Below are 144,179 nucleotides of genomic sequence, written 5' to 3' on the forward strand. Positions count from 1 at the left end.
AGACCTTATTCCATCAAAGATCTACTAGTTATGCGGGTTTTTTTGTTTTATGCGCATTCTAACTCAGTCGTGAATCAGATATCTAGCCTTTGGTGTGGTAAGAATATTGGGACATGGCATATTGAATTAGGCGTTCCCTTTCTCGTCTAACAATTGAAAAAAATAATAAAGTCACCTACACTTTGGCTTTGGAAATTAAGTAAATCACCTAAAAAAGTTAATTTAAAAATTAAAATAAAATATATTTCCATTTTAAATCTATATTAAACTATGTTACCTTTCTATTTAATTGTGGATATAATGTGGCTTTGTGTGTGTGTGTTTTTTTCTCATAGTTAAGATGTAGAAAAGTTATTGTGTTTATCTCTTTTGCAACCACCAAAATTAAAAATTTCTATTATCTTTTTCATTTTTTTTTCTGAACAATAAACCGAACTTAACGATGACAGAGCTTCATAGATATTTCTCAAGCTCAGAAATGTTGTTACTCCCTTTTTATTTTGTTGTATACAAAGAGAAAGTATTCTAATCGTTAAAAAAATTCAAACTCAGAAATTTGACTAATCTCTACATTTTGGACCTCATCCAAGTCCAGAAATTTTTTTTTAGAATTATGCCTGTGTCGCTTAATCTGTGAACATGATAATTCAAAAACATCTTGAGTTAAAGGACGGAATTTATGTACAATATAAAATTTTTAAATTTCTACCAGATTGTGAGTGAAATCCATTTAGATGATGGCTTTCTGTGCGACTGTCCTTTTACAAGTGAGCACGTTGTTTGCAAAAATTAAAAAGCTAGATAAATGAAATTTGGTATATGAGTTTAGCATCTAAAATGTGGATCCGTATCAATTTTTTTTCCAGATCAGTTTAAGAGATGGCAACCTGCCGATCTGCATGCATGCAAATGCAAATAACTAACAACAACAACAAAAAAAAAAAAAAAAACGCATGGATTTAAGTTAATTAAATTTGGTATGTGATCATGTGACTATAGTTATAGCTCTATGTCAAATATTGATTTTAGTTGAAAAAAAAATTGAGTCTAAAATAGCTATTAAATTTTCCAGTTTTTGTATATTAGTGAAAGGCCAACGATTAGTCTAAAAAAATTATTTGAGCTCGCATGCCAGATTCCCTAAATGCATGAAAATTGATATTTCTAAACTATTGTTCGCCAAAGCCATGAAATATACAAATACAAGTTTTCTTTATTATACAAAGAAGCATACAGCTATCATATAAGAGATTCTGAAAATAAAAATTTGAGCACTTACGGCATTCACTGTTTTATCCAATGTCCATAATTTTATATGTGTGTGGAGGGGGGGGGGAGTGATGGCTTTATTATTAGAATGCTTGCGATATTGTTTCGGGAAGACCACACTCGTTAGTTAACTGACGAAAGAAAATTTAGCTACTTCGCATTTATGGTTTATTGGTGTTTTATATTATTATAGTTTATAGGCAGATTTTGATTGATGGCGGATTTCAGATTTAGCAGATTAGATAGCTTTAATTTTTAAAAAGTGTAAATTCTATGAATTATGAAATAATAATATGAACATCAAACGTGACTGATCTTGTTCATAACTGTTTCATTACTTTCATTTTGTTATTGAAATATTTAACTGCAACATGTGGTTTAATAAAACTGAATAAACAGCGGTAATGGTCTCTCCAAAATTTTCTCGCATACTATCTAATGAAGTGTTTTCCCAGAGAACGCCTTATATAGGCGTACAATAGTTACCAAATATTGATATTTGAGATGAATTTCACAATTTTACTGAATCTATCGTTTGACCCTTGACGATTAATGCCTGACATTTAGTAGAAGATACGCACAAATAGAATTTGCGTTCGAAAAGCGTTCTTTCTAACCAACTAAAACCAAAATTTGACATAGAGTTGCAATATCAGTCGCAAAATCATATATCAAATTTGATAAATTTAAGTAAATATGTTTTTAAGTTATCGCGTTTACGTCATTCTGAAAGTACAGATCGACAGATGGTCAACTTCTAGTTGGATTTGGCCCAAAATATGATGGGTGTCTACATTATGGATGTTAAACATGTGTATTGAATTTTATTTATTTAGCTCTTTCCGTTCTGTAGTGTTATCGTGTTAACTTATATTCGAAACGCCGGACAGACAGATAGACATCCTCTAAATGTATTTTGTTAAAAATTAGATAGAAATCTACAAAGTCGATGCAAAGACCATATACCAAATTTCTTACATCTAGCTCAAAGCGTTTTTGAGTTATCTCTGTCACTAACAGACAGACGGACAACATGCCAAAAATATATTTTTCGAACTCAGGAAGATCTAAAATGTGGAAAAAATTCATCATAATCTCGAGTTCAAATTTTTTAAGATTAAAAAAAAAATAATTTAAATTTCGTATACGAGAAATTAAAAATGTTATTGTAAATGTCCATTAAATAAATTTGTAAAAAGTACAAATTCTATGAATATGAAATGATAATATTATCATTTTATTAAACGTGATTGATAACTGTTCTAAAATGTTTATTTTATTATAACATATAGTAGCATTTGGTTAAATAAAACGGAGATACCACTTAGACATAAGTTGTATTACAGAAATAAAAACATATTCACATACTTAATCTTAACAAAATTAAAAATAAAATAAAATAAATCTTTAATATATAGAATAAGTTCAAAGCACATTAAAATGTAAAAATGATCAATTTATTAAAAACGAACCCTCCTAAAATGATCAATTTATTAAAAAAGAACTCTCCTAAAATGATCAATTTATTAAAAGAGAACCCTCCTAATGTACTTTGTCTAGAATCTCAAAATATTTCAATCCACAAATTTCAATTCCAAATAATTCAACAAATTATTGCAATACAGAAACCAAAATATCTATAGAACTGATAATTTAAAAATTCGGATAACAAGCATTTGGATAAAAAATATTGCAAAATGCTTGTGAATAAGGGATAAGGAAAAAATATACATTTATCTATTTCACCTTCAAAACGGATTGTTATCACACGCTATCGGAAATAAGTTACAACCTTTACAATTGATGAACTCACTGCAGACAATATTTCAGCTTTGGTCACATGACCTTAAACGATATCGCCCTAGTTAGTCATTTCTTCCAATATTTTAGGTCGAAAGGTCTTTTGTTAAGCATCACCTGCCAGTGACCCATCTCCTAGTTTAGCGAGCGACCTACAAAAATGTCGAGCGAAGTCCTCAAGTGTAAAATCACTTTCATTTGACATCGAAAAGTAGTGAACGAACCTTCGGAGGGGTGATTGGCAGTCAGCATATCATTTTAACGAGGTGCAGGTTATTCCATTCTGAATTAACTAGGTCCACGGCCTCTCAGAGGTAATCGAAAGGGAAAACGGTGAGGAGCGTTCGTTCACTTGCCGGTGACCTGTTTTACTTTCACTTTCACTTTCCCGCTCTTTGAGGGTTGCTGCATTTCGCCGCCAATTGAGTTAGGCGTCAAATGGAAAGATTTAATTGTTGGCGTTGGTTATCTCGAGGTTTCAATTTTCTTGTTAAGAAGCAATGCACATATAAATTAGATATTTTTGATGGGGATATATATTTGTACAGCTGTTCTGAAAATTCACAGTATTCTCAATAATATTTCTCTTCAGTCCTGTAATAATAAATTGTCGACAACATATACATCCAATTTATCATATTTTTAAACAATTAAAGGTCAATTTTTCATATAAAAACATAAATCGGTCAACGGTAATTTAAATGAACGTATCGTAGGATTTTATTGATATTTGTTGGATAAAATTATAAGAATTTTATTTTAAAAAATGAAGAGAGATTCCATCTATGAGGAAAGGAGAACAATCAAATGGGATTAAATAACAAAACAGATAATTAAATTAAGTAGAAAAGATTTCTCGTGATCCATTATGTTAGACTTTATAAAATTAAATGAAGTAAATTCACTATTCTATTTTGAATGGGATTGCCTAAAATTGAGATGAACTTCGAAGCAAAGCAATAGTACAGGCAGCCCCCCCCCCCATTAGTACTTTTTTCCACATATCAGACAGACTTCTCTCTGGAAATATGTGTGTGTGTTTCCTTGTTTTGGGTTGGAGGACCCTGAAGTACCCTCTACCTTTTTTTCCGACAAACTTGTTTATATACATTAAATTTTTTTACCGTTATTTTCCGCAGTATAAGGACCATTTTTGGCAGTACGCAGGGCCTAAAGAGTTTTAGGTATTTTCAGGATAACCAAATTTTGTGATTTGATTTGATTCACAAGAGCTGTGCACTCAAACATATTGAAATTAAAATAAAGAATTTTTTAAATTTGAGAACATTATGTACAATATTTTGAAATATCTTAAAATTCACATTTTAGTTTATTTATTTATTTGGCAAAATGATGCATCATTCAAAAAGTCTGATAAACTTTGTATTACACTATTTAAATTGAGTTAAAAAGATTTGAAATTTTTACAAGCATTTTGTTTCAAACTTAATTTTAATAAATACATTAAAAAAAATTTTTTTTATACATGACTTATAGAAACCAACTCTCTTGAGAATAATCTGCCACGAAGTGTTTGTTATAATATGTCATAATATTCGCAACATTAAAAATTGCTTACCTTAATATTAAGTAAAAATTAATAAGAAACATCTGGTTTTGGAAATTCGGATGTGGCAAGAAGGTTTATAGCTTAATCGAGCACTACCTGGATGAAAATATTCATAAAGTAATATTAAAAGAATTTGACCTATACCTTTTGATTAATATAGACAATCTCTGAATTTAAAAAAAATATTTTTCCTTTTTTTAAATTTATAATTATATAACACGAAAGTTTCGAATTTGAAAATCAAATCGTCTGCAATTAAATAGTAAAAAATTATATGTACAGAATATTTTTATTGAAAAATAGAAAACACAAAATGAGCAATTTTTAATTGTACGAAATATAAATAAAATTAGTTTTAACCACATAATGTGCTGCTTCTTTATGTGATAGAAGAAAGTTGAAAGGAGAATAATCAACAAGCATAACGAATGTAAATGTTCGTAAGTTTATAATATTTATTTTTCATTCCATCGGTTAAATTTATCGATTTCTGACTTTAAAACGACAAAAAAAAGTTTTCCGGTGCTTTTCTTTCAAAACTATTGCCCTGTGTAAACTACTGAAACACTCCTGATTTTCCCCTTTTTCTGTTATTATTCGAAAGCAAAACAGTGCTTTTTCATAGAGTAATTAAAAATGAATGAGTATACATTAATTTAAATGTTATAATTCTGAATTCGAAACATTCAATAATATTTTCACTTTTTTCCCTTTAAATATGAAACTTTTTTAACACTTTATTTGACCCAGTTTCTCAGAAACAACGTATTTATATTGTTTCTTATGGGAGATCTACAGCTGCAAATGCTTTAAATGAGTATTGAAAATATACCTTCGAAAACAAATGTCTGCATAATAATTAAAATTAATTATCATATTTTTAAGAATTAATTAATTAAGAAGTCGATTAATTAATTAATTGCAAATAACTCATAAATATAATATGCATATCCTACTGAATATGTGCACTTCAAATTTTTTTAATACAATTTTTTACCATTTGCCAATAAAAAGATAAATATATGGTATTTAAAAATAATAATTATTACCAACTTCACAATTAAGAAAGAAATTCAGAATTTTGCAGTAGGAAAGAATCATATATCACGCCAAGTAGCGATAAACTCCCAGAACTAAAACCCCTCTCCCTGTGCTACCCTCCCTCCCTGTGTTTACAACGGACTCTTCCTGAATCGGAACAGAAACCTGAGGGAAAGTAGTGAAAGTGGATGTGGACCCAGATCCAACCGAGGTTGGGAAGCGTCCTTGGTGAAAGTGGGCCTCTTCCAGCACCCAACGGTCGCTGACCCACCCATAGGTCGTTCACACCGACTCAAGTGTCAATCAACCTGAAACGCATGCGTGGATAAACCTTTCAGGTTTAATGGAACCGTCCGAAAGTGAATCGCTGTAAGGTGCACTTATATTGTTGAGGGGAGAAAGGCAGTGATAAAAAAAAAAAAAAAAAAAAAAAAAGAAAAGAAACCTAGGTGAGCGGGGAAAATCGTTTGTTATTCGCACAAATATTTTCGGTCCACATTTCCAGAGTTTATTGTCCCGCTTTCACAATATATGTTTAAATGTTTGTGCGAGTCGAACGATAAGGAATTGTAAAGTGCAATAACATCGAACCGGAACAGCCTCGATATCTAATACCGATATTTGAGGTCATTTTTTGAATAATGTCAGTTTCATTTTTGATATAAATGGAAGCTTACTCTATTTTTTTTAAACCGAGAAAAAAAATTAAATAAAATTCGAATTTCTGGACCGAAATATTGCATTACGACAAAGTTGTAGACTTATTTAATCTAGCTTAATTAAAATATGCTCTTGACTATATAGCACCGAAAAAAATTTGTATTTAATGTCGTCTAATACGAATGAGTAAAAATGAAGTAAATAAAGCAATGAAAGGTATTGCTGTAAAATATGTAGTAGCAAATTTTTTTTTAATTAAAAAAAATGTAGCATTTTTTCTATTAAATTTTTTTTTAATTAAAAGGGAAATTAAACTGATATCGCTGAAAAGCTTATCTTTTAAATTTAATTAGTGCAATAATATGCTCCAAATTTACGAAGGCAAAACATTGAAATTTTGAATAATTTTAATTAAAAATTAAGTAAACTTTTATAAAAAATCTTTCTTAATAAATACAATAAGTAATTAAAAATTTCAAAATTCAAACAAATAAATTTTATAGTTTCAAGTCTAACGATCTGTCTAGTAGAACATTTTGAATAACATTTGTATTTTGCGTGTTACATTTCCACAAATAGTAAACTGCAATTTAAAAATTTTAATTTAAAACTAGTTAAATTTTGATGAATCTTTTCATTTCCAGTGAGTATTTATTGCCTAATAAGTATCTAAAAGTTTAATTTTTTGTACTATTCAATAAAATTTGAAATTTCATAGCTACAGGTTCACCGATTTGCTCGGTAGAACATCTTTGATGATAATTAAAAATCAAATATGTTACAATTTTGAGGTAGTATGCGTCCTATAAACATTATCATATTAGACTATAATTGATATTTTAATATTATTTATTGTAGTTATTGCAAAAATTATAAAAGAGTTCGAAATATTGAATGAAATTAAGTGAATAATTATTATTTGTTGAAGACTATAAACAATTATTTATACTTAGTATAAATTTTTCAGTATAACTTGACTTTTTTTCCATCGTTCGAAAATATTAGAACTGATTAATTCACATTATAGAACTTTTAGCTGCAAAAGCTCACATTTTTCACCTTTTTTCTATGAACTTTATTATTTTATCAATGTTTCCTTACTATCGTAATCATTTCTTTTAAAATATGGTGACCAAATATCTCAGATTATCCATGATAATTGGAATTATATGTCTCACTTTGTGTTCATCAGTAAATAATTCATACTTTTTAAAGCTATTTTCTGAAGAATTATCGTTCCTAACTTGTATTAATTATTGAATACGTTCACCTTAATTTACCCAGATGGATGAATGAGACTGAAGAAAAATCGTAAAAGTTATAGAAAAATATACTATATATACGTCTTTTTCATTTTCTACTTTTGATGGGGTTTATTTTGTTAGCTTTTTCTTATTTCTTCAAGATTTTTTTTTTCTGCTTTGTTTATTGAATTTTATCCAATGCCCATATCCCAAAAGGGCGTTAAATTTTTTAAGTTAAAAGATAACAAATTCCGTTACTTCATTTAAAACACTATATAATCGGTGAATGGATGTCAAACTGGATATGATAATTTTTTAAACTAAAACTTACAATACGGAAAAATTAATGAATTTATCAACAAATTTAACAACTTTATAAACAAATGAATAGATTCGATTATTATTTCTACCAATAATAAAAGTGCGTGTATATAGAGAGAACACATTTGGCACTGACAATGGAGGAGAAAATAAGCTCTTTGGAGAGTTTCTTTTTTCTTTTATTTATTAGATTTTATCCGACGTCTATATATCCAAATGGGGTTAAATTTTTAAGTTAAAAAATAATAAAAGTCTTCTGTCTTTATTTAAAACGTTATAATAATCAATGTCAAACCACCTATGATAATTTTTAAAAATGAAACTTAGAGTACAGAAAAATTAATAAATGTATCACCAGATTTATCAACTCTAAACAGAAAACAGATTTGATTTTTATTTCCACCAATAATAAAAGCGTGTGTATAAAGAGAGAGAACATTTGGTATTGACATACTATGGAGGGGGAAGTAAGCCCTTGTATATATATATATATATATTTGAAGTTTTTGTTACATTCTTAATAAAATTAAAAATTGAGTTCATCTCTCTATAATAACTCCCAAAAAACGTCATAGAACAAAAATGATCTTCCCATCAGTTTTAAATTTTTTAAAAATATCTTTTCAATAACACTAATTTAATTACCATGCATGTTATTTCCGAATTTTGACAATTTCTTGAAATTATTCGTAGAATAATTTCCAACAGTAAATTATTTTGTTGTACCGAAATTTAAAACATTTCCATTGTTTCATCAAATTTTTAATTGTGTCGTTTCCTTTTCCATTATGTAAGCTAAAGAGTAAAGATTCTGCTAATTATGTGAGCAGTTCACAGTAGAAATCAGAAACTGACATTACTTGGCCGCAAAAGATAATGTACTAATCAAACAGATTACTCAGTTTTCAATGGTACTATGTTGTCATGAGATTCGACTCCATTAGAAAGGTTTATGTACACAGTAAACAAAACAGGTGTAAAACTATGAAAATAACACGTCCTTAATGTCTGTCATAGTTTTCTGTTTAAAAATACTTTGTTAAAGGAACTAAAAAAACGAAGTTATGCATAAAAAATTTAATCCTATTAAACACAACCAGTATTCATAGTCAGCTAATAGGAAAGGAGACTCGTAGGATACTAAAATAATATGTTTGGTCAAAGATGTTTTGAACAGTGCTGATAAACACATAATTAACTTGTCGCCTTTGGCGACCAGCTTTTACGCCAGGAATATTGATAATCTTTAAGTTCAGTTAAATTGTTTAGATATAATTTCAGGGGCCGGGATAGCATGGTTGGTAGAACGTTGGAATCGCCTCCCTTGGGCTGCGAGTTCGAACCCCACCGGCCGAAGACTCACCGCGTGTGTGGTTGCTGGCGCGCGTATAAATCTGTCGTGGATACAAAGTCCTCCCTGTCGTGAGTAATACCACAGGGGGTACTGGATCAGGGGTGATCGTTCTATTATTCAAGTCTAAATTACGATCTGTGTTTAAGAGAATGAAATGCAGGAATGAAGTCCGCCCCGTAAAAAGGTGTGACGTGTGTAATAGCAAACTTGTACTCTTGGCCCTAGTTGGCACCACTCAAACAAGAAACGCACCCTATCGGCTTAATTCGCTATCTTCGTAACAGCGGGCTTGTCCATGGCAAGTGCTATAAGAAACAACAGATATAATTTCATATTCACGCTATCTATAATTTTCCAAGCACTAAACATGTATTACCTAAAAGTCTTACAATTGCTCCTCTCATTATGTGCAAGAAGCTTTCTAATGGATACCAGTCCTATGACAGCATGATGCTATTAAAAATATGTGGTTCATCTATCTTATGAATTTCGCGTATTATAACTTCATTTCCGATATTAAATAGAAACTTTCTTTAATTTTCGACAATAAAAGAAAATCTCCCGATCCGATAACTGATGAGACAATGGAAATGGTTTGAACTCCAAAACAACAGCTTATCATAATTTATTCTAGGAAATTAAGCAATAAATAAATAAAAAATGCCAAACTTCAGCAAAAATTCGCACGTTTATTAAATTGATATCATAAAATTTTTTGAAATGATATAAAAATTTTTGGATGTTATGGCGAAAAAAATGCAGAATTCTGATTAAGCTAGTCAATTAAAATTTTAATTAAATTTTTTAAAAAAATCTTTGAGGTAGACATTTACACCCTCTAAAATTGAAAAAAAAAAATCATAAAACAAAATAAATATCATTGAAAAGATAATTTTTTAAAATTTTAAAATGAAGCAAAAAATTATTTTAATACTAAAATAATATCGGATGTTATTGTGGAAAAACATCAAAATTGTGCTTAATTTTTAATGAATTAGGCTTTAAGTTCGGTGAATTTAATTCTAATTAAAAATTTAAATCAATCACTTGGAGATGCAAACTCCCATTCTGCAAAATATATATGTGCCAAATTCAGTAGGTGTAGGCCAAACAGATAGCCTGTAGAGCACGAACACACACATTCATCCTTATTATTAGTAGAATTCTCACTACCATTTAGCTCCGTATAAAAATTCGAATAATTTAGGTGGGATTAAGAAAAAAAATTTGTGTATATTTGTCATGGCATCTTCTGACATGCTTATGTTATATCACAAAAAACGACTATAAAGTCTTCTGAAAGCTTCCAGTATAAGGTAATACCATTAAACTTCTTATTCATATAAATCAGATTTGAATAAAAAAATTTTACACATACATACAAAAAGAAAATTACGAAAAATAAAGTGAAAAAAATCTGTACATTTAGTTACGAAAGATTTCAATGATACTTGTTTACAACTATTAATTTATAAGTGTCCAGTATTTCAAATAGACATATGTGAAATACCTCCAACTATACCGAGTCTTAAAATTTAAAAAGGTATTTTTACGATACAAAGAGCTCCTTCCTTTAAATCAGGCGAAAATAACAATCTTTAATTTGTGGTTCAAAGATTTGAATCGGCGTATTGATAAGGGCGTGCTAACCAATCTCGACTCAAAATGTAATATTCCGTTGACTTTAGTGTATAGTGCAATGGTGTAGATCTACATTTTTAGAGAAATTTTCTAATGATTGTTAAAATATTACTAAGTTTAAAATTTCGCACAAAATTAAATTTAATGTTTCAAAATAATTAAAAATGAAATAATTATAATAATCTTATACAAAAACATTTCTTGGGTGATTATTAAAAATTCTTTTAATTATTATGTAGTATCTAATACAAATGTAATCCACATGATTAGTTATAACTAAGTGCCAATATGGTCAGAACATTTTATTACGATAGATATTAAAGTGGTTACGTTATTATTGTCATTTTTCTTGGTCCCCCCCCTCCTTTCATTTTAAGGGCAATAATAAAGAAATGCTCAAATTATAATTTTACATACAAACTGCTAATTTTGTCAAAATTTTTGATTTCGGATTCCAATATCAAATTTATATTTCCCACTCATATTTCCGAAAATTTTTCCTCCAGTGCTTTTAGCCAACATGAATTTGAATAGCAGCAAAATTATAAAGATTATTATTATTACTTTTAAAGCTTAACACTGATATTGATTGAGGAATAATGGAACATTAAAGAGGTTTTACTGTGAGAAAGAAATGAATTTTGAAAAAAATTGAATGCCAAACTTGCCATTTAAAAAGGGCAATTTTTAAGTGTAGGATCAAATTAATAAATCAGTACTGCACAGTTTTTATTTTAAAAGTTTATTAGCTACTGCACCATGGAGATATTGAAGAAAGTTGATAAAAAACAGTAAAATGTTTGTGAATATTTCTTAAATAATTTTCGAAATGTATAATTTCAGCATATTTTGGAAAAGAGGGAGGGGGAGGAGAAGATTTTCTCAGTTGGAAATTCTTAAAGTAGGAGTTACCGCACTTTCGAATATTGCACTTCGATTTTTAAAAATCGAATTCATAATGACCCACATCATCCTCATAGCAATTATTATTATTATTTTTGATATGAACAGCATGTGTTTATTCTGAAGGTGATTTTATAGACTGAAAAGAACCTTTCAGTACAAAAAAACACTTATGATGAAATTTTGTTTAGCGAGCATAATACGCTTTCGAATCTTAGTTGCAATGCAAAACAATTTATGTTTAGGAATCCAATAAAATAGGAGAATGTGTTTCATTCCAAGGGGGAAAAAATCACATCTGTAATAATGTTAATTATTATATATATAATGCATGCTGTTTTTTTTCAAAAGAAAGTCTGGTTATCTGGTTTAGTTTTGTCTTTGGTGAAAATGAGCTGCAACATTTTTATTAAATGATTTAACATGGAAAGCTAATGCCTGATTAGGGCATTCCATCTCAATGAACAATGTAATAATTCAACATACTTTTAGTATGTCCTTCATTTCATTGGAGAGATTGTTTCTTTCTCACTCTTGACCAAATCTCATCTGAAACTATTTAACTGCAACACAGAAAGCATTCCATAAAGTCTTTGGTAATTCTGTCCTTATCATTCTACAAGCTCATCAATCATTACTGCGGAGCTCTAGCCCATAATCTTGGTCAGAGCCATAATCTCATCAATTAAGGTTTCACAGGCACTTGCTCAAACCCCAAGAGTCACATTTTGATTCTTAACAGAAATTCTCTTTGAATAAGTGCTCCAAACCAAATTCAGGCCACTCCTACCTGTGGCAACATGATGTCTCCTTGTCACTCATTTTGCAAAACCTCATTCGCTAAGAATCTTTCCCCCCCCCTTTTATTTTGCTTATTATGCAAATTGATCTTTATAGGGGGTGTTTGTTAAGCAAGATTTGAATGTATTATAAAATATAAATATTTAAAATGGCAATGAACCACTTTGAAATGAATGCTTTTATAAACTGAATTGAATATTCATTAAAAAAAGGAGTTTCTGGCTACATGGAAGGGGTCTGAGCTGATAAATCCATTGTTTGATCATTACACTCTTTTTTGTTGCTGTTGTTTTCTTATAATGTGATTTGATGAGAATTTAAGTCCATATCATATTTTTGCAAGTTATGAAAAGACAAACATTCAAGATTTTCTCACCAGATACCACAATTTAACTAGCGATTCAACAGTGGATTGGGACCGACAGTTTGGGAAGCCCTGGCTTAATTTTTTAAAAATTATTATTATAGATGAGAACAATATTTACTATAGTTTTAAATCAAAATGCTTAATAGACATTAAAATTTTTTGTTGGTATACGAAGTCATAAGATTTATATATGAATTGGATTCATTTTTTTTTTCTTTATGTAATCAAGATTTTTGAATTCAAATTATTGAGATTTTATATTTTAACTATTATTCATGTAAAAACTCATTAATGCTTTATTAATGCATATTATTATTAAAGCATAAATGTAAATAATAACAATCAAGACATAATTGTTCAAACTTTAATAGATATTATATAAATTAATTATACAATTTTGTTTCAAGTTTTGAAGTTTGTAAAAACGTTCTTTCTTTTTTTAACTTTCATCAGTGAAAGACAGTTTTAAATGAAATTCTCTAAAAACAATTTTCTTTCTACATTATTTCAGAAATAAATTTAATTCATGGAATTCAAAATCAGTTTCAATTCTTCAACTTAATTCCATGAGAGACTAAGCAATACCAGAAACTTATTTCTTTTACAAATTATAAAACAATAATTAATATTATTTTCTTCACAAACATGATTAAAATATATTTTGAATTCCAAAAGTAAGAAAAATTTACACTGTGAAAAGATCTTAATAATGTCACAACTGATGCACAAAATATACAAAAATATTGCAGAACACTATAACAAGAACATTTTCATTTCAAAGATACTTTTAGGTTATAAATGAATAAAAGTGACTAAAAAAAATCTGCCGTAATAAATTTAAATATGCAAAAAAAAAATGTATAGTTGAGCAGCTATTTAAAATTTACCATTTATTAGATTGCCATCACTGCAGAAATCAGTAATGCCAAATATAAAATGCTAAATATAAGAAAAGTCCTCATATAAAAGTCTTAAAACAAACATCTGTAAATACATTGGCTGATGGAACAGAATGAAATTCCCAATGCTACTATGAACATTAAATGTCACCTCACTGAAGAGTTTTAGTAAAGAATTTCTCATTTAATGCTTCGTGCACATTGTAGAAAAGATCTAGTGAACACATTTTCTTTCTTAGAAAGAATATCCAGCTACTTAATTGCAAATACAGTTACAAAAAATTGCAATGAACAAATACATTTTACGATGAGATGTATCACTAGCATTTGGGATGAGGAACTTTACCAGTCTTATTCAACAAATCATATATAATCACTTTTGTGAAAACTACACCAAAAACAAAGGTGCCAAACATAATCATTAAACATGCCACAAAAGCTTTAGCTCGACTTCTAAATTCTTCTAGGTTTTCGTCCTCCCGAATTGCTAAAGCAATTAAACATAAGCCTAGAAAATAAAATAACATTAAATAAATATAAATTTCAAGCAAATTGTGAAAATTTAAGAAAAGTTTAGGAAATCCAAATAGAGGTTTACAAATACTGAAAACACATAATAATTTGAGAGTTTTCTCTATTTTTCTCATATTATAACCAAGTACTATAGAAAATATTTAAGATTATAACTTTTTCTTTTAATATATATTGATTGCAAAAAACATTGAACAAGTTTCAATATTTTTTAATTTTTCCCCCCTACTCCACACTGTACGACAACAATTGACGATTTGCTTTCCTTCAAAGCTAGAGTATTAAAGTCAATTCAATTGTCTGTTTATTAGAATGAAAATCATTTCAAGAAATATGTTGTCTATTCATTGACTTAATAAATCTGCAACAGTCCAATTTATTCCACTGCATTTACAATATTTTGTTTTAGATATAAATAGTATATAACTTCTAAAATGGTCTGGTATTCTCTGCCACAAAACAATGATATCTTCATAATATTGTTCAGCAGAGCATCAAATAACATCATGGAGAAATTGCTGAATTTTCAAATTAGGGAATTGATGAGCAACTGTTAACAGACCGATTAAAAAATGTTATCAGCCTATTGGCCAATTAAATAAATGTGTGAAAAATACAAATTCTATAAATTAGATAAATAGTAGCACTTTCATAAATATAAATGTCTAAACAATTTTGTTCCTATTTTATTATTTTCATTTATTTACAGTATTCATAAGCATCAGGCATTTGCTTAGCTATAATTGTGAACAAGTGTGGATGAAGTGTAGTCATGAGTCATAATAAATAAAAAAAAACATTGTATAAAAATAAAAAAATAATCCTTAAGCAAATCATTAGAAAAATGTAAAATTAAATTGACCAGTTTATAAAAAGATACTTTATAATGTGTACTGCCCAGGACCATAAATTGCCCAAATTTGTTACTAATGTGCAAACAATAGATTTTTGAATTGTACATATTACAGAGCTATAAATATTTTAATAATAATCTATCATTCATGAATAGATGTTCCCAAACAATGGATCATAAAAGCAATTATATATATATATTCTAAAATTGTCTCAATAATAAACATATAGAATGCAAAAAATGGTACAAAAATTAAATATTAATTATATCACACAGAATTTATTTTTAATGACACATGATAATCAAAACATTTATTAATTTTATTACAAAAATTTTTTGTTCTACTCTGAAATTCTGTGTAAATAATTGCTTGTTATAGAAATGATATAACTAAATTATTAATATTTCTGAAACAATTTGGTATACAAAACTATTTCTGAACATTTAAAAATACAGGAATGAATTTATATTCAATTTCATGTAAAACAGAATCAGCACATAAAGAAGCAGTAATCAATAACAAATTACCTGGAAATATAAATATATTTACGGAGGCTAAACATCCAAGCAATTCAATAACAACTCCAATATTTGGTGCTAAAACAGCTAATAATAGTGTTGAAAAAAACCATAGTGATGTTACTACAATTCTCCTCTTGAATTCTCCTTTAATGAATTGATCAGTCGAAAGATGAGCAAATTCTGCGTATAAGCCATCCAAGGCTCCCCTATAATATTTAAAATCATAATAATAATAATAATGTAATTTGACAACAACAAAACAATTCCTGTTCTCTAAAATATGTCAACTATTTTTTTTTTCTGCCAATATATAGACTGATCATAATGTATAGGCATTAGATTTGCAGACTAAGACTAATATTTTGTGGATAATTTAACACAATTTTTCCAAAAGTTATTGCAAATGGTAAAAAAAAAAAAAAGGTTTTTCAAACATAAATTATGCAACTACAAATTCTACAATGTGTTTGTTCTAAATTATAGAAATAAAATTGCAAAAATTAAACTCTGATTGGTAAAGTCAACAAGTGAGTTCAAATGCAAAAATATTAAATTCAAACTTAAAGAAATGCATCTGCTAAAATTTTGTTTTAAAAAAATCCAGAAAGATTAATCAAATGTCATAAAACATTGATTTGTTTAATTTGTAGGTCCATTTAAGAGCTCAAATTTAATTTGACAACCAAGATCAGAAATGTTGTTACAAAGTGTGCATTTTACATTATATATATATATATATATACACACATGATATCAACTCTAATCTTGGTTAAATATTTAACATCCGAACCATAAGAGGAATATAATTGCAAATAGAAAAAAAGATCTAAATGAAGTAAAAAAACTATATTTTATGTTTCAACCAATAAAGTTATTTCTATAAAAATTATGAAGTTAATATTTTAATGCAGCCCCTGATCACGTTTTGCAAAACATTTTTAAGACACTATCATTTTAAGCAAAAAGAATTTCATTCCTCTGCAACTAAAACTGACGAGTTATGAAGCTTTGAATATATTTTTAGCCATCTTAGATCACTTGGAGGAAGACAATCTAAGCATTATATTTTTTTTTATGGGACGTGAAATTGTTGACTGATCTAAATTGAAATTCAAATTGATAATTCAGTTTTCATTTCATAAATCAGTTTTGGCAAGGTTTTCTTTTCTTTTTTCTTTTTAGTATCGTAAAAATATTTTACTAAATATGATTAATAGAATCGATGTACTGTATACAAATTTAGACATTGTAATTTTTTTTAAGTACATTTATTGATTCTAACAACTACATTTATTGGCTGAAAAAGTGAAATATGATTTGTTACATCATTTAAACCATTTTTTTCCAAATAAATGAGTACTAACTAGCAAATTGTTTCCCAACTAACAATTTAAAAATCAGTTTTTAAATTACAATTAATGTGGATATCCTTACATATAAATAGATTCCCCATGTTTATATAAATATACTATAATGACAATACAATCCCCATATAAACATATACAAAAATTAAAGTATAGTAATACAAACGTTTAATCATTAAGAGTGTCCATAAAAGTACCAATTTTTAAATTTTATGTGGCATTTCCCCTGCAAAATTTCGAATAAATTTCCAATAAGAAAGGGGGGGGGGGGAATCGAGAATAAAATTAAAATCCAGTGCAAATGAATGGATTTACATTTCACAATTTAAAATTTTTATTTGATATTTGCATTAGATAATCCTCTAAATAGTTACAGTTTGAAAGAAAGATAATTGTCAATTAATTGCCGATACTAGAACTTCTACCAAGGTTAGTTCAAAGATATCCAGAACTCTTTAAATAGAGAAGAATGCATGCGTACCTTATGAATATGAACTTATGCAAGTCAAATAAGAATTTGCTTTAAAAATTCAATAAAATTAACTAAAACCAAATCAAAAATTACTATAACTTTAGCATTAAAATGAATATTAGAAGATTTTTTGAAAAAGAGCGTTTTTTTAATAATTTCACTTTATTTCTATTTTAAACAAGCAACAATAGTTACACAGTTAAACACTTATTTTAAGAAATTTAATACTCCATAAGAAAAATTAAATTAACAAATTTTCTCCAACAAACATCAGAATCGATGTATTAATTAAACGAATACCTGAATTAGCTGTAATTTCACGTTCAATTGACATTATTGAGCCTATTAATTATTTCAAGAGCTATGACTGATCAAACACAAGCTTTCATCAACTTCCAATTTCAGAAACTTCTTTCTGAAATGATTACCGACATTGGCAATGATATGAATATGCACAACAGCAATTTTGGATACCATTTCTCAATTTATTCTGACAATGAAAGGATAGCAATTTTGCAAGCTCAACAAGGACCAGATAAAAGCTAGATGTATGTCCACAGCTTGTCCATATTAACTATAGAGCTATTTTATTTTTTTATGAAGACAATCAAAACAGATTTTTTTAGACAAAAAAAAAGTCAATGTCTTCTATTTAACATTTTTCTTCTACTTTATAGATATCTTCCCCACCCACCCTTCTTTTTTTTTTAAGATTTCACAAATGTGAACTTTTGCATGTTAAAAAAATTAAGTAATCAAAAAGCAAGTGAAAAAGTGGCAAGTCAGCATGCAGATTTTATTAAAAGGTTGTAAGGAATTATTATTATAATTTGCATTTAACATATTTATACCTGAAAACTAATAAACACCTAAATTTATATACAATAAGGCCAAAGATTTATTCTTAAAATGACATTAAGAAAGATGGAAAACTGGTATTACCTTCCACAGACGACTAATTGTGGATAAGTAGTAATCATCTTGACAACCAAAGCACCAATTCCTACGAGTACTACTGGATCTGTTGCATCATATTGTTCCATTATGTCAGGTGCAATAAGGCTGCCAAATGTCATGTAACCAAAACTTCCGGCGATGCAATAAATGAAGAAAAGAATCCCCATAGCTAAAAATGTGGCTTTTGTGAAATCTCTGAGATTACGGTTTTTCATGCAAGCATAAACAGGAACAACAATCTCATGAGTCTATAAAAGTAAACATACAATTAAAAAAATTTAAAAAATAAAGAATTGACCATATTTGAATTTTTTTTTATTGCAAACACGTACAAATATTACAGATTAAACATGTTAAGTTCCAGAAAAATGTGAAAAAAAATAATTCAAATTTTATTCATATGTTTCAGAAATTAAAGAGAATCAGATTTATTAAATTGAAATAAATTTTATTTCCCTTTTGTACATTGTTGTCAGATATAATATAAAATTTATCATTCTATAGCGATTAATGTCTTTTCAAAGAACTGAATTTCACTTCAAAAAAGTCTAATATTATTTTTGCTTAGTTATTTTAAAACATCACTAGCTTTAATTATTTCAATTCTAAATTATGATTAACTGACATTCATTCTGGTTTAGAAAATAAGAGAGAAAATAGAAACAAGATGAAAATTAAAAGGCTGAAAAAGGAAAAAAAAAATTGAAAACATGATAATTTATTTAATTTTAAGCATTTGAAAAGTTGTTATTGCTTTTAAAAAATAAATGAATTCAATAATAGTACAAAGTTTTCAAAAAAAAAATTACTTTTACATAATAGACTCTGCAAAATTTTATATAGTAATATTTTTCTTTAACACATTTATGGTACTGATGACGACTTACAATAAGCTAGGGTTTTCGATTAAGATCAAAGTTAGTATTCAGTTTTTAGTCTCTTACCATAGAATGAAAAATCAATATTTTATTACCTTCAATTCTTATCTTTGTACAATTTCATTAGAGGACTTTTAGATTACCTTTTGGTTTACTAAATAAACTTTACTTCTAAATTAAATTTTTTAAAATAAAGATTCAGACAATGACCATTGCTGGAATAATGGCTGCGTAATTGTGCATGTGGCCAGTGATCCAAGTGTAGAAAAGGAATATATTTACAAATAAAATTTTTATAACATTGAAATGGAGAATAGTCATAATAAATCATGAAAGAGATAAATAATTATGAATACAATATTCTAAATTTATGAAACTCAACTGAAACAATAAGTTATGTTAATTATATTTTAAAAGATTAATTTAAAAAATTCTTACATATATATATATTTCTCAATTCCAGTGAAAATTTTATTACTTATAAATTTTATCATAGAAAATTTAACTGCATGTTTACAGTGTGACTTGCACAATGTAGCAATACTATCATTTGTGTTGTCACTTGTCAACAGTTACTCAACTAAATCAAAATTGTAATTTATTAAATTAAACATGTATAAATATAGTACATATAGAAAATTTTAAAAAACCATGTACAATTATTGTGTTATATTATTGTTTATAATCAAAAGAGAAATTGTTCAACTGATGAATATGTAATATTACTAATTTGAAATGCAAAATTAATTTTATTTTAAAACCAGAATATAAATTACATAATACTGATTAACATGTAAAACATGTACATCGTCTTTTGGGGAAAAAAAAAACATTTATTAAAAAAAAATTACAAACATGTTGAGATTGATTAAGAAAATCAATACAAAATGTTTATATTTATCTAAAAAGTAATTCTTTAATTTTCTACTCAATAAAAAAAGAGAAAGAAATAGAACAATCAATAATGGAGTAGAAAATTCTTTGAAATATATATATATTTTTTAACTAAGAAAAGTTTTTTTTTCTACTAACGTCTATTTTCTATCTATTTAATACAAACAAAGAGTGATATATTAATTCAAAACTTCATGTATTCAGAAATTAAGGGGGTTCAAATGCAGATTTAATAAATTAAAATAAAGAAACAAGCATATTACCTGATATGCAAATGAAAAAACCGGTATGACAACAAATACTTCAACAGCACTATCTGGCCTATAGCAAAAAAGAATAAATAAATAAAAATAATAAAGATACACATAATTGCATAATAAAGTTCTTATTAAATTAAAACATCTGCTAATTGAATTTTGGTATTACTTATTTAAAGTGGGGGGAGGGAATCAATTTCCTTCTATCAATAATAAGAAGAAATAAATAATAACAACAACAACAAAAAGAGAAACTCATTGTGAAACTTACATCATTTTTATATGACCAGGACGAATATCAAGCTTATAGTACTCATATACAGTGAGAAAGACTGGATACAACATAGCAAATATGCCTAGAGTACTGAAAAGGAAAGTTCATCATTAAAATAACCTTTATTTCAATCTTGCCGATATATTTTTTTTATAATAAAATAAGTTTTAAAAAAATTTTACACTCTTCTCCAAATAACATGAAAAAATTTAAAATAAATTTTTATTGTCATTATTTACAGTTGTTATAAGGAACATCATGAAATAATAGATGCACTAGAACAAAGTTAAAATATAGATTGTAATAGGGAAGTTTCTAATACTTTCTTGACGTCCATAAAAGTAACAAGACATGTAAAATAAATAAGAATATAAACTTATTAAAAATGTAACATTATTATAACTCTGTTGAAATTTTATGCTGATAAAGCATAAAAGTTCTAAATTTGGAGAAGTATAATAATTAAAAAAGTGAGAAAATGACATTAATACAGAAAGAGCCAAATAGAATATTTTAAAAGCTTAAAAAAAGGTTTTTGTCTTTTTCATATACAGTTGATTCTTTCTTATATTATTACCAAATGAAACATATTGAATGATCAATAATACATTTTTTTTATGCTCTTTCCAAAAAATACTTTACAATACAAGTACTTTAATGTTAATTAAATCTGAATAACAGAAATAATTCGAATAAATATCAAATATTCAAAATAAAATATTACAAAATCAAATTTCACTAGTTTACACAATGAAATTCAATATTTTGCAAATGAGAATTTATAAGGTTCCTTACAAATGGCAATGGAAAGAAGTAGAAGGTCTTAGAAGAATGTTGAATGTGTTGCAGAACTTTGTGATCAATGAATATTGTTAATTATTAATAAATAACAAAAACAGACTATAGTGTTAGGCTAGGAACACAATCATGAAGTTCAGGAAATACTTGTATTGATGCCACAGCATCTATTTAAATACACTGCACAAGCAACAGCATCTACAAGAAACAGAATTGCAAGAAATGTGATAAAAAAACTACAATATCCCTAAGAATTTGCCAATTCACAAGGCATTTGGATGTTAATTTCTTCTGAAATGGTAACTGATTGTTGCCCCAGGTTTCCAAGTACACCTAATAATCAGTTAGGAGCTAATAACCCAGGAATTCTTTTGATTATAACAGTCTATTAGACAGTTATAATCAGATATTTTCAGATATATTACTTAATAATATTTCAGATAATTATCAGACTACAGTAGGCAGTAGATTGTGGATAACAGGCGATATATAACTGTGGTGAGAAGTTCATACTTATGCTTTAAACTTCAATGATGTATTTTTTTCGAGCTACTAAGATTATCAAAAGAGTGTAACGTCAAGTATTTTCAGAAGTCTTTGCAGTTCGGTAACAGAAGAGATTCGATATTTTGGTGAAATATTGCAAAGCATGGCATTCACAAATCTACATAACATTTAAATAATAGCCGAAAGGTGTTCTCCCATTCTGAATAACTCTTTTATCCCTTATTTCGACTTTCTGGAAAGAAACAGTCTTGTTCAAAACTGAGATGATATGTGTCGACAATCATCATATTAAATATGATCAGAATCTTTATAGTCTGAACAAACACACTGCCCTTTAATTAGACTTTCTATTTGCTAATAGCTTTATCTCTAAACTTATCTATCTACATAAACTGTTCTGCTCATCATCCCAGATGTGCTCAAAGTTTTTGTCTATACTACATGAATTTGATGTCTTACAACTTGTTATGCATTTAAAATAACTTGAACTCAATACATTAAAGAATATTTGAGAAAGTTTAGAATGAACTGGTTTGTGAAATTTTCCATATCAGCTATTATTAGTTGAATAGACAGCCAAATAGATGGATGAATGAGAAAAATATTTCAGATTTTATTTTGCCTCACCATAACATCTTGTTTTGGGAGATTATAACAGCGATCTAAGCCTATCAAGTTTTAACAATCTTTAAGCATTATTTCTTAAAAGCTGATTTTATAATTTTTTCCCTCCAGGTATTTAGATAGATCTTCATATGATTACATTTTTTTCTCTGGAAAACAAGAGGTATTCAAAAAATAAAAATGAGAAAATATAGAAATTCAGATTTTATCTAATTATTTGCACAATAAACTCTCTCAAAGTATTTCTGGTATAATTAATACAATAAGCAATTTTTTGCTAAAGAATATGAGAGAGAGAAAAAAAAAATAATCAAAATTTAAAATAACTAAGATAAAATGTGAAATATCTTATATTAATCAATTAAAGCAATTATATGTCATACAGAAATAAATTAAAAATGATGCATTTTAGATGAAAAATCAAGTATATAATTTATATTTACATGATTTGAGCAACTTCCAAAAACAAATACATACACTATAACACACTTCTTTTTTATGGCAGTATAGAAAATAGTAAAGTTATTTGAAATTTCTCATTAACACCTTAATTTGTAATGGTATCTAGAAAATTTTGAACATTTATCAAATCTTGCAATAGATAGAATAAAAAAAAGTATTTATGCATCTTATTATTAAAAAAAGTACTAAAACTAAAACTTAAGTCTAAATTTCAAAAAATGAATTTGTTAGTACAATTTCAATTTTTCCTCAATAACTAATTTTAATTTTATTGTAAAAAATAAAAGATATCAAATATGTTAAGATTTTTATTTATTTCTTATACAAAACTACCCTGTCATTTAATTAGCTGTTGTATAGTTATTGAAAAATAAGGGCAATGAAATGAATAATTATTAACAAAAAAGTTTGAGAACACTGAGGTTTGAGAAAGTTATCTTATTTTTAAAATATCAGTTTACATTTTGAAATATTTGATAAGAAGGCCAGCATTAGGTATTGATACATTGATTGTAGAAATTTTATTTATAAAATTTCAGTTATATAATGCTTATTTCAGTGTTAATGAAAATATAAATCCCTACAGCAGGAGAAGTACTAAAATACTCGATTTAAGATTTTATTATTATCATTATAGTATCTTTTTTTTCTTCAGCACTTTAGTCTCTCTATTGATGAAGTTAATACCATTATATAATATATAAAAGGTTATGTTAATAAAACACTAAAGATACCTGGCATATCTTAAGAAATCCAATCTCTGAAAGTAACACATAGGAAGAATGCATAAAATAGCTGTAACTGTTATAGTGAATCTCCTATCTAAATACCACTTTGTACAAAAATCGTTTTCAAACAGAGATAGGAATACTGAAAAGAAAAATACAAATTAAAATATAATAATTACAATCTTAAATATTTACATATTAAAAAATCTCCTATTCCTGATTTTGAGTAAATCTTTGAAGATAGTAATAGTCATATTTCATTAATGTAGAAAAATTGCAAAATCATATAAAATAAAATCAGTGTCATTTTTCTTTAAAATAGATTATTTGTTTAGTTATGATATTTGACAAAAATAATTTACCTAAAAAATTATTAAGTATATTTATCTGTCTGCTACTAATAAAGGAGAATATGTCAATTGACATTCTGCACTTAAGAGAGAGTTTTCAAACTTGGCACAAATATACTTGAAAGGTGGGAGTATACACTTCAGAGCAATTCTTTAAAAATCTATTTAAAAAATTAAGGTAGATCTTGATATTTTTAGCAAATCTTTTGAAAGCATTATTGCATAAAAATTTTACAACCATTTTAAAATTAAAAAGATTGTCTTTGATGATATCAGTTTAGTTTTCATGTAAATAAACCTGTAGATTTTTCCTGAATTTTAATTACTTTTTTATAAAGGATTTTTTTTTTTGCATAATTTTTAACAGCATTTTTCATTGTTACAGTAAAATTCAAACGATTTTAATTTTTCCACTAAATATTTTCTGCTATTTTTAAAAGCCAAGGCAAAATTATCTGTATTTTTTACATTAGGAATAAGAAAGTAAAGACAATGAACAATTAGAAAACAGATTACTTAGGCAGCTACATTTTTAATAGTTCATTGATAACATGGGATTTCTCCATTATGAAGATTCGTTATTACAATAAACAGAACAGATGTGACATAACATAGATATGACATATGAAAATAACATAGATCTTTTATTAAAAATGCTTTGTTCAAAAAATTATGAGTGACTAGTTGTACAAAAGAGATTTAAACAATATTAAACGCAACCACTATTCCTGGCAAATCAGCCAATTACTGAAAGGAAACTAATACAAAGGGCGAGTCTGACTTAATCTATCAAACAACAAGAGTAATATTTTGACAAACCTGTCTTATCACGTTATGGCAGCTAAAGTGATTATGCTATCAATCAGGAAAAAACGTAGCTTAAAAGTTTTATTGCAGATTTGCATGTAAATTAAGGCCATATTTTGAAAGAATGGAATTGCTATAATACAACACTATTCTATCAAAATAATTGTATTGCATTAAAACACTAGTGAAATGCAAAATCAAATTGTCACTAAAATCTTTAATGTTTAATACGCATATAACTTTTAGCAATATGTCAAATTCATTAAAAACTTGTCAATTCCATTAGCTTTCAGATGAACTTACAATAAACTATATGAATACTCTAACTCAGGGAGACAATCCTTCATTTTCAATACATGACTGAAAGTGACATTTCTGGGGAAAAAAAAAAAAAAAAAAAAGAGGCTATTGTTGCTACTGATTTTGATTTCCCACTGACTTTAAACCTGCTTCAATTAAAAATAAAAAAATTAAATTTAACTTCAAAATTTGCTTTTTTAAATCTAATTAAGAAAAGTAGCATTTTTATAAAAGATGCTAAAAATGAAACTAAATACAAACTGTTAACATTTTAAAGAACTCAACTTTTTCAAGCAATTCAAATTAAATGTTTGGATCTGAGAGCTGCAGTGAGAAGGAAATGAATAACAGTATTTTCTCATACAATATGAAGTTCTGATAACATAGAATCAAGATTTCAATTCTCAATTTCTAATTAAAGGAAAATTGAAAAGTTTTTTTTTAATACTTTAAAAATTATTTAAGCAATAAATTGCTACAATTATGTGAAATTGTAATAAATAAATAGCAATAATAATTTTCTCTAAAAATACAATGAAAAAAGATGAAACAAAATAAATTTTTAATTTTTCAACAATTTCCATTTTTTTTCATTGTATTTATTTCTTTGCAGTTGCTAAGTAGAACAAAATAATATGAATTATTTTCAGACTTTTAATTAAAATATATTTGATAAAGTTTGTATAAGTAATATTTGTATTCAAGTTGCAAATGTTATAAAAAATATTTTAGAGTGTTTTTTAATAATAATTTTAGCTATATGGAATAACATTATTCAAAACCACATAAATTTAAATCAAAATAAAAACATATAGCAAAATCAAGATGCATAACTTGTAAAGAATAACATGTTGAATAATAACAACAAAAAAAAAGTATTGTTTTAAAACTTACATCGATCATATTGATCCCCAATAATAATTAAAAATGTTATACAAATTCCATAACATGTAAGAAGAATTGAAACAGCTGCAAACTGCTGAGCTCGCCTGCCACACAAAGAAAGTAATACGTCATGGTATGTGTTATCTTTGTTCACATCAGCAGAATAGACAAGCACAAGCATAGTGGAAATTAAAACAACCATCATAATCTAGAAAAGAAAAAAAAATAATAATAATAAACAAAAACTAGCAAATGTATTCTTGAAATGAGCAAATGTATTCATGTAATGAAAATAAGCATTTAATTATAAAATTTTTTAAATGATTTATTAAAAATCTCATTAATTAGATATATAAATATCTGTAACGGAATATGGTAATGTTTTTAATGAAAAATCCTTCTTGCCCAAATTTTAGAAGGGGGGGGGGGGAATCCGGAAATTTTCAATGTTTAAAAAGAATTTTGTTTGTTCTAAAAATACTTTACATGATCACTTTTAAGAATCAAGAGATAAAATTTTTAAAGAAAAAAAAATGCATGCAATTTGATTAGAAATAATAATGACCAAGCATGATAGGTATTATCTAGTCTTTTGATCAAGCCCAAAACTAAAAATATTATTATTGCTTCAATATTAGCTTGAGATACAATTGAATAAAATGTTTTCTGAACTAATTCAAAGATTAGAAGTTTTTTAATATAAATTTAAAGATTATAAAATGGTTTAAAATGCAAGATATTTTTATATAATTTTATTAAAATATTTTGTCATAAGTCATGACATATGAATCTGCACTCATAGCAAATAAATATGAACTCAGCTTATCTAAGACTCTAAAATAACATTCTTGTAAGAACTAAAAAATTGAATAAACATTTAATGATATATAAACACTTTCATTAAAATCATTATTTGTCAACAATGAATACATGTTGGAAACTCTTATTCATAAGTTATCAAAGAAACCTCTTAAATTACAAATTAAAATAAACACGTAACTTTAAAAAAAATAAAATCATGATTTTTATAGCAAATAAAAAAGTATAAATTTAGTAATTTATACTTATTAGCAGAATTTTTTTTATATTACAAGAATATGGAAAATTGATTTAGAGTTTTATTATATAAAATTAATTAACCACTAGGTTAAAGATAATATTGTTGAAAACCCTTATTCACCTTTTTTAAAGGAAATCTCAAATACATAATGGGTTTTTCCAGGCTTCACTATTAGTTACCTTTCAAAGTTAACGCAGTTTCTTTCTCGAAGAGCTCAAGATATTACAATGAATTTAAAAACACCATAGCTATAATTGCTAAAGCTGAAATCGCCAAAAAGTGAACGAAAAAAAGTATAATACCAACTTATCCTATTTGTCATCCGTCAAATGCATGATTATAATTTACAAAAACATCTTTCGTGCCACAAATGAAAATAAATATTCCAGCTAATGGCTGGAAAACGAATGCATTCATTTGAAAATTAAAAATATCTAAAAAGATTTTAATCATGTTATAAATATCTTTTTTAAATGATTGATGGCTACATTTTGGTATTTGAGACATGCTTGCACCCAGCTGCTTTATTACTAATTCTTTTTTAATAAATTGATTTACGCTGTACAAAAAGAGCGCGCTGCTCAATGTTTGCATGCCAAAAATCAAAATACTTGGTTACAGTTAAAACCGTATAAACTTTAAAAAAGTAAAATTTTTAAAATATAGAAAAAAACTGGTGTACATAGAACTCTGAATTTTGAACAAAAATATTTTAAGATTCTTAATCAAATTTGAATCAATATATTCCACAAGATTAAACTGAATCTTCAATCGATGAGGCTCTAAAGTTTTGTACAGTAAGATTTGTCATATTTCAATTTTTTTCCCCTTCATGAAAATTTTTAAAAAGAACAAATGTCTTTGCATATATTAGGAGAAAAAAAACTGTGTCTGAATATCTGCAGCATTTTACCTTTTAAATTACAGTTTATAATATCAGATTAGAATCTCCATGGTGAATTCAATTCCATTCCAGGAATAACAGATATCTGATATAAAACATAAATAACATTTATATTTTGGAGCATTTTCATATTTACATCTACATTAATAACTTAAAATTAAAGAGAAGATTTGATACGATTTCTAAGATCCCATTTCAGTAACATAGCAAAATAAAATTCAAAATACTTAAAAATAGATAATTTTCATATCATTCCATAATAATTATATTGTTATATGTTGAAAAGTAGTAATTTCAAACATGCAAATATTTCGAAAAACTTTTATATAAAATGAATATAATATACCCGTTTTGTTGATACAAGTATCAGGCATTTTGTTTGGTTTAATTTGGTGAGATTCACAATCGTACAAATATTATTGGGTTCTTCTAGACAAAATGTATTTAACCAAACATTTAGCCACTAAAATTTTGAAATATTACGTAACGTTTAGATAATATAATAGCCTTTTTCGATTATTTAAAACAAAATTAAATCCCTCCATAAAAATTCTAATTTTTGTGCCTACGAAGAATAATAAAATATTTTTGATTTATTTATATTGATTTTAAATACTTAAAATAAGATGATTAGTCATCGCAAAAGGTTTAATTAATTAGCCTTTCCTTTTGAAAGTCTAATTGATGTGAGATCTCATTAGCCAAAATCGTTCTTTAACATTATATGATAAACTTTTTCAAGTAAGAAAAAATCGCACTTTTCCATTTCCTGCTCAAACATTTATATCATAAACCCTTTGACTGAAAGAAATCATTTAATTCTCTTCAAATCCTAATGTATGATCAAACATTCACTGTGATAAGGAGAATACATATGAACATGTTCGAAAAAGATTCGAACTAATTTTGTTTTCAGTAAATTTAACTGTATTTCTTTAAAATATTAAAATTTTGTGTAAAAAACTTATTTGAATTAATAAATAATTCAAGCATTCTTTTATTTGCATCTTTATCCTTCCTAAAGAAATTTTTTAAAAAGAATTTAGTAAATGAGAAAGCATTTTGTTATTCAAAGGAACTAAATTTTATTTACGAACAATTCGTTGAATTTCTAACTTAAGTGTGAGAGAATGAGAAAATTAAATATTTTACAATTTTTATTTATATCTTACAATCTGTAAAAATGCAGCAAAAATGACACCGCCGGCTTTATCATATGCATATGGATAGTTGAGAACTCCAGCTCCAAGCGCAGCATTGACGAGAAGAAAGGCGGCAACAGGCCAGCTGGTACCTGTAAAAATAGATTATATTTAATTATACATCATTGACACTGTATAAAACAATGAAATAGCGTTTATTTATATGTAATATCAACCTAAAGATCTTGAACTTCCGAATGTATTTTTTAATTTTTCTGAAAATTAAAATTCTACTTTCATTGTTTCGCGGATAGACCGTGTAAAAACTGAACAATAGTTGAATTATTTTACGTTTGAAATTATATCCCACAACCCGTTAAAAAATTGGAGGAATAAATGAAATAGACTGGTCGCAAAGTATGTTGAAATTAGCTTTTCTGCTCTGTTATCAAAAAGGAACATTAGGACACGTAGATCATGATAATATTTATTATTTAATTAGGGTTGCAAACCCTGTAAGTAACGATAAGTTTCATTTCGTTTCGAAAGAAACTTATTTACCCAGTAGTTACTTTTCTAGAAAACACGTTCCCAACCTTTGCCCTTCAATCAAAATCTTTTTTGATTACCCATTACTGTCATATCTTCTTCTTCCCTCCACTACCCAAACCATTTCTTTGCGCAACGATTTTTTTCAATTAATTATTTTTAGGGCATAGGTTATCTTAAGAATTAAATGACTCAAATTAAAGTAATTACATTCCTCGATTAGACAAAACCTCATGACTTTTGCGGGCGGTCCTTTCAGGGAGATATTATTTTGTTCTTCAATTTGATTTATATGGTCCTATACTCGAACTTATTCAAATAAAAATCAGTTATTGTTTAAACGACACAAAAAAAAGACACAATTTGCCTTACAAGCCACTATCGCAAAAAAAAAAAAAAAAAAAAAATGAAACACTACTCTTGTAATAGTATAAGTACCACCGAATTACTAAAATATGACACTTACGAATGTATAGGAGAAATAAAAAGATTGAGATTGACAGTTATCAAAAACTCTATATAATCAAAGATGGTTGTATAGTGCATTCCTGACTGCAAGTAAAAATAATATGATGCATAGCAAGTTTTCGAAACGAGGAAGTAAATATATTATTCCCGAATTAATATTTGTTTTAATTTGGTTACATTTTTTAAATCGATGATAATGACTGGACTTAAGATGCAAATATATCTTGGGAGAGGCTTATCCTCGTCTTATCCTTATCTTATTTCACTATTTAAATACTTTTGACTTGGTGCTACGGATTACGATTTATTCCACTTTTATGAATGCAATACAGCGAATACTACGCGCTAACAAATCTTCAAGTTTTGTCACTTGACAGTATGGCCATGGTTCAGTACATTTATAAGTATACATACTGACAATTCAGTAAATGATCTTAAATCTTTATTTTTTCATTTAAAAAGTGCATTTTGGTAGAATATTATAATTGTGAATAAGCAAATTTTAAAAACTGAATCGATTGCAATTTTCCATTACATTTTAAATTATTATTTTGCTATAAACGACTGAAATAGAAGTAAACGAAACTGAATAATCTGAGACATAATCTAATGGAGAAATTAACTACACAGTTCTTGAAATTACATTCACATCAATTAATTTGAATGAGTATATCATTAATATCAAACGATTTTTTCTTTATAGATTTTGGCAACAAAAAAGTGGAAACGAAAAACACTGTACGAAAACTTTTAATATTTTTCTCTCAACAAACCTAATTTAACATAAACTGTGTAGTTTCGAATAAAATTTCTCAAACCTATAGTTAACTGTTAAATGAGATTTTTCAACGCTTGATTCTAATAAACATACTGCTATATAAAATAAGTAAAAAATAAATTTCAATTTTTAACAGACTAAAATTATTTAAATATTTTAGTATTTAATAGAATAAATGATTTAAATAACGTACATTTATTTAATAATATGATTAAAACCAATTATTCCGACTTAAAGCAAAAGCCATCTCAAAGCAATTAGAAAAATTGTGAGAATAATATCCACAAAACTTAATTAGAAGTCTTATATGAAAATGAAATGAAATTTTCGAAGGAAGCATTATGTAAAATATAAACTATTGTTCCAATCAACAAGATTTTATAGGTAATTTTTGTATGATGCGCAATAGATTCAAATTTGAATAAAATCGAATTATTTTACTTTTATCATGTGTGAGAATGAATTAATTATTACGCTGAATAGAAAAAAAAAAAAAAAAAAAAAAAAAAAAAATCGGTTGCGAGTTCATATTTTTGTATTTATGATCTTCAACTCGCATGAAAACATTTTTTTCGTTTTAGTTAAAGAATAGTATACCACAATTTGAATGTCTAGAAAATTTGCAAATAAATTTAAGTCTAGCGAAAAATTCGAAAAACTTTCTTATAATTCATCACCTGTTCCCAGTTTTTGCTATGCCTTCCTTTCCATTTCGTTTATTTTTTTTAAAAATGTAGTCAATTATGTAGGTATTTTACTACAACGTAGTTGCATAAAAAGGAAAAAAACTATCTAATTGATCATATTTTCTAGGTGGATTATATACAAACTTAAAAATTGTAATTTTGTAAATTAATAGATCGATTATTTCAATAACAAACTATTTTTAACTTTATCGTGAAAACGTTTGCAACTTGTACTTAATTATTTCAATAAATAAAAACTTAAAGCAAATTTCTAACTTTTTGGAACACCCTGTATACAAGTATTATATCTTTAGCAACAAAATTTATAAATCTTTAATAATAAAATTACCTTTTTTTCACTATTGCAATCTCTGTGACGGATAGAGATGCAATCTCCGTGATTGCATCTTTAATTTTTGTTGGATGGAATAAATACTATAGGATGATTAATTCTATGAAAAATTATTTTATTTCAGAATTTTTTTTCATAGGCAATTTCCTTAGTGAGAAAAATGCACCTTTTCAAATGAAAATTGTGCACATATTAAGGTCTTTTTAATTTTGCTTTTTTCAGAACCATGTAGGTGCATTTATCACAAAATCTGATGTATGAAACAGAATTTTTATGCTTAATTTCATTTATATATTATTTAAAAATTATATCTGATTCTTGAAATGATTGCTTTCCGGACTTCTCTTTCACTGAAAGAGAACCCTGTTAGGAAACAAAATTAAATCATTGACACACAAATCAATGTGCGTCAATCTTGCTAGTGCTGAAATAATAATTATTCAATTTTTAATTAAAATAATATTAACAATTAACAGTCGTAATATATCTCTCACGTGACAATAGTGTATTATCAGCTATGACATATGTGAAAATCTAACGACCGATGAGGGTTTATATATTAATTTAAATAATCTGTACTAATAATAAAAATGAATGCTTATGCTTCTGTAAATATACTGGCGCTCTACAAGTGAGACCATTTGATCCAGAGGTACCAAATTTGACCCATATACACTTTGAAAGGTAGGAATGAGCTCCTTGAAGCTATCTTTTCTTTTTTGAAATTTTAAATAAAAATAAACCTAAATTTTGATGTTGTTTCATCTTAAATTCCAAAAATACTACAGCAGTACAAAATTTTTTATCTCAAAATTCGAAAAATTATCTTTTTAATGATACCGATATTTTGATGTATGATTTCCCTATTTTTAATTAATTTTTTAAAAAATAATTTGAGTATATTTTATAAAATATTTTATTGTTAAAATTAATTCTTTTCAATTATTGTTTCTAATATTTCTTCCGGTTTTATTCTTCCCACATTGTTGATGACTAAATTCGATTTATTTTTAAGTTAAATAAGTTTCAGTGCAATGCATGATTTTAATATTCTTGGTATTTTGTTGGTATACTTGCAATCAAGATGTGATTTCAGAATCGCATAATGGTGAAAATCTTCTATAAACTGGTGTAATTTTAAATACCGCTGCTTTTTTCCATGATATCAGAAAAATAAGAAATAATAGCAAAATGCAAAACACAATTAAACGAATGGTGTAAGACTTGAGATATATTTATCAAAATTTGACAATATTCTGTTGAGGCACCATTAATACCAAGTTATTCAATTTTTTTTTAAAATTTTTTTACCAATTACTAAATACTGAAAAATACACTTGTCAGTTCATCTAATTAATTTATTTCTTACCAAATGCATAGTTTTTGCTCTATAGGATGTACAACACTTTTTTCTTTATATGTGTAGGATTTTTTAAAAATTTAATACAACATAAATTAAAAAAAAAAAACTTTAAAAAATATTTTTCATAATGCATTACAAATTCAGACATTATTTTATGAAAATGCTTCAACTTAAAAAAGAGAAATTTCAAAAAGTTATTTTCTTTTTAATACCATTTTGAATTCTTATCGAAAAGAAAGTTGCACTTCAAAAATATCATGTATTTTGCCATCAGTAAATCAAGAAGAAATAAAAAAATAAATAAAACGAAAGCGATGACTGATGATTCTATGTTCTATCGTCGGAATTGCTTTCAAACACAAAATAAAATGAGAATATATTGTTATCAAGGATTTAAGGATCATATTTAAAGGAAATAGATTCAACGATTCGATAAATTTTTCAGGATAGAACAGAATAGGGCAAAATATTATAATGTTATTTATAGATTGGCATATCAGTATTATCTATAAATTTCTACGTCTCTGATGAAAGATCAAAATGCTCTAAACATAGACCATTAGATCGACAGCTTCCAAATTTGGGTCATATTTGTAACCCGAGAAATAACTTATTCACAAAAAAAGGTTGTTTCAAAATGTCAATTATGTTTTCAATAAAAGTTACTTCATATTTTAAAGTTACTTTCCTGCAATAATTTCGGAATATATTATTTTGTGAAAACCATTTTTTTACATTACTTTAAAGTTCAGAAAATAGGATTTCAATGACCAACATTTTATTTCCATTGAAAATTTGCTTAAGTTTTAAAGAATTAAAAAAACATTAAGTATATTTTTTAACAAGACTTTTGATTGTTTTAGTTACTGGTTTTATATTCCTGCGCGTTGCGATAGTAATAAATACCATTTTTGTGTGTGTTTGTTATCGTTGATATATAATTAGGAGAGAATTTTGAAACTACATGCAAGACGAATCGAGCCTAAAATACCATTATGCCACAGTGTTTCGGACCAGAGATTTGAATCTCCATTAATTAGTTTAATACGTAATAATCAATTTTATATATTATGGAAAAATTCAAAATCCCGTTTAATGTGTAACGTGAAAGTCCCACAAACAGTAATGAAACGTAATTCTGAAACTAAACACGAAACATACACAAGACAGCATCTGTAGAAATCAAGAGCACAAATCGTTATTAAACAAATGAAACAGCACGAAGATTCACTCTTAGAGGAGACTCTTTGGAGATCATCATTCCAGAGAAAAACTAACTTTTTGGATGAACATTTATTTTCTTAAAATGTGAATAATCTCCACCTCCCCCCCCCCAAAAAAAAAGACAAAAATGAAGATTAAATTATTTTGCCCACATGAATTTTCTTTCTAAAAATCAAAATATAAAACTTCCAGTCTCTTGATTTTGTTGGAATGTACTTTGAAACCAAAAAAAGGGAAGAAATTTTCCCAATTTCTTTTTTATATTTCATATATTCTGAATAATTTCTTTTCACGAAAAAAAAATTCTAATATAAAAATTAATAATTAGAATTCTTATTAATTTAAATTTGCAATATAAAAATTTGAAACTATAAGTAAATTGCAATTTGCTTGAAGTTATAAACTGAAGGATTTTATAGAATAACCATCGAACAGGGGGATGGTAATTATAAAAGAGCTAATAAGAAAAAACTTTGCAGCATTGTGCTTCGACTTTAGCAATGTAGATTTTAATATTTCTGAACATTTTCAACTCTTTACACACCGCAAGAAATGTCATTATAAAGAGAGAAAAATGACTGCATTTAAAAAATACAACAGCCGTAATAAATTTGATGAGGTTTTCCAAGTTTTTATGTTTTATATACAGTTTACGAAAACAGGTGGAAAATAAGTTTGGTTCTCTACACTGTATATTTACAAAGGCATTTCCAAGCTGAAATGATTTAGAATTTTAACTGAAATCGAGTTCAGAATTATTAAGATAGCAGCCCATTCTTTTCCTGTAAATAATATTATTAGCTCACATCCCTATAAAGTTGTTCATAACTAATGTTCATTTCAGGATCCCCAGATTAGCATAATGTGATTTCACTTCGCATTGATGACCGCATCTCCAGAATTCTTTGTTATGTCTTGACTTTGGACTTCCGTTTCGTTAAAAGCCTCATTTTCTCATTTTACGCTCTCCTTTTGGTGAAATAAGTCTCCTAGCGCATGCGTATAAGCGCGAAGGTTTACCGTATCTGCAAATCGACGGTATTGCAAATGCATATGCCAACATATCAAATAAGTTAGCGCAGTGGTTCTCAAGCTGTGCATCGCGGCATCCTGGAAAGTATCAACATCTTCATAAAAGCGCCGTGATATATAGCTAAAAAACTAATACCATTTGATACTTTTTATTTGTGCTAAGTTGGGTTATTGACAGTAATTTCATAAAATCAAAGAGCGCGAAAAAATCAAGGTGGAAAAGAAAATGCGGGTAGCTAGCTGCATTCAGTTTAATTCCATGATTTGGGAAAAAGGGTAGACAAACAAGTTCAATCATTCCACTGATTATTTACCAGCCACTGTTATCAACAAGCTGATTCCCAGATAATAATGATTGCTAAAATTTTCAGTCAGATATTTTATACAGTTTCTTGTTGATGACTTCATCAGCAAAATATCTTAAAATTCAATAGATCTACGATTTTAAAAGCCTCTCACCACTCCATTCAATTTGCATACCTAAATAATTCTGTCATCCCACTAAAAATATGAACTTTAATATGAAAAAAACTGAAATATTTAAGCTTCAACTAATACGAAAACTTATTTGATGAAATTAAAGATTCTTATTTAATCCATTCAAGATGAATTGCTTACCGTTTGTGCAAACTTTCTCGAATGGATTAAAGAACAGAAAAGGGAATTTTTCAGCATCGAATTCAGGGCTCTCAAATAAGAAAATAATTTTCAAGCTATAAGATAGATGGTATATTTTCACTTTCTCTTTTACGAAGTATAGAGAAAATATCGTTTTCAAAAAATTCGAACTCGAATCTCCATGTTTTAGACCTCGCTGAATTCGAAAAAACATATTTTTAAAGAAAGTTGTCTATCTGTGCAAAGATAACCGAAAAACACTTTCAGCTAGAAGAATGAAATTTGATATATGATCTTTACAGCAAATTTGTAAATTTCTATCAAATTTTGAGCAAAATCTGTTCAGAGGATGTCTGTTTGTCCGTCTGTTCGAATATAAGTGAACACGATAACTACAAAATGGAAAGAGATGAATAAAATTCGGTTCACAAATTTAACATCAATATTATGGACATCATCAAATTCTGAGCTAAATCCAGCTAGGAGCTGAGTGTCTATCAGTCTGCTCTTTCAAAAGCATATAAACGAGATAAGTTAGAAACGCAGTAATGACAAATATATCAAAATTGGTACGTGTTTTTGCCATTTTCATGTGTAGTTTTATGTTAAATAACGTTTGGGAAGAACGCGCCTAAAACCCAAATTCGATTTTCAGGTACTTTTTGACCGCATGCCCGAGATCACTCAATAGATTAAATAAAAATGTTAAATTCAAGCCAAAGGTTAATATTTCGTAACTATTGTAAGCCAATGCCGTGCAAGGCCTTCTCTGGGCTAACATCTTTATTACAGAGAATGCGAGAAAATTTTAAGGAGACCACTTCCATTGGTTATTCATCTAGTTAGCCATTAAAGTCTAGCATACCTTGAAAAGAAATACACACAAAAAATTTCACCATTGCTTATTTAATTAAATCTTGATTGCAAATACAATAATTTTCAAAATGTTTATTAAAAGTATACTTCAAACATAAACATACTCATTATGGAAAAATACATTGCATCATACTTTCATCATCAACAATAGAAAAAATGCCAAGATGAAGTAATAATAGCAAGAATAAAAATGTTCCGAGATTCACTTCAGTAATGAAATACACTTAAAATATTTCTTTTAAAATTATTAAAAATAGGGGAAAAATTGTTTTTGCACAAAATTGCTTTAATTGCAAATATTTTTTAAGATACCGTAAGAATCATTTTTGTACTGTAATATTTTCATCACAAAAGGAACGCCAAAATTTCTCTCACTTTTTAATTAAATTTCTAATTAAACTAAGAAAAAAATCATTCCAAGTTGCACATTGTTATCCTCCAAAATATATTTGTCATATTTGGCAGTTTTAGGTGAAATGGCCTGTCTTGTAGGGAGTACGCCTAGACGGAAAAACACATTTTTAGAATTCTCTCTCTGTGAACATGCTAATCAAAATCATTTAGAGCTAGAAGAATGAAATTTGGCATATGAATTTAAGACCAAGTTCGTAGATATCTATCAAATTTTGAACAAAATTTATTCAGAAGAAGGAAGTCAGTCTTGCTATTCGGATACAAATGAACTCGATAACAACAAAACGTAAAGAGTAGAAAGATTTGCTACATAGGTTTAACATCTAAAGCGTAGATTATTACCAAGTATTGAACCAAATCTATCAAAGGATTGACTGCTTGCCGGTACATACTTTTGCATGCATGTAAAGGCTATAATTCATAAATGCAATGACTTAAATCAATAAAATTCGGAATGTGATTCTGTGACTACAACTGTAGTTCAGTGTGAAATTTAGGTTTCAGTTGGTAGGAAAAAAAATGCGCCAGAACACATATTTACAAGACAGATTTAGTAAAAATACTAGATTCAGGACAAGGATTTAAATTTCGTAACTATTGTTCGCCAATGCCATGCAAGATAAGTCAACCATCTAAATCTCCGACCCGCCCGAAGGCACACGGATTTAAACCATAGAAACTGAATGACCGGACCGCCGCAACAGCAACATTGGCGGGAACTGTGGTTGAGTCCTAAGGGCCGTCACCGGCCACGGTACAACCCTCCCCGAAGGAAGTACGTCCCGTCATCGATGGGAGGAGCCAGATCCCCCACCTATTAGTGTACCCTCCAGGATGGCGAGATCCAACCACCATGCCGGAAGCATCTCATCCTCATTTCGAGGTGCCCCCCCCGGGGGGATTGCCATGCAAGATAATCACGATCTTATCAGGGTCCACATTTATATGCGTAGGGAAGGAAATAAGACTTTATTGGAGAATATGCAAGAAAGTTTGGAGGGAACCATTTCCGTTGGTTTAGATTGGAGACGTTTTTACTACGCTTTGTCTGATATATTTATTCGAAAAACTCTGCCACAACTTTTGTTTCAATATTTACTGCTTGGCAGACACATCATAACACCAATAAACCTAAATAGCAAAAATTTTAAACACTTCTTTAGTAAAAGTTGCGCTTTCGGTATTCAGGCAGTCAATTTCTAAGCTTATTTCTTTCTCAAAACAAGACTTATATTTCCTTAAAGGATTATTTTGTTTGTTATCAATTTTCATTAAAAATGGGTAAGATTTTTCTAATTTTCTAAAATAAAAAAAAGAGTAAAGAATAAAGTTTTTCTTTGTCAGAAAGAGGTTAATTATCAGGAATGTTTAGTTGAAATTCTATAAATAAGCAAAAGCATAATGGATTTCAGAAGTTGAGAAGTCCTGTTTTAAATCAAAATTAGATTTAAAACAGAAACACAGGTTTTTTTTCTGATTATGCATATAACTGCGTATGTATTCTGGAAACTTTAATTCGAAAACTTAAAATAATAACGAGCAGCAATACAAAAAACGGACATTTCCATTTGGTAAGACGAGAGATAAGTAATTAGAACATCACTTTTTAATATTTAAAAAAATCCTACCATATAAAATCAAATATTCAGAGGTAGAAGACATTTACATAATTAAAATATTACGACTTAGTTATTTTGAAACTAAAACATTTTATCTAGCTTATTTGTATTCAATACTAAAATAGAAAGATGAAAATATATAGTTATATTCTTTGTATTAAATATTCAACAAATATTAAAAATAAATACATTTTGTAATCAACCCTTTTCCTTTCGGATTAAGTATAAATCGCTTCTCATTAATTTCATATAATTTTGCAGGCTTCAACAGAAATGCATATAATTTTCAATTTCACTCATTGCAAAAATGGAAGTATTGTACCGAATCAAAAATCCTCCTTTATGTTATATAAAATTTAATAGTACACGATTGAAGAAAAATTCTGTGGCATATTATCAAGGTTAGAACTGGTAAGATAATAAGAGCTATCAGGTGAATAGTAAGTATAAACTTTTCTTGCTTTTTAGTTTTATAAACCTTTGATTAAAGCAGCAACACGGCAATGCGCAGAGAAAAGTTTTTGTCGTTTGGTTTTCTCACTCAAGATGCCCACTCGTTAGTTAGGTAATATTCAAATTACTGAATTTGACATATATTAATGAAGCTCCGACATTCCAAATCTAAAAATAGCCATGCTGAAAATAAATTTAGAGATACCGTGTGTCGAAAATATTGATTTATAAATTCCTTATATAACATTCATTCTATAGAAGTTGTAGAACGAGAACGTGCAAGGTCGAAGCTATTATGCCCTTCACCCTCTTGTTCCACGCAAGCTGAGTTATATAACAGACGGGCTGATACTGCGAGGAGAAATAATTTCATTAAGGCAGCATTTCTCAAACTTTCAGTATTCGCGGCCCAGTTTTCAATCATAATTTTCATCGCGCCCCCCGATTACAATAAAATGTATACAACAGTAATGTATATCGAGTATTTTGAATTCTGTTTTTAAATTATTTTTAACTAACTGCCAAAACAAGAGTAAAAGCGAGCCAAAGTTGGCGAGAAACCATATCTGGCATTTTGCGAAGCAGGCGGTGAACAAATGAAACGAATGAAAGCGAGGAAAATTTAAATATTATAATTGAAATGAAACCCAAACAGAGAGATAGCGTTAAAAGAATACGAAAGTAGAACAATTCGTTAATGAAAATTAACCTAGACGGGGTGAACTAAATTTAGAAACTGGGAATACATTTTTTCGAATAATAAAAGAAATAAAACAGAAGCATGACTAAACAAAAGAGAAATAAATAAATAATATTTGTGGAAGGAAATTCACATTACCGATGTCGTTTTGAGCATGCATAGAGCAAATGTTTTCGCATAGGAAGAAGGGAAATGTTCGATAACGCAAATTTCGATTCCAGCTAGACTCATTCAGGTCGATCCTTCTGTCGCTATCGAATCTATCGTGAATGTGTATGTTATATATGTTTTCGTGTTAATTGCAATTCACCATATTAAATATTCACGGCATTATGCAGACTCATGGATAAATTTTTAAGCGGAAGTATGCGAGCATTAGACGATAGTCAAGCATCAACAAGTACACAGACGAACGTGGTTCCGAAAATAAAATCAAAAAAATATTCTCAAGAATACTTAAATTTTGGGTTTACCAGGACTGATATAAATGAAGAAGAAAGCCCCCCGTGTATCATTTGCTCAAAAATGTTGGCTACAGAAAGCATGAAACCTAATAAACTTAAACGACATTTGGAAACGCTTCATAGTGAGTACATCAACAAACCCAGAAAATTCTTCGAATTAAAATTAAAATCCTGTCCGATGTCCGGAAGATTCCAAGGTATACAAGCACTTGTAAAAACAAAATTGCCTAAGTGCGTCTGTACACATTGCATGATCCACAGAGAAGCTTTGGCTTCGAAAGAAATGAGTCCTGGTTTGAATATTGTGTTAACTACGGTTGTAATCGTAGTAAATTATATAAAAATGAGATCCCTGAAATCGAGAATCTTTTCCGCACTTTGTAAAGACATGAGTTCAGTACATTCAGTGTTACTATTTTATTGCGAGGCAAGATAGTTATCATATGGGAAATTTTTGCAACGTGTTTATGAATTAAGAGAAGAAATCACCATTTTCCAAGAAGAAAACAGACCGGAGGCCGAGAATTTTCGCGATGGTTTATTTGTGATGAAATTGAGCTACTTGGTCGACATATTCGAGAAATTAAATAACTTGAATCTTTAACTCCAAGGAACAAATATACATATGTTGGATACGAGTGATAAAGTTAATGCATTTTGTAGAAAATTGGAATTGTGAAGCAGAAATTTAAAGCAAAAAAAAAAAAAAAAAAAAAAACCTAACAATGTTTGCAAATGTGGATGAGTGTACTGAAACTTACAAGGCTGAAGAAGAACACGTAAAAGTTGTTTTTGTAACCACTGAAAATCATTTAGCCATGCTGGCAAAGAATTTTGAAAAGTATTTTCTTGCTAACGACAAACTGATAGCAAGTTACGAGTGGGTTAGGGATCCATTTCATAAAACTGACGAAGAACTCTCAATTGATGAGGAAAAAAATTCATAGACTTCACGACAAGTGGCAAAACTGAAAGACAATTTAGTAATAAATCACTACTTGAATTTTGGGCAGGAGTAAAGGATGATTTTTCTGCACTAAAAACAAGGGCGTTTCGCAATCTTTTACCATTTTCAAAGTCCTAACTTTGTGAAACTGGATTTTCTGCTGTGGCTTCTTTGGAGACAAAATATGGATCTCGGCAAAATATAGTTACAGAACTGAGAGTGGCTATTTCTAATATTAAGCTTTCCTTCGAAAAACTTTGTTTTGCATGACAGGTCCCAGAAGTCACTAATAATTATTAAATTTGTTTTTAATTTAGCATGTTTTGATTAAGTAAGTTTTGATTTAGTAAGTTGTTTTACTTTAATACGTTATTAAATATATCGAAATGTATTTTGTTTTCCATGCGTATGTGTGCTTTCCTTTCAATCAGTTAATCAATTTTCTTAAATAATATTTTCTCTTGGATATTCTCGCACCCCCCCTCTAGTGGGCTCGCGCCCCTCTAGGGGGGCGCGAGCCCACAGGTTGAGAATCGCTGCATTAAGGTACAAATGCATCTTGTTTTGCCTAATATGGAATTCAAAATGAATATGATAACAATTACTCTTTATTAATGCTCATCCCATGATTAGCTTTACTTTAGTTACGTGTTCATAGTAAAATTTGTATGCAAGTGATCGTTTCTATTTCCTAGATTGAAAAAGACAAACGAAGCTCAATATTAATACTTAAAATGGTAAATTCTTCTTAGGAAAGTTTTTCAGTTAGTTCGCTGTATTTTCATTAGGTAATTAAGTTATATGTTATCGGAATTTCTCACAGAATCATTTTAATGAATTCAATAAAATTCAATAAAATAATTTTTTGAAATTGAAATGCATTCTATGTTTCAAGAATTGGTAGGCAGCGAAATGATGGAAAATCAACGCTTAAAAACCTGTAATTAACTCTAGGACATGTAAAATATATGTTTAAAAATACAAACAAGACAATGTAAATACCTTTAAAATCTATACATATGTACGTGGCTCAGAAATCACACTTATTACTTATTGTAAACTGGCAACAGTCAAATGTAAAGAAAATATCGTTTGAATTTTAGACTGCTTCATTGAATATATTTACAACTGCATTAAACTGAGCATTTCACTTATTTAATTGATGGAGATGTAAAATTTTAAATGCTTTGGAAAAGATTCGTCGTGGTGTCAAAATAGTCCAATTTGTTAGAGGAAAAAAAAAAAAAAAAAAAAACTTCGAACAGAAAGTTTAATTGAGCGCAAAAATAGGCTTAACTATCACCAGATGGGTAATCGCTGACTTGTTAATGGGAATTGATATCTTCCAAAGCAATTATCGTCCAAAAATTGTCTTTGTATCATTTTAGTATTCAAAAAATTACAGAAATGAAATTGATTTCATTAAATAGGCATAATTTTTATCTCTTTATTTTAATATTGTTAAATTTAATTTGATACACAATGTTTTTACATGTGTTACATTGAAATGGAAATTCATGCATCACAACATTCAATCGCGTTGCCTTTGCCAATCATTAATTCCGTAATGGGATTTTCACTTTCGCTTTCATTTCATGATACATAAATTAATGTTTTTCAGTTTGTATCAAACAACAAGGTGATCTAAAAAAAAAACATTCAATTACAGACTAAATCAATAATCTAGGTGAGCAAGTTGGAAGCCAAAAGCAGCTAGTTTAAGAAAAAGATGTTTCATTCATATTCTCTATACTATTAAGTTATTCTGTTTTAATGCCTTGATTAAGCTCTAAGATAAAAAATTAGAACTTTGAGCAGTAAATTAGGAAATAGTTTCCTATTAAGATATTTATATCAGCCAACGTGCTGGTTGTTCCAGAAACACATGTAGCGACTCGTGAATACCAGATCATGATACTACATGTCACGTGACTAGAATAACGCGCGCAATCAAACGTGATCCTTAGCACCAAAGACACAATACTAAATATTTTAGGTTACATATTAGCATAATAGGGAATTAAGAAGAAAAAAATTTTTAAATCCAAAAAATAATATGAATATCTTATATATTTCATGGGTTTGATAAATACGAATTAGGAATGCGTAAAAAATTTCAAATAGGTGATATTGAACGTTGATGAAGATGTATATTTCTAGATCTTAAAATTATAGAGCAGGCTTAAAAATTTTTTCCATTTGCGATAAATTTCAAATTTAAACAAGAAAAACTATCCTTATTCCATTTTCATCTGAACAATTGGCTGTAAAAATGATGTAGCAACCGAAAAAATGGCAGATAAATATCAGATTATCTAATCTATATCTATACTTATATATAAAGCTCAATGTGTGTGTGTGTGTTGGCGCTCTACAGAAAAGACCATTTGACCTACAGCTACCAAATTTGGTACGTGTATACCTTGGAGATCGGAAATGTGCACCTGGGGTCAATTTTTTTTGAAATTTTAATTATTAATTAAAACCTAACTTTCTCGCCAAAAAATCCTTTCATTTTCCCCACCGCCAAATGAGTAAGGCTTCAGTTTTTTTTCCCAACAGCAATGAGGATAGGGCTAACATTTTTCGGCCGATTATTTTAAACGATTCTGTTTATTTTCTTAATGTTTTATGCATTTAAAATTAAACATTGTTAATGAATCGATCTTGCAGATTCTTTCTGAAGTACTTTTGAATTAAAATAAAACAAATTAAAGGAAATTAAAAATTTCTAATCTGCATAGCGATATCCCAACTGGCGTAGAAAAATTCACGCATTTGCGTTACCGTAACTGGCGTTGAGAATTCACGCATGGGCATTGTATTCTGACTGTTTACATTTCAACGGAAGCGGACTCGATTTAAATTATTTTTAGGTTAGTTCTGTACTTTTGTAATTAAATTGTATTTATGTTAGTTTAAGTTCATCGTTTTTTAAATAAATTTTTTAACCTGTTTTCGACCGATTATTTTAAACGATTCTGTTTATTTTCTTAGTGTCTGATGTATTTAAAATTAAACATTGTTAATTAATATACCTGCTCAAAATGAATCTGAAAAAAATTTATTGACAAATTCTTGAGATATTACATAAATTAAGAAAGATATTCTTTAGTGCCCATAAGGTTTAAATGCTCAGTGACTCTGTTTTCAGTAATCATATTACAAAAAAAAAAAATGCTTTGTTTCAGTAAAAAATATTATTATATTAATTGCAGATTAATCATTTCCACGTTAATTTAAAGCATAAATTCTACGGGAGCTTACAGAAAATTGGAGAGATACAGATTACGTTATGACTGAAGGCCTTTATAATATTATGAGTGAATTGAAATTTGAAGTTTTAAAATATTTTAATAAAGAGCTATAAAGTAGGAATTACATAAAATAGTTAATTATTAAAATTTTAACGAGCATTCAGATTGACGAACCGGATGGTTGCCAAAGGCGGCTTGTTATAAATAAAGACATTCATTTTAACATTTAAAGACATTATTTAAACGTTTATCAGGATATATTGAGACTGTCATTCAAAAATGATTATCTGATCGTTTGCAGTAGGTTTGATGCTAAAAGTTTTTAAGCGAATTTAGAGAAATTTTTCATGCAAATGATTTTTATCATAACATTTATGCATAAATACAACAAAATTTGGCACAAGAAAAAAAAAACTGAAGGTTTTTTACATTGTCTTAATACTGCTCTGCAACACTCTGTTGAGGAAGCAATCTGTAATTTAAAATGCCTTGTAGAGATTTCAATTAAATAATTTGTATTAGAGATACATTTTACCCAGCATCAGCTGCGAGTTGTATGATACTCAAACATAAGTATTCTTAAAGAGAAACGACGCATTTTATCAGTGGCAGCTGCAAAATTCAGATGGCACTTCATTAGGTTCTCCGAGTACTACTAGAATTTTATTAATCCTTTGTTACATGGGTTGGGGCTATGGTTACCCATTTACCAGATGACAGCTAATGAAATACATCTACAATGAAAGTATTTCGATTACCCAAAACCAGCTTCAAATGCTCAACAGCAGCAATAGCATATACAGATAATTTCGTATTTCGCTTTCATAAATTGCATTTTTTCTGTTTTGCAAAAATATCTATTTCAGTTGGTTCTATATGCAAAATTTTATTCATCTACATAGTCACAATTAAAATGATAACATTTTGCCGTTTTGACCATCATCGTACCGTGACACTGAATCAGTCTTTACAAATGTCCAAATGAATTAGATTTAATTCTGAATTGGATTATTTATTTCATTAAGGAATCATATTTCTACCCAAGTTGCATTATGGTTTACAAATATAAAAGTATGATAACAAATACGAAAATTTAAATTTAAAAATGTCCAAAATATAAATGTGTGCATAATTACTATAAAATATTAATTACGATGCAGGGAAAAAAACTAATCTAATAGAAGAACAATGCGTGCACAGAAAACATACATCCTGCCCTATTGTCTTCTAGTACTTACCAACTGGTGTTTCCAACAACTCTTTACTCTCTTTCCGAAACATCGGCAACAACGGCATGCATTCTTTGTCATCTTGGAAATCAGACTTCACCAAGGCTGGCAAATCCAAATTTTTAACGGGTAAGTCAGAACAAAAATAACAGTTGGGCTTCATCTCGACATGGATTCAATTTTAACGAAGTCTTTTGACGTTTTTGTCACAACCCTTTCATTTTCATGGTGCATATGAAAAGCTAATGGTCCCCCACAAAAGATTTTAAATCATACAAGCTTACGATTCGTTAGCGGACAACATTTGATGAAGTACATAGGCCTGCATTCGAAACGCATTGATTGGAACTCGATCATGTGTATTGCGTTGTATGAAGATAAAATTCTAACTTGCTAGTTATCAGGGAACCCAACGTGTGAAGTAGACCACCAACAAAACTATCAGAACTCGTGATACTGGACTTTGCTTTTACAAAATAAGACAGTTATCCGAGATATCAATTAGGAAGACATTTTTCTTTCACTGTATGTTTCATTTTTGATTCAAGATGCTGCCAGTTATATCCTTCTCAGTTTTCACTTCGGACCAGTAATTGTCAAAATAAACATGAATCTTGATTTTTTTTTTGAGAAACAAATATTGAATGTAATCCATGAAAAAATTATCTACTGAATCAGACAGGAGAAAATCATCATGAGCATAAGTGTACATCCGACTTAGTCACTATTCGCTTTTATAATAACAAATGCAATAAAAAAACAATGAGAAGGTTTTTAAACCAGAACATGTAAAATGAATATTATGAATTGCAAATTGATAAATTAAACCTAAATAAAAAATAAAATATGATCAGTTTAGAAAGGTCATTCGCAGTTATATATTTTATCTGAATAAGTTGAAACGAAGAATGCAGAATATTAATTTAAGTTTCTTAAACACTTGACGATAGTTTCTTTTAAAAAAAATTTTCACCAAAATATATAGAATTACATTTATATGGTCCAAATATTTTTCAAGCTTTTTCATATAGTGCTTAATGTAAGTATACTATTAAAATACATCTATTTTAATAGCTTCAGCTTTTTTTAAAAATAATTTACTGATTTCTACAGAGCATTTGAAATTGAGCTAGTAATATGATTAAAGCAAAAATATAAAGTTAAAAAAACTTAAGTTCTATGATCTACGTTAAGCAATTAAATTGCTATCCACTAATTTAAAAAATACATAGAATAGAAATTATATTGTACAAGAAGTATGTTATATAACTTTATAATTGAAAAAATGGATGCATCAATAAACAAAACTGAACATAATATGTCTGAATGTTCTTTAAAAAATGAGAAAGCCATTTCATAAGCAAAATTGAAATCGTGTAAGGCACAAAAAATATTCTATTTAATATAGTTTTAAACTGTGAATTCGACTTTTCAATCAAAAATTTATTCAGAAACAAAACAAATTATGTTACAAACAGTTAAATGAATTATGTGAAAGTTTTTTTATGTCTAAGTTATAAAATCTAAGTTATATCGTTTTCTTTAACAAATTATCGAGAGAATAAAATATGCCAGAATTTCAAATTATAAAAAGTACGACACCTCATTTCAAAATGTTTCAAATACAATTTTTTTAATTGAATATACAATGACGATGAATTATTTTACAACGCTTAGCTTAAAACAATAACTCAGCATTTAATTTATAAATTTTTAAAATTTCATATTAAGACTATTTCTATAAATCTTTAATCACAACGCCATCCCATATCTTAATATAAATAAATAGAATTTTATGTAAAAAAAGTGGAATAAAACTGTGTTTATGAGAAAAAAAATTCGCAAATTGAAAAATATTTTAAAGTAATTAAAAGTTTAAAACATTCATAAGTTTTTAATCTCGACAGCTATAAAGACACATCGCCTCTATTGTTTCTCCATTGAGCGATCAACCGAAATTTAAAAATTCAGATTGTAATTCCAACTCCAGCGTTGCTTTTTGATATTGGTTTGATATTAGAAAAACACGGCATTCTAATTATTCATATTATGATATGCAATGCCACATTGATAAGAGATTTAATCGAACTAGATTGATTACTACATCAGAGGGATTTAAAGACGTGCTATTTGAAATATTTAGATTTTACTTACGGCCATGATGCTCAAAAAATACTTCAACCATGGAAATTCAGTAGAATGACACATTAGAAATTTTAGGGAATGATGTTAATAAATTATGAATTATAATTTAATACATTAATGATGATATCATAATTTTTTAGATATTATACATAAGAAAACTAACTCAGTCAGCGAAAGAAACTCGGAAGGCATGTCGAGATTAAAAAAAATCCCCTCCTTCCATACAAAATAGATAATGGATCAGTTTTAGTTATTTCTCGCGATAGGTATGTAATTTTGCAGCTGCTTTTCAGGTAATTTTAGATAAGTATTATGCAACGCAGCATATTTTTAGATTTCATTGGCATACAAATGTGATTAGCCGTTTCAAGGTTATCTTTTCATTGCATGTAGACAGTACAAAATAATTCATTTTTAGCATTTACTTGTCAACTAAGAAAATAATCTAAAGGATTTAATTTGGGAGCGAATTACCTAATTATTTATTGATCTTGAGCATTAAGACAGACTGATTCAGAATTTGAACACAATTGTCAATGAAATTTTATTTAAAAATTAATAATAATGCTTCATAATTATCATGATTAACCAGCTTGGTGATGGTCAAAGAATTAACAGGTGAGAGTGGCTTTGTACTTATTATTGATTTTTCATGCTTCAGTGTGAATAATATGAGATGAAAATTTCCGAAACAAACGATAAACAAATATTTATTTCTATAAAAATTTGTGAAAAAAACCTGAAATTAACCGATCTGGAATTTTCAGTTGGTTTGCGAGAGCTTTACTGTAACTAGCATTTATGCCATAACCAACCAATAATATTTATGAAGACAAATTTTGAAAATTGCCCTAGAGTTTTTTTTTTTATTATTATTATTTTGCGATAAGAACTGTTTTCTCGAAAAAGAAATACATGTAAGGCATTTCAGCTTTTTTGCAAAGATTTTTGGGAAATAAAAAAAAAAAAAAAACGAATAGTAGTCACTTGGAAAGCTTAATTATTAAAACTAGTTAATATAATTAAGTACACAGTAAGACGTAGCAAAGTTAAAGCATTAAATAATAAAGAAATTCATCGTTAAGATATCGATTAATTGATAACTGCATTGATTGATAACCAGCGGGATTATTCTGTCTACACTTACAAAATAAAATTATTTTTCTGTTCTGTTCTCTGTTCTGATCTGTTTTCAAGTTCGTAATATGATAAATAAAATCGGTCACGCATTTTTAAAATCTTCCTTTGGCAGACTGAGTCCAAAATATGATACAAATATACAATTTTGGTCACAAACCCATAAGTTGACTTTTATTTATGTAGTTCGATTCATTATTAGATTACAGCGTTCATATCCTTATAAACATGGACAAAACCTTCCGTGATCCAAAATTTGGTGCAGATTTAAAATTCTAATGATAAAACAAAATTAACAATTTCATGTATGTAGCTGTTTGCTCCGATTTTGAGTTATTATCTTTAATTGCACATTGGCAAGCAGAATTCCTGTTGATGAATTTCGTCCATAATTTGATCGAATGCAGTATGTGTGCAAAAGAATTTGCTCCAATATTAAATGCCCTCTACAGAATTTTGAGAAAGAAAAAGCCGAGAGATATAATTCCAAATCAGCGAGAATGCGATCTTCCTGAAACTTTCTCGAGTAATCTAAAATAAATGTATTTGCGTATTATTTACCATATACCTTTGGCGAATAATTATAAGACAGCCTATTTGGGATCTTTGCGATTTTTGGGGGCGATTAATCGCTGGGATGCGATCGATACGCACAAACACCAGAAAACCGAATGTGCATTTCAGAATCTTTTTTTTTCAATCGATTAAAACCAAAATTTGACAATAAACTACAACTTTAATCACAAAATGACATATCAACAAAGTACAGACCTTCTTTTATAAAAATAGCCTGTACATGAACGCCATTATGAAAGCACAAACGAAAGATTGTTAATCTTTTGCCGTATTTGATTACAAATTCGATATATATCTAAGCTTCAATTTTTAACTCTGCATAAACATATACCATTCATTTAGATGTTTTCTTTTTGTAATTATCGTCTGAACTGATATTGGGGCATCCGGACAGGCAGACTTCTGAATGAATTTCGTTACCAATCTGATAGAAACCTATACATTTGGAATAGAGATCATGTAACAGGAAATATGAATTTCGAACAGAAGTGAAAATGAATGTGACTGCAATGAAGCAAAGAGTAAAATAATGAAAGAAAATATGCTGATAAAAAACGTATCGTAGTGACAATGACCACCTTCCAATCCTCAGCCATATTATGCTTGTCTCAACCTACTAAACCATTGGTTAAATTTAATAACTCACCAATGTATATTCTGAAACACCAATAACACGGGAAACAAACAAAACAAAATTAAAAATTTCTTTTACATAAAGCGAGCTACTTTCAAATATGAGCGTATCAGCATAAGTTTTACTTTTTGAGACTTATTCCAATTAAATTAAAATTAATTAAAAACTGTAAAGAGGAAATAATTCTTAGAAGAGTCACATGAGAATAGAGTTTTAAAATAGGATGAATATTAATATTTGTTCACACAATTAAGAAATCTCAGAAGGTTCCGAGCTGAATCTACTTAATTATATACCGTTAAATAATCAGAAAAAATTTAAAACTGAAATTTTTTTATGATCTCCAAATCATGCAGCTCATACACGTGCTGAAATTCTCATTTCGTAGAATTAAGCAATGAGATAGATCAAAAAGCGTGGATCCTATTTGTCCTTCAGTCTAGAACTTTATGGGCTGGGAATTATTTTACAGCCTTGAAAACTATTTTAAATTTTTTCGCAGTAAATTATCTAACAGCAAGCGTAAAGCGTCAGACACCTTGATTGTAATATGAGCATATTCATTATTTTCATTGTCATTTAAATAATTTTCTTGGAAATTTTGGCGAATGCTTATGAAAGAAAGAAGCTAAATGATTGCACCAAGACAAAGACAATACAGAGCCAGGACAAATGAATGAGACATTCATGTGATGGCACATTGTTGGTGCAATTAGCAAAAAGATTATGTAAATAACGTTCATTCGAGATTGTAAAAAAGATAAAAAACGCCAGCAGGAGTGGTCTTCCCAAAACTCTCTCGCATGCTCGCTAATAAAGGTGTTATCCCAGAGAACGCCTTGCATGTCAATGGTGTGCAAGAGTTACCAAATATTAAACTTTGACGAGATTTTAGCATTTTTTAACGAATCTATCGTGTCATCCTTGGCGAGTGTTTTGGCGATTAATCTTTGGCATATGGCCAACCCCTTGTTGTATTTGGCTTGGTAGGTGTCTACACTATAGATATTAAATTTGTTCATCGAATTTTATCAATCTAGCTATTTTTGTTTGATAATTACCGTGTTAGTTTATATTCGAACAGCAGGACAGACAGACTGCCTTAGAAAGGATTTTGCTCAAAATTTGATCGAAATCTACAAATTTGGTGTAAAGATCGAAGTTCAGATTTCATCCGTGCATAGCTCAAAACGTTTTTGAATCATGGGCATTTTCCGGAAATTTGTTTTTCGAACTCAGGGAGCTCTCAAACGTGAAGATTCGTCAAAATCTCGAGTTCGAAGTTTTTGACGATTACGTATAAAAGAAAATAAAAGACTTTCAGAGTTTAATAGTTTTTTTCCTTTTTGATTCCTTCTTCTCATTTGTAATTTTTAGTTATGTTATTGCGATTTTTTTCGGTTAATTAGTTGTACCTCATAATATACAAAGGAAATGTTTTGAATTTAACTCCTATATTCCACACTAACTTAAGTATTAATTTAAATAATACTACTGTAATATCTTATAAATAAGAGACGATGGACAGAAAACAGTTTTCAGCACATGGAATGTATATAAAATTAGTTTAGGCAAGGTTTTGCTGCCAGGAATTTTTTAATAATTATATTCAACATTTATTAATTCATTGCTGTGTACTATAAAAAGCATGAGCGAATTGTATCCTACATTTCTTATAAGAATGTTTTTTTTCTTTCGTTCTTGTACTTTTCTTCTTAAATTGCATAGAAGAGAACATAGGTCAACCAGCGTAACGAATGGTCAGATAAAAGCGATAATTATTAAAACATCTCACTAGCATTTTGCCTTATAAAGATTCGTAAACTGACTGACAAAAGGATATCGACCTTTATGCCTTATCTCAAGAAAAATAGTTCAATTCCTACAAAAGATAAGATATTATCAAAGCGACACACGAAAACTTGCAGTAAGTTCATCAGTGATGATGAAAGATAAATTTGTTAACTTTATTAGAATCGTTTCAAAAAGGAGTTCATACTACGGAAATTGATTCTATGAACATCTCTAGGCAACGCTGTTGGTACACTACAATTTTTAGTTTGGTCTCGGTGCTTTTTTTTTTTTAATTAGCAAAAATTAAAGAAATTAATATTTTTTCTTCAACACTTTTTTGAGACAAACCATTGCTATTCTCACCCCTTCCCCTTGAGTTTTTTAAGTAATTATACTTTACGTCTCAGTTAAATAATAAAAAGTAATTAAAATGATTTCCTAGGCATTTTTAAAGGATTATCCACCCTTAAATTGTTGACAATTCAAGAGCAGGAAATTATCTTTTCAATGATATCCAATTTTCTGCCATATAATTTATTTTTAATTTTTTAAAGTGAATTTGTTTTAAATGCATTTTGCTCAAACCTTTCACACTGTTGCTATTTCATTTCGACTTTCTTTCTAACTATTGTGGATCAAAATATGAAGATTCGCTTTATTTTTTCTCGTTGTGCAGACGACATGCTTTTAATAAATTTTTTGATATTTTTTTGTATTTAAAATTAAGGTTTCAGTTCAGAATCAAGCAGAGAAAATTGTTTTAAAGTATTTTCGTTTTAAAATTCTGTTATTTTTTTAGTGTGATGTAACTGGATGTATAAAAATGTAGACAGAAAATAATAGAAATACAAAGCACAATGAACAGAACGGTATAAGGCTTTTGAAATAATCTAGGTTTATATATTAAAATTATAAAATAATTTGCAGTGGAAATAGTTGAAACTTTTAACAACCCTTTATCCCGACCGAACAACCCTTTATCCTGAAAGCAAAATAAGAACATCGATTGCAAACAATATTTTTGGAAACCACAAAATTACGAAAGTAACAATACAACTTATATTGGATCTGTTATCTTTTTCATATTAATTGATTGTCAAATAATTTTATCCGATTAGAAATCCGATACATTTTTGATTAAAAGGTGTCTCTCAATTGTAGGGAAACTGAGAATCTATATTTCCTAAATTACATAACCGAAGCAAACTGTATATTACTTCAATTTATTTTATCACTAAAAATCTTTATACTAAGGTTCAGTAATAGATTTCAGGCAGTTGTCTAGTACAGAGAAACTGAAGGGGAGGCCGCAGGCAAGTTCATTAAAGAAATTATTAGCCTAGATATCAAATCTGTATGAAATACAGATTTTTTTTTGAATTATGAAGCATTAAAACTCCAATTGTGTACACAGTGAATTGTTAAGATTATCAATTGAAGTGTAAAGAATTTTTATAACATATTGGAATATACATTATTTATTAACAGGTGACTTTATATTCCGCTTGATATAATTTTTAATATTATATTTGTCGAAAATTTATTTTTTCCCTTATAAGCTTTACAAATAACTGAATTCTTGTATCTGAAGGAAGGAAATCTTTAATGATTACAATAAACTTTACAAGAATGCTATAACTTAAATCATTTTAATGATACGAAAAATAAAAATAAAAATAATACGAAAAAATAAAAATAATACGAAAATAAAAATAATACGAAAAATAATAATAATGATACGAAAAATAAAAATATTTTTTTGGTAATATTATAAAAATAAAAAATTGACTAAAATAAATCATTAATAAGTTGTTTATGTTTAATATTGTTGTAGATGTTATTTTTGTATGTATATAGTTGTTTATGTTAAATAGGCTGCTCATTAAAAGAGGAACTTCAAAACATGCTGTAAAGTACTGAAGGAATAGACACTTTGGCGAGATGGCGAAAGAAACTAAATTTAGTTGGTGCCGAGTGGCAACGTGGAGAAAGAAACGTGAAGCGGAATGAGGAGTGTGCTGAAAAAGGAATACCGGAAGGAATAGCTTATTAAAATTTAAAATGTTTCATGTTTAAATGTTAATCTTTGTGAAGTTGTGTAATGCAGTGATCGTTCCTATGTGTCAAAAAAGAAATAAACCAATTCGGTTTAAAAATCGGCCTGTTTCTTTGGAATAATCTAACGCTACCATATTATAGCCTTTTGGCTGGCAGCTACGGGATGCGAAAAACAAAAGTGCCTGAGGCCACTAACAAAAAGATCATACAGGGTTAAGTACCTTTTCTATCTGAAAGTGCCTGATTTAATTTCGATCTCAGTTTTTGTATTAAAACGTGGGTAAAATTTAATTTTTTGGAAATTCATACATTCACTATTTGTATTAATAGCGATTACGATTTCCAAAGGCACTCTCTTATCCCTATTTTTTCGTTGATGTGTTTAAATAAAAAAAAAAGTCATAAAAATTTGTCAATTTTGAAAAAGAATATTTAAAGTTGTATTTAAATGTTATTACAACAAATTCGAATCGATAACAATACAACTGTTTAAGTTTTATTTAGAGTATTCTAAGTTAGAACTTGTTCCAGATACGAAATAAAATAAAGTTTCTTAGTTTTATTAAGTGTTTGTATTGTCGAGGTAATAATTTTTCTCAGGCTAAGAGTGAATGAAAAATATAATTATATATTTAAGGGAAAATATATTTGATTTTGCAGATCGGAAGAAATATTCATAATTCTTCTTTTTCGTTGAAAGAAAAACAAATCGTATGTTACGAAAGCTGACTCATTTTGTTTCGAAATTCCTCAAGGTTAAATGTATCAATTATTTAGCAGATCGGATTACAAAATAATTTTTTTTTAGTTGCTTGGTAAAATTTATGTTTCTGTCAATTGAGAATTATTTTATTCTGATTTTTGTTTTGGAGTATTTTGTTTTCGAATAGAAGTTCTGAAGAATATATATATATGTATGTAATGGTTTTGTTTCCATGATATTCTTATAATTGAAAAGTGATATATTACGTTGAAACATTTTGAATAATTTTCTTTTGTTTTATACAAAAATAAGCAATTATTATTATTTGTTTGAAGTTAGGGATGAAATTGAGAATGTTTGATTTTTATTTTTGAATACACACTTATTGCTTGCATTTATTTTGAAGATTTATGTTTATCTTAAATTGAAAGTAAATGAAATTTATTTCTTTCGTAAATTTTTGAAGAGAAATTTTAATGAGATAAACTTGAACTTTAAGTGTATTTTATTGAATTTAGATTGAAGAGCGTTTTGTTTTTATGCTTTGATTATTCTGGTGATGTAGTTAAGTAAATATTTTAATTACTTGAATCTTTTGAAAAATAGAATACGAAAATGCTATATATATATGTATGCATTAGTTATAATTTAAGTATACATTTTTTGCCTGTTGGTAGTGTAAAATCGATATATACTTTTAGTTAAATCTATTACTGAAAATTAAGTCCCTTTTTACTCATCTTATTTTTATTTTCTTTTTGAAAACCATTCTGATCTTGTCTCTCGAAATCATGGCGTATTTGGCAAAAGCTAGGAAGTTAGATTTAATAGAGGTTTGCGAGGAATTAGGATTGGAAGTTGATTCTTCTAGTAAAGTTCCGGACATTAAAAAATTAATTTTGTCTAGCGAGACATACAATGAAGAAGAGGTGAAAATAATTTTAGAGAGGGTTATCGAAGACCGGAAACAGCAGGAAGAAGAAAAAAGAGCCCGGGAGGCAAGACAACATGAACTTTAATTGAAGAAATTCGAACTTTCAAATAGAGATTCCGAGCAGAGGAATGAATCAGAAAGAAGGAATGAAAATAATCCAACTTACACAGATTACACCCAAATTTGACGAAAAGCAAGATGAAATGGGACTATATTTAATAAATTTTGAAAGACGAGCAGAAATAGCTCAAGTGCCAAAACGCCACTGGGTAGCTTATCTTTTAGCAGTTTTACCGCCAGAGCTATCAAATATGCAGGCCAGAGAATCACCTAGTGATGCGAATGACTATGACTTTGTAAAACGTTTGATTTTAAAAAGATATAGATTGAATAGTGAAAAATTAAAACAATGCTTCTATAAACACCACAAGTCAAACGACTAATCTTGGAGGAATTATGCTCAAGAACTTTATAGCTACTTTACTGAATGGACCACTGAGTTAAAGGTTTTAGGGATATGCGATGCGCGAGGATAGAACCTGGAACCTGCTATTCACCAAAAGGTGGAGACATTTCAACAACTTAAGGACCTGATGGTGCTGAGCAGCAGAAGTTTCGAGTACCAGCTGAAGTGAGAGATCATTTTCTGAAAGATTGGCTTAAATTTACCACCCTTTTCGATTTAGCAGAAAAGCTGGACGATTTTGAAAGTATTAAAGAAATCTTTAAGAGGAAAGATGTTCCTAAGAAGAATTTTCCTACTTTTCGAAGCCAAAATGGAAACTTTCCTAACTCCAAAAATAGAGAAAATGCAAAAGAGTTTAGGCCTAAATTTCAAATGAAACCTGAAGCATCGCAGGATAAACCAAAAGACAAGGATTTCGAGAGAAGAAAACCTTTACGTTGCTTTGAATGTGGATCCAGTAATCATCTTAGACCCCGGTGCGATAAGCTAAAGAAAACTGTGAAATCTCTCACATGTTATGGATGACGAGAGTTTCGATAAACTGATGTCACGTTATACTAGTATTGGTAAAGTAAACGAAGTAGAGATGAAAATTTTGCGCGATACAGGTGCTACTCTTGATTTAATCTGCAACAAGTATGTAAAACCACATATGTATACAAATGAGGAGGTCTGGTTAAGAACCCCTTTAGAAGAAAACTTAGTATGCTTGTCTCTTGTAGAAATCGAGTTGGATTGTGAGGTAGGACACATCATAACAAAAGCTGCTGTCATACGAGATTCTTTAGACCAAGGCAGATATTTGCTTGGAAATAAGACTGCTGCTTTGTTTGAAGATTTAAAAAACTAAGAAAGATGTAAAAGTGCATATGTTGAATGCGGTAGAAACTAGAGCCAAGAAAAAGCTTTTGGAAATAAAAAAGGATGGAACCCAATCTGTTGAACAACTTGACGAAGAATTGAATGACACCACACTGGAAAGGAATGAAAAAAATGAGGAGGAAGAGATTTTGCCTGTGATTAAAGAACTTACTGTACAAGATCTCATTAAAACCTCTCCTAAAGTATTTGCCGAAGAGCAACATAAGAGCAAAGAATTAAAAATACTTATAGCTGAAGCACAAAAGAAGACTTGTAAAAGCAAACAAATACATTTCGGAAAACAATATGCTGTTCTACAAGAAAACTGATAAAAATGGGACGGAAAGAAAACTTTTGGCTGTACCAGAAAAATTTCGTGAGCAATTAATGGCTTTTTGTCACGAAAGTGTTGCTTCACATTTAGATGCTGGGAAAACTAAAGATGCTTTATTCAAGACATTTTTTTGGCCTAATTGCTACAATGATTATCAAAACCTGTGACTCTTGCCAACGAGTTGGGAAACCTCGAGATAAGAAAAAAGCACCTCTGAAAATTGTTCCCGTCATTACTGAAATATTCACTAAACTAAACGTTGATGCCTGTGGACCTTTACCTGAGAGTACTTCTGGAAATAAGTACCTTATAACTGTGGCATGTTTAGCCTCTAAATACCCCGATGCGATTCCTGCTCGAAATTTGTGTTCCACAACCATTGTAGATGCCCTACTACAGATATTCAGTCGTCTTGGTTTTATACAAGAATTAAAAAGTGATCAAGGAACGTGATTCATAAGTGTACTTACAACAGAGCTTTTGGACAAGTTTGGAATTCGTGTTGTAAGAAGTTTAGTTCGACATCCCTAAAGCAACCCTGTTGAAAGGATGCACAGAACTCTGAAACGAATACTTCGTGTCCTTTGTCTAGAATCTGGTGAAGACTGGGAGAAGGTTCTACCTCATGCACTCTTTGCATTAAGAACAGTCATTCATGATAGTACTCTCTTTAGTCCAGCAGAATTAGTTCACGGACGCAATTTAAGAAGTCATATGATGTTACTTTATGAAAATTTGACCGAACAAAGTGAAGAAGAAAACAGTGTAATTTCTTATGTTTTTGAGCTAATAAATAGAATGAAACATTGTCAAGAACTAGCAATTGAAAATATGCAGGAAGCAAAAAACAGAAGCAGAAACTCTGGTATGATATTAAGGCTGAAAAGCCAAACTTTAAAGAAGGAGCTCTCGTTTTGGTGATAGCTCTGTCCAGAAGCCCAATAAACTTCAAGTAAATTGGATTGGACCAGGGAAGATTGTAAAACAGCTTTCAGAGACAAATTTCGTTGTGCATTACCCAAACAGCGATAAAACAAGTGTATCACGCGAATATGCTGAAGCCTTATTTTCAACGAGAAGAGAACGTGAACTTACCGAGTCTAGAGAGAAAAGTTGGTTCAGAAGAAGAAGTAATTCCAAAACTTGAATTAGAAACTAAAGAATCTGAATTATCCCAAATTTGGAAAGATATAGAATCAAATCCTAGGTTAGATGAAAATCAGAAGATTGAGCTTGGTCAACCGATAAGAAAATACTCTAAAACATTTTCAACTGTACCTGGATGCACAAATTTAGCTGAACATGATATTGAGCTTGAAAATGAGAGAACTATTTGTGCCAAACCTTATAGACTATCACCGCGACAATCTGAAATCTTAAAAGCCGAAGTAGAAAATATGCCGACACTAAAAGTCATCGAACCAGGGGAATCGGACTTTACATCTCCCCTAATATTGGTAGAAGCTCCTGGAAAAGAAGCGAGACCTTGCATTGATTATCGCCGTTTGAATAAAATCACCTGAACAAAAATTTCCCCTTTTCCTAACCTAGAAGAACTGATAGAGAAAGTATCTTCTGCTAAATATATAACAGTACTGGACTTAACACGCGGATATTGGCAGATACCGTTAAGTAAAAATGCCCAAAGGTATGCTGCTTTTCTTACTAACTTTGGCACGTTCAAACCATTACGTCTCCCTTTTGGTTTGAAAAATGCTCCTTATGATTTTAGTAGACTTATGGAAAGCTTATTGACAAACTGTGATAACTATGCTGTGCCTTATTTAAATGACATCGCCATTTTTCCCAAACCTGGGAAGAGCGCATTTAACACACCTGAAAGACAGATTTCATACGCTGAGTACAGCAAAGTTGCACATTAAACCATCTAAATGTCGGTTTGCTCGTTCTTATGTGAAATATCTTGGACATTCAGTCGGACAAGGACAAAGAACACCTGGAGAACTAAAAGTTCAGGCCATAAAAGATTTTCTGACTCCCAATAAGACTCAAATCCGAGCTTTTATGGGTTTAGCCGGTTGCTATAGGAAATATATACCTGAATTTTCTGTAATTTCGGCTCCACTAACAAATCTATTAAAAGGTCGTTGTCGAAAATCAACTATTGAATGGAATAGTTACCGTCAAAAGGCTTTTGAAGAACTTAAAGAAAAACTTTCTAAAAATCCTGCTTTATACAGTCCTAATTTTTCAAAACAATTCATCATTCAGTGCGATGCTTCCAATATTGGTATTGGAGTTGTCCTCACTCAAGTAAGTGACAATGACGAAGAACATCCCATCATGTACCTGAGCAAGAAATTTTCATCTGCAGAGCAAAAGTACAGTACTACAGAAAGAGAATGTGCTGCCATCATTTATGCCGTGCAGAAACTGAAGTGCTATCTTGATGGACAACAAAAATTTATCATACAAACCGACCATAATCCGTTGGTATGGCTAGAGAAAAATTCTGGGACTAATCCAAGACTTTTAAGATGGACACTAATATTACAATCCTTTAATTATCAAATTGTCCATCGTAAGGGAAAACAACATCAGAATGCTGATAGTTTGAGCCATATCCCTTAAGTCTTATAATTTAATATCTCTTATTGCCCATAATAATTGAAAAGAAATTTACAGTTCCTTATTTGCATTTATTGTGTTTAGTATTTATCTGTATTATCATTTAGTGTATAATAGTATTGTATTACGTATTTCGTTTAAAATGTATTTTTTTTATGTAAAGTTCAGTGGGGATAAGTTGCTGTGCAAATACTAATTAAAGGTACGAAATTCAGATAGAACTGGTACTAACTATTACTTCTGCTGAATTTTCTATTATCAAGAAATGAACAGCATATTCAAACTATTTTTGTTTTACTAATCCAAGACTTTAGTGAAATTTTACATGATACAAAAGAGCAACTTTTCTCTCTGATATGGTGAAAATTTTTCCCAGGAGGGGAGGAATAGACTGTAAAGTACTGAAGGACTAGACACTTTGGTGAGATGGCGACAGAAACTAAATTTATTTGGTGCCGAGTGGCAACGTGGAGAAAGAAGCGTGGAGCGGAATGAGGAGTGTGCGAAAAAGGAACATCGGAAGGAAATAACTTATTAAAATTTAAAATGTTTCATGCTTAAATGTTAGTCTTTGTAAAGTTGTGTAATGTAGTGATCGTCCCTATGTGTCAAAAAAGAAATAAACCAATTCGGTTTAAAAAGCGGCCTGTTTCTTTAGAATAATCTAACGCTACCATATTATAATGCATTAACTGAATCACAAATGCTAAAGACCAATCTTCCTTTAAGGAAAACTAAGTGTTTGGAAAGTAAAACAGCTTTTTCTCAAGGTTTCTGAAAATATTTACAAAACATACCTGTTTCACAATGATTATAGTATTCCAATGACATTACTTTTAAATGTGAATTTTGGAATACAATTGCGATTGATTATAGAGTTTCGGTTGTATGTGACATTTCATGGTTAACATTTTATTCATATTTTGCCCTAAAATATGAAATATTCAAATATTTTAAAAATCTTTTTCTATCACTTTACAGCTAATAATATATATACTCTGTTGTTGAAGGAAGTGATCTATAATAAAACGGCGTATCTAAGGAAATTTTATTCATGCATTCAAATTTATTCTTTTTTCCATCTTCGGTTACTAGCATGGTCCTACTGTCTGTAATCATTTTCGAGTTAAACTTATTATTTAGAATTTTTTTTTCACAAAGGAAATTCTGTGGTTTGAATTAAATCACCTCACATGATTAAAAAGTTTTATTTAAATCTCAAATGCGGGGAGGGGGATTAAAACAGCTTTCCGACAGCTTACAGGAAGAGGGAAACAGTATTAACCGCACTTATAAAAACATCTTTCGAAAATTATTTGATTTCTTCCGGACTTTGTTTAGAAATAGTAATAGTCGGAAAATTCAATAAGATAAATAATTACATTACTCTAATATTTATTTTGCTTGAATTTAAAGAAACAATCAAAAATAAATTGTTATTTATATAACTGACGGAGGAAATATAAGGATAGAAAAAGGCATATAAGTTTCATAAGCACTTGCAATGAAGTCGAAAAAATAAAAATTGAGGATATTTATGTTTTTTAAGCTTTAATATTGTTGTGTGAAATAATTATTATAAATATGTAATGTTTTAGGAGAAAACAAAACATATCAATAATTTAATAGCTATGATTAATAATAAAATTTATTCCATTAAAATGTACTGAAATCGGTAAACATCAGAAAAATGAATTTAGCGTAATGTGTTTTTGCGCGATTTATATAAAAAGGCAAACAGTTTAAAAGAAAAATAAACCTACATTGGAAAAAAAATTAAAGTAAAATTAAATTTGAAAAAAAAATATCAAAACAGAATACGTAAATTGAAAATACTTATCTATTTTTGTGATTTCTTAAATTGCAAAACATGCTTTTCCCCTTTCTTTTATTTACTAACATCAGAATTGCAACAATTATGAAATCATAATCAAGATAAAGAAATTTGAGTTAAAATGAATATCCAAAAATGAATTATCAAAACTTTTATATCATTCTGATTTCAGAAGAAATCAAAGGGAAACATCGGAATTTTATTACAGTAGTAAATTTCCAAAGCAGTTTCCGATAAATTTTAATTCTAGAAGCATAATGCGAATAGTAATCTTCATAAAAAATTAATAATTGAAGAGATATTTTCTGGAATTTCTAAATTTTGACGAATTCAAAGTTATTTACTGAAGGTGCTAAGTAAAAGCCTAAATTTAGCATTCAAAATTTCATCTAAAATTTCTTTATATGAATTTTTTTCAGGATTCTGGAATTTTCAATAAAAGCAGTTTTATATAAAATTAAATTTGCATATAAAACAAAAATTATAAAAATTATATTTATTTCAATTAAAATAATTTCCAAAGCATTGATTTCTTTCATAAGAAATATGTATTAAATAAAAAAAAAACCACCTTTCATTGATTCACGAAAGTATTGTTGACGCAAATTATTAAGAGTCATTTACCAAAATCCATAAATACTTGCCAGTGATTTATATGCTATTGTTGACTTTATTTCAACCAATTTAATCCTTACTCAGAACGATATATTTTTACTTAAAAATTCAGTTTGTTTTAGAATTTTTATAATGAATTTGGCCTCCAGATGCTGAAAAGGAAATTGAAGAAGATCTAAATGCGGAAAAGGAATTTCATTATTTCTTTTAAATCTCCTTTAACCACAAAGATGTAATTACTGAAAACTATTACGTGTAAAGAAATGATGAAAAAGAAAAATGCATTATATATTTATGCCTGTTGACATTTCTTCACAAACTTTTTCTCCAGAAATTTTCACGTTCGATATTCAAAGATTCGAATGTGATTCCGGAATACAAGTTTGTCGATCAAGAACAGAATATTTGCATATTTAAAATGATTATTTAGATATTCAATCTTACATTTAAGCCAATAAAAATCCTCAAACAAATTAAGTGATTAAAAAAAAACATACTGACGAAGGAATATAGTGTAGACGTCGCTACAAATGTAAATTTAAGAATGTTTAAATATAAGTTTAGACAGCATTCTAACAGCACTCGTTTTGTTTTAAATTTCAGATGATACTTCTACACGGCGAGAAGGTTAAAATGATTCATTCCAACAAAGGAAAAAAAAAACCCAGACAAGAATCAACGCAATATGATATTCCAACAGGTAGCTTTAAATCACTTAAGACTATCACATGAGAACATTTGTCAGAATGCTTTGATATGCTTAAAAAAAAAATTCCTCTTTCTCATCTGAATAAGATGTTCTTCTAGCAAATAACCTTGTTACAGAATATTCTTAACCGCTGACATTTGATCTAGAAGCTTTGTCGAACAGCTTTCTGACGCGCTAGCGCCATTTGAAGGTCGTTGAAGATGTCTAGAAAGACATCACTAGTCACCAATTAGTTCAGCGTTTCTCAACCGTTTTCAATTTGTGTAACCTTTTACCTATCATCTTGTTTCCAGGGCCCGTCTTAGCCTAATTGGGATACAGGGCAAAAATTTCTTTGGGGGCCCTCCTCTGTCTTTTATGTCTTTGAAAAGCAATGTTATTTTAACTAATTTATTATTTACTTTTTATTAACTGAATTAAATATGCAAAAAATGGTCAACAACGGATTTTACACTGTACTGATATTTTGTTTAAAAAAAGTTCATTAAAGAAGGATACGTAAAATAAACTTTCTATTGGATTTAAGGAGCCTCCTCTGATGTGAGGGCCCAGGGCAACTGCCCCGTATGCCCCTGCCTTAGTCAGGCTCTGCTTGTTTCAGATAACCTAAACGTCAACCCATTATGCAAAACTATTAACATCTACACTAATTTAGAGATAGTGGAAATATTGCGTCTCTAAACAGTGCACATTAAAAGACCCCCCCCCCCCCCCTCTTTTTTAAACCGGTTAATCTAATTTTATATTTTAATGCATTTTTAACTTAATATTGTTGCCTTTTAGATTATTTTTTCATCTAGTAATTTTCTGAAAATGTATGTTATTCATTATGATTCGTATTGCGCTAAATTCGCAGTTATAAGCAACATTATTTAGGAAGATGCTTGTTGTTTATAAATTTTGTAAATACAATATGTTCATGATGAAACACTTAGGAGCTAAACAATTATATTTGAGAAAAATTGTTTATATTAAGCCAATATTCTTTTTAATTCATAGTATTTGCAAATTTTAAAAAATTACTTTGAAAATTAGACTAGTTAATATCGTTTTATCTACCTGCGTTTGTCTAGTTAGAAACCCGCCACTCCTTAGTGATAATACTTGGCCATGAATAATACTAACGCATATGAAAAGGCACTTTCATCACTGATTGTTGATTGATTGTTAAGTGTGAGTAGTTTTCCAAATTATAATTTCATGGTAATATTTTAGAATTGAAATGTATATTATTATAATTTGGAAATATTCGGAATATGCATATTCATAATATAAAATCATAGCACAATGTGCATAAACTCCAAAGTTTTACAATACATAAAAAATTTGAATTATCATATGAATGTTACATTTATCGTACAGTCGGACAAATTACAAATCATATTTCCGCTTTGTCTCAAGATCATTGAAATATGCACATGTTGACCTCGACATGTACTGATTTTGTAGATAAAATACATTACTAAACTAATTTTAAAACAAGGAGTTTTCTAATTTATTTCGAATTCAATTCCATTATTTTGATTTTTTTTTCATAATGAATATGATTTAGATTTAAAATACCAATTGTTACAGTTAACTTTACATTTTTTTCTTATTTTCAATCTATTAACTCAACCATTGAATGCATATATTTTCATTTACCCTTTTAGAACATTTCACGTATTCCTAGAGGAGTGCATACCGCAGGTTGAACAATTCAAAGTAAAGCGATAAAAATTCAGAAGGGACCAGACATGAGATTTTTCTCAATAAATAAATACAAGTTACAGAAATTTGACAACTTGTTACAACATAAATTCATACCAGAAATTAAACTTCAATAGTAGAGAAACCAATCTTATACTAAATGTTTGGTTTTAAGTTTTCATACCTTTGCGAAAGAGTGCAATTCATAGGATAAAATATCCGATTTATTAAAACTGCACTAAGCAAAGTTTTTTGGTCTTGTTTGTAAATTAAGTTACTTCGAATAACATTACATCTGCTTGTCTCAATTACTTCCGAAACTTTATAAATTCATTAACTTTATGAAAAATTTCATAACATGCGATAGCATAGATGATCAGTACTCTAAAACTTATAAGAATCTGCAGCCTTTCTTCAATTTTCCTTCAATTTCCTTCAATTTCTTTTATTTCATTTCACTTCATAAGATGTATTCTATTATTTTATCATCATCAGAAAAGAAAATAGTGAACATTCGATTATTTCATTTCAAGAATTCCGGCTTTAGATTTAAGTAGGGGTTGCACGTCGAGAATAAAATACATTCATTTAACCCTTCCAGTAATAGAATTTTAGAAATAAAAACATATATGTTCCACAGAAATTTTATTTCTTCTCTAAATTGAACGAAGTTGGGTTGTTTTTATTAATAAAAGAATACCATAATAAAAAATATAATAAGAAAATTAAGTTTGTTGTTATAGCACGAGACTCAAATAGTCCAAACGTGTCCCATGGGTACATGAATGGCAGTTAAAAATGGTTGATTAATCTATCGGGAGTGATCCTACGAAACTTTCTCACGTAGTCTACACTTCAATATAAGTTTTAAACTCTTTTTCACCGCATAAAATTGTGCACCTTTGATAAGATTGCAAATATCTTGCATGGCGTTGTTGAATGATAGTTACGAAATACTGATTTTTGGCTGGAACCTAACAATTTTACCAAGTCTATTGCGTTGATATATGTTTAGGATGCCTTTTTGACGGCCGATTGACAGCAGTTTTTGAATCAAAACTACTGTTGTAATCGCAACATCACATAAGGAATATCATTGATTTAAATCATTGTGTTAGCATGCATCTGAACATATAAACCGAAAGGTGACCAAACGCTTTACGGATTTTGCTCAATTTGATAAATATCTATAGTTTAGATGCTAAACCCGTGTACCAAATTTAACTAATAAAATTGGATATAAATGAATTTGTTCAAAATTTGATAGAAATTTACAAATTTGACCGCAATTTCACATGCCAAATTTTAGCCATCTGACTCGAAGCGCTTTTGAGTTATTGTATTCAAATGTGTTTTTGAACTCCGAGAGGTCTGAAATGTGGATATTCATCAAAATAAAGAGTTCGAATTTTTTGACGATTACATTATTTCTATACTTTATATACTACAGGGTAAAAATGTCATACTCTGCATACTTATGTTTCGAAAAGATGGGACACTTAATGAGTCAAAGAATTAAATAAATTTATTGCATTTCTATTATCTGTATACCAATTACGATGGTTTTCGCTTAACAGTCTCTTAAGAGTCATACAAATAACGCCAAGGAAAAATACAAACATACTGGAAGTTTGCAACTTAATTATGTATTTATCTTTTTCTGTAAATCCTTCTTTCAAACATATAGAATTTAAAATATAAAATTACTAACTAATTGAAACCAAGTATTAAAGAAAAACATTTTATAGTTAAGTAATAAAATTCTAACAAACATCTGTATAAAATTTCTCTGCTGTTGTTTCTCTTATTTGTCTCGTTCGAAAGGCTGAACAGTGGATTAACGGATAGCTGAACGGCAACTGCCTGTAACAATTTGATGTTGTATTTCAGATTCTCTGTCAGAGTTCGGATTAACCTGAGATTTAGATCTGATCGGCATCCTTGAGTTGGTTATAGTTCAGCAATGCAAAAGTAAAATACCTGGGTTTAAATTTATTGTATTCTTGTGAAGTTGAACAAAAAGATAAAAATTTTACACATTGCATCAAAATGTTTTTATAGTATCCATTTTTGAAAACACATGATGCCAAAACAATATACGTATATATAATCGTCTACCACCAGTGCAACGTTGGGAGAGATAAAAACATTCTCATTCTTTTGATCTGTGCTATTATCGAAAGTACAAATCTCAGCCTTTATTTGGCGTCTAGTAACCGAGACATTTTTTTTATATGTATGTTTAAACTGACTGATTTATCGGGGTACGAATCTGAATGGATCAAATTGGAAGTCATTGATAATTTTGTTCTAGATTTTTTTAAAAATAAATATTGTGTTTGGCATTTTTTTTTTCGTTAGTGAATCGCTATTTTTTCAATCAGATTTTAGTGATTAACTTTGAACTCAGTGTTCATGAATGTTGTGTATAGAGAAGACTTGATTGCAAGGAAACAAAACTTCTAATGATGTTATTATTATATATTTTCATTTAAAGTGTATTGCAAATATATATTTTTATTTCTTAAGCACTCTGCAAATGTGCATGATATTTCTACGACAACCTTTTGTCAGTTAGTCTGTGACAATCAGATCCGAGATATTGTTAACAGAACAACTTCTTGTCTAAACGGACACATCTTCTAGTTGATAATAGAGATTCAAACTCAATTCTTGGAATTTCGTACTCCCTCGTGATAATTAAATAGAATTTATATTAAAATTTGTCAGGTTACAACACGGCAAGAAGGAAAAATATTCATTTTCTGCTATAAGGAGCAATTTACCGTGGTTTAAAGTTTCAGTAATATATATAAACTCGAGGCTAGATTCAAGGTTTTTATACAAACACTAAACACTCTTTTAAATAAAAGCAAAATGAGAAAAAAAACCCCAATTTTTTTACAAATTTTTATTGTGAAGAAAAGTGGAGGCCAAAATATCAAAGAAAGGCTTTAGGAATTTAAGGCAAAATTCATGTAAAGTTGGCGCTAATTATAAATTTTTGAAAATAAGCGAGTCTGCCCAACGTAACACGTGTTTACCAGACTAAAAATAAAATTCTTAATATGCAGACTTGCAACAACAGATAAACATGAATTGACTCCAAACGGATAGAAAATTAACAGAAGAGTGATTCAAAATGGCAAATGGACCTTACCAAAAATCTGAAAATGCTGAATAATAAGTAAAAAAAAAAGTTCTTTGAGAATAAGAGATTTTTTATCAAAAATGAGCCAAGATAATACAGATAATTGACGCAATTTTTAAATTAAACAGTCACTATTCTGAGCTTTACTTCATTTTTTGTTTCCAGATATTTTGTCTCATTCATACATTTTTATTTAGAAAATTCCTAATACTCATTTTGTAGAAAATATATTCCGCATTTTTTGAAGTGTCATTAAAAATATTTCGATACATGAAGAGCTTTCTGATTAACCTCTTTCTGCTAGTACTTACTGCTTTCATATTTAGAGAAATTTCTTTTATTTGCAGACTAGATGGTCATTAATATTACACGTTCTTGCTTATTTTGACAACAGTACAATCTCTCATATTTTGTAAGAAAATTATTCTAATAACTTGAGTAATATAATATCAAAAAATTATTTTGAGAGAATAAAAATATTAAATTTTGTAAATTAACTCTAAGGTGCATCATGTATTCATTTGGTTACACGTTTTTATTTTTATTTATAATCTTCCTGTGTTTGTTCCAAAGGTCAACAATGAAAGTTTGGAAATCCGTTCTTAACTATTTTTTTTTTGGATGAAAATGATTAGAAAAGACCAATAAATGGCAATTGCGGTACTAGAATCAGTTTCAAACTAGTAATTTGAGAAAATAACAAGATGGCTATTGTATTAAATATTCTAACATTTAAATACTATTAAAATATATTCTCTTTCGTATTATAAAAACATGTATTGGTAGAAAAAGACTTATTTTATTACAGAATTGTTATAATGCGATACGAGCCACTGGGATATGGTTTAATTCATCATATGACCATTTAGCACATTTTAATCTTTTTAAATTTCACGAAAAATAAAAAGTTTTAAAAAAATCCTCCTAAATTATATGCAGTTATTTAAAAGACATTTTTTTTTGTAAAAAAAAAAAAAAAAAGGCATGCATTCTAGGATTGATATGCAAATTAGATGTTATGATGATCAGCTTTGATATTGTCTGTATAGAAGCAAAAAAAAAAAAAAAAAGTCACATTTTAACGGGATAGGCTCACAGAGGGTCTTGACTTAGGCCTTGGCCTTCAATTAGGCCAAATAATGCTCTGTTTACAGTAAAATATACCCATTAAACTCTATAGAAGACACCATGATAAACGTATGTACGCACTCAATTCTATTTACATTTGTGAGGACACTGTATCTGAAATAGGATCGCATAAAATTAATTATCTTGATATTTCAATTTCTTTACAGTTTATTTACATTAAACATAGATATGAACCCTTTCGTCCAGAGCGATAAGAACATTGTAAAATAAGAAATATACTTCATGCCCCGTGTCCCTTCTGATAACCTTTAAGTAGGTCTGTGCAGAGGGAGCACGTATCGCGGGGTCAAGTGCGATGTGTCCAAAATTTCAGGGTCAGTATTAAAAAATTCATCACTTTCAAGAGCGCTGATAAAAGCGCTGACGGAAAAATGCTTTCACGCTCTTGTCGAATGTTTTCTATTCTTCGACAAACTTTGATATGTAAAGATCTTACTAAAAATAGAACGATCTATTCCCCAGACTTAGTTTATTTCCCAATTAGTGGAGAATAAGCTAATTGTTTGACATTGATTTCAGAAGCAGAGGAGGTGGTCACCCCGAAACTTACTCATGTACTTACTCATGTTTTTAATAAAGGTCATGTTGCCCTCCCGTACATAAAATTGTGGATATTGGACTAAATCATAAACGCTACGCCTGCACAAAACACATGAGCATTGTATGTTTCGAAGTATAGTAAAGAGCACTTATGTGTTAAATTCATGACATTGGCGAGCATTAATTACGAAAGAATCGATTTTTGGCGTGAATCTAGCATTTTTATTATATTTAATGTGCGATCATCGACGATTAAACACTAACACCATCTCCCCGGCAACTGATTACTTTTTCCTCGCCGATAAACCAAAAACTGTCAAAGAACGACAATTTTAAAGACACGGCCATATACCAAATTTCATTTAAATCATTGCGCTTTTCAATTTTCCTGTTTACTTGAATGAAAAAAATGTAGGTTGGCAGATGGTAAATCTATCGAAGCAAAATTTGCTGCCATATTTTTATAAGGATCTACATTTCAGATACTATACTTACGTACCAGATTTTTATTTATTTAGTTCTTTGCGCTTGATAGTTATAGTGTTTGGAATATACTCGTATAACTGGACACCCAGACCACATGCGAATCGATTTCTTTTAAAATTTGATAGAAATCGACACTTGCGGTCTTAAGTCAATATACCAAATTTCAACGTTTAGCTCAAAACATTTGGAATTTGGTATATAGACTTTACCTAAAAAATGATATTTTAAACTCTTAATTTAAACCAAATTAATTTCCAAAACTTTATCTTAATTTAGCCCATAGTAACTTATTCTCTTATTTCCTGATCCCATTCCACGAATGAAGTTGTGTAAAAATTACTGCGCAATCAGTTCTACGTATCAAGTGAAAATGATCCCTCCGTTGCCCTTGTCAAAGGTCAACACGAGTATTCAATCGACACTTGGCCAGAAATCCCATGTTATATAACACTAGTGATCATTTGTTTCCTCCCTTCTTTACTTCTGCTTTTGTTCCGCACAGTTATGGACGTGTTCTATCCGCGCCTGGCTTGTAAAAATTTTGCCTTCCCGGGATGGATATTCAAGAGAATTAAAAAATCCAAAGTGTCTTCTATGTCTTCCAACCTGCATTCTGTTTCAAACAAAATAAGCTTATATATATATATATATATATATATATAGGTAATGTTTAATGCCCGGGGCAACTTTTGATATATACATATGCGTAGTTTGGTAAATAGACAAGTTGTGTTCTCAGAAGACGTGCAGACATACATAAACCCAGAATGTGTTTTTTTGAACTTGGAGGTCTGAAACCTGGAAATTCATTATAATCTCGAACTTGGGTTTTTTTAATGATTACTATATTTTTTTCTCTGTATTCGAGAAAGTAAAAATACAGAAAAACAGAACAAGCTGCTTCAATTCAAAGAGTAATATACTATTCAAAGAAATATTTCTTAACATTTCTTAAAATATTTTTTCTGGAGTTTTATTTCCACAATGCTCTTTTGATAAACTGAATATTAATTAAATAATATAGATTCTTTATTTAGAAAATATCCAGTTTTTATTTTTCTAAACATACATATTAAATTCTCGGGCATTGAAACAAGCTTGCAATACTTTTATAACTGTGAATGACTGCATCACTGATGAAGGTATTTTTAAGAAGTTCAAATTATGGTATTGTTGAAATCTTGCGCGCACAGTGAAGCGGATCAAAAGGAAGTGTCTACAGTAGAATGGAAATGCGGTCACAGCTTTTAAGTTTTCAAACCGGAAAAAACTTTTTGCGAATTTTAATTTTTCTAGAGAAGTTTTTTTTTTTTTTTTTTTTTTAAATTTTAACTTTTTTTTTATTGGAGAGCAGATAATATCTTGTCGAACTATTATTAATAGAAGTACGTTTACTATTTAAACAGCTTTAAAAAATTTGTTATAAAAAGTGTATATTATATATTATATAATATACACTTTTTATGAAACTGATATATATGTACTGATATTTTAAAAATTAAATCAAATTAGAATTCATTAAAATTTTAATTGATTTCCTAATTTTTCTCCTTTAATAAGCCTATATTACTTTATTCTAAAATGTTCTTTTATTTCCTGATCTGAATGCAATTTTATTTAATTAGTTCTAACACGCGCTCTAAAAAAACTGATTCTTTGGTTCTCAGGCCCCGATCGAAAGAATAACATTTACGACATTCTTTAAAAGATATCCAAGATTCCTTTTCCTAAGTCTACACGTGCCAAACAATCCCTATCAAAATCTGACAGTAAAATCACTGAAAGGAAAAATTTGTCTCTCTTACTCTTATATAGTGATGCTAATAGACGCGTATATCGTTTTTCTGTTTGTACCAATTATGACCTCCCATTTAAAATAAATTGAAGTTCATACCAAAAGTTTCTTCTTTTCGGCCACGCAACTGCAAAATTATGTTTACAATATTTATTATACATATATATAACAACTTACGCGATTAATCACTTATTAATAATAACCAGTAGTTATTTAAATTAACTGGTCAATGTAATCAACTGATTAATCACTTTGACCACGTGACATACGAAATATAGTGCATTAATAGGACTAAAAGCATAGCATTCGATCTGCTTGCATTATGAATTTCCATTGAGGAAGCCATAAGTGGATGGACATACGATACACAACCAATACGAGTTTGAACTGTAGTTGTAATATTTTTTTTCTAGATTATTCCGAAAAGAAATGATTTTGAGCAATGTTATGCAATCAGATTTTGTGCCAATATCGTATGAAATGTCACAAAACTTTTTGCAAAACTTCAGAAAGTCTATGGAGACAATGTATTGTCAAAAATCTAGGTTTTCAGGTGGTTTTCTGTTTAAATACAACAGAATCGATTGAAGATGTATCACACAGAGGAAATCTGCAATTGCAAGAATTGACGAAAATGCTGTTGGAACATGAGATCTTGAGCTTGATAATCTGGATGATCGGATAATTGAATCGTGAACAACATTCATTAGATCTGAACAACGAAAAGGTAACGAGAAAAATTTGTGTGAAAATTATTCTAAAAATTCTATCCCAAGAATAAAAGAACAACAGGATGATTTTGATTTGTTTCAAATTGATGGAAAAATATGCTTATTTTCTGAAAAAGGACATTATTGGTGAAGTATCTTGGGTGCTCGAATATGATCCATAAATAAAGCCCCGTATCCAAGAATGACACTCATGAAATTCATTAAGACCATAAGAAACAATTCGAAAATTAAAAGTATAACGATTTGATTTTTAGGGAATCGTTAATAAAGAGTTTGTGCTTCCACGCCAAGAAGAGACTCAGTTTTTGTTGTAGGTGCCTGCAAACAAAGAAAGTTACCTTATGGTCACGCTGCAATTTATAAATTACATCTAAAAAATTAACGGAATTTTTGAGTGAAAATAAAAGTTGCAACACTGAAACTCATCTAGTACCCACTGCGATTTTACACGAATTGAAAAAATAGAATCACAGACTGTTGGACAGACGATTGGTGCAATAAGAAGTGAGAAATAAAGGCGAGTTCACACGAGGCCAACTATTGCGCGCAATAGAAGGTCACGCCTACTTCAGGAAAATCACGTGACCGCAATGGGACAATGGCAAATAGTTGTCTCGACGGAACAACCACTTGCCATTGTCCCACCGACGTTGTCTCAACTGTTCACACGAGGACAATACATAAACAACAGTAGAGAGACTACAATTGCGCGCAACCATTCGCCTCGTGTGAACAAACCTTAAGAGATGAAACCTTAAAATTACTTCGAAGAATATCAAAAACTAAAATTAAATTTAATCCTTTTATGAAAAATTATGTGGCTACAAAATTGAAAACTAACTTGGCCTCAGAAATAGTTAATGATCTTCGGATAGATACTTTAGAAAACAAACATAATTATAAAATATAAATTAAGATATTTATCCATTGTGTATGTAAATAAAGCAATTATAAAAACAAAAGCATTGATTAAGGTTTCTAAAAAATTGCAGAACATAAAAGTAATAAAAGCACAAGCATAATAAAAGCATAAAATATAAGCTTTTTTTTTTTTTTTTTTTTTTTTTTTTTTGCGTTCTAAAGATAACTTAAGAAAGCGTAATCGTACGTTAGTTACACAATAGACAAACTGTCTTTACAAGGTGGAAATTTTAAAAATAACCGGTTTTGTTTTTCACTTCTATTTGGCATTAAAAAAAAAAAAAGAACTAATTTTCCCGAAGAATTACAAACTCGAAAAAAGACAATTGGTTTAATAGTTTTATTTTTTAAATAAGCATGTTTAAAATATTGAAATATTATCGCCTGTTTTATAAACGAGGATTTTCTCTTTATTTCATATAAAACATTTATATTCCAATTTATTCTGTTGATTATTAGGTCTGGGCCAAAAGTAGCTTCACCGGTTAAAAAATCATGATTAAAATAAAAAAATATATATATAAATAGCTGTCAAAGGACTAGCCATTCAAAAAAAAATCTTTAATAAACATGTGTACTAAATGCAAAAGAAGCTAAAGACAGCCAAAGAAGATAAAAAGCCGAAACAAAAAAATAAAAGAGCAGGCATAAAAAGAAAAAGTGGAGAAGGTCTAAGTGGTTCAAACAGAAGAATCTATTAATATTCCACAGTAACAGTTTAATTGAAACATAATTAGTAAATAATAAAATTTACCAAAAATAGGCAGTTTCAACTTGGAAAACAGAAAAAGAGAAAAATATTGATAAATAAATATATACACTGGCTGAGTCTAAGGTAGAGTCCATGATCAAGAACAAGATGCTAGAAAAAGAGTTTCTCATTTTTTTTCTCATACTCACAAAATACTGTTCACTTTTAACAATGCTTAATTTTTTTAAAGCATACTTTAAAGGTCTCAGGCAACGGTTTCAATTTTGCAATTGTTAAAAAGGCATTAACACTTGAAGCACTAAGAGGAATGCAAAATTGATACTCAACAAGATAACCAACAAAAACATTTAAATGGACTGTTTTATAATTATCGTGAAATAAATCAAAATATTTGAAAAACTAAGTAGAATCTTCATGGTAGCAAATCTTATTTTTCACCAAGGAAATATTTAACGAGCGGGAGTAGTTTCCCCACAACTTTCCCGCATACTCTCTAAAAAGAACAGGTATTATCTAGAGAAAACCTTGCATGGCATTAGCGTACATCAGTCACGAAATATTAACCCTTTGGCTGAATTTTTCATTTTTACTGAATCTATCGATCCTTGGCGTATTTTTTGAATATTAATTCCTGGCATAGTATCTGAAAATCGAATTTATGTTTCAGACGCATTTTCACTAAGTGATTGGAACCAAATTTGACAGAGAAACAAATTTACAAAATCACATACCAAATTTGATATATTTAAGTTATTGCGTTTGAATTATCGCGTTGATATGCTTCTGAAAGTACATACAGACAGACGATCAATGTCTTGAATTTGGCTCAAAACTTGGTTAGTATCTATCTACAGCTGTTAAATATGTGTATCGAATTGAATCCATCTAGCTCTTTGTTTTGTAGTTATTGTGTTAATTTGGATTCTATCAGCCGGACAGACTTTCTCTGAATAGATTTTGCTCAAAATAAGAGAGAAATCTATAAATTTGGTGTAAAGATCGTATAATCGAGTTAGCTTTGTCACAGACAGACGAATAGACAAGCATAAAGCCAAAAATATGTTTTTAGAACTCAGAATTCTAGAAAGTGTAAAGTCCTCAAAATCTCGAGTTCGATTTGTCTGACGATTACAATATTTTCTCTCTACTTATACGAGAGAGTAAAAATGAGGAAAATGCAGTTTTCTTAGTCTTAAAAACAATTTAAATGCTTGTCTTTAAGAAATATTGGGAAAATCCTTGATGGGCCCCATCTCCTGGCGACTTATTTGAAATCTCGCCAAGTTGACTACTAATTGAATATTTGTTATTATTTTTCAATTAAAAAACGATACTTGAAGGTCAGAAATAATAATAAATAAAATAAATATAACAAAAAAAATATAATAAATAAATATAATGGAAAATAAATAAAATAAAAATAAATAAATAAATCTGTCTAGGTTGCCACATTGGTGACGTTATGGCCACTCGTTTGGCGAGAATTCAAAAAGACGCCAAGAGGTGGGCTGTGCTAGGATCCACCCGAAATATTTTCTAGGGTTTTTATCATCGTAAAAACCATGCCGTTAGTCGCATTAGGAGAGGCGACAATTTTTATGTATTTCCGTCTGCAAATAATACAGACGGCGTCAAAGTAAGTTAATAAAATCAGTTAATCAGGATAATTTCCTGAAATTTACATTTCATAAGTAGACTGTCAGACGTAGAAAACACAATAATATCAGGTAGTAATCTATCATTATACTTAATTTAATATGGACTGGCTGGCACCAATCATTTTTCAATTACAACCTTCAACTTTAGACGCTACGCCGAAAATAGCAAAGCAGAACCGAAATGAACCGGTTATAAGGAAACCTCAAATGGAATCTTTGATTTCCAAAATAAAAGGGCAGGCGCCACCACCACACTTAACATTCAGCTCGAACGCGGATAATAAGGAACGCGATCCTGTTTAACACTTTTCATTCGAAACTTCGTGCTTCCGTCTCCACTTCCTCTTGAAGGTAAAGGAACAGAGCTGTCGAACAACGATCGAATTCGTTCTATCTGCTTGGAACAGGTATTCAAGAACTAAAACAATAATGGGAAGAGGAGAGAGAATCGACCTTGAATGTCCATTCGAAACGTGAATAAACGAAACTAGGTTCAATGGTTGAATGTAACAAGTCTGAAGAGGTAAATTAAAAAGAAGTAACACTTCATCTACGGATCACACAATTGCATTGCCTTTTGATAAGGTATCGAAGCTTTTGTTAGTTTAGCATTTGAATAGTACCAGTCCAAGAGTATCTAGCACGCCTCTGGAGGGAGGGGGGGGGGTCACAAAGCAAATGATTTTATATTTAGATATTCTTAAGCCTAACACGACATATAACACGGCCGAATTATAAGCAAATCCAATATAAGAATGATATTGTTGTAGACGATATTGTTCTTTAAATTAACAAAACGTTTTAACAATATGCTGTCCACACGTCTAATAGCGATTCTTTTTGTTTGACGCTTTTAGGAATAGCTCAGATAATTTTAATTATCATATCAGATAGTTTTTGCGGAACACCAGCGCGGTGTCGAAGGATGGCATAGTTTTAACTGCATAACAAATGGGAGTGGCCTTCCTGAAATTTTCCCATTCTCTCTCTAATAGAACTACTTGAGTATTATTAATCGTTTTCCACTGGCGTCCAATATTTACAGAAGAATGTAATTAGCATGCCATTTGTAACGATTTTTGGCGATTAATCGGTTAAAGGAATTATTACACCAGTATCATAATACTGAATGTATATTTAGGACTGAAATCAAAATTTGACACGGAACTACGATTGCAGTAGAGAAATCACATACCAAATTTCATACATTTCAGGCGGTGAGTTTTTAAGTAATCACGTTTACATTCTTGTGAAAGTACAAATCAAACCCTTGATGAATTGGATGCAAAATGCGAGAATTATATACACAATGGATGTTGGATCTATGTATCAAATTCCATCCATCTAACTCTTTTCATTTGGTAGCTATGGTAGGAACTTATATCCAGACAACCGGACAGACAGGCTTTCTCAGAAGGAATTTCGTTCAAAATTTGATACAAATTTACAAGTTTGGTGTTACGATCATATATTAAATTTCATCCAACTAGTTCAAAACATTTTTGAATTATCGAATTCACAGAGAGATATAATTCCAAAAATGTGTTTCTCGGACTTGGTGAGCTCTCAGACATGGAGATTAGTCAAAATCTTGAATTAGAATTTGAGAATAAAAATTTTTTCTTTGTATACGAGAAAGAAAAAGAAAAAAAAATCAGCATACTTGCATGAATAATTAATTCATCAACATATTTAATAATTCACATTTATACATGAATACAGAGAGCAATTTGAAATGTATCTTAAGAATTCAATTGACAACCCAAGTTTCTGACCCCCTCCCCTCAGATAATCCCTATAAGCAACTAATGATAAAATAAATTCTGCATTTGAAATGTTAATATAATAATGTAATAACATAAACAGCCTCAAAATATTAGACACCGGATGCAAGTGATTTTATGTACTAATTAGGAATCTGTACGGAAATTAATATTACCCCACAAATCAATGAATAGATACAAAAATGTATTAACAGCATGCTAACTAACAATCACAATATCCCGCCAATGAATAGGAAGCATATGACAATGAAAAATTAGTACATTTTTCTATTAGCTTAAATCTTGACAATAGACAACCCATTACTGTGGAATTACAATTAAAGTAATTAAAAGTAATTTCTATTTACGATTAATCAAATTTTTAATTAAATCTATTTTGATTGTTAAAACTATATTTTTTATTCACAATTATTTTAATCACTTTAAACCAGGCAAAATATGTAAGTACTTCATCTTTAATTTCGAGCACATGGGAGGAATAAAAAAAAAAAAAAAAAATGTCTGTTGCAAGACAGGTGACGCCGTAATTGTTTTCTAAAGAAGAAACACGCCTGCCTGCTCTGTAATTACGTCCTTTTTAAAATAACCTGAATGAAATCAAATTGAAACTAACCACAAGGGTGGTTTCAGAAAAGATGAACTGAAATATTTACATCAAGCTCAAAAAATAATTTCAGTTATTGCAAGGTAATTTGCAAGACGAAATGTATAAATTCCAATATACGAAATACTTGCAAGACGAAATGTATAAATTCCATTATACGAAATATTTGCAAGACGAAATGTATAAATTCCATTATACGAAATATTTGCAAGACGAAATATATAAATTCCATTATACGAAATATTTGCAAGACGAAATATTTTGATCGTTTTATAACTTATATTTTTAGTTTAAATTTTATAGATAAAATATTAAATGCCAGAACAAGTCTGCAGTTGTGATTTGAAAAGTTAAAAATAAATAAATAAATAAAAGTTGCTTTCATTTAAATTCAATTCAATGTCAGTTTTTTTTCCCTCAGAGACGTAGTGTATAAATTCCAATTCAATAAACTAAAAATCTTAAAATGATTCAATGTATTTATCATAAAATGAAGTGTAACAATTCCCTTTTGATGTTTGTAAAATAAATTTCAAATAGTTCATTCAGTGTTTATTTACCTCCAAACGGACTGTATTTCAAACTAATTATTATTTAGTCAGCTGGTTGAAAATCTCATTTAAATATTTACATCTGAATGTTGGCCTGGGCAGTAAATAAAAATTTACTACGTTTGCTATTTGGTTTACATGTTAAACATGAACAATAAAAAAAAAGATTTTTTGTTTTGAAATATAATATTGGATTTATTTTACATGGAGTAAACAGGAAAAAAAATTAATCTTGAGTGTAGAATGTTTCTAATCATAAGATGCAGATTGTCTATGTTTTAGAAACTAAACGATCATAAATATTTTGAGATTATGGATGATGATCTACCCGTAACGAATATTCAAAAGCCTGTCATCAAATTTTTAGAAAATCCTTCTTTTATTGTCAAAAGATCAATCATATAAATTTACTTTCATTTGAATCAAATCTTTACTGAATGCAAAAAAATGATTACTTCAGATCAACATATGCAAAAATATTTGTCCAGAGAGAATTATCTTTATAAGGAATAGCTTATTGCCGTATGTGGCGAGTAAATTATTAAAGATGACGTTACCTGCTCAAAATTGGATTGTGTGCGATTTTTACATCACCGCCTGAGAATACAACAATATTGTCAGGACTTTAGGTCACTCCGTTCCACCATGGAATTCAGTTTCGGGACAATTGAAATTAAATTCTTGTAACGCTTGGTATCAATAAAATAGATAAAAAATGAAAAATCATAAATAAGAAATATTTTGGGTAACGAAAAAAAAACCCCATTTAAAATCTATCAAATGCATGCATTTTTAAAAAAACCAGATCACACCATTTAAACAAACTAATGGAATTTACAAATAAAAGAAACCGCGAACAGGCTCTGAAGCTTTTAAAATTGCATGACCTAGTTCAAAAAATTTGTCTTTTTCATCTGATATGGATCTTATTTCTTCAAAATGAAGGCCAAAGAACTATCTACGGTTATGCAGTTTTAAAGAACTTATGATGTTCGATTATTCCCACGGAAGGAAAGGTGTCAAATCACATGGCTGAAATGTGTCATTCTATTACATATTTGACTATAGAACGAATGCAGTTAGTACTGTTCTATTCTGATTTGAAAGAGCTGCATACCTTAATATTTTATAGCTGTTATATTCGGATATAGTTGGTATATTGCTAAAAGTGACCAAATAAATCGAAAAATTGATGTGTTCTTATTGTTTTAAATTGTAAATAATTATAAAATCTAACGGATCGAAATTTGCATATCTTGGAAAGTAACGACATATTGTTGTGTAAATTTTTCAGTTACAGAGTTAACATCTTGAAAGCAAGCATATAAAAACTTTTTTTCTAATAAGCTGGATACTTTTAGCAGTATATTGACGATATATCCGAATTACATTTGAGTGCTCTCCCTTTGGTAAAATAATAAAGTTTAATGTTCAAACTATTTTCTTAACAGCAACCTGTCACAATCTCTATTCACAGTTATTCTGAGGAAATAAAAATGAGGAATAAAATACTTTTATGCAAGAACAATTCTTGTATCAATGAAGATGTAATAAAAAAATTATTCTTAGTTAATACTGTTTCCTTGAAAGTATATTCTATTGTGTTATTGCAATTATATTATGTTCCAGTTAAAAAAAACTAATAATATTGCCACAATCTGGATAGGCCTGATTTTTTTTATCAGCTAAGCTTATAACAAACTGGATTGCGGCTAAATTTTATATGCTTTTATTTAATACGTTGTTATAAAAAATGATTGCAAATCCTGAATATTGCAATTGATTCTTGATTCATTTTCTAACGTACTAAAGGTCTGAAATTGAGCATATTTTCTTATTCCCCATGCGAGTATAATATTACAATATTTTATAAGCTTTATTACCGATTAATGAACTACTTTTAATTAAACTGATTCTGCAAATCCGCAGCAAAAAGCAGAATTTTATCAAAATTCTGGAGAGGGAAAAAAACCGTAAAGGCACTTTGCGCTGGCATTAATATTGAAGTGAAATCAACCCACACAGAATAATCACAAGAAAAAAAATATTTGAAGTGTGTGGCTACGTTAAAAAGGGATTTTTTTTTTGCGAAATTATGATTTTTTTTAAAATTTAATATTTTTAATGTTCTTAATTCTAGGTTTTTATATTAAATCGTAAGAAATTTTATTTCTAAGTCTAGTTTTTGGAAAGTTACACTGAATTTTATATTTTGCGTTTACGTGCTTTTTGACATCTTCAGAATTCTAATCTTAGATAGAATTTTCTCACAGAAAGCCTCATAAATTAAAATCAAATGCATATTTTTTGTTGAAATTTGATTCAACAATTTTTTCAAAATGATATGCAGTTTCTGAACTAGAAAATGGTAATCAATTCATTTAGAAATATTTTATAATTGTTTTAGTGCTTTACAATATGAAAATTTTTTGAAAATTTCGTGTTATTTTACCAGTCGAATCCTGATATTTGAAGAATGGATAGAAATACAGCTTATTTTTATTTTAGGAATAGGATGGTATATTTCTTAAGCTACCGGTAAAATTTTAAATAAATCATTTAATAAACCTACAAACTAGAAGATTTTTGCTTAATACTTCATTTTAGCCAAACCCCCCCCCCCCCTTTTTTTCCAATTTTTAAAAAACTTTTGCCACTTAACTGGTATATTCTGGTTTCATAGAAGTTTTTCAATCTCTTTTAAGCAAAAATTCGGAAATGACTCTTTTCGAATGCTTTTCCAAAAAATTCATTTCGAACGTAGCCACATACCTCCGTAATGAATATATTAAAGATAAATATTCATTAAAAATTAAAGGAAATTAAAATTTTAATTTCTATATAGTATTTTCATTTACGTTTCATGATTTAACTTTGTTTTATTCTTCGTATTCTTTTAATAAATAATTATTTATCATTAAATTACTCTGACATGTATTATTTCACAAAAAATGTTAGATATACATCGGAAAGAGTTCAAAATACATCAGCTGTAAACCATGAATGCAAGCGGCTCTTTTTGTATCGCGAACGTGCCCCAATATGAACCAATAACGCTCAACATGATATCCAGAACAAAAGCATTGAAAAGCCTGATTTTGGAATGTTACCTTAAAAAGTTGCCATGAATTATAATTAACTTTGAAAGTATCATTACACAGCGTGAACACTCATCATAAATTCAAAAATTCTTTGTCAAAAGAAATCCTACTCTGCAGGAGGTGTAAAAAGATACCAAACTTTCTATGCATATTTTAACAAAGCCGAGAAGATCCATTACATATCTAGATCACAGTATAATAAACACTACAAGTACTTGAATATTCTCAATTTATTCAAGTGCAGATCTACCAGATAGTTCTATTCAAGCTGCAACGGTTGGCCGATCTTTAAAAGAAAATAAATGGCTCAAATTGTGAAAGAAAATGATTTTCACCCACAATGAACATCTTGTGAAAATGGAAATAAATTAAGTCTATTTGCGAATAATGGAAATAAGGTTGTGCACAAAATAATGAAAATTGAATAATGGTTATTTGAATAGAGATTGAGTAAATTTGGAAGTCAATAGAATGAAATAAGGTAAAGAGACTTTTTTTTTTTGTTAGAGGCAAAATTTCACTGAACTTAAATATTTTCAATAAATAATTTATAAAATAATATTAGTTTTTTGTGTGCATGGGTAAAAATAATTAAATTTGTTTTTTAATAAAATCTAAAATAATTTATTTTGGTTTTTTTTAATCTTAAAAAATAACTAGAATGAGATTGTTCCTTTTATTTTGAATTTTTTTACGAAGCAAATTCACTTGGAGTTAAAATTCTTATCCATATTAATAAGAACTAAGACAAGACAAATAATTTCTCGATTAAAAATAGTGGAGTGCAGAGCTTTTTTAAAATTCCGAATGCATACATAAACGAAAAGATTGAAACGTCTCTTATTCACTGTTTTCACAATATAGTGAGCTATAGTATTAACAAAAGCTTAAAATACACACTATCCATAGATTGTTAACTAGATAAAAATTCATAAAAATAATGAATTTTAATGAGATTTAAAAAATTAATATTCACAGACAATAATTCAAAGTGATTTATTCTCTTGAATATTTACAATACAAGTTTATTCTCTTTTCCAGGAAAATTGTATAGTTTAACGAAAAAGCAATGTTGAGATATTACTCTTGAGGCTTATAGCGCTAATGTGCATTTAAATATACCGAACACGTTTTATACAATAAAGAAATTAATTTTTTTAAGTATTAAATAACTCAAGAAATAACTTTTTTCCTATTCTTATTTTTCTTCTGTAACTCTTTATCCAGGGATTCAATTCACGACTTTGATGTCTCGAGATAAATACAGTTTTAAAATGCCATTTAAATGCGCACATGATTGTTGTATAAATGTCTGTTATTACGCTTTTAAGCTTTGTTTACATTACGCAAAACCTTTTTGAGCAAAAAATTAAAATAAATATAAATAAATATATAATAAAAAAAAGTATATAGAAATATATACCGCTTTTCACGTTTCCACTTAAAAATATTGAGATATTAGAAGTGCTGATTGTGTGGCGAGTTCTTATAGACCAAATTTATAATCTTAATAATATCTATATCAGTGTGTTGGGTAATTAACTACTTTGTGAAAAATAAAATTTAAAACAATTTTATCTAAACCGATGTATTTAGAAAAGAAATCAAACAAAAAAAAATGAGGGAAAAAAATACTTGAATATTTGTTGGTAATGCGAACTGATACAAATGATTCTGATACAAAAAAATAAGGATATTAAATTAGACAAAGTAAAAAAAAAAATCTATTTCTGTTCTTTATTAAATTTATAATACACGAGCCAAAATTAAATCACCCAATAAAAGACGATGATGCCGTGTCCGCGTTACCACGGAAAGGGGATGCAGTAGCTTCTGAGGGTAAAAGACCTCCGAGCACCAGAGGGCAGAAGTCTGTCTTCTAAGCTCATATGAACATGAAACTCACACATTCGCTTGCACAACCCCTTTTTACAGGGGGGCACGTTCACACACCTCACAGATAGAACACAGATGAAGAACAGCCATGCCCGAACCGGATTCGAACACAGGACGCCCAGATCACGGGGAAGATGCTCTACCCCTATGCCAGGACGCCGGCACCCAATAAAAGATGAAACAAATAATAAAATGTCAATTGAGAATGTTGTAATTATTCTGAGTAGGAACTGACGATATGCAGAAAATCCAAAATTTGAATTGGGTCATCTTACATTAAACTTGTGAAGATAAATTATTAACAACTCGAAAATGAAATACAGCAAAATATATATGAATTTTTAAAAAAAAAAATATTTCAAAGGATTTTTTGTATTAATAAGATGATTTTCAGCACAAAAGATGTTCAATACACTTCAGTAAAAATATTATTTCTAACTCAGAAAATATGGTAGCATTGTCTTTTTGCTAGATATTCGATTTTCCCAATAAAAAAGAATAAACTCAGATTTAAAATATTCAACAAAATAAATAATTTCCACATACTATTATATTATCACAATTTTTTGAGCTAATTTATATTTAATGAATAAACTTCATATTGATAAACAAAGATGATCGAATATTCATTTATAAGAATTTGGTAACGTTTAGAAATCGCTTGTTAAAAATATCTTGTATGTTATACATTAGCAATAACGTTTGAAAAAAAAAATGCCCATCTGACATCTATTATACTCTAGTCTCAAAAGGTAAGAATCATCTTCGTTACTCCTGAAAGAACGATCTCATCAATGAAAGTTACCTTGGTGGAATTATATAACTTAATTCCATGCGCCAGTCGGAAGATTTCCAAGGACACGTTTAAAGAGACACCCGTGCACATTTCGTATATTGTATTCCATGTTGATTGGCAAGATTTTTTCCCTCCTTTTTTGTGTGTAAGGTAGAAAACATTTTTATATCATGTCATAAGCACGTGAGGGTTATCAAAGGACACTTATTAAGAAATGATATCTCTTCAGGAAATTCAGAGTTTGGAACTTCAAAAAATTATAAGTTTTTATAATTTTTGAAAAAATAATGATTGTACGAGGCGAATGTTAGAGATTTAAACATGATACGATTTCTTATTTAATTTTTAAAATATTGCATATAAAAAGGATATTTATTTTATAAACTTCTAAGATTTGATATATTTTTTAAATATTTTAACTAATTATTGAATTGAATGGAAATTCATTTAGAAGAGAAGCGATTGTGTACTTTTCTCATTTATAGTAATTATTATTTGATCGATTCGACATTTGCTATGCGAGCAGAAAATATTTGAAAATACAGGTAAAATATTTCAATTAATGCTTATTTTAAATGACAAGGATTTCAAATTAAACTGTATTCTAGGTGTATCAATTTCCATCCGAGGGCACATAATGGCGTATATTGACCTTTGGCTGCTCCAAGAAGTTCAAAGTATATGACTCCTCTTTTAACGACTGTGGATTTAGTTTTATATTTCAACAATTTTTTTAACTTAATCATCTTATCAATGTTTTTATTTTTTATTTTAATAACTTTGTGAAAATATATATGCTTTATTGATTTAAGTCTTAATAGATATCTAAACTGTGACAAATTACAATGAAGATTATTTTACAGTATCTGTCAAGCAGTGTATAATTACCAGATTAATAAGAGATTAATCTGCAATTATACTTTGTGATCTGAATCAGTAATCGTCACATTAATGAAGCCTTTTTGTCTCTAAAAAATAGAGATGTATTTGGTGTATTGTAATGTAACCTGTCAACGTAAATATTCTTTAGAGTTACAATATTTTATAATTTATAGAATGTTTACTTCGTATAAATTTACTTATTTGGCAGATAAGCTACCCGTGTCTTTTCAATCGATTTGGGGGGGGGGGGCTATCAGCTTAGCAATCATAGAAAACAAGTTAGTCTGTCTAATCGGAAATCCATTATATCTTGAAATGAATATCCGTAAACATAACATAGAAACTCTGATTTAATTTGACATTTCACTCAATGCATCAAACGCATATCTTTTTGATTCTGAGGCAAACATGAGAATCAATAAACGTAATGACAGTAAAAACATTCACACAAGTAGTGTAAAGAGGTCAGCTTTTGTTTTTGCTTATATTAGATTTGAAAAAATAAGGTAATTTTTTTGAAAATTAAAATGTCACACACACACACGCACGCACGCACACGCACAAAAAAATACACGTTTTTCTTTCTTAACTACACTTGGTCTAAATTTGTAGAGATGAAATTTTGTAATCGAATTTCTACTTACTTCCTGTCATGAATAATTGAGAATTTTTTTTTTTACAGTTGAGTACACTCAATAGCAATGCCCTATTTTAATATTTTCAGAAGTTCATGATTAGTTAATTTTATTCTAGTTAAATTTTGATTCTGCTCACGTGGCGATACGTGATGGTGAATTTGAAAAAAAAAGTATAACAAGATTCCATACATTTATAATAAGGAATTATAAAACCTACCAAACATTTAAATGAAGAAAAAAGTTAAAGTTTTTGATTGGGAAATTTAAATGTAAGCCATTGTCTATAAATAAACTGAAGGTCATAAGAAATATAAAAGCGTTAGACGCTGAAACTATAAGATAAAGAAATTAAGTTAGAGTTAATAAAAAAGGAAATTCTTTAAAAAAAAATTAAAAATATTTATAATTTTGAATAAAATTCTAGTTTATGCGGAGTATTTCTGCCAGTACATCATGTTTCTTCGTTTTGTTTTGACATCCTAGATTTTTCTTAGGGAAAAATAGTTATTGCTTTTCACTGTACTTATAAAAGTGCATTTTTTAGAAACTTTTTAAAGATTAATCATACGGAAGGGAAAATGAATTCTTAATAACTCAAATTTTTAATATATATATTCCACATTTTTTATATATTTATATTTTTTATATTATATATTATATTTTTTATATATATATATTCCGCAAATTTTTATAGTTATATTCCGCATATAGCGGAAATAACCTATAACTTAATATCAGAAAAAAATTACTTTTTCTCTAATAAAAAAATTTATGAATGACTGCATACACAAGTAATAAATACACATTAAATAAAATGACGCGGCTAAATTAAGAATGAATTCAAGCATTCATGGTTTCATGAATTCATGCATTTTTAAACAAATCATTGCTTATTTGGAACCAAAAAAAAAAATACATAAAAGAGAAATTACTAACTTTTCTTTTCGCGTTGCTGTTCTGTTCTTGAAGATTCAATTTTTTTTCAAGTATAACAAGTATTAATGTCTAGGGCGAGAATCTGCAATTATTTTGTATTTTTCTTAGGTTAGCTTATTATTAGAGCAGTATTTTTCATCGTTCCTGACCATAACATGGAATTAATTATACAGGAAAATAGCCCGCAGCTTAAAAAATAGCACACCAGTTTTTCAGAGCCCATTAGTTTGGAGGAGGGAATTTATCAAAGATTGGCTACTGTCATCTGCGAAAGATGAATACTTATTAACCGTTCATTATATAACCAAAGGGCAACTTATATAACTACTTTAGAATTAATAAACTCAGTTTGTCGAATAATCATTTTATATAATTCATGACTAGTAAAAATCATGTTTAAAATATTGTAGGTATTATGCAATATGATTTAACATCTTAAAAATATTTCAGAGAATATCATTGTTAAAATAGTTATCGTCGTTTCTCATAATACATCAGTAGCAAAGTTAACACTTCTTTTCCATTTTTCTTGAAATGACCTACTTATTAACCAATCATATATTTTTACGAAGTCTGCATTAATTTTAAATGCTCATTATGGAATGCATTTTTTTTTATAGTTAAAGGGGCACGAACTCGTACTGAATTTGAATTCACTTATATTAATTCAGAATTTTATTAACTTTGCTTTATATTTATTAAAGCTTTCTTAAAGATCCGTAAAGAAACCTGTATTTTCAAAATTCCATTGTTACCCAACTTAGGATTGAAATTAGAATTATAAAATTGCAGGAATGAAATGTTCTCGAATCTTTTCTTCTCTTTACTAATGGTTTACAATTCAAAATACGTTGGTAAAAAGAAAAAGGATAAAGAACGTTGGATTGGATAAAGTATGTTATACAAAGTGAAACAAAGACAATTGAATTGTTATAAAATTAAAAACAATTTCTTTGCAAAATACAATTATTTGCTATACACAACTTAATGCAAAATATTTTTTTTATACAAGTGATGGTGTTCTGCATTTCAAATTATAATTTCCAAGAGATAAATCCATTTATTAGAAAATTGAATTTACTAAAGAATGAATTCTTAGAAAATTGTTTACAAATTGAAATCACTGAACTCTTCCGGTAAAATCCATGTTCCAATCCAAAGGAATGTAATTATATTAAAAGGATTCTCTTCCTAAACAGGAAAACTTCCTTTTTTCTTTGTTATCATTTTCCAAATCCTATTAGTTTAACTATACTAACGATTCATTTTTAAATAATAATACGGCTTTTCTGAGTTCCATACCACAACAGCGGATTAGGAATATAATTAAGGGTAATAATTAATAAGAGTAATAATTAAGGATTGACAGGAGAAATGGAATAATTCCATCAAGGGGAGAATTACTTATTTTAAAGACGTTTCTGTTAACCGAATTGTGGGTGATTTTTATTTTAACCAAGTATATACGGGACATGGAGTATTTTCTGTACATCAAAGCCGTTTCTTTGACAAAGTTCGACTTGTCAGAGTGGCACCGTAGAGAGGTCTATAAATCACGTTATCAAAGCCTGTGCAGGAACACAGACTAAGCTAAGAAATTACTAAGCTAAGCTAAGCTAAGAAATTGGATGTCTCTGGACGTCGAAAAACTCTTTTAAAAAAGTTAAATCATTAAATCTTTTATTAAGGACTTTTTGTCAAAGTCCTTGTCTTTAGTTCTCTCCTAATATAAAAAGTTAAAATACATTTAATGTATTTAATGCATTTTTAATGTTTCACAATTTAATATGCAATATAAAATGTAATGTTTTTTTTCTGGACCAATATGCGTTTTTTTCTATTGAGGGTCCTTTGTTGTTTACAAGTGTCCAATATCATCAAGTGTCATTTGTTCCTTCCTTCTAGGTGCGTTGCTCTTCGGCAGCCGCATCAGGTTTCAAGCATGGCCTCTGGCTAGGTCGCTGTCTTGCTTGTATATATCCTAAAAGTGGGAACAAATTTGACCAACGAAGGAAAATTTAATCTGCACCTGGCCAGCAAACATGGCGTGTGTTAGTAAATATCGAACTATTAAAGTTCCTACAACCAGAAGTCTACCAACGTCCTTTTTACCAAAGCGGAATATTCTAAATTTAATTATGTTCATTTCAGTCACGGTATTAAAACAAACATAATGAACACAGTCCTCCCGGATTGCATAATATTCCATGCTTCCTTTTATAGAGAAGTAAAAAAAAAAACTGTCGTAAAGGTAAAAGCTGCTATATTAGGTAAAAACTAAAGGGTGTCCCAAAATTAACACAAGATTTGAATTTGCCATCATTTGTGTAGTAAAGTGTTGGCAACCCTATTAAAAAAACCCCATTCGATGGCCAATAGTTTAGGGTAAGAAAAATGGAGCGTTCCACGACAGAACAACGTGTCAAAGCAAGATTTGAATTAAATTTTAAAAAAGAAAAAAAAATTTTTTCTTTGAATTGTTATATTTGTATTTAACTGCAAAGTACACAATTTACGGTTATGTATGGAATAACATATAAGGCAAATGACCACCACGGCTTTGCTGGCGCTTATGCGCTCTTGCCAAAATTTTCCGAGACCATTTTTTTTTTTATATATATATATATAAATGTGGCTGAATTTCGTTGATGCAGCATTGAATTTTCCTTCTTCAATCCACGCGTACTTGTGGGCTTGTTGGCATAGAACTTTGACCTCAAATAACCCCGTAAAAAGAATTCAAATGGTATTAAATCACACGATCTAGGGGGCCAATTTTCAAATGTTTAAACTGTGGCCGCCAGATTTTCATTATTTTTTAAATATTGTTCAACAATGAAAACACATTGTTCTATCGTGTAATGCTCTATTTTTACTAACCCTAAACTATCAGCTGTTAAATGATTTTTTTTAATAGAGTTGCCAACACCTTACGGCAAGAATGGTTGAAAATTCAAATCTTACATTAATTGTAGGACACCCTTTATTTAGGAATGAAATTTCGTACTTTCCGTATAATTCAAAGTCATTATTTACTTCATGGGCCTAGACAGCTTAAATAACACTATTGTGATTTAATATTAGCTCATATTTATAAGCTTCAATAACTTAATATCATTAAATTGCAGTTATCACGATTATTACACAAAACATTTTCTGAAATAAAACTAACTAAACTATGACTTTTAATTGTTAAATAGAAATTTATAAAAATCTCTTTAGCATTTTGTTCGCATCCACAAATCATATTACTTTTATTTTCCTTCGCTTCTCTGTTTTAGTGTTAAAAAACTTTAACACGTAAGTATTGATAAGAATATCGCATCACTAAGATTCAATCTCTTTTCAATTCAAATGAAAACGACAATTTTTTTTCCTGACAATAGAACTAAGCAATGGACATATTGCTTATAATTAACTTATTGTGGAATTTCCAGTTTTAAATAAAAAATTTAATTATCAACTTACTTTACAATATAGAAAATATAGATGCTTTGATAATCGATATCATATGTATTTAAAAATAATTCCATTATATTATATATTTGAGAAAAATTCAAGAATGAATAAAAAAAATGCTTAAATATACTAGTTATTCAAGATCGGTTATTGCAATAAAAATACTGTATTTAAAAGTTGGATTTTTTTAAATTTTAAAATATTAAACTGTTAATATCTGAACATCACAAACTGATTGTTTTAATATGACTATGAAATATTATAATGCAGTAATCTATCGTTATTTTTCTCACCTAAAATAGTTAAGCATTTTGAACTAACATTAGTACATGATGTATTGAACACTACATCATATACTAAAGAGACCTTGCTATTAATTAAAAAATAATTACTACTTTTTTTAATAAGATCAAATATTAAAACTAAAATAAAAAATTTCTTCCTAGATTACTTTGAAATAGTATTAAAAAGAAAGTGAACATAAACAAAATAAATGTAATTGGGAATAAATGACTTTAAGACTAAAAATTGTGAAAGAATATTTTTATCTGATATTTCACGTGAATCTCAGAAATGAGAAAATCTTACGGATTTAGCTAAGTGTGATCTCGTGATGAACTATCTAATTATTGTTCCACGGTTTTCTACTTAGATAAACAGTCTCCATCGTATTTTGGGATAGTTTCTTACTATCAAGGGAAAAGAAAGATAACACGTGTGTTGAAAGTGAGGTTTACGACCTTTACTACGCAGTAAAAAAACAAATTTTTCCTGATGCAGACACACCACATCAGTCTGCAATAAATTAATCACTGGAGACATAATAAATCGCAGTATAATCCGTCAAAGACAGCCTAAATTTGTATATACTCATAAGATTACCAACATTAAAATTTTAAAAAAAATTGTAACAACCTTTAGTTTATACTTTCTCTTGGATGTAATATATAAATACAGTATTTATAGCCCCTATGTGAAATGTTACATTTCATTTTCATTATGTCAATGATTAAAAAATTATCTGCTAATGCTACTTAATAATAAATGTATGAGTTCCTGAAGCATTTGAACTTTAAAATCATTTGTCTAAATAACAATGAACACGAAAATAATTTAAAATAATGACAGATATCAGAAGAATACTTAAATTGCGTTTAAAACCGAATGTTGACTATACTTGTCTGCAATTATTGTATCGAAGTCATCATTCAACAACAACGAAGTCATGGTCACCATTTACATCATTATCTGACAGACCGGCCGGACACTGTTATACATATTAAATAACAGACAGACTGGCTGGACTATACATCACTGGAGATTCCATTTACAATGATTTAATATTAATAGTTCATGAAATTTTACCGACAACATAAAGACAAAGAAAGATTTCAATTTTTTAACTTCATTCATCAAGATGTGCTTTTATTAACGGCCTGCATAATTTTGTCAAAACAAAGGAATTAGTTGCGAAATCATCATCAGCAGGCCAAGAGAAAGTGGAGATGTCTGCAACACCCAAAAAAGTACTGCAACTTCCAATAATAAAAACCAGTTAGAACAAATATAGTATTTTGATCTTAAACTCCGGAGGAAAAACAAAATTTGTGTTGCAAACATGCCAAATCTATTGACACTTCAAGGATAAAATTAGACTTGTTTTCGAAATATCTCTAACACGTGTTTATAGATTTAAACGCAAACTTTAGCCTCGCAAAAGTAAAATATTAACCTGCCATTTATTATTATAATTAAAGTTTATTGACAAAAATCAGTAACAGAGTAAAATCAATAGTTGAAAATTTAAGCCCAATGTGCAAATATGAATTCTTATGAATATACACATGTGTATTATAATCTCGGTTGCATATTCCATCCACTTCCAGTTAAAGAATTTTGACGAATTTCCATGTTCCAGATTTCAAAGAGATAGAAAAACACTTTTTTCGAATTCTATCTGTCTGTGAGCATGTTAGCTTTAAAATCACTTTGAGCTAGAAGAATGAAACTCGGCAAATTTGCAGATATCTGTCAAATTTTAAACGAAATCCATTCATTGGAAGTCTGTCCGTCCGGCTGTCTGAGTACAAGTGAACAGGACAGTTATAAAATTTAAAGAGTTCGATCAATAAAATTTACTATTCAGGTTCAGCACTTGCAATGCAGCTTTATATTAAATTTGGAGCCAAATCTTTCTGTTTGGAACTATCAGAAGTATACCAAAATGATGACCAAAAATATAAATATTGTAAAATTCGATATACCATTAACAGATAAAACTTCGGATAACCGAATAACAAATCTCTAAATACATGCGTTCAATAACGTGATTTTATTAGCTTCGGACGAAAATGAAAACTTTTCAAAGCTAATAAAACACTAATTAATTTACAAAGCCATCAATATAAATTTCCATATAAGATTAATGTACATAAATACAATACTATAAACTAATGATATTTTAAAATTATATGCCATCTCCTATCTGTTTCCATTTTTACACCATGACAGATAATAGCGATAAATGATAATCCCTTGATAAACCAAAGGACGGCTAATCGGTGTTTTATTTTAATCCAAATTGGCAAAATTCTACATTTACATAAATTAATATGAATTATTACACTTTGATGTATGTTAGTAAATACTTAATAAATGATTATTTTGTATACATTATACAATACTTATTTTAAACTATATATCCATTTTATTTTTCAAATCAGATTTTTTATCGCCTAAAATAATAATACACTATGAATGAAAATAATATGAAACAATAAATGATATTCTGTGATACTGGCTTAGTATCAGACGCTCATAGGACCGGATTAAACCTTTTTTGGGCCCACTAGCAATGCAAGTTTCGCCCTCGCCCATTTTCCCTCCAAAATTTTCAATACCAGATGTTTATAGATTTCAACTTAATCTCTACATAGGTAAGTTTAAATACCATCTTTTCAACTGAAATAACAAAACATATAATTGAGTTTTAGAGCAGTTGTTTTCATGACCTTTGGTAGAATTAAAAGTAATTCTAAATGCTAATAAAATAGCAAAATTGTTTTAATTAGAAGTACTATTTAATACCATAATCAGAAACACTTTAATTAATAAAGCTACTTAATTTTGTAGAACAATAAAACAAAATATAAAATTCATAAAAAAATAGTTAATTGAAAACACTGGAAATTTTTTAACATAAACTCTTTGCACTTTAAAAAAGTAATGCGATGCATAATTATTCGCCTAATACAAGAATTTTTTTCATTCTCTGAAGAATAAATAAATCTAACTGTTTTAAGATGAATTTTCCCGAAAAATTAGTCTACATTTTCTTACTACTCTATAGATATTTTCAGCGATCAAAATTCAAAAATAAAAGTTCAAAATGGTGCAACGTCTTTAATGACGTTTGTGAGGAACCATCCGAGTACAAAAGATCAAACGATACTTAATTTAATTTGAATAAGTTTGAATGTACTGGTCTTGCAAATTAATTGTAATTATAAAGTTAAATATACTAAGACAAACTGACATAAATAAGGACTTGGGACCCCCAAAGTTGCGAAACCCCACGTCAGTTGTCTACATTTCCTAATTGATAATTCGACGCTGAAATTGATAATTCGACGAATCTAAATTCATACAAAAGCGATTTTATATAACTGCAGTTATAATAATTCGATTTAATGAAAATTTATTAAAAAAAGATGTATAAATTATAATCATCTTATTCACAATAGAAATGCATGGCTAATTAAATAATGAAATAAAGCGAAATTTTAAAAAAAATATCCAAATCTTAATTTCAGTAACTATAATGGATACAATTAAAAGTTTACATCAGGGATGAAACTGTTTTAAATCGTATATTAATGCAAAATAACAATTGAAATAATTGCACAAAACTTCACTAAAAGCGTAAAATTTACCACCAAACTTTAAAGAAAATCTATAGAGTAATTTCAATGAGTACAAACTATTTTTGAATTTTATTTATATTTATATAGACTGAAAAACATTCAAATTCGTATATCTCAATTAAAAATTTGTGAATGCTTTCAAAATAATCTTTAAACTCGTTTAAATTATTCTTTATGTAAATATCTGCGATGATTTGACAGCTGAATCATGAAATATTAAACGGCGGAACTCTTTCTGCTCAGCTGGAGTGCAATTGCTGACAGACGATGAATATTAATGAATGAATAGAGAAAACTGACTCCATGAAATGCTGGAATGAAAAACAGCATTTTATTTTAACATAAAAAAAATTTCAACTTTCCCAAAATAATCTACCGTCGTAAATCTAAGTAAATAAAGATAATGGAACTGCATATTACGTGATGTCTACATTTCATGTGTAATTTCAATATTTGTGTTCTCATAACTTTATCCGTAACTTTATTGAAATTCAAATAGCATTTCTTAAATTACGTAAAAAGGGAATTTTATGCGAAACGTTTGCTTTTATCTGAATTAAAAAAAAAACTATTTTATTAGAAGATATTTATAAAGAAGTAAATACCCGACCTATTACCACACGGTTTGCGTTGAAAAATATTGAATAATTTCTTGCGAGCTGAATCTTAATTATTAGATATTCATAACATATTGCAAAATATTTCAGTTCTGACATAATATTCACATTTTCTTTTTAACCCTTCTGTTTGTAAAATGCGACATACAAAAATCGTTTAACCAATAAGAGTGTTCTCACCGAAACTTTCTCATACGCTCTCTAATAAAGCGTTTCTTCCTCCCTTATCGAATAAGAGCAATTTAACTAAATTACGAATAGCATGAGAGCTCAGATTTTTATTTTCCATGTCCCTCGTATGGGATTTATGAACTTCGTAGCGCAGTAAAGAAAACTGGTATAGGTATAAAAATAACAATATGTCACTGGGTGAAGAAGTTTAGGAAAAATCTATTAAAATGCAGTTAATACACAAATGCTAGAAACCGAATATTTATTTTGAATGATATTTTTTTCGACGATTGAAATTAAAATTTGGCACAGAACCACAACTGTAATCGCAAAACATGCCAACATTTCGTTTGTCATTGCGCTTCTAAATAATCACGTTTACATGCATGCAAAAGTAAACATCAACAGATAATTAAATCCTTAACGGATTCCAAATTTGATAAAGATTTATACCTTAAACGCTAAATCTACGGACCAAATTTTATTCAACTACCTCTTTGCGTTTTGTTAGTTTAGTTTAGTTACATTAACGTCCCGTTTTAAAGCAACACTAGGGCTATTTTGGGACGGAGCTCGTAATTTTGAACCGTGGTCAGATGACGAGGACGACACCTAAGCTTGCACCCCTCTCTCCATATCACGCCACACCAGTGGGAGGACGTTTGGCCAGGACGTTTGACGTGCACCAGACCCGCTTACACGACGATTCTTCGGTGAAATCGGGTCTCGAACCTGAAACCCTCCGGTTCCGAAGCCGAAACCTTACCACCAGGCCACCGCGGCCTCCTTTTCAGTTTGTATTAACCGTGTTACGTTGTATTCAGACAACCGATCAGATAAACTTCCTCTGAGTTGACTTCATTAAAAATTAGACAGAAATCCACAAATTTGAAGTGAAGAACCCTATGCCAGATTTTATAGTTTCACTCAAAGTGTTTTTGAGTTTTCGCTCTCGAACATAATTCTAAAAATGTGTTTTTTGGAACACTAGAAGGATAGAAACGTAGGAAAAGTTCTACAGTTCGAATTTTTTGGACCATTACAATATTTTCTCTTTGTATACTTTGTACACGAGAAAGTAAAAATCGTCTAATCTGACCATTTAACCTAAATTTACCAAATGCCATTCTTCGGTAGTAGGTGTTCGCAGAGAAAATGTTCCAAAATTTTTATAATTTTGATCTTTTAATTAAAAATCTAATAAAGTTTTTCTTCAATAATTTCAGAGTATATTTAAATTAATCAAAATTCGAAAACGTAACTTTAAAATTCAAAAAATAATCTTCATTGATATCAATTATATATTTCTGTACTATACATTTCTCTAATTTTAGTATATTTTTTTAAATACTTAAGTATAATTTGAAATAATACTTTCATTGTTTCATTGGTTGGATTTATTTTCAAGCAAGTTGTAAAATAATTGTATTTATTTTTTTAATTACGCACTATCGCTGTTATATTAAGAGAATTTTTTTTAACTAAATTGATTAAACATGAAACGTCGATTCATTATAACGAATTGACTCTGGCTTATTGCATTTAGATGCGAAAACACCTTTCTAATGCAGTTTTTTTACTCTAAATTATTTTGAATCGTGGATACAGACATTTCTCCCCCCCCCCTAAAAAATTATACAAGGAAACGATTCCAATGTAGGTAACATTTTTAAAGCCTTCACAGTAAGATCATAAATATTAAATCTCAGCAAATACAAGTTATTAGAACTAATAATGACGTTTTAGTTAAAGATTGCGAACATATTTTGTACGCATCTTTATTACTATATTCTTAACAGACTTCGCTATTAATAAATTTTAATAACATTTTATAACTCCTCTGCCTTTCGAAGAAATAGCGTATTAACTCTTTAACTGAAGCATCCTTTGAATGGTTGCTTACTAAACAAAATTAGCAATTATAATTAATAATATACCAATTACGGGTAAAATTCAATTACGGATATCCCGGTTTCGAGTAAAATAGGGATATCATTTTACCTCACATAATATTTGAGTTATCGATATTCCGATTCTTTGTAAAAATCCACAAAAACGGAAAACAATATTTTTGAAAAATCAGTAGTCACAGAGAACCGCACATTAAGATTATCCTTAATATTTTAATTTTTTTTTTTTTTTTTGCATTTTTATACATTATATAATATTTTTATATTACACACACACACAACTAAATAAAATGTTACTTAATTCCTTATAAAATTGTGCAAGTACTTCCCATTATAAAAAGTTTAGACGAATTTGAAATCTTAAATGGTTATGAACCTACCTTGTTCAGAATAATAGTCATTTGGTCATAAGATTAATTTTAAAATCTTCAATAAGGATGCAAGTGTTAGTTTGTTGGTTTAATCTGTTGACCTACAAATTATTCAATCTTTTAATTAGATGCCTCGTTCTATTTTGAATCATTACATTTATTTCACTCGGCATAAAAGGCACCCTGTATATTTTAGCATGTCCGAAAGATTTTAATCTTAAATCATTCGCCATTTTGAAGCCAAAATTTAAAAGACAAATTCTGTCATTACATTTTAAATCACACTTCAGAAAATTTCTTTCGTTGTTTGTGCTCTTTATAAATTTTGGACAAATTTCAAGAATTAATTATCAATAATTATGCAACTTTTATAAGCAAGAAAATTTGAATCAACCACAGAGTATGAAATTATCAGTTTTCATATAGAATAGATCTATGAATTCGCTAAATTAATCAGATCATTATCACTAATACAAATTTCCAATTTCACTGTAGGAATATAGAACTCTTATTAACGCTGTGGTAAATAAATGCATTTACATTGTAACATTAAAGCTCGAATAAAACTCAAAAAAAATTTGTTAATGGTGATCCAATATTAAAATAGAACTGGGCCTAAACATTGAACGAACCATCTGCTTAATCGGGTATGCCAACGCCATTATGCGAAGGTTTAGCTATTATAGATGCTATATCACAGTTCTAGAAAGATCAAATTGATTTACATAAATTTATATATTGATAGTTGATTTCATTAGAAAAGTGATTTATATCTTTCAGTGGTAATTGAACTGAATGATATTGAAAAGGTTGCAAAATTACTATTAGACTGAGCAAATAAACTATTTATAAACAAAAATTTACACAAGAAAAAAAATTACCTCCATTTAATTCTTCTTTTTCCATCTGAGAAATTGTATAATCAAGTTCAGAAGTTGTTGATGGCCGATGCATTTTCAAAACAAATTTTAAAAAATCAACTTAAAAGAATAACTTAAAAAAATAGAACATTAAGATTGCAGCGAAACCGACAATTTCAACAAGTAAACAAAATTCACAACATGCTCGGAATGGCAATACATTTGAAACTTTTGCACTTGTATTCATCCGCTGTAATGAAATTAGAATGCTTCTTTAAAAAGCTTTTCTTAATAAGCTTTTACGAATTTTTCATGGCCAAAATGAATACTTTTCGAAAAACCATATATTCTTATAGAAATTTTATGTCTAAAATAACTTAATATTTCCATCCCCTCTTTATTTGATTGTATATATCAATAAAAGTAAGTTCTTTTCTTATTCCAAAAATTGTAGAAACATCCCCGATTAGTTTTAAAAAAATGTATTTTAATATTACCTAATTCAAGTTCAGAATTATTGTACATTTATTAGTATATATGAAGAAAAATCTAAGGATATGAAATAATCAATTGAAGAAAAATTGTATTATCTCAGACTTTGTCTTTCGTTAGTAGGCATTTGTTTTTTCAAGAAGAAATAAATATATGAGAATCAGTATCGGCAGAATTAGTATTACAATACTTATGAAAAATAATGTAAAATAATGCATGTCAAACTTTCTGAACATTGCTTAAAAAAAAAAGTATTGTTTCTGTAGTTAGAAAGACCAATCATCTTTTAGAAATTATTCAAGTTTGTCCGCTCTTAATATTTTTTTTCACAAAATGTGCAATTACTAATACAAGAATGAATTATACTCTGTAATATTACTTGTTAGAAAAATGCCTAGGAACTTGTAACCAATCAAGTGATATGCCTCCGAATGTGTCATATCACGAGTCAATAATATTATAAACAATTAACTGCTCAAAAAACGCATTTAGTCTTAATTGTTGTAATAGTCTTGTAATTGTAATAGTCTTAAACGTCTTAAATTGTTTTATTTTAAAGTTGCGTGATCTATTAAGAATACATTTTATAATTTTGAATCATTGTGGAAATTGAGCACTATCTCCAATATTTTTTTACTTCTCTTCTTTTAATAATTCGATCCACGTAACAAATTCTGTAGTCGATGACAATCTTTTGACTAAGCGATCCACGTAATAAGTACTATAGTCGATGATAATCTTTTGACTACGCGATCCACGTAACAAGAATTGCAGTCAATCTCAATCCAAGCTGATAATGTCAGTCCAAGTTGATAGGAGGCTAAATGTAATGAATGATCCCAATACAATTTAAGACGATGCATTTTAAGACTTCAAAAAGAACTCCATAAAATCAAGCAAAACTTTTTCAGAATTTCTACTCTTCATTTCGATTGCTGGTTTTTAAAATTATGTTTTATACACGATTAAAATATTTTATGCAAGTTATTATATGCACGTATACTTAAATATAATTGTTTTATATCATTACTAATTATAATATCTAATGATATACCAATCAGTACCAAGTTTCGTTTATTATAGACCAGAAAGCATCAAGTGATGCGAATAGGATTAAAAAAAAAAGCCATTTTTGGAATTCTTAGCGCTTCAAGTGTTCTTATTTCATTTTAAATCTCAATTTAGATTGTTTCCAAATAAGCCGAATTTATCATTTACACGCAACGACATACTATTATAGATTTGAACTGCATAATATTATGTTATAAACACTAACTAGCTCGTGGAGTAGCGGGTTGAAGTAGGAAAGAAGCTAACTTTCAAACCACACAAATCGAGCGATAAGCAACTGGATAAAAATGTAGTTTAGTGTGCCCTTTGCTGCGCCAAGGATGCCAAGTCGTCAATAAAAGTGGCGGACAAAGTAAACAAACACTTCTACGGAATAGTTGCGGTTACCACTTTATACAATATAATTATGATTTTTTACTGATAAGTATTGTTTTTTTTTTTCAGACTGGGGAAGCCGGTCTGTTGAGTGCAGAGCAAAAGTTAGAGCATGCGATGCCTTCGGCATCTGTAGAAGGCACCGGGCAGAATTTTTTAACTTAAAAAAACATCCTACGGCTTTGCTAGCAACGGGAGCGGGAACCTAGTAGCTTCGAAAGCACATTGAACATAAGTACTGTGTGGATAACAGGAACAGTACATAATCAATAGAAAAGAAAGAATGAAGGACGTTATAGGAACGGATATTGTTAACGGAACATATTCTCATCACACACCGGACATACACACTTAGAAGCTATCAAACCATTCTCCATTCAAAATTTCAAACAAGCCTCCTTTCCTGACTTAATCAACTCGTTAAATATCTATATCTATATATATATATATTATTCCACTCACCCTTCATCCATTCTGCAAGTTCGAAATACTATCATCCATCCCATTTACCAGACATCCATTCTTGCACAATTCCCAACATAACAAATCATCAAAGGAACCAACCGTTAGAGCACCAAAAGAATTACGAGAATTGCGAAGAATTCCATTGCAGCTAACTTTTAAAGTAAAAATGCAGACGATTTTGTAAATAGGAATTCAGACGATTTTTTAAAGCGCATACTGACAATTAAAAATTTCAAAAAAAAAAATATTTTCTGTTCTTATTCACAATGAAAATAAAATTGCAGTATCTTATTAGTTGTAAAAAACTTTTAATTATAATAAAGAATAAAATTAAAATTTTTAATCGATATTTTGTTATTATTTTTAATTTAATATTCATAAAATAGTTGTAGTTCATGAACAACTCAACTATTGTAAATAAAAAGTAGTAAGCAAAACAGCATTAGGGTTAGAAGAGCGTTCCGTTGGGTTGCCATATTGGCGACAAACCCAGGGGGGGAGGGCACACTAATCTTCCTTTCAACCAGCAATTGAATAGTTAACAACAGATTACTGCAACTGTAAGGTAACTAAATTCAGTTAGTAAAGTCAATTATCTGAAGTGACAATTTACAGCTGCTGATGTCAATATGATTCATAAATTTGACGTTTCAACAGTTATTCAAGATAGGACGGGATTACGATTCATCCTTGACATTCTAAATGTTAAATCAAATGCAGCATATTTAATATCTAGATACTGAGATTAGATCTTTGCGTTCTAGCTCTTTCTCTTGTTGGTCTTGAGGAAATTCCAGATTTTAGTGTAAAGCTTGTTATTCTATTTCTACGATACTTCTGGGTGTAGTACAATGCAAAGTATTATATTCTACGAGGCTGATCGTAAAGAATCAAGATTATGGCATTAATTCTTAAATTCTTTTTTCAAAAAATCAGGTTTGAAAAGCATTTTACGTACAGCATTGAAAAACACGTTTTTTACTCATAATACACAATTTTACAACTAATTTTATTTCTTGCGTTTTATTTTGACACTATTGTTCATAGACAGTATTATCTGTTTTGGCACTCTAATTCATTACAAAAAAATTCTATAAGTGCTTCAGAGATTAATTCAGTCAAATGCATCTCGCGAATTCGAAAAAAGTGTTTAACAAAAATTATAATTACAAAAATCATTATCAGATATAAAATTTATTAAGCTTAATTTAACATTTTTAATAAAGAAATTACTAGAATTAAATGTCATTTTATTTTATTAACTAAAAAAAAATGAAATATTTAAAAACCGATTGAATCTGTAAATTATGAAATTTAAAACTGATTTTATCGAAACATTTTATTCAAATTTCAGCCGTAGCAATAATGAACAACAAAATGTATAAAACTTCGAGGCCATTCATTCGAAACTAACAAAAACTAATACATGTTACCACTATACTGCAATTCGTTGAAAAAAAACTTAATTAATTGCATACCAAAATATGATCATGATTTAGTTTTATAAGAATTTTCAGATAAATAATTGGCAATCAATACCTTCATAATCGTTAAATTAATTTGCGGAAATACAATTTGATAATCAACGAAGATGCAACAACAGAACTGATCGCAAAATTTTAAAGAACTTTGAGAAAAATTATTGATTTTCACAGTAAAAAGAAAATATTAGGTAGTTTCAATGTTTTTTTAATTGTAAAGCAAAATAAAACTCAAATATCATTAAGAGATGCGATTAAGAAATTTACAACACAACAACATTTACGATAAATGCAAATTGAAAGCTAAATATTCAAAGAAGTGGAAAAATATCAAAGAATACTGTTAATAAAATTGTTTAAAATTAAATTATTTGTGAAAAAAATAGTAAAAATTTGGCCCAGTATCTTACCATTACACTTTTAAGGTGGATTGTAGTTTTGTAAACCGATATCTCCACCACGCGATTTGACAATTATAATTATTATTTAATTTGATGCAACTTTTCTTTAACTCTATCGTGTATATATTGTATAAGCTACAACTAACCACTGGCCATCATTTCATATTTATTATTGTTTACTTTCCTGTATTTAAATAAGCATACGCATTCTATAAAACAAAAACTCATTTAACATAAGTTGACCTACCTTTCGGGAATTTTTCTTAAATTTATAAAACACTGATAAAGACAATATTCATGGATATTAAAAACTTATTCATATTTTTAAATTTTATTGGATAAATCAAAATTTTGACGAATTTTCTGTTATAATATGCATGCATTTCTCAAAACGTTACTCAAGTATATAAAGAAAAGACATTAAGCATAATATTCTACATTCAAAAAATATACTTCCATTAAAATGACATGATTGTCTGTCTTTATTATAACTATAAAATTTAAAATACAAAACAAGTTAATTTTTTTTTTAAGTTACGAAATTTCTATCACATTTTAATTTTATTCGTGAAGTTAGAGTAATTCTTATTTTCCAAAAATTATTATTTTTATATAGTAAAAATATATAGCAAATTCAGAACACAATTGTACAATATTTTTATAGAAAATAAAAATACTTGCCTGCCCTGACAGCTTCAGTAACGATGGACCCATCCCCAATGGTGTCGGGTTTTCGGGTCCCATTTTCCAGAAGAGGAGTCCCTTCCTCCTGGATGGTCGCGTACTCAACCCTGTTGCTGCGATTAATCCGGATCGAACCATGTTTCAATTTGTCGGACAAATCCGAAGACAGAGTCTGCCATGGTATGTAGGTGGGAAAATCCACGCTGCTACTGAAACTCTCCTGGAAGAACATACCGGCGACTCCTGGTTACACCCCCGACACAGAGACGGATCTGCGGAACATGGATTTGGAACGAGAAATCAATCACTGCCTGTTTGCAGGGTAAATAACAAGCCTCCCGAGAGGCTCGTGTGGTTATCTGTAAAATGTGGACCTTGGGCAGTGTTGAAAGACAGGCTTGGCAATCAAAATGCAATCTATCAATGAGAGGGATACATAAGCAGGATCTTAATCTGCCATTGGGGAACACGAAACGTGCTGCTGCTGGTCGGAGCAGATTTCCTGCTTCGCGAAAAAGTAGATTCGGCGATTGCTGGCGAGCGAGTGAGGGTAGAACAGAGAGGAGAGCGAAGAAAAATAAAAAAACACTATATAAAAACCTTGACAAACTGGCTGGCGGCTGAAAAAGACGGACTTTTCAAATTCGAAAGCATATGTTGTGACCGGTGTGCAACGCGCAACAGAGCTGGATACTGCTTTTTCAGCTCCGAAATGTAGCCAAGAGAATTAAAAAAAATATGATGATGATGATTTTAAAATTTCACCTGGCCCTCATCAGACGCAGGGTTGCCAGGTTCAACACTTCATCATTTAAGCGGCCTCTTTCATTGGTGTAGCAAAGTGGCAATGAGTTTAAAGAGGTCGAAATTTTTTTTTCTTTTTCTTTTTTTTGGATGCTTGCGCTTGAAGTTCTAATGTCTGCGGAGTTCACGTGTCTGTAAGGGATTTTACCTTTGAAGGAAGCCGAAGATTATATTTTTGATCATACATTTTCTTCTCTATTTAAGAATTATTAATTTGTTATTAATTATTAATTTCAAGTAAGAATTATTGGCTAAATCGATTTATTTAGCCAATATTATTTTTTTTAGAATATTCTCTATTAGAATACTCTAATAAAATTAGAGTTTATTAGAATATTCTTTTTATTAGAATGCTCTCTAATATTAGAATACTCTTTGGTTAAATGCTTTTGTTGGAATACTCTTTGGTTAAATGCTTTGAATGAATGCCCTCGTACGATTTATTTGAGCCAGAATAAATGCAATTATCATTTTTCTAAAACATATTTTAATTTCGAAGTATTTAATGAGTAATATAAAAATATCTATAATTCGGATATCTATAATATCTATCAAAACTCTTTTTATAGAAATCTTTACATCTTTTTTTATATTTGTTTCTATAATTAAAAACATCAGTCTAGAGAGATTGTTTGATCGGATTAAGCTTCAAAATTACAAAAATTTATTGGAATCCAGTTACATAACAATAAACGAATTTATTGCTATGTTAAACGAATTTATTGAAATATGATTTTAATGCAATGTTATTTTCTCGATATATACCAATTTAATTTTAATTTATTCATATGACATGTCTTTTCTTCAACCCGAAAATGAGAACTTTTTATGGCAAAAAATATAATTTTTTTTAAAAAATAAATATATACATCGAAATTATGACGTATCTTCAGCAACGACAGGAAGAAATGATATAGCTCTAAGGATGAAAAAGTTTTAGGGAAATAAATTTATTCCTCTTCAAAAAATGCCTTTAAAAAATAGACACAGAATTTTAAATCTGAAATTTCCAGAAATCAAATACGAATAATTTTTAACCATATTTTTGGCACAATTTGGTTCAAAATTACCAACGAATTCTTTAAAATTAGCTCAACTAATCAGCACGTATCGAATTTTCGAATCTCACTTTGGCCCTCTGTTAATTGCAATCCAATTCATTATTAAATGGATGCAATTTATTTTACGGACACAAATTTAGTTCTATGATTTATTAAGGTGTATGTACACACTTGAAATTTCTAAAATCGTTCAAAATATCGAATATATTTTTATTGCTTAATAATGTTCTTTGCTCCTTTAGCTTTCAAACAATACCAAGATGTTGCCAATATTCGAAATATTTCTCGAGCTATAATTATTTTTCTTGAGGTGCTTTCATTAAAAACTCTAGTTACGGCTTTTTTAAAACTCATTTTATGAAGAATGATATTTTTCCACTATGTGGCTTCATTCAAACAATCATAACCCAACAAGAAATGAACCAAATACAATTATTTATATATCAAAATAATCTGTATGAAACAGCGGATGTTTTGTGCCTTAATCAAAGTTATATTTATAGAAATAAATTTTTAATGGCTATTTAGAGGTTAATATTACAGAAAAAATATCGCTTTTTCTATTCATCGTTAATGAAAAAATTGTTAAAAAAAACTATATATTTTTATAACTTGATTGAGGCAGACAACATGAAGACTAATATTAGACATAAATTGCAACTAGAATTGTGTGTCTGTACAAATTAGAATTTAAGATATCATGTTTCAAAAAATATGCTAATTAGCTCATTAAATATTATTTAATTGGTTAATAATTAGTGTAATATGGTTTTTTCTCCCTGAAATGAGTTTAAACATATATTAATGACCTATTGCAAAAAAACTGGATTTTTAAAGTTAAAATTTAAAAAAAAATCTTCTAGTGTGTACGTACACCTTAATCTAGTTTTGATAATTTTTTCCTTTATCACTGTAATGATCAGTCTTAATAATACCCCTTTTGAATTATCAGAAATATATATTTCATATTTTACATTTCCAATGACAAAATGAATGGGATGCGCAAATTCGTGATAATCTCCATACAATAACGTTTACAATACATCTCTGGTCCACCTCACCTAGCAGAAAACTTGATAAACTTCGAATGTGATCACTCCTCAATCATTTTAACATACATGAGAAATGATCACACCCGAATGTTTTACACTTTCTTGTAGAATGTCCAAGATTTGCTTCATATTACTATTTATATTACTTATTTGATTCATATTATTTATATTACTAAATTATTCATATTACTATTTATTATTTAATTACTATTTTCATATTATTATAGACTTATCTCATTTGGGTTATTTAATTTCTAAAATTCTTCATGTTATGTTTCTAGTTTTATAGAAAATATAGGGTTTTTTTTATTATAATGTTCAAATATTGACTAAATCTTTTGATATTGCGCCTTACCTTGCCAAATAAATGTTCCGTTTTTCTCCCCTTCATGTTTGTGGTTTTTACATTTTTAGGCATTTGGACTTCTCTGAACATTCCATGTTTCGATTTTATTATAAACTAAATGCATTTGGCAATTAGCTGGGGCGCAGGAATTTATAGTCGTGAAAATTTTCATTTAAATATATATAACTGTGTCTTATTTGCTCCGTCAGTAAAATATTTTTAAGCTTCAAATTTTGATAGATATACAATTCATGTCGTTTTAAAAGCCTTATTGCAATTCTATATTTCTGTTCTCTGTATTGTTTTCTGTATGCCTTTCTTTTATTTTCTGACAGTTCCCCTAAAATTCGCAAAAAAAAGGGGGGGGGGGTCGCTTGATTATTTCTAGTTTTTTAACAATGTAACCTAATATTCAACTTAAAAGAATGTAAAATTTGGTATTTTCTTTATGTTAATAGTATATTTGAAATATAAATTAAATCTTTTACAGATTCTTCTAAGAATTAAATAAATGCAAAGTTTTTTGGGTTTTTTTGAAATTTGCTTTACCAATAATAATTTGTGGTAGGATTCAGTAGTTTAATATCGTTATCTTGCACGTTTCCTTATTTTTTTGTTCTAATATCGAGAAAAAATTGGATTGTAAAACAAAACAAAACTGTAACTTTGACAGTGGCATTTATCAATAACCTTGGTGTCCTTCAAGAATTCTTATGTTTTTGTATTATCATTCCCAATATGTTTAATATTCTTAAGAAATTCTTAGAATTCTCTGAATCTTTATATTGTTTCTGAACGATATGCTTAAATATTTTACAAAAATTGATTAAATATAAAAAAAAATTAAAGGCAAAAAACTGATATAATTGAAAAGATAATTTTTTTTTTGAATTTTAAGATGATTTAAAAATAATTTTTGTACTGTAATATTTTCTGAAGTTATCGGGGGGAAAACATCGAAATTTTGCTTACTTTTTAATTAGAATTTTTAAAATCTTTAATAAGAATTTTTTTTTAGTTTTTGAAGTACGCATTCCCATGGTAACTATATATATATATTAATGATAATTAATTTTTTATTCCATTTGGTACGAAATTTGAAAAAAAAAACCTTATTATCTGTGGAGTCAGAGATAAAGAGAGGATCACTCATAATATGCAACGTAATTATAACACAGTCCTTAAAATTAAGACACGGTTGTTCAACGTTTCCAGAGAAAGAAAGTTAAACAGCAGGTATCTGTTTGATGTATAAATGAAATTAAACTGAAGTTTAGGCTTCTCCTATGCAAAAACATTTTATTGGATCTCTTTTCTGAGATTGCGGTTTCGATTTCAGTAAGACTGAACATTATCGTTTCGAAAAAACATAATATTGTGCCAATAGGAAAGGGAGGGATAGGCGTTAAGATGCTATTAATTCGCCTAAAATTGAAAATATTTGACAACTGCCTGTTTATATAATGAGTGCATGATGCAATTTTATATTAAATGACGATTTTAATCACTTTGACATTAGTTTTATTACATCGTGCTCTATTAGTTAAACTCTTTTGTCAAAGAAATAAAAAAGTTTATGCCACTCTCAAGGCATTTTAATAAATAAAAGGCTTTCGCCTCGATCCTCTTAATATTATAAAACTTAGATGAATTAATTTGTACTTTGGAAAGACTGGAAATTTTGCATTAAAACCTGGATGGGTCAAAAAAGGAGTTCTTCAAATAACTGAAGAAATTTCAATCTGAAAGCAATAACCAATTCATGTTACATTGATATTTCACATGTAATATCTGGGGACCTGGAAACTCCTTGTTCAACAATGTGCAGGAGGAATTCTACTTATTAGTTTAAAATACTATCCAAGAAAGTTATCGCACATTCACGAACTGTTCTATGGTGATAAAGAAGCGCATAAGTTTTATAGGCTGAATCGGATGAAAGGAACAGCAGATTCAGGCGACACTAGTAATGCACATGCAATATCTCAGGATCTGGGCACACCTTCATCAACAGTGTGGTAGCTGCCGCAGTGTGCAGAAGAACTGATGCTTAATATTTTTTTAAAAAAAGATATTCCTTACGCACGAATTACTCTTTGAAGATAGAGAAGAACGAAAATTTTCTGCTAGAAAGTTAAAAACATACCTATCTGGAATTTTTAAATCGAGAATGACACTCCTTATTCAGCAATGTAGATAATGTTGCTTAATATTCTAAAATGGTACCCATGAATGATAATCCACAAGCACGAATTGCTGTCTGGTGATAATAAAGAACGAAAATCATTTGCTGTAACGTTCTCTGTCTGGATGACACCAAATGATTCTTGATCTTGGCAGGTTTAGTGAGGTAATAGGACTTATTTCTATCTGATTGCTGTTGCAAGCAATTGTTACCCCTAAAATGTGTACCATTGAAAATCGCTGCTTTTATCAACAAGTTCCATTGCATGATTCAATACAGAGTAGAGTGACGTCATATCTTTATTCAAAATTGGTCTTTAATGAGAATGCTGCCTTAGAATTTTGGGGTTTGTAAATGATATTATGCAGCTATGATTAATTTTTTTAAAATTTTATCACCGCAATATAGAAATTCTAGATAGGGTTCTTATTCTAGTGCAAGATAGGATTTTTATTCTAGATAGGATAAATTTAACTCTCTCAAAATGTTTTGCTGTTAAATATTTTGAAAGAGAGATTAGCAAGCAAACACTTCCAAAGATCTCGGCTTTTCTTTTTACTTGATCTAACCTTTTATCACTTTTGACAACGTGGTTACTTAAAGAGATGGGCTTATCAAAATGATAGTAGAGACTTGGCTGTTATAAAATATAGAATTTCACAAATGTTTAAAGTACTCGTGCACTTGAATTAAATATTGTTGGGAAATCTATCTGGCAACGCATGTAATTTTTGGAGAAAATTGCTGAAGGTTATGACGAAACATATTTGCAATGATATTACTACGTAACATGCGATTGTAACAAACTCATTGCACTAGAATTTATTTTTCTTTTCTTTCCACTTTGCCTTGTTTACTTTTGGTATTACACGTCAACATGCTATTATTTCCATATTGTAATCACCTCTTTAATTAATTTTTTGTCATATTATTTTAATTTCAAATCTTCACATTTTTCTCTTGAAAGAAAATTGTTGCATGTTCTTATCAAAAATAAATGATTCAGTTGAGCAATAGAACCTGACCAACATATTAAGTAATCTCTCCCTCCTTGTTTAGATTTTATATATTTATCCAGAGAGTAAGTCTACAAATTCTGGTTAAGATCCTGCCTATAGTTTTTGCATAACAGGCACCTAAACGCCTCCTGTTTAGTTTGTGTTTCCTTGATTTACCAAGATAGAAGAATATTATTTTCAATATATCTGATCTGGTTGAAAATTGACGTAAAAAATATAATTCACTTCACAGGAAGGATTCTTTTTCAGTTGGACTTTTTCATAAGTTTTGATGCGAAGTAAGATAAAATGTAATCAAATACAACGAAGCAAAACAAAACTAGTAAAATATATCTTTCTCCCTCACTCTTTATATATATATATATATATATATATATATATATACAGGGTGTTGCCGAATTCGACCGACAAATTCAGAGGTTTGATTGTAGGCATCAGGAGGATAAAGAATCACCATATAATATGGAGCCCCAAACGATGTTTAGTAGGTGAAAATCGCAAAAATATAGAGTCGGAGAACTGTTAAAAAATTAATAAAAAAATAACAAATGGTGTTTCAACTACGAATTTTTTTAAAGTGAAAGCACATTTTTAAAAGTTTTTTATTCAGCTGGTAACATGTGAATTTGATGATCTAGGGGGTCGTAAATTACTGAAAACGAAAAAGTAGTAACCCATATTCGTATTTGAAGCACCATTTTTATTTTTTTATTAATTTTTTACAGTTTGCAATAGTTCTCCGACTTTCTATATGTTTGCGATTTCCATCAATTAAACATCGTCTGGGACCCCATGTTGTATGGTGATTCTTTATCCTCCTGAGGCCTACCTACTCTCACCTCTCTGAATTTGTCGGTCGAGTTCGGCAACACCCTGTATGAGTATATATATATATATATAATATATGTGTGTGTGTGTCTGTCTGTCTGTGTAATGATATCTCTTAATCCAATTTTATTTAAATCCTAATTAATTTCCTAATTTTTATCTTAAATTGGCCCATGTTAACTTCATTTTAAAATGTTCTCTTATTTCCTAATCCAATTCTTACTTTTTATTTAATTATTTCTAACACTCACTTGATAAAATCGCTGACTCCGTCATACCCACAGCAAGAACAAAAGGATTAAAATCCCTAACATTCAACATTTATTTAAAGATACTTAAGATTCCCTTGCCTAAATCGACATGTGGCGAAGAAATCCTATCAGAATCTCATATTAAAATCACTGAAGAGAAAATTTTTTTTCACTTTTGCTCTTGTATTGCAAAGTAAACTTTTTCTCCATACACAAGATGATCCCGTAGTGAAATAAATCAAAGTTAGATCTTTTTTTCAGCCATGATCTGCAAAATTATGTTTACACACACACACACCACACACACACACCACACACAAACACACACACACACACACACACACACACACACACACACACACACACACACACACACACACACACACACACACACACACACACACACACACACGAGGCTGAAGGTATGTTATACACGTCTCCAGTTTTTGTCTGGTTTTCATAAAATTTGTCACATCTATTCTTCACGACACGAGGAAGATCATTGTCACCTTTCAAAAGTCCAAAAATAAAATATAATAATTAAAAATTAAGCAAAATTTTAAGTTTTTCTATTATATCTTTCGAAAATGTTACCTCAAAAATAATTTTTTTACAGTATCTTTAAATTAAAAAAAAATCCTTTTTAATGTTACCGATTTCATTCCCTTGCAATTCCTTTTGCAATTCTTAACAAATTTTTAAATTTTAATTTGGAACACATCTGTAACAATGTTATTATTGTCATGATGAGATACAATCAAATCATTCAATGGCGTGCTTTTACCAATGTTAATTTTAAAATAAAAAATGTGCTTTCTTTCGATATTAAGTCGGTAATTGGATCTTCACTTCCGCTTTTATTTCGTAGTATATACACTTTTTAATTTGCACACTGAAGAATACCAATTCCATTAAACATATTTTCCAATCTTATCAAATAGCAAGCTGAAATTTTAAATAAAGGCATTCCAAAATAATAATTTGGCAAAAAGAAGAGTCTATATTCCATTCGCCAAAGCTAGTAGCCGAAGGGGTAAAATAGCAAATAAAGTATGAAAATAAAAAAGAATGTAAATTCAAATCCTTTTTCAAAACCTGAACTTCCAGGAATGTGCAAATTATTTTGGAGGTTAATATTATGAATAATGCTCAATATTTTTAATTTGGAATTAAACATCATCAAATAACAGGATGAGAGGATCAAGTGCTTTGATTTTTTTTCCAGTCCTATTTAATTTCGTTTATAGCTTCGAAAGGCGACATTAATCACGCTCATCAAGTCAAATAAAATTGTTTGTTTTCAAAACATAAATACAATTTTAACGAGAAATAAGCTATTTTGGATTTTTTTTTTTTCAAAATCATATCAAAAACGTAAAATAATAGTGAGTTTATATAACTCGAGAAGTGAAAGAATGGGTCAGATACAATTTATTTTTTTTGGAACGAATGTGTTTTGAAGATTTTTTTTAATTATGCCAAAAATGTCTTGAAATCAGATTTATGATTGCAAATTATTATTTATTTGTATTTTTTCATATTTCCAATGAAAAATATTCTTTCTTGTTAATAGACTTTCGTAATTTTTGTTTTAAATAAAAAGTAATTTCATAGAAGTAGAGTAGTTTATTTTAAATGAACAACTTTGCAGTATTCTAGTCCAATTAAAAATGAGTATTTTATATATAGAAAATTATTGTTTTCATAAAAGCTATTTTAATTAATTAAAAATAACAAGTAATTTCAAGCTCAAAGAATTCCTGTAAACTATTTCCTTTTTGCAGATTCTCCTGAATTAAATTTACAGCTATGATGAAAATTAAGATGTGTAATCAAACCAGTTTATAAATTTAATTTACTCTTGTGTTCATTTACGCTTTCAAAACTCTTTCAATTGCTTAATTTTAAAGTAACTAAAGTTGCTTCAGTTTTAATTATTTTGTTGATAAATGTATCATGTTTAATAAATATTATTTTGAAATGTTGTATCTATTTTTTTTTATTTCTTAGCGGAAATATATATTAACCCTTTAACAGGAATATCTTTTGAATACCTATTTTAATAACATGCATGGGACTACGGAAGTTTAATAATAAAGTTCCGTGTTCGGAAAACTCCAGGTTCGAAACAGGGCCGCGGTGGCCTGATGGTAAGGTCTCGGTTTCGTAACCAGAGGGTTTCAGGTTCGAGATCCGATTCCACGAAAAAAACCGTCGTGTAAGCGGGTCTGCTGCACGTTAAATTCGTCTGGGACAAAGTGAATAACTATGCATCGAATAATTTTCTCGAGCGCTTAGTTACTCGATTACAAAATAAAATGTTAAATCTTCAATAGTTTGTTACTCGATATGACACAAGCATAATCTTTAATATTCAAATAATAACAAAAAAATGAATATAATTTTACAATATAAGAAAATAATGATGATCTTTATATTTTGAAGTCATTTCTTCTGGGTAAAAAATAAATTTAAATCATACAAAAATTTAATAATAGGATAGAACTCAATCCAAAATTTAGTAGCGGCGGATGTCCAAATAGGCAGCTCCCTAAGGTGGCTGGGTTGAGAAAGGAATGCAAATCGAGTCGAATAGAAACTTTATTTTCTTAATTGTCCAATTAATAAATTTGTTGTTGTGACTTATGGCACTTCATAAGCGCTCTGACAATTATTTGTCAACGATTTAAGCCAAGTGATCGTCTCTTGTTTTTTCAGTAGCGCCAACTAAGGCCAAGAATACGACTTAGTAACTTCATGCGGCACATTCACACACCTCGCATACAACACAGAACAACCATGCCCGAACCCGGGATACCCAGATCACGAGGAAGACGCGCTACCCCATGACAAGACGTTGGCAATAAATTTGTAGAAATATAATTACTACGAATTATAAAATATTGGGAATAATGTTAACACTTTGTCAAGTATAAATGGTCTGATTTCCATTGTTTCATTACCTCCGTTTAACTGTTACAGAACTTATAAATATTGTTACGAAATTACCAGGGTTCGTTTGGATAGTGGGTGTTATATGGTGTGGAGAACGCTCAATCAGCAGGCTGCAGTAGAAAATAAAACAACGACGTTTATTTACACGAAGACACACAGGACAGCACAAAGACGACAACTATATACAGCACAGAAGACGATTATCTTCAGCCTAGATGTGCAGCATACAACAGTATACATAGCAGGATACAACAGTAAACACAGCAGCATACAACAATATACACAACAGCATACAACAGTATACACAGCAGCATACAACAGCAGCTCGACTCCGTCGCTGCTCCGCTAGTCCCTGGAAGACGAGTTCTTGACCGTCGCTTCCGACTACTCAATTCACCATCACTCCCCGGCAGCTGCAGCTCCTTTTATAGATCTCAGGAGGCGGGGCTAGACGCCTCTCAACCAATCAGGAACGTTCGAGGCGTATCTCCGTTCCTACTGGACGGATCGGGAAAATTCTCAATGTTTCGGGTATAATCTATTTTGGCGCCAAATTCGTCGCCAAGTCGCCAAATGGTCGCCAAGCTCTGGGACCTCCTATGGAACCAACTATGCTGGGAAGCAGCATCACAGGTTCGTAACAATATTAAACATCTATTTAATTAATAATGTGCACTGGTATGGATATCACGTAATCAAGAGTAATACGAAGTAAAACCATCGGGAGTGCCTCCAAAATTTTCTAGCATATTTTCTAATAAAAGTGTTATCTCTGTCTTCCCGCATAAAATTATGGTCTTTGGTTAACGCTGCGGAAGCCTGAATGCCACTGGCGAACAATATGAAATTTTGATTTATGACGAGTTTAACATTTTTACTGAATCAATTATATGATCCTTTGCGATTAATCTTAGCATGCGGTTAATAATTCTCGAAAATCGAATTTGTGTTTCAGACGAGGTTTTCGAACCGTTTGAAACAAAAACTTGACGCAGAATTATAATTTCAGTCACAAAATCGTGTACTAAATTTTAATATATATAACCCTAAAATGCATGACTTTTTATTTTTTTAACAAAAAAATTGCATGCGTTTTGAATAATTGCATATAATACAGAAAAATTAATAACACATTTTTTATCATTTTTTCGTGAAATTAAAATATTTAAACTGTGCCAATTGCTAAATTATCAATTAGACAATATCTCTCAGTAATACAAATCACATTATAACGATTCTGCAATAAAAATAAAAGTCCCTTTTCATCAGCATATTTTTTACAATGCAAAAAATATTTTGACAGTATTTTTAATGATCGAACTATTCCCACAACAGCCATCTTGCTATTTTTCCAATCTCCCAATTTAAATTTAATTTCAGCATAACTATTACTATAGATTGGCCTTTTCTACCAATTTTTATCATAAAGCATTTAAAAAAGGATTTCCAAACAGTCACTGTTGTCCTTCGGAACAGCCATGTAAAGCTTATAAATGGAAATAAGAGCGTGTAGCCAAATGGCTACACAAAGCACTGTAGGATTAAATCATTGCATTTATGAGCTATCGCTTATACTTGCTTGTGAAAGAACAGACTTAAAGAAAGTTAATCACTTACTTGACTTATTTGGTTTCAAACTTGATAGGTATCTATATGTTTGAATTTAAATCTGTAACCAAATTTTGTTCGTTTAACCCTTTCTAAGGCCGTGGGAAGTATGCTTCCCACCAAATTTATCAATCTTTGTATGAAATTATGTAGGTTGGCATAAGTTCTGACAAATTTTTTTAGAAAGACAGAAACTTAGATGCTTCAGTTCTTTATCTCACACAAAATGATGTGTCTTGGTTTGTCACTTAATTATTAATTAACCAAATTAATTAATGAATCAAATTAAATTTATGTAATAAGCCAAATGAATTCCTTTTCTTATTCTAATTTCAAGCCTAAAAATATTTTAACATAATATGACTAGAAAAAAATGGCCCTTTAAAGAGTTAACTGTTTTCGTTTTGTAATTATAGTGTTAGCTAATATTCGGACAGCCTGCCTCTAAATGGATTTCGTCCAAAATTTGATGGAAATTTACAAATTCAGTAAAGAAATCATAAATCAAATTTCATGCGTTCGAAGCGCTTTCGAATTATCTTTTTTACAGAAATACAGACAGACATAATGTCAAAAATATGATTTTTGAACTCAAGGAGATTTAAAACTCGCAGATTTGTCGAAATTTCGAGTTCATTTATTTATTTTCTTTTGTCGGTACAATACTTTCTCTCTGTGTGCTTTGTATACGTGGCAGTAAAAACACATATATTTTCAAAAAATTATTGAAGTAAAATGACCATAAAATAAATCATTAACTTGAAGTTAACAATAAGTTGATCTATTTATTAAAAAAGGGGGCTTATAAAGTGGAATATCGAATGTTACAAAATGTCTAAATCCATCCTTGACACTCACATAAATACAACTGTACAACATTGATGTACAAAACAGTTGAAAGTAGAGCACTAACTTTTCATTAATATTTATATTAAAAATTCTTTTTTCTTACATATCATTTTATTACTTAAATCTTTTAACTGTTTGAATGAACTTTTTTATGTCCATCCATTTTGCTCGAAATGAGTACGAAACCCTGACCCGCATTTCAAGAAATTGACAGCTGTATTTCTCGATTTGTTTTTTCGATGTTACTTTAAATCAGTTCGAAATGAAGGCTATTTAATTCGGCTTCTTCTTCTTTGCTTGTTAAAGATTTTGTAACAACTCAATTTTGATGCCCCTAAGTATATTCAAACGCATAATGCTGCATTTCAGTTGTCGGGGATATGAATTTACTATGCCAAAAGAGATGTCAGCACCTTTTTTCCCCACTTTAATTTGCTTAATGTTTTATGACACACTTTTTTGCTGCAACGATCCTCTAGTTGTGCCATTTTTTAAAGCATTGTTTGCGTAGTAGTTAAGGGTTTCGAAATCCTTTTTTTCTTCTTTTGTATCTCTCTTTTTGTTAAGAAATTCAGCAAAAAAGCTACTACTTCTTTATACTTTTGAATAAAAATTTACATTTTTTTCCCACTCCGAAAGTCAAATACCCTCACTTCTTTATGAATAGATATGCAGTAAGTAAGTCATTGTAGATGTTGCAATAAATTTCACTGTCTGTAGAAAGCTAAGAAATTATGTTGCGAATTTTATTTATTGACATGTCTACCGGTTATTTTCATATATTTATCCCTTCCAGGTATTTACAGTGGCTAATATCAAGGGTTGGCTGGAACTTCTGGAATCTGGCTCTAATTCTCCAGTGTCTGGTTATTTCTTTATGAATCAAATGCATAAGAAGTTTTATGTGCATATAATTCTATGCAAATAAAACTGAAAAATCATTTTTTGTATGCTTTAGAATTATAAGCTACCAAATCGGTTTCTTTTTTCAAATTTTGGTCACAAATATTACTAAGCATAAAAAGCATTTTAATAAAATCGTTATATAATTAATTAAAATTTATAATTATATATATATATATATATATTTCAATAGGCCTGCACTTTAAAGAAGTATTCTGATCCACAAAGATGACTTAAAAATAATTTAATAAAAGCGAAGCATATAAATAATTTGAACGCTACTAAATAAGTTTCCTTATAATTTTATTCACAAATAATAGGAAATAATGGAGACGTCAGCAAATTGTAACAATTTTTTGAAAAATGTTTATATTTTTAAATATATTTACGAATCCGTGATTATAAATACTTATTTGTATCAATTAACTATCCATTCATTATGTACATTAAAAAAAACATGCAACAATTTTGTTCATTTTTGAACCAGAAATATTTTTTCAAAACTAGTCGGATGTTACAACTTGCCTACATTATGGCCGTTATGGAGTAAGTTGTAACAATTAAAACAAAAATATTTAAAATTATTTTTCTTTACTATTCTTATATTAATTAAAATACATAAGGAATTTGGTAATTATTATCCCTTTGTGTAGTTATAATAAATGATATCAAGTGGTTAAAGTAAAATTAATTAATCAACCAATATCGAAAATGATCAATCAATATCAATATGATGTCAATCTGCATCAAAATTGCAATGAAAGAAACAAATAGCGAACTGCCCCCTATCGTGCACATTTTGTACCCATATTTCTCATATTAAGCATTAAATTCAATTTTCTTCACCAAAATTAGGGGGCCATGGTGGCCTGTTTATAATGTCTTTGATTTCAGGTCAGAGTGTTCCTGATTTGAAATCCGATTTTCCCGAAGACTATTGTGTAAGCAAATTTGGTGTAGGCTAAATCTCTCCTATCTGAACCTCTTCTAATGTGGTTCGAAAGGAAGATTAAATGCGAACTAGACGTTATCCTTGTCTTCTTACAACATTTCAGAATTACGTGGTCTATTCTAAAGCTTCAAAATTGGATGCTAGTGAAATATATTATAATATATTGTCAGTGTTGTTGCATTTCCCCAAAATAAAGGTAAACCATTTTTTTTTTTGAAATCTATATACGAATTCAAAATCCTCTTCAACTTTTCCCCCTTTATTTCCAAATTCATATTTTTTCCCCTTACATATTTCCCTTTCTCTTATCCTTTCGTCTAGTTTTCATTTCTTATTAATTATGTAATCGTTTTCTTTTTCCACTGCTTCTTTATCGGATAAGTAAGTTAGGATTTTAATTTTTTTATCTTTTTATTTAAATTTAGAGCCTTTGTAGGATTCTTTAAGAGGTGAACCTTACAGGGAGATCTGATCTTTGAGAATGTATGATAATATTTAAAGCAGACAGCCTGAATACGTGAAACAATCACAAATGAAGAGAAATCTCGCAATTTATCTGTTATAGCTTGCTCTGAGGTTCTGTTACAACTTGCCCCTTTGCATATCTCGGATATTTTTGCTAACTCATTATTTTTTAACTCATTATTTTCCTAATCTCGTAAAAAAATATTGCGATTAGGAAAAAAATTATGGCAGCTTTTTAAAGTTTGATGCATAGAACAACCTTAATAAACAAAAACATTTTCAAAAATAAATGAACTCAAGTCAAAATTTGCAAAATATTATTTTTTCCATTTAGTAGCTAAAATGGAGAATAAATTCATATTATCTCACTATCCATTTTGGCTGGACAATTAACTTTACTGATATAACAGGGCTCATCATAAGAATCATATTTAACGAAAATTCTGATTAAAAGTTTTAAAAACCATGACGTAACGTGCGTGTTACAACTTACCTTTATTACAACTAGCCCCTTGCTTCCCTATCTATATAAATAAAAATAAAACTCAAAAAGAATTTAATCTGATTTTAATAAGAAATCCGAACTCCATGGTGAATTTATATTTGATGTTGATCAAAATTTAAAAATAGTTTCAAATTGCAAGTCGTTCTAGCTCGGTTAGTAAAGCTATCAGTCCCTTTATTATAAGTCCGAGTTTCGACAAAAAATTTGTTTGATTAAGAAAGAAAAAAATTTAGTATTTTGTACGACATGCATTTAAATCTAAATGACTCAAAGCATTTTCTTCAGATTTTGGTCACAAATGTTGTGAAATATTAGATTCATAAATTTTACAAAATTCACAGTGTCGGAATTGCAAATATCATTTTAGCAGGGGTTTCGTGGCAATCGGCTCTACGAATTCATAGAAAATTTCATGTGAAACTGTTGAAGTAATCTCACAATAATAATAATAAATGGGAAATCACTATCTTTGTGATATGGCAATTACAAATGATATCAGTCATTCATTTTATTTCATTTTACTTTTGTAGCCTGATGAATGAATAATTATTAATAATTAATAATTTAAATATGCTTAGAACTTAAAAAATGTTGGATAATTATAATGCTTATTGCAGTTACAAATTATGGTCATGTGTAGCACACACACATAGTGATACACGTGTGTACACAAACTTTTTGTTGCTGTTTAAAGAGAAGTTGTCGTGGAGTTCTTTAACACTAATTTTATTCTTTGTCTTCTAACAGCAGAAATTCAATTTTTATTCATTATTAATTTTTCATTGTAAGAATCACGCAATCCGAAGTGGAAGGAAGAAAGCGTGGGAATACTTTTTGAGTTTATTTGGAGTGTTGTAAATAAAGGATTTTTGGTTTCAGTACGTGTTTATAGTCATTGAGGGAAAATAAAAACTTCATTCGTCTCAGCATAGGTCACTAAGAATTCATATATTTCGGAAGTGTTTTTTTAAGATACCCCTATAAGATATGTAAAATTTGGATTAAAAAAGTAATCGCTGAGTATTTGCTTTCTAACACTTTTTATATTTCAGATTTCACTTTTTAGCTTTTGTCAGGATTTGTTTACTTCAATGTCACTGAAAAGATAACGCAACAACATGCATATCAACCCAACGTATTACGAAACGTTTTTTTTCTGTCAACAACAATTCATTATCAGGTCAATTTTCCGTTTTAGAAAATAATGGTTTGGATCTGATTTACACTTATCCTTTTTAAAATTATCCTCTTCCATCTGTTGAGACAACTTAACACCATTTCTAAACCATTCAAAAATCGAGCTTCTTGTTGTTAAAGAAAGTTATAAGATTCTTACTCTAGAAGTGTTCCACAATTGCTTACTTGTCCTCTATGAAAGTGCATTTTTTTTTCCATTCATCTTATCTGAGAATTAAGGATAATTCATTCCCTTTAAATCCATTAACAAAATAAACTAAATAGGGTAACTTGATTTCCTTTTATTTCCCAATGTATTATTAACAATAAACAATATTTTAAATTATATATGGTAATTGCAATAAAAAAGCAAAGCAAACTGGTAATTGCAAACAAGACAAGTGAAAGACAAAATACTTCCATTATCTATTGATGTCTATAAAACTTCTTTCACTGTTTCTCAGGTGTTATTTATCTCATATTGGGAAGAATTTCGGGAAAGAATATGATAATAACATACAGAAAATTAATGTTAACTTCATTCTAAAATTTCTCTTGTTTCTTCATTCAATTCCAACTTTTATTTCTAACATCCACTTAACAAATTTGCTGATTCGGTAATTCTCACGTTGGTAACAAAGGGATAAAAATTCCTAACACCTGCACATCTTTTTAACTTTACTTAAAATTCCCTGGCCGAAGTCGACACAAAGAAATCCCCATCGGAATCTCAGTGTAAAATCACTGAACGGACAATTTTCTCTCTCTCTTTTGCACTTGTATCACATTGCAGACAGACTGAATGTCTTACTGCTTCTCCCTTGTACATAATATGCTTCCCATGTAAAATAAATTGAAGTTAAATTGCAAAAGTTTCTTCTTTTAGGCCATGTATCTGCAAAAATGTATTTACATGCATACATAAAGCTAAATGCAATTTTGGAAGATCTTATGTAACAAATAAATACAATAATCATCAGATCCAAAGACTGATGGATATCCAATGAATTATTCTTTGAAATCCAAAGGTCATCGAAATTTTGGTATCAAAGAATTTGATTCTTATATGTTGAAACAAGGACAATAATTCACTGCAAAAGGAAAAATAAATCAACTCTGATACTACATCATAAGTTACATAGACTGTTGTGAGCTGAAAATCATATGTCATATGGACCAAAATAGCAATCCATGATATTTAGAGATAAAAAAAAAAGTAGAATCTAGACGATCCACATGGCTGATTAACGTACTTTCATGATCTGTATAAGAAAATATCTGTACATAGTCAATCCACATGGTTGGACGACGTACTTTCAAAGCCTATATATATATATATATATATATATATATATATATATATATATATATATATATATATATATATATATATATATATTGTCATAGAGAAAGTAATGGCTCGATTAGGTAGCTACCTTTTGCTATTATGGACAAGAGTCTGTGCCCTATATTAGTGGTTGCCAAATATCAATTATTACACCAAAGCATTGAAAGATAATATGTTGTTATTTCTGGGCTTCTAGGTGGATCTTAACTTGAATTTAAATAAGACAATGCTTCGATTCACGCAGCAAAAGTCTGATTTGATTTTTAGAATATAAAAGTTCTTGACTTTCCAGAATTATTTAATTTATTAATAAATTAAATGAAAATATTTTCATCTCCAGCAATGACGAGTATATCAATTATAACAAAAATGAATTTCAAGCAATTAGTTATTATTGGTATCCATATTTTAAGCCTACAAAAAAGTTATTGGGTATTAAGGAGTCATAACGCCTACAGCAAAGACTTTTCTAAATAAGAGATCTACGGTGAATATATGGTTGGAAATGGAGTCTAAAACTAAGCAATATTTAAATTTCTTCGATGGGACATTTTATTTATGAGCTAATCAACAAGAATGTATGGGCAATCAGATTTTAAATCCTGTTTATTTTAATTCCATTTCATTTCTGCTTAAACGTTTGAGACAGTGTAATTTTGTTTTCGTCTGCCTTTCATTACGTTCAAGTTATCTTTTATTGTTATAATATTGTATATGTAGGATATTGTACTGAAATAACCTAGGAAAATTGTTTAAATGTATTTTGAATTCGAGAATTTGTTCATTATCTAAACTCTTGCATCGCTCTCATATCATCAACAGCAAAATACAGTTAAGTCCAATCACTGATTTTACTCTTTGTAATCATGATCATATACTTCCTCCAACATATCAATCTGATGGAAAACGTAGATGATTTCCCTGTTTCTCAGAGAAGTTCTTGATGAGCAAATTTCATGATTATTCATCGTTCTGGTAAAAGTTGTACTTACTTTTGAGTTTATTTAAGAAGTTGGCATTTTATGAGACTGGTCTAAATTCTGGTCTTTATGAGATTAGTCCTACATACTTCCAGTTTTCAGACAGTAAAATACCACTGTAAAAAAAGGAGCAAAGGCCAATCACGTAACCTGTCCTGTTTCCACTTCCTGACTAAGAACAGCAATCGCCATACAAAGCGGTATGCCATTTTGTCTTCGTTTTGTGCAAAAAAAGAGTTATATGTTTTCAACATAAAACACTTGATATTTTGTTTATTTATTTAGAAAAGCTTTAAAAAAATTGTTTGAGCAGGTTCTAGCAGACGATGGAGAAGTGAAAAAATAAAAATTACATCTTTAAATCGTCGATTGTGTGAATTATTTTTCTAATACAAGCAAACGTAAAAATAAAAGGAATCTTGTAATTCATAAATTAACAAAGAATAATCTCTTTATGAGTATTAAAAATATTTGGTATTTTTTAAGAATTTGTGTAAGACAAAAACAATGACACCGTTGTTTTCATTCTTTATAAACACTTATCAACGTGTCGCTCGCTAAGATTTGTACTGGAAGCGTTAGTACCCTTCTGTCCATGACTACACAGCATATCAAAAGGTAGCTTTTATCTGTTTAATACAGGATACACTTTCTCATTTTGCTCATAGCTTGCAATGAATCTGTGAGACTGTTAGTATTATTTTATCGAATTCCAGTATCATATATGATTTTCTTATTTTGATATATTATGCATAGAGTGGTTATAATTAAAGTGAACTTACTCAGACTTATGTAGAGACTATACTGGCAGACGAACTTTTTATTAACATGATATATACTTATTTAAATCATGCAAAAAGAAAATCTGCAATAAAAATTAGTCAATTTTTGGACCACCAGGTGGAAGAGTGATTCATAAAGAACAAGAAGCACAAATTTGAAACATAAAACTTTATTTATCACATCATTTATTCAGTGTGCATTGCAATTCTTGTAAGGCAGAAATGACTTGCTGCCATAAAAATTCGCAATAATGGGCATTCGTCACGGAACAAGACATGCAGTACCCTATAGGCAACATCCTCAATACTGAGTATTCACTGCTCAACCTAGAGTTAAATGTAATTCATCTGACTACAAAATATTCTAAATCTTTTCATTGTCTACTACTATCATGGTCAGAAACCGGTAAACAAAATCAATACTCTGCTCGATGTTTAGAATTGAAGTTTTTGTATCATGTGGACCTCGTATGGATATCACTTTAAAGGAATCACAGAATCTTCTGTAACATTGGGAAAAACAAATCATGCGACAGCGCTCGAGCATTAGGTGAAGAATTAAGGAATAGGATATTCTTTGAGCCTCAGCAATCTAGAATTTTTTTTGATACTCTAGATCTTAAAGAAAAGCCTAATTTCTTTTATTAAGGCTGACAGAGTTATGAAGGCCAATCAATGACTCATTCTAGGAAATGACGATAGCAAATTTTGCGTGCGATGGTCATTGAAATTATCAAAAATCATATGAAATTGTGATATATCCAGCTTTACCAAATAAAACTATATGTCTATCTTTAAGAGTGTAAAAATATTAGCTATTACGCCACGATCAGAATGAGGAAACTGTATATATTTGATGCATGTTCATTTATAAAGCTTTAAAAAAATTTTATTGCAAAAAGATTCATGAAATTCTTATAAAATAAGCTACAGGACTATCTTTAACTCATTGGCCTTATTTTTTCAAAGAAGTAATTCTGCCCTAACTTTTTATTTTATTTTCTTCAGCTTTAGAATATTAGAATAATACAATTTATTTTGTGTGTTTTGCGTAATACTTGCTTTTTTAAAGAAAACAAACAGTTTAATTTGAAGATTTTTATTAAAAATCATACTTTTTGGGAGCAGTCCTGTCATTTCTAAGGCTTTATTATTATGGTGTCCATCAAAACTTATCGATATATTTTAAAATCTTATTTAAATAAAAGTATAATTTATTTCTTATCAGTTAGATAATTATATTAAAAGCAGTCACTGTATTAAGGAAAATACGTTTGATTTCTTCAAATATAATGTTTATTTATTAAATTATTTTCAATGCGGTCAAAAAACGAAATTTCCGAAGAAGTCCGTGAAGTTTTTCTTTTTTCGGCTAAGCTCATGCATAGTTTCTGATTTAAAAAAAAGAGAAACGTAATAATTTCCTTAAGGAAATTATTGGTTTTTGCACTCTAATACTATCACTGAGGTCATATTGAATTTATTTTTATTACTTATTTACTCTCAAGATTTTCCTTTTTGTTCACATTTCTCAGCTATATTCTACTAGTTCAGTAGTATAAACTGCAGTAAATATGCAAGAAAAACTCTCTACTTTTAACGAATTTTATTGCAATTTGATTAAATAATACTAATTTACAATTCTTGTAATAAAAACCTCCTTCATATGTCTACCTCATTGCATTTTCATGTAACCGTATTCATAAGCATAGGGATGGACGAACAATCAGACTTCTGCTGTCCAATTGTTTTCGAAAAGTGATTGAAATCTGCTATTTTGGTGTAAAGATTACTTATCGAATTTCATCGATCTGCTCAATTCTATTTATCTGTTATTGTGTCCAATATACACCGTTGATTCAGAATTATATCAGTTTATATAATTCTGAATCAACGGAAGTTATCTTCCCAAACCTTTCTGGCACATTCTCTAATAAAGATGTTATCCCAGAGAGCACTTTGAATGGCATTGGCGTACAATAATTACGAAATATTAAGCCCTGGCGCGAATTTCTTGTTTTTACTGAATCTGTTGTATAATCTTTGGCGAGAGTTTTGGCAATTAATCCCTGGTATGCGATTAACAGTATCCAAAAATCAAATCTGTATTTTAGTTGTGTTTTTACCCAACCGACTGAAACAAAAATTTAATACAAAATTAGACTTGTAGTTACCTAATGCAATACCAAATCTGATATGTTTAAGTCATAGTGCTTTTAAGTTATCGCGTTCACATCATTCTGAAAGTACAGACCGACAGATGGTCAATCGTTTGTTGGATTTGGCTCAAAATCTAATAGGCGTTTACACTATAGGTGTTAAGCCTGAGAACAAAATTTTATTTATCTAGCTTTCTTCATTTTGTGCTTATCGTGTTAACTTATTTTTGGACAGTCGTATAGATAGACTTCCTTTGAACGGATTTTGCTTAAAATTTAAGAAAAATCTAAAAATTTCGTGTAAAGACAGCATACCAAATTTCATCCGTTTAGCTCAGAAACGTTTTTGTATTATCTTTGTCATAAACAGATATTTTCCAAAAAGGTTTTTCGAACTCAGGGAGATCTGAAATAGGAAGATTCGTCAAAATCTCGAATTCAAATTTTTGACGATTTTAATACTCTTCAAACTATGTATTCGAGAGAGTAAAAGAAAAGAAAATAACGGCGGTTTGGATTCAAGGCTGTTTAAAAAGAGCAGATTCATTAATATATCAGCGTCATTTCGTTTTAATCTTTATTTTACATATGCGAAAGATTAATCGTTTCGCTCTAGCTAAAAGGTAAATTCAGCCAATGTCACTAAAGGTCAACGACTAACGCGCTATTTTAGTCAAACCAGAGAACTTCAAGTCAAAAAGGTGGTTTGAAGCTTTTTCATAAACCATATATCAATTCACGTTATCAGGAGCATGTTAAATGTGTTGAGTAAAACTATTGGCATTTTATCTTTTCATGATAAATCTACGAAATCAAGCATTGATAGACATATTTTCTTGTTTCCTACACTTTTAATTGCGAAACAATTCATTTCATTTGTCCATTTCATTGCATTTATTTATTTCATTAAATAAAAAGATATTACATCAAGCAGTGAATGTGCAAACAACTTTCAGATAGAGTAATCAAACTGAATTAGAGCTGTCCTTCGAGCCATCTGAAGATAATTCTATTGGAAATAACTAGCTTGCGAATATGTCACGAAACTGCAGTTGTAGTCACAAGATGACATACCGAATTTCAATAAGTCACTGCATTTATGAATTATTGCGTTTCCATGCAGATCAACAGACTATCAATTCTTTAGCAGATTTCTCTCAAAATTTGAAAAGAATCTGTGGTGAATAGCATATAAGCCAGTTAACAACTACGCTACACGAGCGTATGCTTTTGTATCCTGGTTATGTTATTGGACTGCAAACTACAAGGTCCCAGGTTCTATCCTTGTTCATACCGATCCGCAACATTGGTGTTTTCGGATGATGATCCTTCAATCTTCGTACAGTTGTTGTGGCGCCATCTACCCACTGCAAACCAAAGTCGTCAGATTCACTTGACGCAGCAACCCAAAGTCGTCAGACTCATTTGACGCAGCAACACAAAAAGGCCGCAGCAACAGCAACCACTCACCCACACACGCTCGCCATAACGCTTGGCGCTACTCAAATGGGTACAGCTGCATTAGAATCAACAGCTTATACATCACCACTCAACAGCCATGTCATTCGTCTCACCTCCGACTCACTGGAGGGAGAGTCTATGGTGAATAGCATATAATCCAGTTAACAACTACGCTACATGAACATATGGTTTTGTATCCCCGTTATGTTACTGGACTGCAAACCACAAGGTCCCAGGTTTTATCCTCGCTCATATCGATATGAAACAAATCTTTATTTTAGATGCTAAATTCTGTGTACTAAATTTTACCTATCCTGCTCTTTATGTTTTATAGTTATCGAGCTCGCTTGTACTGGAACAGCGAGACAGATATATTTTTTCTGATTGGTTTTCATTCAAAATTTGATAGAAATTTACAAATTTGACCTTAAATCTATATGTGGACATATATGCCAAATTTCATTCTTTAACCTCAAAGTCTTTTGTGCTATCATGTTTACAGATAAATAGACAGGTAGATTAGATATAATGCCAAAAATATGTTTTTCGAATTTGAAACGAGAAGATTCGTCAAAATCTAGAGTTCCATCTTTTTTTTTTTTTTCTTTTTTGACGATTGCAATATTTTCTTTATATTTTTTAATCGAGAAAGTAAAAATACTTGTCGAAGATTATCAACATAGAGCATAACAAACTTTTCATATCTCCACACCAAATATGCAAATAAGAACAAATAGTGGTAAATTTTCCCCTACCGATAAATAAAAAATTTTATTTATTAAATATATTTAATTCGAAAAATTTGATGAAAAGTTTCATATTAGTGTGCTAATTTTTCAGATTAATTCTTCTTTTCAATAATGAAAAACCAGGCAAAAATTTGTTCTGTTTGTGCTTCAGAAAACCATCGGCATGTTGTGTTTCGCTGCAAATGCAAATTGTTAACTTTTAGTGACCAGATTTTCTGCGTTTCAGTCCCGAATGTTTTTTAAAAAACAGAGTATAGATCAATGGCAAAATCATTAAAAAACATGTAAACATATAAATAAAAAAAATACAGAAACATTAAAATAATTAATGTTTATTTATTATCATTATTTATTTATTTATTTTTTTGAAAAAATCAGGAAAAGATAGAAAAAACAAGATTTAATATATTTTTCTATATTCTTTACCGTTTCTTTTCTTTTTATATTACTATTATTGCTTTTTTATTTATCTTCTTTGGGCTGATTCATCAAAATTACTCATATTAGTGCGACTTTGTTCTTTGTATAGTAAAATTAGGAAATAAATCCTCAACTAGCTATTAGAAAAATTAATTCATCTTTTTAGAATGAATTATTTATAAATAAGAAATAGGTAAATTTGTGATATTTTAAAGGCATAAAAAATTGAGTAAACTTGAGAATTTATAATTCGTATTTTTATCTAACTGCTTAAAAATCAAATTTAATTATTATTTCAATATAAGCTGCTCACACTTTTAATGTAACCTAATTGCACAATGGACAATCTGGGACATCTGATGAGGAATCTGAAAAAATCCGGGGTATTTTTGTCAATCTAAGATAAATCCAGAATGTCTGGACACCTTTAGCCAAACTTAGAGCCATGCTTACTTCTAAAAATAACAGAAAAAATATTTAATAACAATTCATAAAATGTATGTTTAAATATAACGAAAGAAACTTAAAGCGATTCTTTGAGGAACTTACATAAAAAAATACAAATGAAAATAATTTATGTTCATAATTAGTAACCCATTTCATGGCGCGATGAAAAAGTTCATGCTAACATTCGTTTTAACTCTCAATAAATTACTATAATTTGAAATGAGAAGTTTTATTTCCCCTTCTTTAATCACATGTTAGTAAACTTTATCATTATTCAGATAAGGTGGGTACAAAATATCACTTTATTTTTAATTCACAATGATTAGAAGATAATGTAAAACTGCTGTGAATGGAGCGAATACTTGTGAAGGGCAGTATGTTTGATTAAGGCAAGCGAGGTAGTTAAGTTGGCTTAAAATCGCCTTGAGTTGGGCACCTTGAGGAAAAGAATCAAGACAATGTCCATGAGAAATAGTGGGCGGATCTTTGGGTAACATCAAAAACTTTAAAGTATTATAATTATGTTGATAAAAATAAAGATAATTGCAGTGTTTATATCGGCATCTTTCTTTGCAGATGTACTTATTAGAAATGCTATGTTGCAAGATTGATATCTATAATGTAACAGCAGAAAATGATTTAGATTTTAATATTTTGAATAATAATTGCTGGGAGATATTATCAATTTTGTTTTACATCTCATTTTTTTATTTTACCTACTTTTTAAGATATGTAAATAACAGTTTATTTTAATGAAAATTTAGAAAAAAAATGTGGAAATGTAGATTTATTCATAAATTCGAAATGATTTTTCCCTTTTCTAATTTAGAATGCAATAAGTAGCACAGCAACAAATTTTAATATGTTTCTTTTTTTCTTTAATTTAAAATCTCAACATATCAAAAAAATTTAATAAGCTTAATTTTTAATTAATTTGCAAATTACTGCTAAGAAGTTTCAAATACCTTGTTTTTACTTAAACTCGAATAAAAATATTCTCATTTTAAATCGGTTTTAGTGAAAGTACTAAAATTAAGCAAATCAACAATCATATTTTATTATTTGTAATTTTTTTTATAATTTCTACTCATATTTCTAAGATTTTATGATGGCATACAGATTTTAATTCTTTTTTACATACTAATTAAAATATTTCCTATGTAAAAACTTCATCGCAACACATTTTTTGTATGAATGTGATTAAGACTGATATAAGATTTTAAACAATTATTCCCATTTAAATTAAACACAAAGCACGGAAGAGTATGTTGATAAGCCACATATTATCATCCTAATAGCTTCGAATTATCAGTCACTTAATTTGAAAAGAAATCTTTCAATTAATAATTAAAAGTTGGGATTTTTCCCACGTATACTTAAGGTTAATTGTTTTCATTCTCCATTTATCCCTGTTGAATTTTAAGGAATTATTTCGCAAGTTCTACATATTTTATAGAAATATTTATTATAAAAACAATTGCACAGTTTTTTTTTTTAAATTATATGAAATGAAGTTTTTTTTGTCTATCTTGTTTTAGAAAAGATGCATAAAGCATCAAACGCCAAGCACAAAGAGCAAAATTGACAAATGACAATAAATAAATAAATAAATAATATTGCCTTTGGTTTATTTTTAAAAACACTTTCTTTTGTAACTGCAGAATTTAAATGACTTCTGTCGATTTTCTTACAACATTTCCTTATATTGGGTGTATCAGCAATTTGTAATATACGCGAAACGTTAATTACTAAATTGCAAAGTAATATGAATTTCAAAATAGATTTTTGTTTTAATTTTATTGTAATTATTTAAATTTTTATTTGTTTATAAGAATGACTTGGATGGCATTGTTGAACAATAGTTTCGAAATATTGATCTTTGACATGAATCTAGTATTTTTACTAATTCTATAGCGTGGCTCTTTGACGATTTTTTTGGCAGTTAATCCCTGGCATGCGATTAATAATACCCGAAAATCAAATTCATGTTTAAGAAGCGTTGTTTCCGAGCTGATTGACACCAAAATATGTTATGGAATTACAGCTATACTTTAAAAATCATATACTATATTTCATTTAAAAAGTCATAGATTTTTTTTTTCAATTCTTACTATTTGTTCACACTCTCCCTATATATATATATATATATATATATTTATATATCTTGTTCAAATTTTCAATCATTAATAAAATACTTTTTATTCATCCACTCAAGTTCAAATATATTTTTTTAAACTTTTAGTAGATGATACTTGATGTTAATACAATTTTTTTCAAATATTAATTAATTAATTAAATTTGTTCAGTAATTTCAATTTGTCGCCAAATCTGTCGCCAAGCTCTATTTTGCCACTTAATATTGTAATTCTGTCATATGTATACACATATTTATATTAATTGTAATTATTTAATAAAAAGTAACAAATTTTTTGTTGACCTAAGTAGGAATTGACTTAATTTTTTATATATATATATATATTACTTGTTCCTGCTATGCATTCGAAAATACAAATTGTCAGGCCTTTGATAGATTCGATTTGAAATTTGATAAGCATCTAGATTTTAGATGCTCAACTTTTGTATCAGATTTTATCTGTCTAGTTCTGTGAGTTTTGTAGTTTTTGAGTTCATTTGCACTCGAACAGCAAGGCGGACATACTTCCGCTATATATATATTTCGTTCGAAATTCGATAAATATCTACAAAATTAATCATAAATCCATACACCAAAAGTCATTCTTCTAGGTCAAAGTTTTATGCGTTATTCCGTTCACAGACAGACAGACAAACGGATAGACAAAATATTAAAATGTGTTTTTCAAACTCAAGGAAGTCTGAAACACGAGAATTTGTCCAAAATCTCGACTTCTAATTTTTTGACGTTTGCAATCCTTTTTCGCATAAACGATAAGATAAAAATGAATACTTTCGCTTTAGATTAAAAAGAAGTTGAAATGGGTCAAACATATATCAAACTGAAAGCAAGTATTTCAAATCAAAATATTATTTCTTGCAAGGAATGGGAAGAAGGACTGGAAGTTTTCGCTTCGCAAATTTGTTATTAGATTGGTTATTAAGTAGTTTAAAGTTTTTATTTTAAAGAATTTGATTGCAGTGCTTTGTCCAAATAACATAATAGATAAAAATACTAATATTTTTACAATTTTGACCACTTATTTCGATGCCAATTGACTTTCAATTAATATATATATATATATATATATATATAACGAATGATTTGACCTTCAATTGATTTGTAAAAAGTTATTGTTTGCATGATTTGAATTGGAATCATTTTCAACTTCAAAAATGATTCAATTGGCTTTAAATTTACTTACTTTGTTGAAATTTTTACAAGAAAACATTGAGTTATACCAGTAAATATATTTCCTCGACTCTGCATTAAATGAAATTCAGCAATGGAACAATTTATTCTTTGACTTTGTTCTATTTAAAAGGAGCATTTCTATTGTATGAATCTTAGGGTCATCGACTTTCGACAATTATGATATGATATTGTTTATAGGCTGATTACTATCTGTAAATTTTGACATATATCAAGCAAATATCGTTGAAAATGCTCTACAAGAAATAGCGGATCTAGATTTGGTACAAAATTACTTTTTGGATGTTATGCTTTAAATAGGAAAGAAATTTCTAATTCTTAATTAAAAATTACTCATTAATTAACACCTTCCCTCCATAACTACCCTTTGAAGTATATTTTTGCAAAAAATTATTTTTATGCCACTGCAATATCCAGAAGATAAACTTCACATTAACTCCAATTTTATTTCCAAATAATTTTTTTCTCTAACTTTAATAATTTTTTCAAAATATTTATAGGTATATTTTACAATAAAAAATTTCATTGCCTTAGCTACTGCATTTATATATGCGCACGTTTCTGCTGATATTAAACTCTTTATTATGCATATTATCGTTGGCATATATTTAAGAATAAATTTTAAAAATAAAACAAAGATAAGAGAACGAATATATTATCATATTAAGATGTTTTTGATTAAAGATTGGAATCCCCCCCCTCCGCTCTATTTTAAACTGGATAATGATGATAATAATCAGACAGCTCATATGAGAAGTAACATAAGTCAGTCCTAATTTAAAAGAATATTCACACAAAAAAATAAAATATTTAGCAAAAGCAAATAAATTCATTAAAACAAATGCTCTTGAATTTTTTTTTCTTTGTGAATTAGTCAAGAGAGTGCATAATTCAATCTTGCAATTCACTACCTAATTTTCATCTGACTTTTCTCCAGTAGGAGTGAAATTTTTCTCATAGAAAAAAATCGTATTCACTTCACGTATGCCTCTATAAATAATCTCCTTTAAAGTTCTTGGAGACAGAAAAACTCATAAATTCATGTAAGCCTAAAAAAAATTTTAAAAATCGGGTCGAAAGATCCATTTACATTTTTTTCAGTTCACTGATCTGTAAGTCATTAAATATTCATTCATGCGCACATGGGTCTAGTTTTGAAATTTTGTTTGGTCTATGAAGATGAAATTTTCCCCAAGAAGCCTAGTGATAGTGTTCATTTTTATTTAAATATTTGTTTAACCCAGCTTACAAATGATTAAATTACTAGCGTTTTTTTACAGTTCCAATGTACAATTTATAATGCATAATTAGGAAAATTAATATAATTATTATACTAATTTTATCAATCATGTTTCCGTTTATAAGCGTCTCAACGCTTAAGAATGGAGATAATTCCATCTTACTCTCCAAACGACTCTCAAAACACATTCTATCCATCCTTAGATATAAAAGTGAAATCTGAAAAAATAAAAGCAAAATTTCGGAAAAATTATTTAAAAAAATAAAAAAATGCATTCTGTCAATATAAAAAAAAACTTTAATTATAAAAAAATGCACCACAGACACACAGGAAGTATTAGTTAATAAAAGTATATTAAAAATATATTAATGGTTTGGAATTCCAAACTGCATTGGAAGAGTATGTGATTTTAATAGAGTAAATTCATGGTTTTCATATCCATTTAGAAAGCGCAATTGCATTTGTCATTTAAAATCTAACTGCGTATTTATTTTCTTTCGTTGAATGGTGACGTCACGAGCTTTTAATATCCTGGATGATGCAGAATTCATTCCAAATTTTCTTAACGTGGCCTATTCAATGTGTCGTTCAATGTTCTTTGAGGTAAAAATTTTAATGCCTGATATTAAATAAGAACTGCTTTCATAAATCTAATTCGGTTTAGTATATTAGACATAGTATATTTGATTCATGTAGCCATGTTTAATCCAATATAGTTTCCGAAGATTAATTATTCCAAGTAAAAGAAATTTTTTTACGAAATGAAAATAAAAGAAACGGTAGAAAAGTGAGCTTTGTGTGTCAATATAAAACTTAGTTAAATCGGGAATCTAAATTTAAGTGATAAATTTTTTCTTAAGCAAACTAGGCAACTGTATTGAAACGAGCCACAGAAAAAATATTATAAAAAGATATTATCAACCTAGTTTCAATAAATTTCCAAAAAAATATCAATTTTATGAATTATAAAAAATTACTATAATATTAACGTTTTGCCAATTACAGTGATTAGATTCTTATCTGCTTCATTAAGTTCATTTTGTTATTATAATATTTGTAAATAATGAGAATTCGCTTAAATAATATTGCGTATTTCCCATATCTAGGCACAATCATCAGTCATGATAAATAATTCAATAAAAACATATATATTTACAAAGATAAATAATATGAAAATAAACCTAAAATAAATAATTAACTTATTTATTGATCAAACATGAATTATAATTAAATTGATCTGTTTATTAAGAGAGAGATGTCTAAATGTCTAAACTTTCTATTGCTCTATGTATAGACTTCTGTTTTTAATAATTTCGCCATTTGGAACAGATGTATTTGTATGAATTTAGTTCACAGAATTAGTAATAACTTTTATCGTATTGGTACTATCCCCACTTTTATACTGATTGAAAAAAAAATTGCTATCAAGAAAAGAAAAAAAAATTGTCTTATTCGCATTAAGAAGAATACAAATAGAAATTTTACAATTTTTTTTTTTTTTTTTGAATTTTTAGTTAGAAATTATTTTTTAAATGAAACGTCAATCCCCACCCCCGGCTGTTTCTTAACTGATGGCGAAGTAATTGACATATATTTCATTAAATACGGAAAATCAGATCACTTTAAGTTGTCCTTCAGTTAACTCTCCACCCTACTTTTAACGGCAATATTTTTAAAAATCTTTAAGAGAGGATAAATTTTTGAAAAATTTTGAGGAGTTATCAATCGGGTATGAACAGTTTGATAACTATATTATCATTAGTAAATGAGCTCTTTAATTGTTACATTTTTATTTTTAAATTAAAATTTCAATTCTTTTATTTGAAATTTCACATTTTTAAATTTTCCAATTTTAAGTAGCACCTATTTGTTTCATTTTTTTCCTTATGTTTTTCAGTATTACCGTCCGATTCTATCCATTCTATCCTATACTATTATCCGATATTTATAGTTTTTAAATGTCTACGACGGCGTAGCTTGACCAATATTGGCTCTTGTACCAGGAAAAAAAATGCAACGTTCAGTGAATCATTTAGTATCTGAATATCCAATGAACAAAAGAAATTTCTTTCAAAATCTATTAAAACTCTTCACCAAGAATCAGCATTAAACAAAAAAGTTTCAAAATAACTTATGCATAATTTAAACCTGCCAGTCGGTAGTGAGGTCGTGCCACTTTTGACGAATTTGCTTTCACTTTCATACGAGCAACCTCAAGTATAACCCACAGCTGGAAGCGGTCTCATTTTGACAGATGACCATGATCTAATGGTAATCTGGAGAATAAATTCATAAACTTCATCAGATGATTAATAGAAACGATATCCTCGCCGGAGTGTTTAATGCAACTGATATGCGAAAGACTCTTTCGCTTTCATCTAAATGCAGATGCCACCGCCTAATGAGCCATGAATCCATCCATTGATCTGGTTCATGAAAGAAATTTGAAAATTTCAGACGACTTGCATCATATGTAAAAGATTGGATTGAAGATAATAATGGACATGGAAAATCTATAACATGGATCTGGAACTATTAATTATCCAATATGAAATGGATATTCAGAAAAATATTTAATTTTTAACCATAGATTTTCTATGAATTGAATGTGAAATGAATTCCAGTTAATTTGTTGTTTTTATAATAAATAGTCTAATAAAAAGAACAATGATAGTAAAGCTAGTATATTTTAATCCATTCAAATACATTTGTTCTGCCTGACTTATCCCTGAATGTTTCAGTATTAGGGAGATTACCTATAAATCAAAATTAAATATCTCTTTGAAATTAAATGAAAACTCAAACTCTCTGCTTGAGCGAGATGTAAATAACAATAATTCTTTTTATGAGCTATTTCACTTTCTTGTTTATGAAGTATACAAAGAAAATCGTAATAATTGAAAAATTCGAACTGGAGATTTTAACGGATCTGCATGTTTCAGCTCTTTTCCCGAATTTGAAATTCTGTCTGTCTTTCTATGAATACGATAAATCAATAATATTTTGTGCAAGACCAATGAAATTTATTGTCTTTACATCAAATTTATAGAAACTTTTTAACAAACTTTAGGCGAAATTCATCCGTTTATTTGTCCGAGTACTAGCTAATAAGGCAGTGGAAAAGGATAAAGAATTAGATGAATAAAATTTGATACATGGCTTTATTAACTAAACTGAAAATCTGTATTAAATTTTGAAAAAAATCTGTCAAACGGTTGCCCCTTGTTGATCTATACATTCGAGTAAATATAAAGAACAACAATTCAAAAACTATGCATGCGATTTCATTAGTGAATTACACCTCTGTACCAAATTTAAATACAGATCTATATTCGGTACAGATCGTTAGAAAATAAAGTAATGCATATTCTGTTTTCTTCCTTACTCTACGAAGCACAAGACCTTCAAGTGCGATTTTGGTGAGATTAGGGGGGGGGGGAGAAGAGACTATTTTGTTTATGTAGTTACACCTTGCCCAGTCTTCGATTTCGTGGGTAATAAAAATCTGAGCACTTGTGAGGGTTTATGACCATGTTCAATGTTCTTAATTTTTGAGCAAATAGAAGGTGAATAACACTTTAATTAGGGGTTATACCTGGAAGTTTCGAAGAAGACCACTACCACTGGTTTTTCTTACATTTGCGCATAAAAAAACAATAGGAACCCAGTCTGATATTCTGTTTTTCAAAATTAGATTGTATTATATAATAATGATGAAACACTTTTTCTATTATAATATCAAATAGGTAATTAGAGTTCGAAGTTTAAATACACTTTTGAAACTCCTTAAGGCTGCTTCGCAATAAATTTTGAAAACTGCGTCCGAATATTGGAATGACTCGTTTAGCTAACATTCAACCAAACCAATCAAACTAGGGTGACAACTCTTGATCGACGACATCAGATTTTGCACCTATCTCAATTACTTATCTTTAGATTTTCGACACAATTGAACTTCGAGCACACAAATGATAGAATGATTTCTAGACAGAAACTCTAGAAGCAGGCTTCCGATTTTATCAATAAATTCTCACAGATCTCCGAAATAAATAACCAAAATGATTTTTCACCCTTTAGATTGATTTAGAATGTGAGTTTTATTAAAATCTCCTACATGAAATAGAATATTTGAGTGATTAAATATACATGTTTTTAGTTTTTCCATCCTTTTCATTTCGCGAACAAGTTTTATTTTATAAACTGAATATGTAATAAAGCTGATTTATTCGTAATATTGATAACATACTTCCATTGGTATTGATAAACAAAAATTTTAAATATTATTTGCCAATGGATTCAAAATCCCTCCACGCTTTTGCGTACGCATTAGGATAGGTTTAATTCGACAAAATAGGAATGAGAGGAAAAATAAAAGGAGATGTTTACATTTAATAATCAATTGAATTCCGGAAATGCACACATTCTTCCGCGTCTCACCTCTTACTGAAATAGAATCGTCGAAACATACTGAAATGAACAGTACCCGTAGGTAAATTTCAATAAAGCTATTTATTTATGAAATCTGTTTGGAAAAGGTAACATTTAATTTTCGAAGAATGTATTTTCGATGTGATTAAAAAAAATCGTACAGGTGTTTGTTTAAAGCATTTTTGTCTTTAAAATTTATTGTTCCATAATAATATTCACTCTGAATAATGCAATTCCCATAATATTAACTGAATATAATGAAATTTTTTTTCTAGTTAACAACCGACAACAAAATAACAAATCGGCAAAAACTCAAGAACTTTTCTTAAGTCTACTTCTTAAATCTTATTCTGTTTTATTTATATTACATTCTTTGTCCTGACTTAACCTCATCCTCTTGATATCCAGGATATTCCAGGAAAAAGTTCACTTAATTCATTACTCTCTTGAATAAAACTTTTGTTCATTTTGTGCAAAAACATAAAGAAGGCAGATACAAGAATAAAGAATTAACAGGCAAGTTCATATTACATCTCAAGATAATACCACATAGCCAATCCCGTAAAAAAATATTTTTCTAGAGACAGTATGAACTTATGCCACACCTAGCACGTCAATTCAACTTTGCTACGAGTTCTATTTGTTTCTATCCGACCTTCAAAACTGATATCCCGAAGCCAGGAAGTCAAACAGTTTCACAGAGGTGATAAATGGCGTCCAGGGTCAAAACTCAAGCAATATTTCAGATACCGCATTCTTGGAGCGTTTTCCAAACTATTAAAACTTTGTACTACATCACAAGGAAGATATTTCGACAATGCAAAGAATGTTAAATAGAATAGAATAGAATGGATTCATAGAATGGATTCTTGATAGATTTTATCAGATCAATTCAGATTATTTCTTTTAATTATAGGTATTTTTAATTCTAATAGACTAACAATTTTTCATCTCAAAACAAAATATTTTTGAAGTAGTATAATCTCTTTTTAATTAACATAACATAGTAAAGGTCGTGGGTTTTTTTTCACCTTATTTTCTTATTTTTTAATAAAATATAAAAAGAAATAAATAGCCAAATCGAGGCCAATTATTGAAGTGAATGTCAGGCCAAGCCTTAAAAATTCATTTGAACCATGTACTTTTTACGAGCGTCAATGGATATAAAAGATACAATACAATAGGTCATGATAGAAAGAAACCATTTATCAATAATTTCTGGCAGTTTAATCTACAAATTAGACTATAAAGGTTAAAGAGGTATATCCAATTAACTTCTATTAAAAATAAATAGTCAGATTTGTTAAATTTATTTTTGAGAACCAATATGAGACTGATCAAACTCCAATTTCCTTGATGATAAATGATCTGATTAAATTAGATGAAGGCTCGTTTTCAGTGTCTTTTATGTCCGAAAACCATTTTTTGTTCTTGATAATTTTTTTTTTCGTTTGCAGAAATCATAATACGCCTACTTCGTAACAGCATTTTTATTAGGATAGGAATGTATTCTCTGAATAATTTAAATACACTTTTGGAGTTAATATATATATTAACTCCAACAGAAACGTTCCCAAAACAGAAGCAAATTCACAAAATGAGTTGTATTATTGCTGCATTTCCTATTACATTACTAATAGGCACAAAATTTATCGAAAATGTTTACAATAAATTGATTTAAATACAAGAAAATGTTAAAATAAATTAATTCAAATTAGTTATAATTTTTATTTTTCGGATGTGTACTACATGCTAATCAATTATAAGACTATTTTTAAAAATTGTAGAAATTATAAGTGGTGCATTTTATCTAGATTACATAATCCTCCTCTTTTGTTAACAATAGCATAAGCAATTGATGATGTTTAGATTTTGTATTAGGAAGTTTTGACATTGCTTTCATTAAAATAAATATTGCAATAAATTTTCAAGTGTTATTAACAATACGAGAAATTATTGTTAATAACACTTATGAAAATTATGAAAATATAAAAAAAAACGCTTTAAGGTATAAAGTTTCAAAATAAAAATTTAAATTTATTAGATAACATATCTTCATTTTTTTCTTTGGGCATTATTTCTGCACATTTCCATTCTGGAATAATTACTGGGTTGATTAGAGACAAAAATGTAATACATATTTTGAAGAAACAGGTGAGAAGTTCTTTATTGATTTTTATTCATACTTTCGAGGAAATAGTCTAAATTTTATCTTTTGTCAAGATTTCTTAGTTAAAAATCACGAAGAGCACATAAAACTGAGTCTATTGAAATACATATTTAGTAATATTTAACATTTTGCAACTAAAAATGACTTTTTTTTATTTACATAAGTATTTTTTTGGCATTAAGATATAAAAATATGTCACTTGAAATATTGTTCTTTAGAAAGAGAGTGGAAATATATATATATTAAAAATAAAAATACACAGTTTAAAAAATAACTGAGAAATTATTAAGTTATCTTGGAATGAGGTGATATATTGAAATTATAAAAAAATGTCCCTTGAAATACTGTTCTTTAGAAAGAGATTAGAAATATATATATTAAAAATAAAAATACACAGTTTAAAAAATAACTGAGAAATTATTAAGTTATCTTGGAATGAGGTGATATATTGAAATTATAAAAATATATCACTTGAAATACTGTACTTTAGAAAGAGATTAGAAATATATATATTAAGAAAAAAAAAGGTAACATTTAAAAAATAACTGAGAAATAATTAAGTTAGCTTGGAATGAGGTGATATATTGAAATTATAAAAATATGCCACTTGAAATACTGTTCTTTAGAAAGAGACTAAAGAGAAGAATAAAAAAAAACTAAAGATAAGAATAAAAAAAACATCTAAAAAATAACTGAATAATTATACAGTTATCTTTGAATGAGGTGATATTGCCCTTTCCCCACCTCGAACATATTTTTTTTTTCAAAAAAATGTTAAGCAAAAGCATGTGACTGTCTTAAACATATTCTAAAAATGACGGAAAACATTTTTGTCGCTAAATATTTGATTAATGATCCTTTCGCGGTCAATAATAATTGCTCAGAGGAATATCATGGAATTACTAATAAAATAATTGTTGCTCTAGGTGTGAAATTATCTAGTTCACTTTCAGGTCAAGGGCTGTCTTTCATTAGAGCATTGACCTCATCTAATTTCTATTTACTGTATTAATTAATTGAGTATTAATTAAGAAAAAGGTTGTTTACATTGAAGCGTGCTTGTAATTTTAAAATGAGCTCCACTCAATGGCGTGAATATTTTCAGATTTTAAACTCTAATAATTTGAAATTGCCAGTTTTTATCACATTAATTGTATAAATGCATTTATTTAACTTCCATATTCCACTGTGCATTGAGTTCTTGAAAGTTTTGTCTATATGGAAAAATCATGAAATTTGTTTCTATATTTCAGTTTGAAAATAAAAATTTTAAAAGATCGAAACACCAATATAAGCAGCTTTGTTTTATTTTGTTTTGTTTTAAAATTAGAACATGATAATGATTTCTTCAAACAATTTGGTTTTATTGAAGAAAATCAAAGATTTAGTAAACGTTAATTCTCTTCTATAAAGTAATCGGATTCACTACATGTTATTAACTTTCTATCTTTCATATATTTAATACACATAAATTTTCTCATAAGATTGTCTGAAATAAAAATTATTAAACTAAATGGGAACCAATTAGCAACTCTTCAAAAATTTATACTGTTATATTTGCAATTGTTTTATAGCTTTAAATTCTTCATTATTCGCGCGAATAGGAATTCTTTAACATTTGTTCAAGTGTGTTAAACCTTAATCATGCAATTCTTATGATGGGTAAATAACAAACTAAGTATATACATTGATTTGCAACTTTCGTAAAGTTTAAAACTGCTTCCATATTTTTTATTCTACACGACAATTTTATCTTTTATAAATAAGCGACAGAAAAACAATAAAAAACATTAAATTTCGATTTGAATTTTTAATTCAAATCGCTTTACTATGAAACTAAATTTGAATATTGCATTAATTAAAAAAATATACTTCAATCAAAAATAAATATATTAATTATTTTAGTTAATAATTAAAATATTCAAACCTAATTTTTATAAGGGAAACTGTAAGATATATAGACACGCATTCGAGTAATATCATTTTATATAATCACTTAAAATTGGAAAAAAAAAAATGTCAAACGAGAGATAAATTGTCATCAAACGATATCACTAAGCCATGCTGTTTCAATAAATATTTTTAAAAAGTGATCTGTGGTATGAAAACTAAAGATAATGCTTTTTTTTATCCATAAAATCCATTATCTTTTTCATTACAAAAGCAGTGAGTTTCCCTGATATTCTACATTCTGAAATCGATAAATGATAAGTACGGAATTCTATTAGAAACAAAGCAAATGCAAATTGCAGCATAAGAGGATTTAAATTAAATTTATAAATTCTTGAAATGTTTCTGTTTAGAAAAAGCCGGTTTCAAAAATCCAATTTTAATATCTGTCTAGAAACTCACAAAAAATCACGTAAGCAACATCCAGAATGACAGCTGTAAGATTCACAGGAGTAAAAAAAAAAAAAAAAAAAAAAAAATCCAGTGATAGAGAAGGACAAAAATAATGTTTTATTCAGCAGATGGCAAGAGAAATCGTCTGCATGTAATTCAAATATAATTTATAAATTTGTTTTGAGTTTTGAATAAAATCAGAAAAATATTTTTAAAAAAACCATCATCATCATTATTATTATTACTTGGAGTGAGGGAAAAGAATACTTCTGGGTGAAAGTATATAAGCAATTCACACTGCAATTAAATTTTCCTTTCCATAGAAGAAAAATGTGAGGAATGTTAATAAGAATTATGAAAGGAACTGTGAAAGAAAAAGGGACGCTTAAAATTCTTTACTGTCATTTCAGTGTTTATGAAAGTACGGAATTTTCTATTTTAAAGCGTTTAAAATTACATAACAGATGGTGCAAAAATATGAAATAATAAATATAAAGGAGTTACTTGGGAGCAAGAAACGTGTACTAAAAGTATTAAATAATGTTTTTGTCAAAAATCTGGAAGGTAAAAAAAATATTGAAATGATAGAGATACTCCAAGTATTTTAACGACATTCATAATATATTTACTCAATTTAAACCTTATTAAAATTCATATGAGAAACTTAAAAAAAATATAGCATTTCCAAGTTTTTTTTAAGCAATTGCATTTGCAATATCGGTCTCCCCCCCTCCCCCAAAAAAATCATTTTCAGAGAGGAAAAATCTTTGAAATTAAATCATTCTATTGCATATCGGTATTATAATAAAAGTAAAGCACCTTTTATAGGTTTCTCATTACACTTATACTTACTTTATACTTACGTTATCTCTAATTTAAATGTACCTCTCATTATGCATCGTTTCCTTACCCCTCATTTATACGCCGTTTCATCACAGTTCCAATTCATTCGTAACCTTTTTAATGCTAAAGTATTTTGTTTATATGACGCAAAGCTTCAGTTAAACGTCTTTTCTTCTTTCTTTTTTTTATGCAAATAGGAATTTTCCGCTTCAGTCATTATTTTCTCTGCTTTTATGAAGAGTAAAAATTTTTTAAGCCTTTTATATCCTTTTCCTACTTGCCATTTCCAAAGAAGCAGCAGGAGTAGTCTTCTCAAAACTTTCTCGCTTACTCCTATATAAAGATGTT

The 144,179-nt window shown here is 28.9% G+C and overlaps 1 protein-coding gene across 1 annotated transcript; it reads right to left on the minus strand.

Moving 5' to 3' along the window:
- Window positions 1-13,423: 13,423 nt before the first annotated feature.
- Window positions 13,424-104,760, minus strand: LOC129963262 (sodium-coupled neutral amino acid transporter 7-like). The gene is made up of 9 exons (XM_056077506.1): window positions 104,154-104,760; window positions 29,470-29,591; window positions 26,343-26,541; window positions 23,998-24,133; window positions 20,870-20,962; window positions 20,605-20,662; window positions 18,555-18,817; window positions 15,783-15,982; window positions 13,424-14,378 (listed from the first exon to the last, which is right to left on the minus strand). Exons 1-9 carry the CDS (start codon window positions 104,386-104,388, stop codon window positions 14,191-14,193), a joined length of 1,494 nt encoding a protein of 497 aa, XP_055933481.1. The 5' UTR covers window positions 104,389-104,760; the 3' UTR covers window positions 13,424-14,190.
- Between the last annotated feature and the right edge of the window lie 39,419 nt (window positions 104,761-144,179).

Source organism: Argiope bruennichi, chromosome 3 (assembly GCF_947563725.1).
Source record: "Argiope bruennichi chromosome 3, qqArgBrue1.1, whole genome shotgun sequence".
NCBI lineage: Eukaryota > Metazoa > Arthropoda > Arachnida > Araneae > Araneidae > Argiope > Argiope bruennichi.

Bases quoted from the DNA above. Each gene is read 5' to 3' on its own strand.
- LOC129963262 (XM_056077506.1), bottom strand. From the start codon at position 104,388: ATGTTCTTCCAGGAGAGTTTCAGTAGCAGCGTGGATTTTCCCACCTAC. The intron at 20,663-20,869 runs GTAAGTTTCACA...TTTTTGCTATAG, and splicing joins CCTGGTCATATAAAAATGAT to GCCAGATAGTGCTGTTGAAG. The intron at 15,983-18,554 runs GTAATACCAGTT...TAAATATTATAG, and splicing joins CAATTAGTCGTCTGTGGAAG to GGGAGCCTTGGATGGCTTAT.